Source organism: Neolamprologus multifasciatus, chromosome 10 (genome assembly GCF_963576455.1).
Source record: "Neolamprologus multifasciatus chromosome 10, fNeoMul1.2, whole genome shotgun sequence".
Taxonomy (NCBI): domain Eukaryota; kingdom Metazoa; phylum Chordata; class Actinopteri; order Cichliformes; family Cichlidae; genus Neolamprologus; species Neolamprologus multifasciatus.
Window position 1 is genome coordinate 9,996,947 of NC_140448.1, and position 131,284 is coordinate 10,128,230.

General features: G+C 39.6%; 1 protein-coding gene and 1 long non-coding RNA gene across 3 annotated transcripts; both read left to right on the plus strand.

Annotated features, from left to right (window-relative positions):
- Positions 1-5,706: 5,706 nt before the first annotated feature.
- On the plus strand, positions 5,707-114,767 carry gabra3 (gamma-aminobutyric acid type A receptor subunit alpha3). 2 transcript variants are annotated; one of them, XM_085175351.1, is made up of 11 exons: positions 5,707-6,133; positions 36,661-36,758; positions 66,413-66,534; positions 70,414-70,481; positions 85,489-85,709; positions 93,558-93,640; positions 94,434-94,577; positions 97,673-97,825; positions 100,167-100,372; positions 108,017-108,055; positions 108,201-114,767. In XM_085175351.1, exons 2-11 carry the CDS (start codon positions 36,676-36,678, stop codon positions 108,507-108,509), a joined length of 1,428 nt encoding a protein of 475 aa, XP_085031477.1. In that variant the 5' UTR covers positions 5,707-6,133; positions 36,661-36,675; the 3' UTR covers positions 108,510-114,767. The 2 variants fall into 2 exon arrangements, with proteins under 2 accessions (XP_085031477.1, XP_085031478.1); XM_085175352.1 differs by lacking the exon at positions 108,017-108,055.
- On the plus strand, positions 49,865-62,834 carry LOC146509597 (uncharacterized). Its single transcript, XR_014876527.1, has 2 exons — positions 49,865-59,140; positions 59,463-62,834. It is a non-coding gene; the product is annotated as an uncharacterized LOC146509597 (long non-coding RNA).
- Positions 114,768-131,284: the final 16,517 nt, after the last annotated feature.

The following is a 131,284-nucleotide window of genomic DNA, read 5'->3' on the forward strand; positions in this document are numbered from 1 at the left end:
TATCACTATCACCGTGGCATTCGTACAGAACTGAGCTTTTGCTGAATGTCTTTCCTTTAATATTAACATTAAATGTGCATTATTCATCGTGTCCTTATTGTTCTATTTGGCTACAGCAGCTTAAACCGAGAGCTAGCAGTTAGGATTGCTGTAGCTACGCAGAATGAGTTCTGTGTGATCCAGTTTGAACCCTGGGATCTATTATGATACAAGTTTCCTAAAATTATTTTTTGATATCTTCCAGTAAAATGTCAGGAAAATTATTGCTTTCTATGAATTTCCACATTCACTTCAAACCATTTCATATTTAAGGAAAGATTGTTTTTTTTTAACTTGAGCATTTAAATCCAGGGATTTATAGAATAATTATTAATTATTAAGATATTTTTTCCAAAGCCATGCTTAACAATACTTAGACCTAGTTCATGACTTGTAAAATGGGATTCTGATTGAGTGTTTTTGGTAGTAAAATAAGACTGAAGATGTCCAGTAGTAGCCTTAGCTATTAGTGGTAATAATCAGCGATAATGAATGATTGTGAATGAATGCTTACGGCTGTTTACAGATGTTGTCATTTTTAGCTGATTAAACAAATCTCGATAGTTTTGGAATTGATCTTTTTCTACTCTGTGAAACTGCTTCGTGTTTTTTTGCCTTTTTGCACGTCAGACTTTTGAGGGTTTTGTGAGCACAAAGTGCTGTAAACTGAGCGCCAACACAAAATCTCATTTGAGCATTTGTCTCCTGTCAGAATGTCAGAGGTCTGAGATGTAAGTTCGCTCAGCCACTTGAACATTAGTTTCCTCCTTTTGCCACATGCAGCAGTGAACATCCAGACCCTTCTCACAGTGTCGGAGCGTTCCCCCAGCAGCTCAGACAGCCTTGGAGAGGCTACGTTTTTTGAAGCTTCAGCTAGACACTTCTAGTTATTCCAAATGCAGAAGAAATGCATAAGTGTTCTGGTAGATATGAGGATGACACAGTTCACAGATTCTCTATATTAATTTTGCTTACCACAGCTTTTTTGACGTAGGCTGGTCACGCTGTCACACTCATTCTGCCACCCTTGCATGCCTTGCAGCAACAGCGTAAGAGACTCTGAGTGTTGCTAAGGCTTAACTGTTGATTGTTTATAACTGAAGAGGTGAGGATGAAGATTTTAGGTGGGTGGGGGGTTAGATTACTAAGTAATATATAATAAAACCAATGTTTCTACAAACTGTTGTGTGAGTCTTTAGTCTGCCTTATGTTGCAGCTTTTGAGCCTGGGTCGTAATAATAACTTCTCATCTAATAAACAGTACATTTGTATATATATATAAAAAAAATACTTACTGTATCTGTGTATGTATCAGTTAAGCCTTGCTGTATCATGGCAAGTTAGAACAATTCTTTGTAAAATAAAGAGCACAGATTCACTACTGGGAAGTCAAGTCAGTCTGATCCAATAGCTCAACTGTGCGGTCTCTGGAGGACTGTTTTTGAGACCAAATATAAACTTCTGTTCTGTGCTCAACAATCAAATAGGCTTCAACACACTTCTGGGACAAGCAATACTCATGTAGTCTCACGGGGCCTGTTTTACATATACATCTGGGGACGACTGCGCACGGGCTTCTATTTAAATAAGTTCTTGGCCTTCTTTTCAGCCATCTAATCAAGGACTGATTAAGGACCAGAATACTGAGAAAAATGCGATGAGCTTCAATTAAGGAGTTGATGGAATAGAAAAGCAGCCTGTAGCCCAAGCGCCAGGCACCGGATTGAGAAGCATTGCTGTAGAGCGACGCATTTGGCTGTAAGCACCTCTTGTCCTCAGAGCAGTTACACATCTTGTGTAGAAAATGCCAGAGTCCCATCTGGGATTATTTTGAGCTAAATGGTCTGAATTCAGATTGCTGCCGAGTCTTTTATTTGTGCAAGTGGTAGTCATGGCCTCATTATACATTTAAATCTCACCCCAGCAAAGTCACTAACTAAATGAAACTGCAAAACGAATGTGGGCACAGAAAAAAAAAATTACTCACACAGCAAACAGGCCCTATCAATGAGGCCTAATAGGAAGCCATGCAACAGTTTTATAGCATAGTGTAAGGGAAAGAAAGTAGGTGGAAACTGGAATTGTAGATGGGCAGCTGGCCATTTGGGCTTCCGTTGCTTCCGTTGCATTTGAGTGCCTTTTTTTTCTTCTTTAACAGTGGGTCTGTTTTTCACTCCCAAAATACAATTAGAAAATCAGTTGATACCACCACTGAATGTTTGGTGGTAAACTTAATTATCCTCACCGCATGCACACGCAGTGCTCTGATCTCCATCAGCAGCAGCAGCAACACAGTGTCTTCTCACTCTGCTCTGGAGAGCAGGGCAGACAGCTTTATAATCGTAGTGGGGCCATAAAGAAAAGGAGCAGGAGTAGGAGGTCTGATATTGTGGCTTTATAAATTAAAATAAATTAAAATAAATTAATTTATCATTGATGTGAACTGGTGACTCATGCAGATTTAAGCAGGTTACTTCGCCAAAGCAAACGGAGCCTAATATCCGACAAAACTGTCGACTCCTTGTGCTCTCTGTCACATCTGGAGTCTTGCAAACAGGGTGGAGGAGCTAAGCACGTGTCTATAAGTGAGTTGAGAGGTTTTCCACGAGAAAAGTCGATGATAATTATTTGAAAACGACACAGAATGGCCAAGAGACTTCCAGACATTTCTACCATAAGCAGAAAGAGCAGAAAGGGTACAGAATGGTGCATAAAAATTCACCAGAATGTAGGTAATGAAAAGTCTGATGCTCAAATTGTCCTGGGGGAGGACCTCTTGACCCCCCCCCCTCCCCCACATACACACTGAATGTTTCCACCCCAGCGCTCTGACAAAACACACACACGTAAACACACACACACCAAAAAAGCTGTTTCTTGCTGGAGATAAGCAAAGCTGCTGAAAGTAAATAGACTGATGGATGACGTGAGGACATATTAATGAAGCAGCAATATCTTTCAGTTAATTGCAGGGCTGACAATGATTTGTGTGGCTTGATTTTGAGGCGATGATGCCAGCACTTCCTCAGTAAACAGTCACTCCAGCTGAGGCATCATGCAGCAGTTGGATGTGGTGTTTTGTGTCAAATGTCCATTTATATAGATTCTGCTTTCCATTGGGGGTTTTTATCCTCCCATGAGAATAACACACAGTTCAAGATGAAAACGACCAGGGTGCCATGAGATGCCTGCAAATGTCATCGTCATAGGAGACAGGTCTGCAGAAACACACCACAAGCTACTGTATTTGATTACTGGGGAGACAGAGGAGATAGAACAGGAAGTTGCCGGGTGGTGTTGTAGAACTGCCGCAAGACGGGGTGAGCCTTAAATGAAGCGCTGACAGCTTCAATGAAATGCGTGGCACTAAATGGTGAAGGTAATTAACGCTAATAAGGATCAGCTGATGGCAAGTCGATGCGTTCTGTTTCCTGCCCAAACTCGCGGAAGGTTTCACCTCTAAATACCCCGCTTCCTCACATTTAACGCACCACGCACACGCTCCTGCTTTATGAATGGTGATGGAATGGAGTGTTCATTTACTTAAGCAGCTGCTCAAGGATGCCACAAGGGGGCTCCGCACTTGGTTAGTTACAGTGATGATCTAATCTGACAGGGCAATGCACACATCTGCAAGAACACAACACCCTGCTCCATCTTCATGACAGCAAAGCCATCAGGTTCGACAAATCACTTGTTTACCGGGGCCTCTGAAAACCTGTGCACCTGTGGCTCAGACCCGGCTACATATACACACACGTCCACACGGCGTAATGGAAAGTGAGCCACCTTTGCCTGAATTTTCAGTATGAGATCATTAATGTAGAAAAAACACAGCATGGAGACTCATATTCGAGAATATGAAATGTTTAAAAGGTCACACTCATTAGGTGCTGGGGGGGCGGCAAAGGGTTGGATGTAACAATGAGACAGCTTAACAACATATTCATATTGGCTATGTACATTCACATCCTTCACATGGGATGCTGAGAGCAGACTTTTAGGCCGGCAGCACCTCTTGAGGCACAAGTGCCTCATTCAGGGTGACCCCAGACGTTGTTGTTGTCAAGCAATGAGAGTTACAAAATTGCAACTAAACTATGGACAGTGACTCCTCTTTAAATGACACAAAACATGTCAAATCTATTTTTAAATACACTGTGGTCCTAAAAAAAAGGCTGATTCATCTTTGTCCGACTAATTAAGAAAAGCAGCCCAGACGCACACACACCTCAGTGTCGCTCTTTCCAGAGTTTATAATTATTAGCTGGAGGACATGATTATGCCGGCTCAAGGAATTTTTGGGGGGAGGGAAATAAGCAAACTATAAAGCACTTGGTAACTGCAGAAAGCGTGGAAACGGCACATTGTGCTCAATTCATTTTATTGCCGTAGGAAAGAAGTGAAGCAGATGTGAAATGTTCTCGGCTGGTCCCCTTTTATGCGAGGCGTCGATTCTTACGTGCACATAAAACAAACAAACAAGCTTCCGCGGCTTGTGGCGTCCGTGATGTAGACACCCGAGTGGGGAACCTTATAGCTCTGGGGTGCGTGTCTGAGAAGCAGCCTGGATCCTGTACCAGCGCTGTCTCCCCTCAGCTCACATGCTCCTTTGAAGAACTGGCCAGCACCTCTCTCTCCTTCTCCTTCCCCTCGCCCACAGCAGCTCCCAGCAAATCAAGTTTATTACAGCCTCTAATTACAATTACAGTCTCGAAGGGCTTCACAATGAAACAATAAATGAAAATGATAAATGAAAAAGGCACACCACCCCAACCTTAGACCCCCAGTGAGAGCGGGGAGAAAAGCCTTTCAACAAAACCTAATTAGGGACAAGATGCGAGATGCCTTAGGCTGGACCACACAGCGAGGAATTCCCCTCTTTCCAGGAAAGCAGTGGTGGATATAGTGAAAGTTTGTGTAGTGTATTTAGTTTAAAAAATAATAATAATAACAATTTGCTGACTTGGTGTTGCACTGTTTCCATTTTGCACTGTTGATGTAAGCAACAGATACTAGATGAAGACTGACAGGAGGCACAATTTGTGGTCTTTTTTATTGACAGAAATACAGAAGTGTGCAGATTTGTACTGTGAACTGTGAAAAAAAGGTTCTTATATCGACTGCAGACTTAAAATGCAGGCTTCACTGGCAGGTCACTTGCAGCAGTTTTGTCTGTTCTTGACAGATTTGTGTATGGCACGGCACACCCGGGAGTATCAGAGTACAAGAGCAGTCTTGTACTATTTGCTGCTGACTGAGCAGAGGTTAGAGGTGGCATTACGCGCCATGCAAAAAGGGCACCTTGTTCAAACAGAGGTTGAGACGTCTTGTGTTCCTACTACCCTGCCCAGATTTTTCCCATCTCCACTCCTTGATCAGACCACAACATCCCCCCCTCCAAGGTCACAGAGTGGGGATGATCTGCTCCCATTTCCTACCACTGCAATGACTCAGATGAGATTTCTGTATCACTGTCAGCAGCAGCTCTTAGGCTTGGCATCTCTTGTCTGTCGCGGTTGGACCTTGGGCACCTGCGTCAGTGCTCAATCCGCCGGAGTAAGTGGGCCCACTCACTGCTGTCTCTCGCCTGGGAGGTTGCTGTGCAATAGCTGCACAAGAGGGGCGGTGTGTGTTTTGGGGGGCTGGGGGGGGGGGGGGGGAAGAGCCCCCTTCCAGCTGTCGGGAACATCAGTGACGAGTTGATCAGTTAACAGTGAGCCCTCCCGCAAACATCCACGCGGGATTTGATCAGCGCGACAGATCACCCCTCCTTAACCAGCCCCCGGGTTCAAGGTTTGCCCCTCCCGCCCAGCGCCAATCTGAGATGGGCAGAAGGAGGGGGCGGGAAGGTTAGTTTGAAGAGGGCAGAGCTCTGCGAGAGGACGCCGCTTCCCCCTGTTATTTCGCCGCTGGATTAAAAAAAAAAGAAAGAGAAAAATTATCCAAATCCAGTGGCCGGTAACAGCTGAGGGAGAAATCAGTCGGACCAAACGGCAGAACCTCATTAACTCCAAGGAAAGCCAGGAGTGAGAGAGAGAGAGAGAAGACACACACACACACAACAGCAGGAACATCATCCTCATTGCTGCTGGTGAGACTGTTGTTATTTTTCTTATTATTAGTCATTACCTCTGCTGTGTCTTCTGTGATGCGATTTTTTTCCTTCTTCTTCTTGTTGTTAAGATCTCGCACACGTCGCCGGCAGGATAATTGCCGGAGACGGTTGCAAATGGGCTCAGCGGCAATGTTTCATTCACATGCAACAACTGCTGTTTGTGTAGCTACCGCAGTATAATTGATGGTTTAACAGGTCTCCCCTCGCATGCTGAAGTGGAAAGGATGCACGGTGAAGGGGATGCGGGGCTTGCATGCGACTAGCTCTGGCTCTGCTCAACCGCGACGATTTCGCCCGCGAATTAAAGTAGTAAGCAACAAATGTGAGGGGGGTGTTTTTGTGGAGATACACCTGTCACAGGGGTGGTTGAATTTTATTTATTTGTTTGTTTATTTAAAAGCTTAGGTCGACTTCTAAGGACAGTCAAAATAGCAGCACAATGCGACACTACTGCTTGAGCGGCTGTTACTTTCCCTTAATGGGCAATTAGCGGTGAAGAAGCGCGAGACGTTTCTGGTAATGATTTAAAAAAAAAAAGAAAAAAAAGCCGCACCTGCACAGGAACTCCGGGCTCGTGCTTTGACCCCGCGTGCTGGGAATCGTGTTCGGAACGAGCTACCGCAACCTGTGACAAGACTGTTGAGCACAGGCTAACTTAACCTTGGAATAAAAACCGTCTTCCGTTAAAGCGAAGGGTCTGGCAGCTGTCTGCGTTTAAACCTCAACTCCACCGCCAGTTAAATAAACACCACTGCGGTTTGTCTTTTATTAATATCAGTATTTTTTATCTTTAATTCACCGGGACTGACAAGTTTACCTGTCGCAAAAAAAGCAGATTAAGAGATGACGACAGTGGAAAAACGCTTCCATGTGCATGCGCGTTTTTTATTTGTTATTTATTTAAACGTTTTTCTTGCTCTTAATCATTTAAATTCGGCGTAGTTGTGTGTTTTGCCGTAGCGCAACACGAGAGGGAACACGACTGTCTCTTTCGTCTTCCTCTCTGTCAGTTAGCCACGCGTGGTGTAGCTTATAGAGTGTCAGTGGGCGCACATGCTGAGCGATGTCCAGCTGGAATGATGCAAATGTAATAATGACACCGGACAGCTTCCCAAGTGCACAAGTAAATCCAGCAATCCCAACCCCTCTTTAAAATCATGTGAAATTGGGTCAACACACACAAACAAGACACAATTAGAGAATTTGCATCTCTTGTTTGTTTGCTGCGTGAGACAAGGGTGACAACAAATGGTATCCATGCTGTCAGAGTGCTGAATGGAGTCCCTGACAGGGTAGTCCTTTGGTTCTGATCTTTTCCTTTTTTGTAATAGACAATGTGGCACCTTTTCAGACATCTGCTCCTGCATGTCTTTTTTTTTTGTTTTAGTGTCACGGTGAAAAGGTTAACAAGCAGGCTCCATATGCAGACACACATCAGGAAGAGCTGTGGTACACCTGCATGAATCCTTGCATTCATCTTTTCCACGCTTGAATCCAGCCTGTGTCAGAGGCCAGGAGCTGGTTTTAATTGCCAGACCTGGGAGGCGTCGCTCAAGCACAGCACTGAATGGTGCTCATCCTTTCCCTCCCTCACCCTGATGTTGCCACGTTTTTTCAGGCGTTTGCTCCTCTGCAACATCATGCATGAATGGTTTTTTTTTTCCCTACCACACCTCATGTTTTGATGTGATGCACAGTCATCCGGCTCTCAGTCTTGCACGCTACAGGGCTAGTAATGCGATGACGCCCGTGAGTGTGACCACAAGTAAATGACTTTTCTCAGCCAGTTTCTTCATCTGTTGAGACATACGGAGAGAGAGTCTCCGCGCACACACACACACACAGAACCCTTTTCGCAGTGCATGGGTGTGTGGTGAAAAAGGAAGTAAACTCAGATTTATTGTCCAGCAGGGAATGTGTCAGCCAGAGCAGATTTTGTTTGAAGGAGAAGGTGCTGTCTCATCTGAGAGCTACAGATGGATGTGCCGTGCTTGTGTGAGACTTGTGTGAACCCGTCGCATCTGAAGTGATTAGAGAATCTGTTTTGTAATTTCTATTGTTGGGATTCAGCGTGCGGATGCAGGCAAATAAAAGACAGAGGCAGACTGTTGCAGGGATTTGCATTATTGTTACTCGAGGCACCGTAAGACGTGATGCAGTAAAAATGCAAAGTATCTTGAGTGATTAGAAAATAAATGGGGGTAATGGCTCCCAGGGAAAAGTAGTATAAGTGTTTATATATATATATATTGGAAGCAGAAAGAAAATAATTCCTGCATAAATAATGGCGTTACCCTCCACTTCACTGAATTTCTGTACAAGGTAGTCTTGTTTTTGAGATGGCAGTATGTTCTGAGGTTCCACCACACGGGTCAAGTGGGCACAGGAGTCAGGCATGATGCAACGCTCAGAGGATGATAATGATAACAGCTGACAAGAGGTAATCATCAGAGCCCTCCACATACACCGAAACCTCGACCAGGACAGTGTCAGTCACGACCAATAAGCTCTGAGGGGAAATTTTACAGCTTGGCTCCACAGAGATTCTGGATGCTCTCCTCATCCAGGAAAAGCCTAATGTTGTTGTTTGGGATGAAGTCAAGAAATGCAGTATGTTGAAGCTGCTGACTTCTTTTGTCTTAACTTTTTTTTTCTTTGTCTGCATACTTGGAGTTTCCAAGAATTGCACTTGCCTTAGTCTTTTTCCCTTAATGTGAGATCCAATCATTTCCCCATTTCTGTGCATGAGAGACGATTAATCACAGAAGCTCTGTTCACACAGGAATAACGTTACCACCAGACGCCCGCTGATTTATGCTAATTCCCATGATTGTCACTGATTTTCACCCTGCGAGCAGTTGCTCCTTTTAATGTAGTTTATGTTAAAGCCTCTGCCAGTGCGGTGACTTTTATTACTGTATTTTTGGCTGAGACAGAACAGTCCTGACGAGGATCATCATGTGTGGAACGCAAATCCCAGTCATTTATTTAGGATGTAGAGAACCGCCTGCCAAGGCTGCATAAAGCATTTTCAACAAGTGCATTATGAGCAGAGCAAATTATCATCTGCTGTTTGATAAAAGACTGCAGGAGCCCGAACTGTAGTTGCGCAACGCGCCAACCAATCCAATTTTTCTTGATGTTTTATTTTTTGGATGATTTTTTTTTTTCTTCCAATTGAGCCATAAACTGCTAGACAGTTTTTCATAAAGGCTAAGATAACCTTTAGACGAACATTCAGCATGTTGCAGGATTCGGTACACTTCTATCTTTAATGAATTCATTATTTTTTTCAGTGTTTCCAGCTGAATGGATTTGTACTGGTGGGGTGGGGTAGTGGATATAGATGTACACACAACAAATCAATATAATCAGCTGCCTCTCTCTTATCTTGCGGATGGACTCCATCTCCACCATGTTGGACTGCAGCTGGTGATGATATTCGCCACAGTTCACGCATCTGCTGCAGGTTGGCCTTAAAGTGGCTCTCCAACTATGAGTGGAGGATCGCTCTCACCAGCTGCAGTCAAAGATGCTGAAGTTGGAGTATGTTTCTCTGAGGAAATATTCGAATGATATCAGGACAGCTGCAACATCAACCCGGCCAACAAGACAGAGAAAATACTAAAAACACAAAACATTCAAATGAGTGATCTTTAATTTATCTGAGCAGTCTACCCAAATGAAGTCTGTGTCAGGCACACGGTTACAGTTAAATGAAACGTTCTTCAGCTTTGGAGTCTCTATAAAATCTGCATGCTGTAATCCCTGGAATAAAATTGTCATTTAGGGACTTGAATGCATAAGAAGCTGAAGGTTGTATAACATATAGCGTCACCTTGTTCTGACTTATATTCACCCACTCTTCAAAACCCCACGCGTCTTTCACACTGTCAATGACCTTTAAGATTGACAGTCAAATCTTTCAAATGTCAGAATCTTCTAAGAGCCTAAAGCTTCATATTGGGACCGCCTGTTCCTGAGAGGCAGATGGTCTTTGCAGGTCCTGAGATACTCATAAAATGTCAGCGATTGTTATAGACATTCAGGATCTGAAATGGTGTTTAAAGAAGGATACTTTCTTTTATTATAACTTTAAAAATGCTTGTGTCCGCTAAGAAATTACCTAAGTCATGCATTTATTTCATCATCTATCAGTGGAAGGGATTTAAAGTATTAAATCGGGGCTTTTGATCGAGGCTGGCAGTCGACTAAAAGGTATTTTTGGCTTTTTAAAGCAAAGACATTGAGTAGCCTGATTTTTGGTTATGATCCAGATAAGCTGAGACACATTGCTTAAAGGTTATTGGCAAAGACGGCAAGTGTACTTTTCATGAATCAAGGTGCTTGGTAAAAAATGCAGTGAAGTGTAATGTGTGCAGAGGGTGTGGAGGCACACAGGCAAAGATTTACATGACTACATAAATTTCTTGCACACTAATTCTTGTCTCCTGTCGTGCATGTATGGAATTTAAACCACACACTTAGAGACAGGAATAATTCAGCTCCAGTCATCTCTGCCACAGGTCTGCCTTGATTGCAATTATAAGTGTGATGCTTCAGGTACCGCTTTTGTCACACACGCTTTCATGAAGCTACACCATCAATGCAGCTGTTGCCCTGGTAACATAGTGTTTTCGGCTGAAGATAGTGGGGATTATTGGGAACCAAAGGTCCTGAGGGGTGAAAGAGAGATGCTTTAATTGTCTCTTCTTTCTTTTTTTCTTTCTTTCTTTTAAGTATTTAAGTATTTGACTATTTTTTTTTACTGTATCAAGTGGGACTGTGTGTGGAACATCAAGATACAAGAGATCAATGTGAAGGGCATGCACGTTTGCTCATTATTCTGTAACATCCTGGTGTTTGCTGCTGTAATTCTACTGGCATTTCTTTTATGCATATTTTTGACTGAGCTGTTAAATAAAAAATAAAAAATAAAAGCAGAATAATCAAACACACAAGAGCAAGGGCAAAATCTGACTGTGCCCTTTCATCTAGATGGTGCCTGTTGAGTTTGGGCTTTGAACCAATTTAAATGGCTTCATATTATCTACCAAAAATGTGTACGTGCAAATGACCCACAGACGTTTTATCTAACCCTTCGCTGACTCGAGGCTTGGCACTGCCCTTAAGATAACACTTACTGTAGGCCTCAGCTGGAATATTGAGTAGCATGGAAAACAGTAGTATTTTATCCTCTCACTTAATTCTTTTGCTTGTGTTTAGTGTGGTAGTAAAATACCTTCGAGTTGCAGAACAAGCAGTTTTAAGATGACATCTTGGGCTTTAAGATACAGCGTGCTTCATTCAGGTGTCACTAAAATTTGATTTATCAAGAATATATAGCCCGACTGATATAAGATAAAAGTTATACCCATATTTGGTCCTTTAAAAAATCAGATATATCAACTAATACTTAAATAATGCAGTAATGTGTAAGTACTCCAGTGACTAGTGTAACAAATGACTTTTTCTGCTGAGTAATTAAGTAATTTATTGCATTAAATGTGGAGTAATATGTAAAACATTATTTAGGTAGTGACTAATCAAAACTCATAACAAAGTTGAAGAGTAAATCTTTACTTATCGTCCATTTTCAAAAGTTTTCATGACGTTTTCACACAGCCATCTCACTGTCCAATATACATTATTCTTTTCTGTAGCCTGTCTCTGTCTCTGCCCGTCTCTGTAGCTTGTTTTGGTGTGTGTTGCCCTATTGAGGAGACAGTGGCTGTAAGGATCTTTCTTGACTATAATGGAACTGGGTGCCACGTTTTTGTGGTGTTCGTACGTTTTTAAAAAAAGCAGCAACAACTGCAGTAATATCTGTTTTTAGAAATTGTGATTGAGGTTCTCAAAAAGTCCACAAACCTTTCCATGAGTGGTTTCATGTGAGAACTATTTTATTTAAATGGAGCTACATCGCATACATACATACATAGCAGTCGAGCAGAGCTTACACTTAGCTAACATTAAAGCTCAGTCAAAGGAGACACACTCATCATTTACATCCTGTCAGAGTAGTCGAAGCATGAGCGTCTTGTCATTGGTTGATGATTGCTTTCTTCTCCAGAGCAATATGGTTTGCAAAAGTGTTGTAGTTCAGTAGTTTATACATGAAAGTACTCACTGCAACTTTGTGGTCTTTTGAGAAACTAGGTCAAGATTTCTAGAAAGAGACGTTGTTGCTGAGTTTTTAAAAATGTAACTTTTTGGTGCTTTGAGCTCCCCAAGCAACTGCCATCACGTCCCATTATATCTGTACAACAGATAGACCCAAAACTGGGCAAATTGCAGCGAAACAATCTCGATGGATAAATGGCGCTAAAGGCGAGGGAAAAATATGTAAATCATTTTGGCACCGTGAACTGTCCCTTTAAGACATAGTCTATGCAAAGTACTGTAAAGATTTCTATGTGATTTAAAGCATATTTGCATGCAGACAGTTTGTCTTTTTGCTCTCTGAGACCATAGTGTTTATTGTTTTGTTTATCACAAGCTGTCAGATGATTGTGTCTGTTTTTTTTTAATGTGTGTAGCTTTTGGCCGCCTTCATGTCATCTCAGCCCACACTGTATTACACCAGGTGCCGCACAGTAAAAATGTATTCTTCACAGATTATTTTACATCACTGTTGCATTGCCATGCACAAACATAGAGTAGGTGTCATTATAGCTGCTAAAACATATCTTTAAGATGCACAAGGGGATTTTACAGTTTATATTACAACATAAAGTGTTCCTGTCAACAACTGTGACTATGAGATTTCTCGCCATTCGCCACAGGAAATTTGTTAGTCTAGGTTATAATGCCTGACAAACATAAATGCCTTAAACAAAGGGAGTCATTTAGGGATAAGAAATGCGACATCCTGAGAGCTGTCAAAGCAGCAGGGATGCAAGAAGAATAAATATCAAAGATGATTTTTTTTTTTTTTTTTAAGAAAAAAGCTTTAATTGTGACACGATCTTGCTGGAAAGTGACTCGTAAGTTTTCGGAGCTCTGACAACAACAGCATGGTCACCTTTAGTTTTTAACCTTGACAGAAAAACTGTCAGGTTGCTCCTGTCTGAGGATTTCAGGCTGCACACCGAGCCATAAGGCAGCTTAAGTTCAGAGACAAGCCAGGGCTAGGTCATTCAAAGACTACTAAACATTAGCTCTAAAAAAATCAATGCTAAAACAGGCGTCCAGTGAGATGGTAAAACAGAGGGGATGCTCCTGTCTTTTCACTTTAGTGAAAAGCTTTCAAGCAGCTTAGACAAAGCAGGCGCTGCAATATTAAAGCAGTCATTGTGAGCACTTAAAATGCTATCTAGATATTTAAAAGATCATTTTACTGTGTTTTTTATCGCAGCTAGAAATATTCAAAACTTACTGAGAGGCAACAAAAAAGCAAGCATGGATTTTCTAAAATGTTATGGCTTCACAAGCACTTTTATCAAGAGACAGTCACTTTATTAGATTTTGTATTTGCCCATGAAAGTGCATTGTAGACACAATGTACATCAAAAACAAAATCATTTATATCTAAGGTTTTCGCTGTTTGGTTGCAGCCTGCCACAAGCTTTTATTGATGTGATAGTGCATCTTGCATAAAAATATATACTACACTAAAAACACTTTTATGAAACCTTTATACAAGAGCCAAAGGAGAGAGCTGTGAATGGTTATTCACTGTGAAACTAGGGCTATACAAACAGCAATCCCAGCTGTCAGCAGTGTCAGTTTGTCCTCTAAGAGTGATGGGAGGGTAGTGATATGTATATAAAACAAAGCCTTTAACACACGATGTGCACAAATGTGAGTAGCAAACCCAACTGTGGAAAAGATGATGAAAATATGATGTTTTTCTGTAATCAGCAAGAATACCACTGTAATGTCCCTGAGCTGTGGAGTCAGACCTTGGCTTTGCCTCGACACATATCCGTGAAAACCGCAGACAGGCAAGGTGACAACTTTGCTGGATTGAGATGCCCATCTTGAATAGGCCTGACTTCTTGCCAAGAATGTGAACACAGTTCCTTGGGAGGACAGAATGACTCGCTGTGGTGATTCTGTCCTCCTGTAAAACCTGTCGCAAGTGACCCCCAGATAACGTGGTCATTTCTGCTACGTGTTTAAAATAGGAAGAGCTGGCAGTCCTGCAAAGATGCAGTACATTTTCTGTCAGTGGAATTATAAAGCTCAATGATTCTGTTGTCTTAACTGGGTGGCACAGTGGTGGAGTGGACACTGTTGCCTCATCCCTAGAGGGTTCCTGGTTCAAACCCCACCAGGCGGACTTTTCTCCTGTTCTCCTTGTGCCTGCAAAGGTTTCTTCCAGGTACAGCTTCCTCTCAAGATATTGTCTAAGCAAATTGGGGCTGTTGATGCATATTCACAGTTTAGCGTCACATCAGTTAAACTTGTGGGATAGAGTTGGCAGAGGGGTTTGTTAATCAGTTTCAGCTACTTTGGTGTTAATGAAATTAAAAACATGTCCACTCGAGGGGCAACAATGAAATAATCACAAAACAGAAATAGTTTTATAGGTGGAGGCCATTGACATTTTTTCCCTCCACATCTTTTTTGACTGTTCAGACTGTTCTAGTTTTGCACTTGGCTAGGGTCAGTGTAACTGCTGGTAGCATAAGGTGATACCTGGACCGTACAGAGGCTGTACAGGTAGTCTGGCACAATACATGCCATCGCCAGAAGGTTTGGTGTGGCTCCCAGCAAAGTCTCAAGAACATGGAAGTGATTGCAGGAGACAGACAGTTACTCTAGGAGAGCAGGACAGAAGGTCCTTAACCCATCAGCAGGACTGGAATCTGCTCCTTTGTACAAAAAGGAACAGGACGAGCACTGTCAGAGCCCTACACAACGATGTCCAGCAGACCATTGATGTAAATGTGTCTGACAAAAAAAAAAATCACAAATATGGTGACTTGAGGGCACAACATCCTCCATTGGTTTCTGTGCTCTCTGCCCAGCATCCTGATGCTCAATTAGCATTCGCCAGAAAATACAAGAACTGGCAGGCCCACCATTGGTGCCCTTTTCTTTTCACAGATAAATGCAGGTTCACCCTGAGCACATGTGACAGACAAAAAAGGGTCCAGAGAGGACTTGGCAACATGACCGGTTTGATGGTGGGACAGTGGTAGGGTGGGAAGGTATATCCATGAAGGGACACAGACCTCTTTAGGCTGGTCCACAGCCCCGTGACTGCCATTACATTTTGGGATGTAATCTTGGATCCACTGTCAGTCCCTACACATCCTACCTGGTGCTCTGGGTCCCGGGGTCCTCCTGGTACACGACAGTGCCTGCCCTCTTATGGTGAGTGCAAACAGTTCCTGGAATTGATACCATTGACTAGTCACCAGACTCACCTGTCCTCAATCCAATACAACACCTCTGACACATTATGTTTTATTGCCATAAAGTTCTATGAATCACATACTCCAGTGAGCCAAAAGCATCCATATCTAATGTGCTGTTGACCTTTCACATGCTTCCATGTGAAAGGTCAACACGCTGCCTAAGTTTGGACTGAAAAGAGCTCTAACGGTGCACTGTGTTATCTGGCATCAAGACTGAAGCTACAGAACCTTTTGAGGTCTGTCTTTCCTCGTCATTGTGAATACCAATGCCTATGAACAAGCCCATAACCTCCATAATATACTGCTCCTTTTTGCCAGGTCCTTCCCACATAGTAACCACAGATATACTGGCTATTTTGAGTCATCTAGTCAATCATTAATGTATCGCCTCACCGGTTCTCTCTACCCACACCTTGCTGTATATTGTAGATTTTAATGCAGAATGTTTATGTTTTTTAAACCTGCATTTTCAAATTTCAGACCTTTTGAGCTATCATCTTCATATTTATTAACTGACTATAGTTTCGTAATTATTATTGAAACAAAGGCTTCGTCTCTTATTCTATGCATTTGTGTATTACACAAGTATTTGGGTGGCATGACATGCTTATTCAGATGTTAGTCAGGTTTATTACATTTTCAGTAGAAAGAAAATGAGGATGAAGTGAAATTTGAAGCTTGCGTATCATAAAAAAGAATGCCGTCTTTTTCTCTTAATATTGCCTGTTCCTGCCCTCATGAGCTCACTCCTATTTTTATTTTTTTATGTAGTTGACTTGAATTTTACCTGCAACACACACACACACACAATAAACTGGAACGGCCCAGTGGTCTGTGTTTAGTGTTGTGTGACGAGTTACGGTCAGAGTTTTCCAGAAGTAAGTCTAAAAGTTTTCAATTATGGATGAGGAAAGCAGGAAAAAAGAGCAGGGGAGCTTTAGTGAATACAAACTCAGTGGAAGCTATTGTTGGGAGTTTTGCTGGCCTTGAAGTCTATTCAGAGAGAGGCCACAAAAATAAATTGTATGTACTTGAGATGCACGTCAATTCAAATGCAGCTACTGAACTATAATTTAAAAAATGCCAAGTAATCAATGATTACAATTATTGTTTGCCACTTGACTAATTGATTGAATGTTTCCGTGCTTAGCTGGATTTTTCTATTGATGGGTAAATACCACTTTGCAGCAAATGTTTTTTAAGTACTTTTCATGATAAAAGGCTGCTTTTGTGAATTAGATTGCTCAATGTTTAAAGCAAAAGACTAAAGCGGTGTGACCTTACACGGACTGACTGCAGTAAGCTGCATTAACCAAATAATGCAGGCAGGAAGGAGTGGAAAATCACGCTCAATCACGATATCGTTTTTGTTGTGATGGGTTTTTTGAGTGTTATTAAGAATTACACGTAAAAGCTATATTTTATTTTGATGATGTTAGGTAATGCAGACAGAAATAGTGGTGTTTTATACTGTCATTTTCCATAATGCTGATAGTACGATTACTATGTATATCTCAGGTGCATTCTGTGAAGCAGATGAACTTTGAAACATTTACATCTTTGAACTGATAGACGAGTGAAAAGATTAGTCATTGTGAGCGGTGCCTCGGGAATTGGAAGCACTCACAGCTTTGCTGGGAACATTGGCTGCTGTTTATTTTAAGACCAGACTGTAACCTCACAAGTTTACTTTCTATCAGAAAGAAAGAAAAGAAGGCAACCATACAAGTCAAGAAATTACGACCATGGTGCTGTCCAAGATTTATGAAGCTGGCGAAAAAACTTTGTTCTTTTTTTGTTTTAGTTAGTTGTCTATATTTTGGGGCCCTGAATAAAGCAAGAGTACAAGGAGTCTTCTTTCTATATGAAAAAAAAAATTATAAGCCTTTTTTTAAAACAAGTTAGCTGTTACTTCTGTTAAGATTAAAGTCCCAGTCAAAGATTATGAAGTGTAGTGATGTTATATGTGATAACTGAGCCCTGTGTAGATGTCCTTGGTGTGCATTAGATAAGTTCTTTTCCAGGACCATTAAAGCCAGTGTTCTTCATGAATTACTTGTATCTGTTATTTAAGTTACATGTTTCAAAGTCAGGATAACTATCTTCTAGTCAGTTGCCATAGCTACATTAACCTCTGGTTTTATCCTAAAACTAAATTCAAGTGATTTAGGTCACATGTAAATTAATGGATGCTTTCTACCTTTGTAACCACAATGATAGTCAACTGTGTGTGTCCAGACTGAAGGTGCTGGAGCCCAACAGTCCACCACTGCATTTGTGCTTGAAATAGTGTAGCTTGAACCATGCTCTACTGAGTCGCATTCACCACAGCTGCAGTCACACTTGTTGTTGTTGTTGTTGTTGTTGTGTTCATCGCAGCCTCTGCCCAACCAGCAAACTCCACCAGAGTGATAACTTGCTGCTCCAGCAGTCAAAGCTGCCTTGATCACAAAATCACCCTCACCAGTTTGCCAGCTTGCGCGGCAGCAGCCTGCACTTACGCCTTCCACAGAAACGCAGACGCACTTGCCACAGTTGGACTAATGCGGTGACAATCTCAAGCATCCAGATGCACCAAGATGATGTTTTTGGTGAGGTACAGCCAGGGTTGTGCTCACCCCTTGCTGCGCTCAGCATCATTCTCGCCAGAGACGTGCTTACCTCAGCCACAATCGGTCGTGCTCACTGGAGTGCTACTCAGCCTGAGCAGCTGGCGTTATACTCTACATGAGACCGAGCAGCCATAGTCGGAGTCACACTTGCCAGAGGCACCCTCACAGCTGCCATCATTCACACTAAGTGGGATCCTACTGGCCACACAAAAAGCGCCAGTAAACAGCTCATCCACAGAGACTCACAGCAGGGCCCAAAGCAGATCGCAGCTCTGTTCAGATTCACACGCACCTCATCCAGCTGAAGAGAAAAACAGTTATTATCCAGTCCGGGGAAAGACAACATGGAGTGGTAAGGGACACTGGAAATGCTGCGAATAACTTGCTGTACATGCGTTTGTGCACTGTAGCAATGTTTCTGGATCAAAGTTGTCTTTCCATCCATCTGTGTGGTGTAATAAGAAGGCAATGAAACTCAGTGTGCGACTTTAGATTTGTGGGATCCACATTTGCAACGTAAGGCCTTTTTTTTTTGATGCAGCGCATCTGCTCTTGAGATAAGATTTGCTATTTCTTGCAAGCCTAATGTACTCCATGGAAGAACACCATCAGTAATATCTCTCTGTGTCATATGGAGAAATGGGTGGCCAGCTCTTGCCTATGGCAGAGCCAGAGCCTACATAATGTATTCGGCTGACTGACTATAAGTCTAAATACGAATTGCCTATTTAAAATTCAGTCCGATGACGGTGCTTGTTAAATACATTACCATTTGAAATAATATTCTTCTTGCTCACTTGGGTAATCTGTATCAGATTAAGCTAATTATTCAGGTTTCAGTGGAAATTGTTGAATTTTTAAGATTGCATATTTCTGCAAAAACTCATCAAGGTAAAGTGTTGTGACTGATGTTTTATTCCTTTCTTATTTTATAATTAATTCTTTGCAAGATATTAATAGACTTTCTCTAATGTTAAAAATGCTCTTTTCAAATTGAAATTTAGGTCGATCTTAACTGGAACAACAGATCACATTCAATTTATTTCCGCAAATGAAACAACTGTCTCGCCTTTGAAACTATCCCCATTCACTCTGCTGCACATTTATATTGTGTATTGTTATATAATACATCCTTGAATCCCTACAGTATATCCTTGTTTAGGTAGGATACAAAAACAAGAACTCATATTTAACACAATTTAGCACTAAGTGGCAAAGACAAGCCTGTAGAGCTTCAAGGTGAACTGCTGCATGGATTTTTGATTTATGGTTCAAATTATTCTGTTGGGCCAGTATAGTGCGTGTACTGAACTCTCCTGCTCTTTGTATGGCTATTACCTGGGAGTGAAACCTTGCATTCCAATTACAGTTGGGCTATATAGCTGTCATTCATGTTAGTAATGACTATAGCTTCTACTTACTCTGAATCCTAACCCTGCCTGTGAGTACTTTCCCTTTCAGTATGATCGATGATACTCTTAAGTTACAAGACTTAGCTCTCAAAAATTATTTTAAAAAACAAAGAAGAGTGGGATTTAATTTGTAAACCTTGCTATGCACGTTCCAAATTGATCTTCTTTTCATTGCAGAAGTCAGTATTTACCGTGAGGTCTATCTCGATATTGGATTCACCATGACCATCTGTCTTTGGCATCTAAATTTGATGACTCAATATAATAATTCAGCTCTATTACATCATAGCTTTAGCACAGTTTTTCGGACTTGATCCTGAGGACGGGGCATGTACGCTTTCAAAATTTTTGGCAACCAGTTCAATAGACATTTAGCTCCAAATCACAAATGTCAACCTCATGTTTGTGCTTTAGGATTTGTAAGTCATTAGAGTTCATCGTCCGTACAAAATTTGCTCTTTTGACTTGCTGCTGCTGTAGAGGAAATGTCAGAAGATGTGTAAAGTCAGCCTCGCTCCTCTGGGAACACAAATGCCTGTCCAATATTTCACGTCAATCCATCGGACAGTTATTGAAATATTCTGGTCTGGTCCGGAGCGGCAAATTGTCTGACAAACTGACGCTGCCGCACCGAAAACCCTGCAGCTAGCAGTGAAGAATCCCTGACATGTTAATGCACGGACCATCCTTCCTACAATAGAGATTCAAAGTGACATGCAGAGCATTTGATTGATGGCAATGACATGGAAGACCCACTGGAGAATAAACAGCCCGAGTCGTGTTTTTGCACTCATGCACCTGAAAACATGGAAAGAACCACACAACTCTACGGACAAAATGAAGTTGGACAGATATTTGCGCTGTGCCCTGCTTCTTCAGACCCTGTTTAACTGATGACTTTGGGGGACTATCTGCCAGTCTTGTGAATGGTCTTTTATGTTGAAATATTAATGCTGTTGCATTTTCCAGACTCACTTTATGTCCTAGAAAGCTTTGATGTAAATGTCCTGCCCTGTATTTATATAGCGCTTTACTAGTCCCTAAGGACCCCAAAGCGCTTTACACATCCAGTCATTCACCCATTCACACACCCATTCACACACTGGTGATGGCAACAGCCACCCTGGGGCGCACTGACAGAGGTGAGGCTGTCGGACACTGGCGCCACCGGGCCCTCTGACCACCACCAGTAGGCAACGGGTGAAGTGTCTTGCCCAAGGACACAACGACCGAGACTGTCCAAGCCGGGTTGTAAGTCAGGGTGCACTAGGTTAATGGACCAACAAATAAATGATTCTGCAGTGGTAACAGACAACTTGTCAGTATTGCTGTCTAAAAGACCAGGTCACGTCCTCTTTTAAAACACCCAGTCGTATTAGGCTCAAAAGTAGGCACCTTTCCTTACAGAACTAGTCAACTTAATGCCGTCTGAATTTCATTTAGCCTTTGCAGGCTAGGGCCTCTCTCTAGTGAGTGTAAGCCTGTCCAAGACTCACTCTTGTTTCACTTTCCCTCTTCACCTTCTTTGTCTCCTTAGATAATGAGGTTCTTTTTCACAGGTACACCAGTTGTTCCACTAGCCGCTATTTAAGCTACCAAACAAAGCCTACAGAGTAAAATAAAAGCACTTACCTCTTTGTGTTTGTGCATCTCAGTCTTCATTTCCCCAGGTATGGAAAACAGGCTGGTGTAAAAGACTTAAAGCCAAGTCTAAATGCAGGCGATGTCATTATTTTATAGCCATTAGACTGGACAATCCACGTTTATTGTTATAATTAAAAATAAAGCAGAAAAGTTTCCTAGGTGGCACATTGTGACTCGTTTTAGGTGTCAGTGATAGTGACCGTATGATTTCTGCTGTGTTCGGCTTTTAACCTTTTTGTGGCAACCAGGCCGTGGGTGCCGTTCAGCCCTTCGCCAATTAGTAAAGCACACCTGGCTCGGCAAAATGAAATCCGCTGTGATGTGACAGCAGATTAAAGTAATGGTTCATTAGTGTTTCAGAATGTATTGAAGTAGCACTTGGAAAAAGCATTTTACATAGTGCCTGAAAACTTCAATACGGTATGGATGGTACAGCTCATTAACAAAACTAGACGGTGTGAAAGTGTGAGTGGCTGAGCTGCTGTTGCTCCTGGCCTCATCTTAAAATTGTCTTGTTAGCCGTATACTTTATTGGATGTGAAAGATAAAAATTAACAGGATTGTGAGCTACTCTGTACAGAGTGATTCCTTGTTCATGATTTATTGTGTTCTGGCTTGCAGCCATTGCTCTTTTGGGAAGCGTATTCGACGGAGCGGTGACTTGGCATCTGACGGTGAACAACTGACTGTTCATAGCTGAGTAATGGATATTCTTTCCTCGAAAGCCTTTTACAGATAATTATTCTGAGTTCATAACATGACCATGAGATTAATCTGATTTCTTCTAATCTTTGATGACAGCTGTTGGCATGATAATTTTTAATATGGGTTATGGAGAGGAAAAATTAACTTGGATTCATTGTGAAATTTGTTTCAGTGATGAAAGCCTTGAAAGCATCCCCTCCAGGTACCAAGTGTATTGAGGCTGCTGTGAAATCCCACACTTTAGACTGTAATAAGGTGAGCGAGCGCTCTCTCAATGTATCTGAAGCTAACTGTTTTTGATTTTCACTTGGTTTTTGATTTCATTTTCCCCTGAATTTATTGGCAAAGGACCGCGATAAAAGGATTGGTTTGCTCCAACAATCAGACATCGGCGAGGTACTTAAGAAAATGTATCAAGCGAGCAGTCAGCAGGTTAATCATATAACAATTACTGCCATCCAAACAAGTGGAGCATGCTGTGACATGAATAATGCAGGTTACCCCCACCCCAGGCCAGTTAGCAGGGTCACCTAAATCTGATTTCTCACGTGATAATTTAAATGCAAATGGATTTATAGTAACGAAACTGGGTCCAGACTTTGAGCCTTATTGCTTATTGTTATTAGCTCAGAGTTGCCTCAGAGCAATTTATCTTCTACCGTATACGTTGTCTTCCCCATTTCATTATATCTGAATTCACATGTCCTTTCTCTCTGGCGAGCCAGTACATGGCGTATCTATTGCACGCTTTGCCAGGCAACGCTCATTTGTATTCCCATAGCAATGTCACTGTTAACTGATTGGCTAAACATGTCTCACTGTGTTCAGCCTTAGTTCTGTGCAGCATCATCAATATAGCTTCAGAGTAAGATGACAGCAAATCTATCCGTCCGGCTTTCACATACATCTAAAGAGATGTGTTTTTTTTTTTTTTTCTTACTGCACCGTCAATAATGGCTTCTGCAAGGATGTTTTAATTGAAGTAGAAGACGTACACAGTCTCAGATGTGGACTCCCGCCATGATGAAATTGGTTCCTCCATTTATGCGACTGGACCATTTTTTAAAATTTAGAAATATGTAAGGAATTAGGTCAAGGCTGGGATGGTCAATTTGGTAAAGTAAATCCGTTGGGCATCTTTCTTCGCCTTTAGACAATAATTCAGATGGCAAAAGAACCAAACGGGACAGGCAAAAAAAGAAAAAAAAAGAAATATGTAAGGAAAAGAAAAAGCAGCATTTAAAATAAAGCATTTACACACAAAAAATCAGATGATCAAAGTGTCTCCAGCCTAATAGAAATCTACCATTAGTCGGGGGGGACTCTGTAAACAGTCAATACTTTAAACTATTCATCTTCTCAATCCCTTCCTTCTGGTGCCTACTTCTTCTGATTGTCAGCCAATTTGATTCGCCTCCTACTGGGCAAAGACTTTGTTCCAGCTGTAATCATAATCCATTGAGGAGATGCAGAACTTGTCACAGTCTGAACTGGGATATTAATTTCCCCTCCATGTGGGGACCTGCTTTGCTGGCCATGTAATGCTTTCAGCTTTGAAGGAATTTTGCCTGCTTAAGCCGTGTGAAAATACTCCATTTGACATCTATTTTCTGCTAAGAATATATTTGTGCTAATGGTCAGAGAAAAAAAACATCTCTTATTTACAATGAGCAGCACATTTAAAGCTCGCGTGTTTTCGTTTCCAGTAGCATGCAAAAAATTTGTGGCTTTTATTAGGAACTATAAATGATTGATGTCTGTTAGTAGATCTACAATTTGTGCGTCAGACAAAATCTTCTTTTTTTCGTCTTGATAAATTAATGCTCAAGGAAATATTAGTTGACAATCAGTCTTCTAGTGATCAAAACATGTAGCATTTTATGCATTTTTGAAAGGACACCAGATGGAAATTTCATTCCTTTATGCGATCTAGGGTTATTTTTTCTCTTAAACAACCTCTGATCTTGGACAAACAGGGACTTGGTTTAGTTAGCCCAAAAAGCTTTGTGAAGACTTTTTTCTATTTATATTATGATGGTGTTAAAACTGCATTAGCAGAAAATTACTTGATTGCTTCTCAACAGCTGACAGCTGGGATAGGCCTCTCCGCAATCCTGAATCGGCTAAGTGGTTAAGAAGATGAATGGCTGGATGGATGACTGATTAACTTTTTCTGTGATTTATATTTTTCTATTATTCACACAAAGCATTTACATCCTCAACGATACCATAGAGGACAGAAATATTTTGTCTTTTGTAAAAAGTAAAAAACATAAACAGCAGATTCTGGAGAACATATGGCGATAAATATATCTGTGATAGAGCAGACGTATCAGTGAGATTCTATCAAAGGTGCAGAATGGAAATGTCAAGACTCAAGGTCTTCATTCTGGATTGTTCAGGCTTTGAGCTGCACACAGTGTAACAAGGCCAACGTTAACGCATGTGCACAGGTGGTCAGTGCTAGCAAAGGTAATGCTCTTCACCAGGAGTCCTTGATTAACTCTGACAGATTACACCTACGAGGCAGCCACCCTGTCTCCGGTTTAACATCTGCTTTCCAGTTTTTTCAAGCCGTGGCGGCGCTGACTTGTGGCAGAGCCGCACTAGTTTAGTTATAATTGTAAAAGTCACACTGATTTACATGATTATTCTATTTATCTGATGAAATCTCTTCCTCCCAGCAGAGTAATGAATGTTATTGCAGGCAAAATTGCCCCATTACAGTATCCTTATAATCATGTTTGATTTCAGCATTTATTTTCTCAGCTCCACTCTTTATAATAGGAATTACTTTTACAAATAATTGATAATGACTGGAAAAAATTTAGTGAATAATGGGATGCTCTCTATGAGATATTAGCTTTCTTCACTTTTCTGGGTTAGAGTGAGAATGCATTTTGTTGAGCTCTGTTAGAATCAAATTCCAGCCATTTCTTTATTGTATGCTTTGCAGATTTAATAAATGGATCTCAAATATAGTCGACTCAGCAGTATTTATAGAGAAGCTGTGCTCCATGTGTGCAAATGTGCTCAACTGGGTAAGCATTATGCTGCAGATCGTTCCCATTTGTAGCTTGACAGGTGAGAACTTTTGATGGCGTATAGAAATATTGAATCAAGGTGTTAGCCAAATCGGCTTTATTCAGACCGAAGGGACTGTTGGATCAATCTGGCTGTGAATGTATTCTGCTCTCTCACTCTTACATGTGAAAGGGGAAGTAAAAATGGGTCGTAATTGATCAAACTGGCCGGGGAGCGGCCTTATATGGCTCACTGGTGCATTTGAACAGTGCGGTAGCTGCAAGTATGTAGAGGAATTTGCACTTTCTCTCACTGTTTTATCACTTGTTTCCTCGAGAGAAGCTAAATCCCATGAAAGCTTTGCCTTGTGGAATATCAAATATCATTTGATGTCACGCGCACATACTGTCACCACACAGTGTACATTTTATTTCCGAAAAAGTTTCGAGTATTTGCTGAACATCAAATGACAAAGGTTTAAGGGCTGTGACAGTGTTTTGCTTTCAACCACTTTGGTCCCATTTTTTTGGAAGCCAGATTTCTGTTTTTCCCTCTCTGCTGTCATGTAAATGTGTGCGCTCGGCATGAAAAGTCCAAATCCGTCTCTATAAAAATAACTCCATCTGTTATATATTTTTTATTATGTCCTTTATGCTAATAAGCCACTGATGTCATACATTTTTCTGGCCCTGTTAACATTCCTTAAGTAGATCTCGGTAAAAGCAGGAAGTGAGAGACTTCGATTCCTGCCAAGTTCAGCACTAATAAAACCTCTTCGAAGTCACTTTGCTTTATATTCAGACAAGATTGAATATGTTTAGCTTTCATTAAACTGGACCATCAGGACACTTTAGCTGTTTCACGGCATAATTTTATCATTCCTTTCAGCACTTGTGAACAACTCTGCAAATGAGTCAGCCAAGCCTTAGCACGGTGAGATGGAAATAACTGAATGAAATATATCGTTCTCTCTCCTCCCTAAAAACAGCAACATAGGCTTATTGTCATGTGGCGCTGTGTTCGTAATGGATTCATTTTACTCTCATTACATGTCTGTGAGGAAGAAACCCAAATCTTGACAAATTATCTCTGGCGTAACATAATCGTGATGGGTCCCAGTAGAAACTGTTTTGCCTTGCAGCCCAATGCATTGATCATTTGGTTGAGAACAGTCTGATGATCGTTATATCACACACAGCCCCAAAGCAGAGAGAGAAATCGTGCTTCTTCCCTTATTAGAGCTCCACCTGTCTGCTTTGTAGAAGGAATCATTTACAATGGTGGTTCCCAGACTTTTTTATTTGTCAGACATGGCCACAGACAGATGAACTCACTCCACGTTCCAAATAGGTTATTATGAACTGGACCACATATCATTAATACACATAATACATAATTTCCTAGGAATTAATAAAGTATTCTGATTCTGATTGCACAGCAAAGTTTACTCTCAAGCATTTCATGATTTTTATTTTTGTTTTTCCAGTTTCAAATTTCAGCCATATTTCACAATATCTAATAAAGTTTCCCATTTTGCATTTAGCTGGATTCATACTCTCAAGCCACTTTACCGTTATTAATAGCAAATAATAACCAAAACCCATTTTTCACTGTTCACTGTACTTTTTCAATCATTCATTATGTTTTGCAAATACAGTTAATTGTTATTTAGTATTTTAGCTGCCAAAAGAGCATAAATGTTTGAAAATTTTACCATTAGTATTTCAAATGACCACGCTGTTTCAGCTCTTATTTAAGCTAACACTTTGAACTATTTATCGAGTTATTTTTGCTAACTTTCCAACTTTCTACTAGCATTTGCTATTTGAATTCCTTATCCAGGAGGCTACATTAAGCTACTTAAACACCTGTTGTTTACTTTAAGCTATTTTAGCTGTTCATTTATTTTCTTAATAGCTCAGTCAAAGGCAACAAGATCGTGAGTTCATTGCACTTGGTGATATCAGCAGTTGATAACCAGTTAATGGTTTCCCTGGTCTGACTATAGGGAGTTATTTCAGCAAACCAATCGATCTGTTTTTTCTTGATCTTTTCTAATTGTATTCATGTTGTTACTATTCATTACCAATGACATGATTGTTTTGTTTCATTACTTTAGGACTGTTTTATTTAGTCAATGATTTGTTTCAAGAGAAAGAAACATATTCAGTTTCAGTACTTGTGCTTTCTTACGACTCTAAATCTGTGGGTTTCTCTGTATTATCTACACTGAATGAAGCTATTTTCAATTCCTAACATGTCACTCGGTTTTGCAGCTGGGAGTAGCTCTGCATAAATGTACACTTTTAATTCTCTGTGCTTTAATATGATTTTAGACAAACCTCATGATATCAATGTGTCCTTCTATCCTGAACACTAGTGATTCCCTCAACTTTGAAGCAATGAGTCCTCTTTGATGTATGTTGTAAATAATAGACTGCTGGTAGATGCACAGTGCATAATCATTGCATCAAAGCAAATATGACAGGATTTGGGGCTATTTTTAGTTAACAGCCACATGGATTAGATAGCTATAGAGCTGTGCCCTGAATTCAACAATTACTGAGTGTTTGGTCTTTATTGGCTGATTAGATTTCCTGTTTTTATTAAATGTTCCTCGTCGTCCCGGCTGTGCAGTAGCTGCAGCGGTAGTATTTTGCACACCGTGAAATGGCCTGTATAATACCTTCAGTTTGAATTTCACTTTCTTTTATGTTCCAACTGGCAGTGTAACTACGAACAATAAACAAATTTGTCTCAGAGTGACATTTCGTTTGTAGGAAACTAGGCCCTGACACTTTTTATTTTACCACCTATTATCACTCAGCATAGTTGCCCAGTCAGATAATCCACCTCCTTTGCGTCAAAGGCATTTACAGCCTTTAATTCTGTAAAATGTGATTACATTATTCATAACATATGCTTTTATCCCCAGGAAAAAAATAGACTGACAGCAGAATTGAAAACAAATGTTAGAAGAGCAGGAAATGGAAAGTGGTTTAGGTCTACTGTCACTTTAGGCGAGCTATTTTTAATTTGCCAACAAAAGCACCATGTCTTTATTCCCCCTCCTTCGTTTTCTCTTTTTTAAGCCCAATCTGAGCCCCAGGGATGGCTGGAGCCCTCATTTACATGACAGGTATTGGTAAATCTGGTGCAGAATTGTATACAGTGAATAGGAGCCAGCCTTTTAGTGCCTGTTTGCCTTTTTTATTGGAAAGGACTTAAGGACACTTAATAAGAGTGCTGTCTCATATGCTTTCTAGATGAATTAACAGATAGATTATGGAGTTTATGGGCTGACTAATGAAAATAATTAGGTCATCATCCTTTTTTTTTTTTTAAACGTAGTCATTTGAAATAGTCAATATTCTGTATTTTCATCTTTTTAACTAGAAAATACTCCCCTTTTTCAGCCACAAATTACAAAGACTACTTGTGGTGAAACCGTGTTATGACTGAGCCTAAGGGCACAGAAATGTCTACATATTTTCAAAAGATTTATTCACCCAAGGACATTTGAAGCCTTAAAGATGACACATATGCAGTGATGAGTATGAGTGGAAGTGACTCGAATAGGTGGTAATATATGTCAGGAAATTAGCAATGCAATTTTCAGACAGACGTTAGAAGACAAGGAAATGATACCTCTGGTACCAGAGGGCATCAAGTAGCTTTTATGGGAACATAAAATCTTTAATGGCTAACGAGCCAGGATTATTTTTAACAAAAACACAGCGCAGAAGGGAATGAAAGAGAGAGACAGAGCCTGGAAACCGAATGTGATGTGTGTAAAGAATAAAACAAAATCTTGCATGGCAGACTTCAGCTTTCTGTTTGACCAGCATTTCTTAAGCACAAGATTGGTATAATTTGACACTGGGTGTTGGCATGGCCTCAAGCATGACATGTGTTGAAATTATTAAAAGTAGCATTTCAGCTGATTTGCATGAACCATGCTCAACTCAAATGGCTACATTTACAATTCACCTCCTAATGTGGCTGCTCAAGTAACCCAGTTTTAGGTGAATTCATGTGAAATAATGAGAGTGCTCTTGAATTCTGGTTGAGTTGTCCTGATAAGATTATGTGATAGGTGGGCATGGAAACATGTTCAGATCCCGTATCTTTCTTCTTTAAGAAACCATCAGGATTGCGTTTCCATGTTAGAAAAAAGCCCCACTGTAATATTTGTCATCCAAAGGTATACGTGATGCTTTATTTAACAATGACAGCCACTGGTTTATAACGGAGACTGTAAGCATATATCGGTTAGGCATAAATGACCACCTGCCTAATATTGTTTTTGGTCCCCCTTTTGCTGCCCTGAGAAGTCGAAGCATAAACTACTAGACCACCGGAGGTGTGCTGTGGTATCTGGCACAAAGATGTTAGTAACAGATCCTTTAAGTCCTGTAAGTTTTAAGGTGGGGCATCTTGATTGTCCAGCTCGTCCCGTAGATGCTTAATAGGATTGAGATCTGGGGAATTTGGAGGCCAAGTCAACACCTCAGACTCATTGTTGTGCTCCTCAGACAATCCCTGAGCCATTTTTGCTTTGTGGCAATGTTAGTGCAAGGTGTTCCCCAGGTAAGCGACGCAGCTGGCGATCCACATGATGTTCTTCCATTTCTCCGGGGGTCACTTCTGATGCTCGTGCCTATTGTTGGCGTTTTCGTCACTGGACAGAGGTCATATAGGCACCCTGTTTGGTCTGCAGTCTCTTCTGCAGGCAACAAACTGTATTCCGACATCTTTCTATCAGACCAGCAGTTTTTGTAGGTCTTCAGCAATTTGAGGTAGTGTAGCACATTTATTGGACTGGACCACACGGACCAGCCTTTGCTCCACATGTGCATCGGTGAGTCTTGGTCTCCCATGACCCTGTCGCTATTCCTACTTTGGACCACGTTTGATAGATGCTGACCACTGCTGACCGGGAACATCCCACAAGAGCTGCCGTGGTCAGTTTTGGAGATGTTCTGAACCAGTTGGAGACTATCCCAAGTGTCACTGGAGAAAAGGTGGGATGCATCCTAAACAAGTCAAAAGGTTACAAAGCAGTTTTTGGGTACTTTTTATACTCAATCATAAGGAACAAAGAAAATTATTCTAATAAAAATTAAATTATTATTATGCTATTCTTGATATCAGATGATTGTCAGTACAGCATGGCCACTTTGACCTGAGCTTGATTTCTTGCTACTTATCAAACGGTTTGTTCATTGCAGTTTGCATTGTGATGCAGTCTTAGCTATTTAATCTGACAAGGAAATTGTGAAGGCTTGTCCTAAATGCCACCAGCAGCAACACTGAGGCATCTCTTTATTTGCTACTTCGGGTCTTGGAAAAATTTAGGTGACAAACTGCCAAGAAGCATCAAAGACGGTTTAAAATAATTGCCAATTCTCGCGAGCACAGCTGCCAGTATAAAGACTTAAAGTAGATGTGGATCTTGGCTTATCTTGGTGCTTAGCTACTTCAGTCAATATTAAGACACCCTTATTGAAACGGCTTCACCTCAGCTCCATTGCAGATATAGTGCAGGAAGATAGTCAAAGGTTGGAACACTGTTAATGCGACTGCATGTTTGAACACCAGCCCGAGTTGTATTTTTGCATCCACTCATTTGTTTACTCCTCCTGTAATGATCAGTGCTCTAAGGTAACATAGAGATCAGTGATTCCCCTGAGGAAAGGGTTTGATCTTCTCTCTGTACGGTGGCAATGGAGAGGGAGGGTGAATCTCACAAAAGCACAATGAAAGCCTCGAAAGTGCCACACGCCTGCTTCATGCGTGTGCGTGCATTCATGTGACTGCGTGACTGCTGTACCTCAGTCATCGGGCTTCTTGTTTCTCATCTTCTCAGTGTTTTCAGACTGCATTCAATAGCAGCTTTGCCAATTTTTGAATGCATCCATTTTTAATGCATGGTAACATCTTTCCGTAAATTGCCCCGCTGCTTATTAGCTGCATTATTAATGACAGTTTTAATTTTAAGATAGCAGTTGTTCTGCATCATAAAGAGAGCGCATATACTGTATAAGGGAAACTGAAACTGTTTTATGTAGGTGCATGTACTAATCTGTTTGAGTGCCACAGCAAATGCAGAAGATCCTAACATGAAGCAACAAACTGAACATGTGTGTCATGCAGTGAGCGGTAATAATAGCTTGTATGTTTTCAGCATCATTTGTTTTGAGAATATGTATTTAGAATTTTATGAATTTAGTTTCAGTTTTAGGTAATAGTTACATATACATGAAGGCATAAATAAATGGTAGGTTTTTTTTTACTCTAGCCTAACAGCTGTGGAAAGAGTCACAGTATGTGCGTGATTTCAGTATGACGTTGCGTTTATATAGTGTATATGATGTCTCTCACAGACAGGCCCAGAGAGAAGAGATCTCCATTTTTGAGCTTTTATTTACATGCATATCCAAGTCCTTTATTTGTTTTTCGGATGCAGTTCTTTAGTTGTTGTTCTGGGTTCTTTTCTGACCTCCTGATGGGTCGTGAATGTGCTCTTAGATTAATTTTGGTAGGCCAGCCACTCCTGCAAAGGTTCACCACTATTTTAAGTTCTCCATTTGTGATAATGGCTCTTACTGTGGTTTGCTGAGGTCCCATGACCTTAGAAATGGCTTTATAACCACAGATGATGTCTTTGTTTCTCATCTGTTCCTGAGTTCCTTTAGGCCGTGGTGCGATGTGTTTCTTTTTGAGATCTTTAAGCCAGCTTCACTTTGAGGCTGTTTAAGTGATTTCTTGATTCAACATGTGTAGCAGTAATCAAACCTGGGTGTGGCTGCTGAAACTGAACTCAGCTTTCCAAAAACAAATTTACTAATCACAGTTACAGTTACTTTTGGCAATTACTTTTTCAGGTAGATTTGGATGGACTTCTTCCTCCTTTATAAATGAAATCATCATTTGAAGACTGCATTTTGAAACATTAACGTATAAGAAATATGAACAAATCTAAGAAATTAACAGGGGACAAAATCATTTTCACGTCATTGTACATTTCTAGTTTGTGCTGTGTTAAAAACATTGGATAAATATAGTTAGACATGTCCTTGTAAAATTGATGTTTGGACATTTTTACAGCAGAATTAATGGGCCTGCGCATTCTGGAAACCATGTGTTTATATACTGTTTAATCCAAGGGCTTTTATGAATGTTACGTCCCTCTGCAGCCTCTAATCTGTCTAAGCAGTCGTAACAATGAACTATTACTTTCAATATCTGCCACCAAAGACATTCATGACAAACAATAAAACAATGAATTTAATTTTAACTAAGCACATGAATCACTTCTTTGTCTACAGATGGGCTTGAGCCCCATAATATCACTCCAGCCAGGTCTCAAATCATAAAGTAAATTGGATGTGGAGTAAGGGATAAAAAAGACATTCAGAAAATTAAATGAATGTTACTGTTGTGATAATAGAATTTCAGTCAATAACAATCCTTGATAAAGTGAAGCATTGTTGCAAATAATGAAGATCATTTGAAACCTGAGTTGAGTGTTAAACTCTGTTCTCTGTCGTGTTGCACACCTGCAGAACAAGTAGAATATAAACCTGTGGTGGTAAAACAACAAACTAATAATCTGTCTTTAATTACTACAGCAGTCTTTATCTAAACCTCATCACATTTTCTGGCAGATTATTTTAAATGTTGCATGTTCACAGCTGAGCCTATGGAGCTACATTTTAAACTTTGCTGAATTCAGGAAGATGACGTGACTTCACTGCAGAACCCAAGGGAGGAAGATGAAGGAGAGGATGAAGGCTGCCACAGAGCCGTTTAGGTTATCCTCTCATGCACACAATGTCTTGAAGACTTTTTTCCCCATCCTGTGCCCCGCTTAGACTGGCAGCCACAGTTTTACTGCATGGCCTGAGTTCTTCTCCCAGATAGCCAAAACCCTTGGGCAACCATTAATTAGCGCACAGTATGCGAAGTTGTTTATATAGCCTATGCATGCTTGTTCAAGAGATAAGGTCTAATCATTAATTAAAGTAGTATATATTAAGTACTAAACCATGCAGTTTACAATAAGCATGTGCTTAAAGGGATTCTGAAGGCTGTATAAACAGTATTATTACTGACTATTGTAGTCAATAATTATGTAGAAAAAAGAATTATTACTGGTTACAATTTCAGTTCCATAAGTGTACATCTTTAGCAAAGAGTCGTGCCTTATTTCAGTGTCTGGTGTGCTAACCAGGCTCGTTTTGGATCAGCAAACGGAAACTCAGAGGGGACTGTTTCCAGCACAGAAGAAAATGAAGTCTTTGCTGATGGGGAACAGCTGTCTGTGCTCTTACTCTAGCTGCAGTTTTGTGGGGTTGGTGCATTAAACTGCAAAACCTCTGCAAGGTTACACATGTATACAAAGAGTGTCTTTTGAGATCACCTGCTGATGCAAGGAGATGCAAAATGCAAAAATACTGTGAAATCTAACGTTTTTTGACACATTTGTCTTCATTCCTGTTCCGTTTTTGTGGTGATGCAAAAGAACCTTATGAGCCCATGTCATTTCAAATCACTAGTGTCCTAAAAGAAATTCTCTATTATGATAAGAAAATAAAGGCGCAGAATAAATGAAGCCAGCTCTCGTAAATAAGTCAGGCCATCCCCGTTAAGCGCAGAGGAAATTTATATACACTGCTTTTCTGAGTATTATTTGGACAGTGTGTCATTTTTTTTCTTCCACGCTGATCATTTAAACACTGAGTGGACATAAAGCGTCTTTTGATTTTAACCCACATAATAGAAAGACTCACAGTATTATGTGTTGGGGTGAATTTAAGACTGAAAAACACCATAAATACCATGAATATAACTTATGGAGCACAGGCAGGTTATTGTTGAGGCTTAGGTGAGTAATTTAAAAGAAAAGCAGTCTTAGGTTTGTTTTGATCAGTAATGAATTCTGTACTTACAGTTGCAAGAAACATTTTGAACTTTTCACATTTTCACTGAAAAAATTTCCAAAAGTTGATTCTGTTCATCTGGACGTAGCGTTTTCTGAACAAATTGTAATGATTCAAAAGGCAGGTTGGGAAAAATAGGTGAACCTTTGTGCTAAAGCTATTTAAAGTCAGGCATTCAGATTAAGGAGATGAGATTAGAAGTGTGGGTTTTAGAGGTGCCCTGCCCTGCTAATTCAGCCATGCAAAACCCAGTTGCTGAGTCTGTTTTTCTTGAGAAAGAATGACTCGTGCAGCCATGCTTCAATCACGAACGCTCTTATCGCACCTTAGAAGAAGCTGGAAATCCTCCAAAAGCATTTTTAAAGACTTTGGTGTTTCTTTATCCACAATAAGAAAAGCTGTCAACAAATGGATGAAATTCAGTAGAGCTACTCTCCATAGGTGTGGGCTTCCTACTAAGAGCACACCAAGAGCACACTGTGTAATTTTAAAAGCGTAACAGAAAGAATAGAAAGAATAAACACCTGCAGAAATCTCTACAACTCGCTAAAATATTTGTTTACAGTAGAATCAGTCAATTGCTATTACAAACCTAAAGAATATATTTTTGCTTGTTGGTGTCGATTGTTGGTGCGTCGCATGCAAGAATTTTAAAAAGGAGATTTGGGTTTGTGTCCAAATTGCAAGACAAGCTTTGTTTTAGAAGTATCTTCTCTATTTTCTCAATTTTGCCTTAAGAGCCTTTCGGAAAAGATCAGACAAAAGAGTTCTCCTAAGTGGCCCTCATCAAATACATTCACTGCTATTGTTTTGTTTTTTGGAGTAGGGAAAAAAGGAGACTTTGGCTACGTTCACTCTGCAGGTCTTAATGCTCAATTCCGATTTTTTGATCAAATACGATTTTTTTTTTGTCTGCTCGTTCACACTACAGATAAAATGCGACAGCAAACGCGCTCTAGTGTGAACGCTCAAAGCGGCCCGCATGCGCAAAAGAAGACGTCACACACAACGCCCTCTGTTTAGACCCAGAGCAAACAGTATTGTTTGACTGATGGCCCTTAATATAAAGACTTCGGACTTTACGTTTCCCAATTTTTGCTTTAAGTTATTTTGTTATTTACATAATAATGTAGATAACCTAATAATGATCCTTATTGCTGTTTTAGAGAGGAGCGGTGCTTCAAAGGATAGTTGCTGATTTCTGTCAGAATCTGCAGATTATACAGTACAAATAAAATGTTCACGTTGTCTTTCCAACAGTTTCACTGACATCTACACTGGATGGCCAGGAAGCGTTCGCGATGTCTTCGCGGGCGCTTCTCCGGCGCTGATAATTGGCGTCTGTCTTGTGTCAGTGACGTAAAAGACGAATTTAATGCGACATGACCGTTCAAACAGTAGTCGCTTTCTAAAACATCGGATATGTATCGGATTCAGTACCACATACGATAGTGACCCAGATCAGATTTGAAAATATCGGATTTGTGCCGTTCACACTGTCACACCATGATCGGATATGGGTCGCATAGGGTCAAAAAAGTTGGATTTGATGCGCTTTCGCCTGCAGTGTGAACGTAGCCTTTGCGCACCGACATCAAGAACTAGCCCCAACTGTGAGGCAAGGTGGAGGGAGCAACTTGGTTTGGAGCTGCTTTTTGACCTCAAGGGCTGAACAGTTTGAAGTAGACTGTAAAGTAAATTGAATTAAACAGTGTTACAGTGTTACAGAAGTATGTCAGGGCAGTCTAGGACCTAAAAATAAAGAAAACCCAAGGCACACAAATAAAGAACCGAATAGTTGAGAAAGAATGGAATTCAGACCAAGACTCCTGAACATAATCCAACTTAGGTATTGGGGCATCACCTATGGTAATTCACGTTAATAGAACCTCTGTCACCTAGAATCCATAGTTTTGGGTCCAGTTCAATTTGGATTCCCATTACCCTTGAGATTATTTGAATGGCCCGTCTCCAAAATTCTTCTATCACTGGGCAATTCCACAGCATGTGTAGGTGATTGCCATCTGTCACCTTACATCTCAAGCATCTGGGGGAATAATTACTATCAATTTTATGTAGTATGTAAGGGGTGTAATATATCCTGTGAAATATGTTAAATTGCATTTGCCTGTTCCAATAAGTGGAGCCATTCTACCTCTTCATAGACATAGCCCAGGTCTGTTTTAAAGAGGGCTGTTTAATCATTAAAACGTTTAAAAAAACATCGTTATCCGGAGCTTTTAAACAGCTACAAGAAAACACTGATGAGGACGGTTTCTACTAAAAGAGGTTCTGAGTTACTATATTTAGTCTAGTTGTTTGTGTTATTTCATCATAGCATAGTCATGTTGTTTGTTTACAATCGTGACTTAGATCAGACAACATTTTGTGAGTAATACATTCAGAAGTCTGAGTAATTCAGAATCGCATTTATTGGCCAAGTATGTGCACAAATACAGGGAATTGGGCCTTGTTATTTTTCTTTGCTCTCAATGTATTTTGCAGAGTAGACAGACTAGAACAGCATCCATCTATCCATTCTTTTCCGCTTGTTCAATTCGGGATCGCGGGGGGCTTGGAGTCTATCCCAGCTACCATAGGGAGAAAGGGCTGGATACAGCCTGGACAGGTCGCAATAACAACATGTATAGCATATTTATATTGATATGTGCAGTGGTGCAGAGTGCGAAGATTAAATAAATTATGGAATAAATAAGGAATGGAAAACTGGATATTTTGGTCGAGTCTCCAAACATAACACCATCCACTTATGTCTCCTCTTTCTTTCTGCAGACCTGCGCAGAGACTATGGCTGCTGCACGTTGGAAGCCTCAGTCAGTGGATATTGGCTTTTGGCTCCTCCTGCTCCTCAGCCTCATTCCTGAAGTCAGGTACACAAAAATATATATGTCATGCTGTAATGCCCATTCAAGTTCAGTACTCTGGTGTTTGCTGCTGATGTGGGGTGGGGGTGGGGGGGGGGGGGGGGTTAGGACCTGTTTGATCAGGCTTGCTTCTGCAGCCTAACCAACTTTTTTATTTGCATGGAAAATTTAAGAAATGTATGAAATTAGAATCTTAGTTGTGACTGTCCGATGCAATAACTGGAATGCCATATGGATTACTGAACCACCTATACATTGCACCTGCTCTGCCATGGGAACCCATGCCATGAAGCTCCCGTTGCACAGTTTTTGTGCTGATGTTAACACCAGAGGAGATTTGTTCCTCTGCACTTATTCCGTCCGCAGAGCATTGGCAACTTGTTGAGTCTTCATTTAACTTTCCGTGGTCTGAGTTGCTGTGGTTCCTAAATGCTTCCATTTTGCAATACTACCACTTTGAGATTGTAGTGGAATATCCAGGAAGGCAGAAATTTCACAAAGTGAATGTTGCAACAGTGGCATCATATTACAGCACCCCGCTTGAGTTCAATGAGTTCTTCAGAGCGACTCATTCTTTCCCAAATATTTTTACAGTAAAGGCAGACTGCAAGGCCAGATGCTCAGTTTATTCACCTGTGACAGTGGGACTGAAAACACCTGAATTGAGATGTTAAGAATTATGGCTCAATTCTTGTGTATATAGTTCTGCAAGAGCTTAATAATTCAGTGTATAGAGAAAAACTCATCTTCTTTTCTTCTTGCACATATTGAAGTTTTTGTACCCAAGGACCTCAGAGCACTGTGACTCTTAAAATAGAATACATGACATGTGTCCTCAAGAACAGAACAGACATAAAGTGAGTTATCCTCCCATCTAAATGCACCTAGTGCTGTCTTCACCACTCGTCTAAATTTCACTGACTGCTGAGTTAATTTGCGTTGTGCAGCACACCACAGCTATGATTGTCCATTCACAGCATTTTCACTCCTGCATCCTGTGCATATTTTTTCAGGCTGCGTGTTACGTGTCAGCGAAAAAAGAAAACTCCAGCATGTCTAGGAGTCATTTTAATCATACTCCTTGTAATTTCAAACGCAGAGATTGCACAGGTTGCCTTGTTTGCATTGTTGATAAGGTAGGATGTTATGGCAGGGAGACGCGACGGAGTGTAAATCACTTTAAGATTTTGCACGCTAGGAAAGGCTTGCCGAACCTGGAAGAAAGCCGGTCAGGGAAGGAAATCAGAACACTGTGACAGGGATTAGCCCAGTTTGCTTTGTCACTGTGCCACTTGGCTCTTATTGCTTATTAGGAGCACACAGTGCTTGTAATTACATATATTAAATAGAAATGTGTGACCAGGGGAAGGTGCTGGCCAAGCCTGGCAAGACATATTTTTACAAGAACCTGTGCCCTGGCCTTAAAGTAGCTTTCAGTTCAGCCAGGTTCATACAGTGTATGTAGATCAACAGATCTTTAGTCATGGATGAACACAAAAGTATCCAGACATATAAGACAGAACTTAACTCTAACAGTCAGCTGCACTTGTGCCACATTGTTGTATTTATAAAGAAAAGTTTGACATTTATCTAAATAGATGCAGCAGAACCAGAGGCGTATTACTTTATTTAAGACATTCTTCTTCTTATTATTATATTTACATGGTTCCAGCTCCCGTTTTTGCTCGATGACAGCTCGTACTTTTCCTTTTTCTCCCTCCTCGCGCTCACAGACACATAACGGGTATGGCAGTCCATTCTCCCTGCAGCACAGACTACACTGCCTATGATGCTACATTCTTTAGAGCTATGCCTGTAGCATTCTGCCTATTAGCTTAGCACAACAACAACAAAAAGGGGCTCTCTCACCCAGGAAACACGCAGAGAGAGAGCGTCACCCTGTAACCATGGCAACCGTAACGCTGCCACCTGGAACAACAGAATGTAGCTGTCAAACAAAACCCAAACAGTCCTGACCCGCCACAATATGAAACAGGAAAGTACCGCCGTGTAATCCATTTATTTCAACAAAGTAACTGTATTCTAAATACCACCTTTTTAAACGGTAACTGTAACGGAATACAGTTACTCATATTTTGTATTTTAAATACGTAACGGCGGTACATGTATTCCGTTACTCCCCAATACTGCTGATATGAGAGCACATATCCCTTGCATGGCCATCTGGCTTTGAGCACAGCAGCCCTACCCACATGCTGTTGCAGCACTGCCCGAGCAGTCAGAAAAAGTTTTAATGCATGTGCCTGATGTGACACGTGACAGGGACTCACTAAAAATCATCTTCCAGCACAGCAGTCTCTGCTTAAAACATTTTTCTTTGGTTTAACTTGGACTACACGAGGCTTCACATTTGCTTATTTGAATAAAGACTTTTTTATGTGCTGCCTTTCCTGAAATCTAAACCTAAACTGAAAAATGGAATTTTTTTGCATCTGAAAGTAAATGTATATATTAACTGTCCATCAAACTTTAGGTATAATCCTCAGACCATGAGCTTGCACATGCTCCCAGAATATCTGCATATCAGCAAAGCTGTTTCTCTCTGAGAACTGCCACCTCCCTGATGCCCACTGATGCTATCAACAAGCTCCAAATCGGCTTTACTACAGTTGAAGCAGGAGACTTTCCTAATGGATTAAGGTGTAACGGACAAATCCTCTATATAAGGATCTGTCATTCTGCACATCAACAAATTTCCTCACCCCACGCTGAAAGTCAGGGCATGATTAAGCTGTTATTCCCAGCAACCCATGGACCACATATAAATGAGAAGACTGCATAATGGCGAAGGTCCATCAGTCCTTCAGATTGCCTCGCTTCCACTCTGCCTTCCACTTATACAGTCGACGCTTAACAAGTGTCGACAGTCAGGCCATCTTGTTGTCTGTTTTGTTTGTAATCTATTGCCAAGCTTCTGGATAACATGGCACATAATCAATAGCTATAAGAATGAAAGTGCTATATGTACACTTTGCCTGTATATTGGCTCTGAAGTTGCCCGGGCTCTGCTGGCTTTGTAAGCTCATTCCACATGAATTATTTACAGCAGGGCAGAGAGGGGCATCAGTTTGAGAAGTGACCAGGTCAACAGTTAACATTCTGTTTCAGTGGTGTTGTCAAGGTTAATGTTTCACAGGTCTGGACAAGGGTAAGGTATTCATGGCGGAACTGCTTTCCTGATTGAATGACCAGCCAAATAGTTTCTCAGAGGAGTCAAAAGTAATAGAAAGTCAGAGGTTTGAGAATCTACTTAATGTCAAATTATAGGTTAACTGTCAAGATTTGCCAATTGTATGCACCGCGTTTCCTTTCTAATTTGATTTAATTAGTTGGCTTATCAGTTATTTTGGCTTAGCCAGTGTTATAGGGGCCTCAATCATTTGAACAATTGAGTCACTGGTCAAGTGGTCAAAGAGCACACACACACACACACACACACACACACACACACACACACACACACACAGATCTTTCAAAGTTTTTCCTTGAACATTAACGTCCTTTTTCACATTCATTTTTTTAGTTTGTTTGTTAAGCAACTTAACACTGACCTATGAGCCATTCAAGTTTCGACCATAAAAAGGCACTTATGGGATGAAACAGTGTTGTGCCTACAACATAATAGAGAACTTGGCAAAGAACCAATGACGTCTCAGGCACTTTATTACCTGAAGACTTTTTGCAACACATAAGTTCTTTTCCAATTTCTTTACCTGAAGCTTTAAAAAGGGGAAAAATAGCAGAGTTTGACATGAAGTAGTAATTCTGCACCAAGCTGATTCCCCGAAGTTGATTTATCTCAGCATGATATGCAGTGCATCCTCCAAAAATATGAGGAAACTGAACAAATGGAGAACAAACAAGTGTCAGGCCCAAAAAACACAATGTGCAGTAGATAAACGGTATCTGAAAGTCATGTTGTTAAGAAATATGAAAAATTCAAGTCTGAAATAGATGGTACAATGAATGGACGGGTTCTTTTAAAACACATTTCTACTCTAGCTGAGTAATCAAAGCGCTTTATACAGCTTGCGTCATTCACAGAAGTTCTTTTTTATCTAACATTCACACTCCAATGGATGCACAGACAAACATTTTGGGGTAAGTATCTTGCCTCCAGGAATACTTCGCATGTAGACTTGAGCAGGCGGGGATTAAACCAGCAACCTTCCAATTAGTAGATGACCTGTTCTACCTCCTGAGCTACAGCCACCAATAGTACTTGAGAGGTGTAACTTGGCCTTCTGCAGATCCATCTAACATGCAGAAAAAACCTCATCAAAAGTAGTCTCAGGGGAAGGGTGGCTGTCAAGAAGCCATACTTAAGGGAGAAGCAGGGAGAAAAGGTTTGGTAAATTATACAAGAACTAAACTGACAGACAGTGACAGAGGTCTTATGGAGCGATGACTCCAAATTTGAACTTTTTGGTTTAAAATCATTGTCAAAATATGTAGAGGAGGTCAAAAGAGAGGTACAAAAGTGAGTGTCTACAGCTGTAAGAGATAGAGATGTTGAATACAGATTTAGATACAATACATGCTCAGTCATGACAATGATCACAAACATACTGCCAATGCACTAAAAGCATAGATAAATAGATAGAAAAACACACAGTGGATCATCTAGATGGAGAACAGAACAAAAAGCACACAGCATCCAAAGACGAGTTTTGAATGTCCTTCTAGAAGCCTGGGGAACTATTCCTGAAAATCTCTTCACCTAGTTCCAGTTTTCCTAGCAAAATATAAAAAAAATAAGGGGTGGCTCAAGAGGGAGAGAGAGAAATTTGCAGGGGCAGGGTGTAGGTCACTTGGACCACAAACCAGCTCAACCACAAACCATGCCAAACTGGGTCCTTTAAGAGCACCAGCAAGACGCTAATATAGAATTGAACAGGGATCATGGACAAAATATACAGTTAGATCAGGTACAGCATGAAAGGGAGCACTAGGGTGGAGATGGGTTGCCAAGCAGCTTGCAGATCCATCCAGAATGTTCATATTTCCATTCCACAATTAAAAAACTCGAATTAAAACCTACTTTCGTTTTAGTTTCTTTGTTTGTTTTTTGTTGTTTTTTAATTTGGATTAATTACTGCTTTTTAATCCTTTTGACATTGCATTAATCTGTGTTCTAATTATCTTGGTTTTTGCTGCTATGTCTACTTTAGCTGTCTGACAGCAAAAGAAATTATTTTTGTGGCAGCAGTACTGTCATGTAAAACTAGAGTTTTCCGCCATTATGAATTCTTTAAAAATTTTATTGATCCGTGCTCTAATTACTTTGAAGTTTCAGTCAATTTTATATTGATATACTGAAGATCTGGTCAATAATGTTCCAAGCAACCAATTAGCTGACATCCCCGGCAGGCATGAAATGAAGACAGAATAGATTTCCCAGTATCTGTGCAGCTGGGTGTTAGACACAGACCGCTCATTCCTGAAAATGCACAAATGTTGAAAATAATGTGTGATCCTTGTTAAAATGGCCCCTCAGATATCACCAGTTTATAGACTTGTTGGATTAAATTTTGCTTTTGTTTGCTTTAACATAACTCTGTGGGTTCTGTTCCTTTCTTTTTGGGAATAGCTCTGACTCACTTTCAGTGGAGCACAATCATTTTCAGTGCATCCCATATTTTTTGCCACCAGCAACATCTACCCCCGACCCCTTCTGAAGTTGAGTCTGAGTCAGTAAAGCTATGGATAAACAAGCCGTACAGATTAAAATACTTAAACGTAGCGGTGCCTTTGAAATTGTCACGCCGACTCCAGTGTTGTGAACAAAAGATTGCAATAGGTTTTCATGGACTATATAGACGTAGATATACAAAAAAAAAGTGTATAAAAACGCTTTTTTACATCTTATGAGCTAATTTGTATTTTTCATCAAGTGATATGCATCAAAGTTTATTTTTTAGATCATCATCATAACTGCATCTGTGAACTCAGATTCAGTTGATTCAGTTTGAAAGTGATTTTTGTTTTTTTATTTAGTTATTTTTTATTTTATTTTATTTTACTCTTCATCTGAAAACACAGAAGAAGTATTACAGTTTACATACTGAATTACACATTATTTGCTTAAAATTTAACAAGCAAACAGGTTCAAACAGCTGTTTGGTCAACAGCCAAAGACTTTATACCCAGAAGAGCAGCTTTAGGGTTTGGCTAGTATGTGGAAGTCAAAGGGAAACATTTTACTGAAAAAAATATATATACCTAATGCAAAGAATAGTTTATAGTGAACGAGGCAGGAATAAATAGCAATCGGGAGAAATACATAAATACAAAACAAGAGAAATGCAAACAAGACAGGAGGAGCTGGCGATGGCTTTCTTTACCAGGGCATTTATAATGAGAGGAGATTGAACCTGTCTGTGCCTCTTGAAGTTCTTTTGTTTTAAGAACGTTCAGCTTCAGGTTATTTTCTAAGCACCAGTGGGACAAGTTCTCTACCTCCATGTACGATGTCTTATCCCCATCGGAGATGAGCCCACCCACAGTGGTGTCATCGGCATACTTGATAATGACGTTGGTTGGATGGGTTGGTGTATAGTCAGGGCGGAGCGATTGAGGCCAGTTGGTTAGGAAGTCTTTGATCCAGGATCAGGTGGCAGGGGGATCTGAAGGTGGTCCAGTTTGGTGGTGAGGGTGTCTGTGATATTTCTTTATCACAAAATCAAAGGGAGCACAGTATCTTTTGCTTTCAAATTCAGTTACCACAGAATCATTTTTAATTATCTAAAAATAATTATCAGCAAGCTCATAACTTGCTCACGTATTAAGTTTTACTCTCAGTAATATTTACCTTATAGTAAAACTTAAGCTACGTTCACACTGCAGGCGAAAGTGCATCAAATCCGGCTTTTCTGACCCTATGTGACCCATATCCGATCATGGTATGACAGTTTGAACAGCACAAATCTGATATTTTCAAATCCGACCTAGTCACTTTCGTATGTGGTACTGAATCCGATACATATCTGATGTTTTAGAAAGTGACTACTGTTTGAATGGGCATGTCACATTAAATCCGTCTTTTACGTCACTGACACAAGACAAAAGGCAATTATCAGTGCCGGAGAAGACACAAGAAAGCATGGCGGCGGAAACTGGAGACGGAGCAAGTCAGTGGACAAAAACTGAGGTTTTGGACTTGATTAGCATATGGGGAGATATTTCTATTCAAGCTAAACAACTCCATAACCATATATACCTCTGCATGGAGGAAGCAGCCACTGCTCCAAACAAGGCCATTGTTAAAGCACGGGCTCTCTTTTTTTCTCAGTGTCCTTCTTTCTCTAATTAATTTGTCAAAATTCTGTCGGTTACGACACTGCAGAAATCGATATACTGCTGCAACAACACCTACTATCTCTGTAGCCACCATTTTTACTTCCGTAAACAGAGCGCGTTGTGTGTGACGTCTTCTTTTGCGCATGTGGGGCCGCTTTGAGGGCCGTGAACCGTTCACACTAGAGCGTGTTTGCTGTCACATTTTATTTGCAGTGTGAACAACCAGACAAAAGATTGGAATTGATCAAAAAATTGGAATTGTGCATTAAGGCCTGCAGTGTGAACGTAGCCTTAGTGTTCCTGAAATATTCCTGCAGCTCACTTGAATTTTGGTCTAAACGTGGTAAAAATGTTTAACACAGTCTGCAGAAAGATGAACAAAATACAATGGTGTTACTAGGTCTTATGCATGAGCATCACTATAATGTTTTGGATGAGGTCATGTTGATCTGGAATAAAGTGGAAATATTATTCCAAGGTGCCTTATGCTGTCATTATGCATTACAGTTGTATATTTGGAGAACAGTGTGTGGTTTTTACAAATGCATTTTTGATATGTGGGTTGGACTTGATGCACGAAGACCGTATAAATGTGCATATTTTTTCATGTTTTGAGTCTGTCTTTTCTACGTATTGTAGTGAAATCAGTTTTAACAGCCAACAAGGGGACAAACAGAATGTGCGTAAGGTCTATTTACCACTAGTAAAGTGCTATTTTACCACATCTCAATATATTGACTGTTTATAAGGCTGATACGATACGACACTTGAAATTGAATTTAAGACGAGAACATCTGTGTGTTCAGTTTTCCGTTCAGTCAGAGCTGTGCACATTTATTCTTGTTATATCACTGTAGCAGGAAAAGATTCATAAAATATGGGAGCCGGTGTCGTTCTGGTTATAATGTGTTGTAATTAGCTATGGGAGACTACATGTCTTTAGGAATTTCTTTTTAAGTGACTTGCAGATTTAAATGTGGTCAAGATGAACTGTTTTGTATCCACATGATGGGCTCAATGACTATATGGGAAATTACAGTGACTAGCTAGTTAAAGCTGTGCAGCAGGAAGCAATTTTTCCTTAAAGAGTGAAAAAACACATATTGCTGACTATTAGATTATTAATCGATTACATAGCACTTCCTTCCTTCCTTCAGCTGCAGTTGTACCGGTAGCTTTAGCACATGTGGTGTCGCAGGTGGGGGTGTGATGTACACCACCAGGTTGTCACATCTCATTGAAATCGGCAAGCACAATGTTGCCTGGAAGCTTTAGACAGCATCCAGGTGTGCCAGTTGATCTGGGTTTACAGTCCACTTCCCATTTTTTTTATTCTCTCATTAGCCAGCTGGTGCCCATTCTTCAGATGTAACATATTTCTGTACAAATTACAGTGTACTGCAGATGGAAACAGACTTTTTTGTTTTTGTTTTTTAAGCATTAAGCGAAAAGAATAGAGACTTCTTCATAATTCATTTAGAGGGATTGGAATCGAGATCTGGTTCTTATAGAACCAGATCGCCACTATTTTCCTCCCCTGGAGGAAAATAGTGGCGCAGTTACAGCGTGGCTATAGATGCATATAGATATAAATATTTTTATTTGGCTGAATATTTTCTATAACCAAGATATGTACAACTTCTTTTCCTATCATGAGCTCATAGTGCAGATTTAACCTACATAGTTATTTAATGTTCTTAACAAATTCAGTAAGTTAATCAACAGAAACTTACTATACAAGTAAGTTTTCATAGTATCTGAAAAAATTACTTTTTTACAGGTGACAATATGCAGCATTTTCAGGCTTGATAACATAGCTCAAACATTATCATTTTATTATTAGCCAAAACCCCTAACCAGTACCTAGTACCTTAAAGATGACTTAATAGAAAACTAATATGGCTCCAGGTTATTACTAATAGTTAAACAACTAAGGTCAGTATTCCATCAAGGTCATGAAAAGTGTTTAACACTTCAATGTTACTGAACTTTTGAAATTCTTCCTAAAGTGTTGTTCAGTGTTGTGGACGTCAACTTTAGCTGCTAATGAGGGGCGGAGCTGTGTGTCTATCTGTCTGCAGTGGTTGTGTGTGAAGTTGTCAACTGGAGGGCGTGAAGAAGTTGTTGGTATAAATATTGCTGCAACTTGCTTTTTTGTGCACATGCCAAAGGAGCTTGATCGTGCTGCCACCCAGACCAGTTTCTTGAGGAATGATTTTCTGTTGTACCAGCCACTCAACTTGGGTTAAAACAGGAACTAAAACAATTATGGGCATTCTTCTATAGTTTTCTGCAGAACATCTCCTCTTTCACAGCTGTTACACTAAATCTGGGAATACCTGTGCTCCTGGATTGATACATCATAGAAATTTTACACAAATGAGACCAACTTGCTTCCAGATTTGTGACTTTTGCCCAGCCCACTTGGCCGTTTTATGTGACAGATTGCAAAACTTTGCAGGCACATTGCAAGCCAACACGACTCCAGTGGCATGCTGCAGGCTTTCATGCACAGAAACAGCAAAGATGAGAAAAAAACTATGTAATATATCGCACTCCCTGACAGGTGGCATTCTAATGAAATCATCAGGGTCACTTCAGCTGTCAGTGGTTCTAATGTTGGAGTTTATTGGTACAAACACTGAATAAAACAGGACTTGATCTATTAATTGAATACTGAAAAAAGTACATAATGGACATTGTAATTTATAAAGATATGATAACGATGATAATCTTTGGGTGTAGCATTATTTCGAAAATTCGCATCACATGTTTAAGTTCAGTCAACATCAGGACATCAATGGCCTCCTTCAGAAAAAAATAATGAGACCTGTTTTCATCTTACTCTTAAAGACAAATTAGTTTGTTTTTCAAATTAAGAGTCCATGATTTCATTTCTAATTCTCAAATGGATCTGAGTACTGCAGATGTGCGATTGTGCGCATGGAAGGTCAGTTGAATGTCCTGGATGTTGCAGTGTAGCTGCTGTGACTGACTCACTGACCACAGGCTTTTACCGCAGGAGCTATTCTGCCGACACCCATGAAAAATGTCACGTCAGATGGTAAATGTTTGCTTCACACATTTGCCTTCTACACATGATTGGATATATTGTAATAGATGACACAGTAGTGAGTAGTATATACTAGTTCAATAACATTTACATTTTTAGAGGTCGGAAGATGTTTGTTTCTGCTGGAGGCAGCTAAAAACAGAGGGGGGGATATCAAGTTGAAAAGAGAGTAAGGCAGGAGAACATGTGTTTCTGAGATGGAAAACAATGAAAGGATAACACTTCTGTCAAGGAAGAGAAAAAGTGCCGTTCCAGTGATTTCACCTTGCTGTCAGATGGAGATACATATGTTGGTCATAAAAGCTGCAAGATTCTGCTGTGTATACTCTTTAAAGATGGATTCCTAATCAGTAAATCATGACAATCTAAGAAACGTAAAAAGAAATAGACACCCATTTCTTTGCTAGAAATTCCATGGATTGCGACATGTGTGACCGAGATTTTAGGTGTAGACTTTACTGCAAAGCGTGCTCCCATGAAATTAATTCTCTTGTAGCTGCAATATATTCAGAAAGAAACTGTGAAGTAATTCTGAATTTAAAGGTGGGAATTGTCATCTCTAAGATAATCAGCTATAGAAATGTATTAAATCGATCCTTCCTGTTGCTTGCAAGTTATTTGAATATTATTTACCATGCAGTACTCATATCCTCTGTGAAGAATAGCACATGTTGTGAGGTTATACAGTCATATGAAGAAGGTTTTCACGGAATTTAAAACTAAGTACACCTGATTAGTTAATTGCTTTTAGAACCAGAAATTTCAAGTAATTATCCTATGTTTGATTGCTGGACGGATGACCTCACATTTGACTCTAAAATTCAGTATACCTCCACGAAAATGCAGTTCAGAGTTCGCAACCTCAAATAGCTGTTCGAAGATTTTTCCTTAGAACTAACTAGTAACCACCGCATTTTCACAGAAACCGCATATATCCTCAGCATTTTTTTTCTTAGAGCAAAAAGCAGCTTGGGGTGGTGAAATACGCCTGTACTCAGAGGTGGGAGGTGTGAAAGTAGCCAATCCGAGAGTGTTATTAATCTCACCTCATTGCATCAGATGCAATCCAGTATTCCGGCATCATAACAGTTTACTGCCTGTAGTTATCTCAAGCGTTTCGCTGAGTGTTCTTGTGTTTTTCATTCTGTTCTTCTTAAAGCCCTAAGATGGCACCGAAACGCATATCTAGGATTAAAAATAAAATAAAAATACCATATTTTCTGCACTATAAGGCACACTTAAAGTCCTTTAATTTTATCAAAAATCGACAGTGCGCCTTATAATCCGGTGCGCCTTATGTATGAATTCTGGTTGTGCTTACTGACCTCGAACCGATTTTATGTGGTCAAAAGACTGTCAAAAAATGTTTAGTCTTTTATCTTTAATGAAATGATCAGTGTTGCTGCAGGAGTAACAATTAATTTTAACATCCGTTGACGTTAGCAGGAAGTTAGCTTGCTAGTTTCCACCTAAACATGATATACCATGTTCTGACTGAGAGATTTCTGAAAAAATGAAAAAGTACAGCTCTGCTATCACTTCCAACATAAATAAATACAGAAAACTAAACAGCAGTGACTTTTGTAGGGTTACTGAAGTTGGACTAGCTGGTATATAATGATGTGCTACATTATTGCTAGCGACACAGCTATGTTAGCATAACATAAACACAATGAAGCTGGAGGATGAAAGCTAGCTTTTTTCCACTTGATAAAAGTTAACGTGAGGGTTCACTAAGTTAGGAGCAAATGCAATCACATACCAGGATGCTGTAAACAGACCAAACTTCAGTCAGGAGAACAACTGAGATAATTCATCCACAATATGAGGTTAGTCATGAATATACTACAACAGGGGTAGGCAACCTTTCTGATGACGAGTGCCATCTAAAATTTCCTCAGAAGTCAGTGTGCCATATGATTGCATTAGCAATAAATTGAATAACGCTCTTTATTAACAGTTACACAATATATAGAACCACTTTATAGAATTATATTTGTTCGCAGATGTTGGCAGCTATCAGCGAATAGTTATCAGCTATTTTGAAACAAAAAAAATAAAAAGACATTTTTTATCCATAACAGCAAATGAACTGTACAACAGAAAATGCAAATGCTATTTATGGTCTCCTCACAACAATGATAAGAAAAATAAACTGAGCCAATATGGCATGTTTGTTAATACACTCTGATCTCTGGTCTCCCACTCAGAGACACAGGTCTTCGAGTGTCCAGCATTCAGACAGCTACCTGAGGACACTCTTCATGTGAGAGAAAATCTGCTCACACAGATATGTAGAGCCAAATACTGTCAATAAGGCCTCTGCAATGCTCTGAAGACAGTTAAACTTGTCAGGTATTGATGTCCAGCAGGTGAAAATGCAAGCTCCATGAACACGCACAGCTGTGGATTCCAGCTGCTTCGATGTTGCGTTAACTGGCATTAACTCAGCCAGTTAATGCGAGACAAGTCTAGCTGCTCATTACAGATTTCTGGTTTGATCAGAAAATAAAACATTGGTCCATACACCTGAAAGTCCCAAAAACGCATTGTGAATTCTGTCTCGAATCTACAGATGTATCCGTATATTTCTTCCTTCCCTTATAACTTCCCTTCAACTCATTCATGTCACCTAAAAGGTAAACCTGTTTCTCCATCACCTGTTCAGCTCTGATGATTCAGTAAGGACATCTCCTGGTTTCATCTTCATGTTTCCCTCTCACCTGATAACCAAACCAATGACCAGCAGCTTTTACGGCTGTGGCTCCAGCAAACATAAGCTGATACTGGTTAGAATTTATTAAATATTAATTTCAACAGCTGATCAAGCTTAAACGTGCTGCTGTTGTTTAACACGACCTCCAGCGGTTTCCTCTTTCTGGCGAGAAGTGGGCGATAAACAAACGAGAGAAAAGCCGATCAGCCGATCATTGATCGGTTTCATGATTGAAGTAGAAACAGGAGAGGGAGGGGAGAGAATGACAGAAGAAGAGGAGGCTGTGCAGCATAAAGACACAGAATAACTCCAGCTTTGTGTCAAGACGAAACGCGTAATATTTTCTCTGAATACGGGATGATTCCGTCTTTTTACGGGACGGTTGGCAACTCTACTAACTAACCTTATGAATAAAATAAAGTTCACTATCAGTAACATCATAGCACCCACCCAGCTGTATAGAAACTCCGTCATGCTAGCTCATGCAGTACGAGTTATTGTAACTGACTGTAAAAAGTCAGCACAACGAAAATAAACTCCACCTAAACTTGGTTTATATCTGACCCAGATAGTCTGCAGGTCATAACCTCTTACCAGAAATTCAGTTCACCTGACACTCGGACCGGCGGCCGCCTCGGGTCTCTCCTCCTCCTGCCTCCCCGGGTCTCTCCTTCTCTTGCCTCCCCTTTCCCTCATCCACCTGCTGGCCTCCACCACTTGCTAATGTTACTGAATCTGTGGAAGCTCTGCGATAGCCACCACCAGACAACTGAGTTATTTTTACACACCGGCCAGCATCTGGCCAATCCACAACCTTTCATTGTTTATACCGTTACAAAAATAAAAAATCATCGGCCCATAAAAACGGAAAATCACCATTGAGCATACCGGGCATTTGCCATTAGCCCAGCTATGGTTGTGCCATTAGTTAGCCCTTCGCGTGCCAGCCGTGGCACGCGTGCCTGGGGTTGCCGAGCCCTGTACTACAACAACGTGGGAATGGAGCAGCTGCGAAAGAATTTAACATAATGAATCAATGGTATGGGAGTGGAGGAAGCACATCCAAAATTTGCTGTTTTTTATTCTGCGGGTGCTCTATAACTGTAACCCTCAAAAATTTCGGGAGTCTGCTGCACTTTGGTATACAGACGAGTTCATGGTCGACTCATTTCCTGTGAATGCAAAATAAGCCCAAACCATAGCCCCTCCACCACCGTGCTTGACAGTTGTAGTGCTGTGCATTATGGCTAAACATCTGTACTTTGTCTCGCTTGCCTAAAGGACATTGTTCCAGAAGCTTTGTGATTTGTTCAGGTGAATTTTGCAATGGCTGCTACTTACTGTTTTTAATTCCTATGGAAGGACTGCTTAGACTGCGAGATCTCTCTTTTTCACACAACTGCTGTAATCATGTTTCATAATGAAGACTAATAGTTTGTCAGTTGTTTATGTTTTTTCTTAGAGATTAATTAGCAAAATCCAGATATTACATATTTTGCAAGCAGAGAGTTAGGGATTAGGGTTACTTAGATGTGAGAGGGTTAAATTTGTAAATGATATGTTCATTGCTGCTGATGGTGCTGGTAGAGCTTTTGTAATCCCCGATGATATCAGTAGTGCAGGTGAAACTCTGGGCCTCCAAAGCAGATTGGTGTCGCAACACGTTTCAGATCATATCTCTACGTTAGATAATTTCCTCCTGTTGTAAGGAGTTGTTACACCAAAGCATATATCTATTGTGGTGGCATACTTCCAAATAAAGCATCCAAGGCTTTCCTCTTGCAATGTCTCACCGCTACTGGAGTATTAAAGCAAGTGTTACTTTAAATTCAGTATGGTATAACCTTGCTGTGGATCTCTGCATGGAGTCCAAATCTGATTAGACTCAAATAGCTGTTATGACAGCAATACTGAACTATGCTGACCTTGCTCTCATTATTTTTGAGATTTCATTTCTCTGGCTTTTCTTTTTCGCTGCAACTCGATCATTTCTGATTAGTCAGTTTTTTGTCTGCGAGCTGAACGGACACCAGAAAGACATTTCTCTGCCCTCTCGTCGACCTTGGTTGTCATGACACTGAATTACAGCTAGTTACAGATCAAGGACAACAAGAGAGGCGAAAACTGTTAAATTCCAAGATCAAGTAAGTCAGAGGCTTTTACAGCGATGGACTGGGGAATTCAGACTGTGTGGGATGACCATGCAAGATGAATGTGTGTACTGAATGGAAAGAGGAGCTAGTTTTCCTAAGTATGAGCAACTACGAGCTGAAACATACACCTGCTGTACACTTAAAGAAATTACATTTTAATGGTTTCAACTCCTGTCATAGTGTAATATACGTGTAGCTTTTATTTCTGGTGACAGAAATGTCACATACATATTTCTGTGCAAATCTGGGACTGCAAACATCCAAAAATACAGATGACACAGCAACCACAAGAATAATGTTCGGCAAATCGGATGGTAGTACAGCTGGTAGTACAGTTTTTCAATTGATTTTATTTTCCTCTTCTTGTTCTTCTGTCTGAACAGATTGTGCCACAGTCTCCAACTTTAAGCCTAATGGTAATCAATGGGCTGAGGAGGCTCCAAATTGGCCTGCTCCTGTTTCTTTAGTGTTAAACAGATGTTGGGAAGAATTGCTGGACATGCCTGTCATTAATGCTGAACAATTATTGAAAACCTTTTTCCAAAGGTTTCTTTCACTCCTCTGCTCTGAGTGAAAAACTCAATGTAAATCTCCCGACATTGTATGAAATCTGTAGCAGCTTCTCATAAGTCAGTACAGTGATATAAAGCTCAGGGGAAATGTTCCCAGTGGACACATAACCTAAGTTGGCATCTACTCCAAACACACACTAGAAAAGTATGTCCAGCACTAAAAATGTCCCCGAGGTGCCTGCCTTAAAAAGAGTGCCAGGTGTGGCATACTTGGTAAAAGGCCTAGGGGGGGCTAACTGAGAAAATACTGGAGGGACTCCAGCCCAGCTGCCAGGGGAGTGCCTGGAGTTCCTCCGGGAAGAGCACCATAATAAACTGCATAGGGAAAGATACAAGGTTTAGTAGAAAGATGACTGGATGAGATGGACTGTAAGAGGAAAATTTATCAGGCTGCATGGTATAAAAAGTCTAGGAATTTAGCGCATAATAAGTCTGACATTCTTATTTCTTTGAATCTTAACTAATGCACTGGATGCACAATATGATCGCACTTATAACTGTAATGATGTGTGGACTGGTACTTATATAGTATAAATATGTCTTTTAAAAAAAAGGTGGTATTGTAAAATGGATTCTTTGTACAGGGAGTGAGTGTGTGCACAACAATTTCACAGCATCTGAAATGATAAGTATCAGGGACCAAGCAGTAAGGCATAAAGGACACAGGTGTTTAATTTAAAAAAAAAAAAAAAAAAAAAAAAAAAAAAAGGGAGGGGGGGGGGGGTTATTGACCCCAAAATATGAAAATATATTTAACAAAGCCAAAAAACTTAAACAGGCAGACCAACAAAAGAGGTCAACTCAATAAACTAAACTCAAGATAACAATTAACAAACCCTCAAACAAACATAAGACAAACTGACCTGCTGAAATGACACAGGGGGAACTTAAATACTGGTTTAGCTAAACCAAATGACACATACAGGGGGGAAACAAAATGGCTGCCATATAACCAACTAATACAAAACAATTAAACAAACTTGAAACACCCCCCCAGGCAATGAAGCATGTGGTTTCATCCAATTAGGCTGTCAGTGGTACTTCAGCCTCCCAGTCCTTTGCCACACCTTTAGCCAGACAGGAGGAGAAGCCAACTCCCAGGTAACTCATACAAAGAAAGATGTATTAATATAACATAAAACAGAACTTGCAGTGTAACCTTGCAGTGTTAATATGTGTGCACACCATATAAACATTGGAAGGTGTGATGGAAAAATAAATACATTTAATAAAGAAACAATATTGAACAATAAGTAGAATATATTTAAAGTAGTGACTGCAAAGTAAACGAAAGTGAATCAACTGGCGGTGAGGTGTGGAGCTTACCATGTGTGGCTTGCCATCACAATGAGAAAAATGCTCCCAAAGAAAGTGATGGACGACAAGAACACCATTAGCACGGCCATAAGGCCTTTTGTCATTCTGATGTGTTTAAACGCCTGTTTATCACATTTTCAAACAGTTTCCACTCCAACAGATTCTGAACTTCTTTGACTAGCTCCTCTCAAACACTTCAGCTACAGTGAGTGAAAGATGTGAGAAATATTGGCCTAGAGGAACGACTGCAGATGAGACATTTGCAGTCGGGCAAAGGTACCGTTTGATATTACCCAAAGCACTTCACCCCCACCCTCCTACTTCAGCTTCTCTCCGGTGCATATTATCTGCTTAAACCAGGCGAGTGGATGACAGAATAAAGAAGCAAACAAAGAAAAATCAGTCACATTGAAAAGGCTATGAATGATACAAGGCAAGGGACAATATACTGCATAATGCCACGCCGGATAATATTATCAATATATTGTTGGTAGATGTGGCAAGAATATGAGTGGGAGGATCTGGTGAGGAAGATTAGTTATGATGTAAAGGTTATCTCATGCATAAATGCAAACTTTAAATTCAAAATTTATTAATCAGCAATGTAGAAATCTTTTCCCATCATGCCTTCTTCCCAGGAAGATGGGAATATTTGTCTTCATATGTTTAAATTAATTAATTAATCAGTCCCTCCCATAGCTGCAGTCAAGAAAAATGATCAGCTTCCAGTATATCTTTTCTCCCAAAGCTCCAAGCAGCTTCACTAATCCCCTCCATTCGATTTGAGTCGCCTTTGGCTCTCAGCGGCAAGACAGCGAGAAGTTCAGCGGGTGCGTCGTCAGGCCACTTTGGATATCAGGATTCTTATCAGTCATCCGGCAGCTCTCACATCAACTCAGATGGGGTGACGCACATTTGAGATAGAGACAAGGTAGTTGGACGAGGATGCTGTGGCATTTCCTGAGGTGCCCACTTGGAATTCAGACTGCATGAGCAGTAACAGCAGCAGCAGCCAAATGCTTAAGAGATTAAAAATTTGTTGGAATGGAAGTTAATCAACGAGACCGTTTGTTTGTTCCTTCCTTTTCTCCTGTTCTATTATCAGGGTTCAACAGCTTTTCAAGCCGCTAACTTTAAAAGGGTGCTCTCGGTAATATACGAATGATGCAGCACTACAATAGGTATGTCAAATCCACATGTACCGCTTTAATATGAGCTGTAGAGTGCTGCATTTACTGTCCAATATATATTGCAATTCTCCAGTGTACAAGTATGTATTCACTATGTGCACAGGAACAAAAATCATGCTCTTCTTTCTTAATTTTTCTTCAAAAACAATCCGAGGGCACGAACTGTTGGGGATTAAAATATGAAACACAATTTATGAAGTCCATTGCAAGTACTAGTGTGAAAAGCATTGCATTGTTGTTATTACAATGTAATCTACCAGGAATGAGCATCTATGTGACATCTTTCCAGTTGTTGTCTCCTCCTGTTCCATCAAATGTTAAAGGGGACTCGTTCTGCTCTTTTCCAGCAATATATTTTTTTTATTTTGGGACTCCACTAGAGTAGCTTTGCATAATTTACTTTTAAAGCTGCAGATAGAAAAAAGAAAAACCTTTTATTTAACTGATACAGGCCCTTTATGCAGCTCTCTAAAAGCTGACTTTCTTCTGATTGACTGACTGCAGAAAAAGAGGCTCCTCTTCCTGTTGCTGTGGAGGTTTCAAACTGTTCCTGGCAACTAATTTGTTTGTTAAGGCAAGATAGATCTATGCTTTCATGCTATTTACACCTAGCTTTTGACCCTATCATCTCAATGTCGCAGCAGAAATCAGACCAACATTTTTCACATCTTCTATCGTCCAATTCTGGTGGAATCGCTGTGTGAACTGTAGCCTCAGTTTCCTGTTTTTAGCTGACAGGACTGGCAGTTGGTGTGGTCTTCTGCTGTGGCAGTTCATCTTTTTCAAGGTAATGCTGTGCATTCAGAGATGCTCTTCTGCATACCTCAGTTGTAATAAGTGGGTCACTCCTACCATTGGGTTTGAATATCAAGACAAGTATTTAAATGGTAAATGATAAATGGACTTGTTCTTATATAGCGCTTTTCTACTCTGTCTGAGCACTCAAAGCGCTTTATACAACTAATTCATTCACCCAATCACACCCATTCACACAAGCACTTTTTTCTGACCTAAGTGCTAAGTAATTTACCATTCATACACATTCACACTCCGATGGATGCATCGGAGAGCAACGCGGGGTTAGTATCTTGCCCAAGGATATTTGGCATGCAGACTGGAGCAGCCTGGGATCGAACCACCGACCTTCTGGTTAATGGCTGACCTGCTCTGCCACCTGAGCTACAGCCACCCCAATTTAAGTGATTTAATGTTGCTTCTACCTCAAAATTCCAGGGATAGCTCAGTAGGTATAGTGTTTGCCCCATGATCAGAAGGTCGAGGGTTCAAATCCACTGATTTAATGTTGCTTCTACCTCAAAATTCCAGGGATAGCTTTGTAGGTATAGTGTTTGCCCCATGATCAGAAAGTCGAGGGTTCAAGTCCACTGAACGGCTACCCTGAGGTACCCTTGAGGAAGGTAACGTTTCTACACACTGCTTCCTGGGCTTTGGGGTGAATTCGATGTCTGTGAAATATACAGACAAAAACTTTGGCCATTAACAGGAACTGGGTCCACTGTTGCCTTGTGCCTTCCTCTTTAGGAAATTTGGTTTAGAACCAAGAAGCTGCTGTGCTCATATCTACACCTCTTGCTGTGCCTGTGATAACCATATCAGGAAATCCATCCATTCATCCATCCATCTTCTTCTGCTTTATCCGGGGCCGGGTCGCGGGGGCAGCAGCCTAAACAGAGAAGCCCAGACCTCCCTCTCCAGGACTGATCCCCGGCTACCAAGACTATCAGGAAATCCCTGCCAGTTAATATCAGCCACGGCCAAAAGTAGAAAAAAAATCGTTGGAAAATAGTTGCTTAGAGCAATTCAATTTGATTTTATTCATACAGCTCCAAAAAACAACAACAGCCACCTTTATATTGCAATACTTGATTTTGTAAAGCTAAGACTCAGAGAGAACCCCAACAATCAGACAAACCCCTGTGGGCAAGCATTTGGGAATGGTGGGAAGGAAAAACCTGCTACTTTAAATTTTGCCTGTGTTTAATATGAACATCCACCATTGTAACAGAATAGATGACAGTAAGGAAAAGCAAATAGGTCCATCTATTTTGTATTCTTCAGCGCACTCTGCTTCATTGCTAGACAAGTCACATTCTTGTTAATGAAAAGGCTGGTTTTTTGTTTGTTTTTAAATGGGGTTCAACATGGATTTGGTTTGTTTAGCTGTGTTTAGGTCAAAGCTACTGAGACCCTTCAGGAGAACAAAGCATTTTCAGAGGTGACTCATGCTGCACAAGTGGGTGTAACCTGAAGGTTCAATGAATAAAATCCTCACAACTTTTCCAGCGGCCTCACCTTTCTGACCCTTCTCTCTAATAAAACCACCGAAGCTCATTGCCTCACACTTGAGATTCGCCCCTCACTGTCTTCACAGACATCTTGTTTGAAATGAGGATGCATCACAGTGAGGAAGTGATGCTGATTCACGGGGCGTTTAAATCGGTGGTAGCTGTGTAGCAGTAAATCTTCAAACCCAATCACAACTTTTCCCTAAAATCTGATTTGGTTACCTTTTCCTCTGGCCAGTCCCGATGTAACCTCAGAGCTCCTTTAGCTGGTAATGAAATTCAGTCCCTGTTGTGTGTACAGCAAAGATTTAATCAAATAGTTTGAAACTGCTTTATATATTCAGCATCCTGGGGCTGTGGGATAAAATAACTGGCCCCACAAAACGAGGCAGATCCGTCACCAAGCGAAGCACACATTTGCACACAACAGCACACTTGAACTTTAGCTTCCACAATTACTCCTCTTCACTAAGGTTTATTTGCCATCACTCTGTCAGCTCATGAAGCACCTTCATCTCTTCCTGCCACCCGAACAGCTCTCATTACCGCTCACTTCCCTCCAGCCTCGCTGCTCATTCCACACCTTCTGGCTGCCAGCAGGCACCAGCATGTCCTGGGAGACCAACACTACATCTCTTCCCCGGCCAAGAGTGCAATCCTTCACCTGTCAGACTGGTTCAGTGCACTAACCTTGGATTGGCGCCAGTCCACTCACTCAGTGAATGCCCGTTCCACTAACTCAGACTGCTGGGCCCACACGCATTTTGTTCCCACCACCAGCCCAGCGAGTCTGCTGCTTCTTCTCAGGGTGTCAGTCATCCATGTAAGATGCTAACACTACAGCAGAAAGTGACCACATCGAGGTTAGCTTTCACAAACAATATGGTGTGCCACTAAAGGTATCAAACGCCTTTGATGTTTAGTCCCTTTCATTTCAGCTGAGGAATATTGGAAATCAGGGATGCCCTTCAGAAATGGGACTAAGTAATAATTAATTAAAGAGACGCCTTTTACAGAACATTGCTAATTAAGAAACTTTCACAGGATAACATTTAAATCCATAATGTCTACTACAGAAAGTAAACTTCCCAAAAGGTTTGCACATATATGATTAGGTTAGAAACTTTTCCTTGTGCTCCAGGAGGCAGAATACCCTTGATTTAATACCCGTGTTTATCCCATCTAATGATGCCATCAGAAAATATGCCACCAGCAGCTTGGTTTTAATGCGCTCTCCTGCCTTGTACTGCAACCATGGAAGTGACAAAACAGCCAATTTAAATTCCAAATTAAAGCTTTCTCTGCAAAAGTACTCAGTCAAAATCAAAGCCAAAAACCCAAACTAAATTAAAGTGATTAAATATTATAATTTAGGCTTTAAATATTTTAAAACTATGGTAAATGGCCTGCATTTGTATAGCGCTTTACTCAGTCCCTAACGACCCCAAAGCGCTTTACACTACATTCAGTCATTCACCCATTCACACACACATTCACACACTGGTGACGGCAAGCTACATTGTAGCCACAGCTGCCCTGGGGCGCACTGACAGAGGTAAAACCAGCCTCAGGTTAACGGCGTGCACCATTCGCCGCTCCAGTAAGTCGGCGTTTTTGATATCATTCATTTGGTGACAAATGCTGCAGCGTTGGGTTTTTAATTTCAGGGCTGTAAAATGCTTTACTATAATCTGTTTCTGCAACACTGTGTGCTTGCTGCTCCTAAACATAGAGCATAGGTGTCAAACTCTGGCCCGTGGGCCAAATTTGGCCCGCAGCCTAATTACATTTGGCCCGCGAAGCCATACCAAATTACTATTAGAGCTGGCCTACTGGTATTATACAGCTAATATATATATTGTTTCATATTAACCTTTGCTTGTTCCATATTCAGTTTTTCAGCAAAACTTGTTTGAGTCCATAAGAAGAGATTCATTCTTAAATCTGGAGGAAGATTTTTTTTTTTTTCAGTAAATATTAATGTTAGCCCGCGACCTTGTTCCAGTTTTGAATTTTGGCCCACTGTGTATTTGAGTTTGACACCCCTGACATAGAGGATAAAGCTGTGCAAAAGTCCATGCAAGTTTGTTTCCTGTCTATAGAAAATAGTCAGTCGTCATCACTTTAACAGGGAGTGTAGTGCTGTTGTGTACAAATATTAATTACTGTCTGGATTTTGAGATATAGCAGCTCACTGTTTTTACTCACTTACTTTTCATGTAAGTGAGCAATTGTGCAGTGTGGGGAAACTGAGACTTTTTGTGGAAAATATGTAGGAATCAGCTATCAAGAGGACCAAAAGCACAGAGTGACTCCTGTTAATGGTTGTTAACAAGTAATCGTTCAGTGTAACACTTCACAGTTTGATTCTTTTTTAAATTTGTGTCATCAAAATAAATATCATAAAAATGGGCTTACACCACCCTTTTAAATAAATACACAAATGGATATTTTACATGAAAAAAACATGGACTGTACCATTGTCATGTAGGCAGTAATAGACTGCTACTAACAAGTCTTTACTTACATTTCTCTGTCAATTCATTTAACTAGCAGTAGCTAGTCATTGTAACTAGTCAGATATAAGGATCGTTAAATACACAATATATTCAGACCCTCTGCGGTGTGGAAAGAGAGGACATGCACAAGGTGGGCGCTTTGAAGGTTACTCTGTGTCCTCTCATCAACAATACTTCACTGGCCTTTGGATCGAGTCCACGAGTTAACATTTAATGCCTTAGTGTTGCTGATAAATTAACATGTGTTCAAATGCACATATTAAGTCATATTTTACATCAAGTTAGTGGGTTTAGACACCCCCGGACACTGGTACAGTCCACTCCCACAGACAAAACAAAGCAAAGAACCAGGTGGTGATGTTACAAATGAAGTGAAGCAACCAGGAAAATAAAATGGATAACGAGAATTTCAAATGCATTTTTCATATGGATAATTTTGCAAATTGAACAAGGAACTACAAAGCACAGGCGTTTGTTATCCTTTTGAATTGAATACCATTTATCTGCTCCTGTTTCAGGCTCCTGCTGCTGCCATGCCGTTTTCTGCAGCACGATATAACAGAGCCATTGTTAAAGTTAGTTGTAACACCTGTGCTCTTCCTAGATACAAGTCAAGTACCCACTGTGAAAAAAGGCCCATTGTTAGCTTAAAGGTCCTGCACACCCACACGGCTGTTTCCACTTATCCTTATTATTAAACCTGCTCAGGCTGGAGAAGAATACAAGCCGAAGCTACGAGCGCTAGCGCACTGCACCTCTTTTAGAGCAGTCATATCGGTTTCATTTACAGTCACTGCCTCAGTAAATAAAACACGAGCCACTTGTGTTCAATGTCAGGGCTTAAAAACTGTGTTAGTCACTCATTTGATATGAAAATGGTCAATAAGAATTAAAAAAGTACGAGTTATTTCCCTCCAAATAGGTCCAACTAATCTTTCCATGTCTTCCTGCAGCCACTAATGAAAATGAATTAATTCTCACAATTCTGTTGCAAACTGATCTGATGATGAATTGGGGCCTTTTACTGATAGTTTTCCGGGCTGTCTTCACACAGCATCGGTAAATATCACTCATCTCATGTTCAAATATTCATAATTCACTTTTAACCATCAAAGTCCAACTTTAGAGTAGCTACACAGAATAATGCGATCAGACATCCTGGCAGTCATTAATAATTAACAGTATTTATATGCTGAGCCTATGACTAATATCAATGTTTAATAAAAGAAAGTATTTGTCAAATTTGGCGTTGACACGAAACTAAGACATACAGCAGTAATCGTTTTTTTCGGGGGTCTTTTTGCTCCTATTGCAACTCCCCCCCCCTGAAATTCAAACATCCTGTTATGTGCAGATATAATGGCTGTTTGGTTCTTTGTGCTTCTTTTAAAATTGGATTCATGCGCTTGTGTTGAGATGGTGTGAATAATGAAGGGGGTTGAGGGAGTGAAACACAGCATCTGGCACGATTATAAAACCTCTGTGTTTCAATAAAAATGATGTCAAATACAGAGGGAATGTCCCATTTCTTTAGTCCTCATCAGTGAATTTAAACAGCTGGCGCCTACTGGAAGAGTTTACAAGAGTGTGTGTTTTTGTGTGTGTGTGTGTCACAGAAAGCGTGTGTGTTTCAGTTAAACATGCAGATGCTACACGCCACACATTTGCTTTGTTTTTTTTTTCTGAAGTGTATATTTGTGCAGCAGATGTTGCTCGAACGGTTTCTTAGCGACTAAGGGGTTCTCATTAATTTTTGAATTTCCATCGGTGCCGTCTGAGAGGCCACAGAGGCTTTTTGTTTGATATATGATTCATGTTAAGTGAGATATCACCTATTGCAGTTAAACTCTTCCCAGCCATTTCTAAAAGCTTTTTTTGTATTTTTGTGTTTTCGGTGTGTCTGAGCTACTTCAAAAACACATGCCTGTCCATTTTTGATAAGTTGCGTGAATGGAAAATCCAGAATTATCCAGTATTACTTCATTCAAATATTTATGAGTACACTGTTATGCTGTCATATTTTAATTTTTTTTTTTTTTGCCAGAGCATAATTATAGAGGTAGGTGCTTATTTGACAGTTGGAATATATCAAACCGTGCCCTGCTCAATGAGGTTCAAGTCGTGAGCTTGGAGTTAAAAGGCTCGGTCTCAGTGGAGTGCACTCACAAGTTACGAAGCCTTAAACATCTGACATCATCTGTCTTATCACTTGCCCTCGGTTCTGGAAGTTGTATTCTTTTTTTTTTTTTTTTTTGAAAATATTTTTATTGAAAAAAGAAAACAGTTACCGAAATACAATCAACCTTTCTTCATTTTCCTAAGTAAATAAACTTATATATATATATATATATGAAAAAAACAACGCATTCTAAAACAAAGACCCCCCCCCCCCAGTCCCACACAGATCAACACAACCATCAAACATATTAGAGGAATATAACAGTAACAGAAGTACATTTAAACAGGCAATACCTCTAGACTAGCAAAATAAGAGATAAAGGGTTGCCACTTGTGAAAAAATTTGGCTGTGCAACCTCTCAACGTATATTTAATTTTTTCAAGTTTTAAAAAAAACATGACATCTTTAAGCCACCGGGTAATAGTAGGATACTTAACAGACTTCCAATGCAACAATATTAGACGTCTCACTAATAGGGATGTGAAGGCTATAATATCCTTTTGTGTGGAATCAAGTGTAAGTGAGCGAACAGGAATCCCAAATACAGCAATTAGAGGACAAGGACGAAGAGTTACCCCAAGAACAGTTGACATAATAGCAAAATACCCTGTCCAGAAACTTTGTAGCTCAGGACACAGAAAAAACATGTGGCTAAGGTGACAAGGAGAACCATGGCATTTATCACATTTATTTTCCACTTCTGGATACAATTCAGAAAGTCTAGACTTAGAGAAATGCACCCTGTGTATGACCTTAAATTGAATAAGTCCAAGATGAGCACAGGAGGTGGAAGATCGTACCCTCGCTATAGCCTGTTCCCAAGACTCCTCATGTATTCGAATTCCTAGTTCTCCTTCCCATGTACACTTAAGCTTAACATTAGAGTGGTTACTAAAAGACAGAATAGCCTCATAGAGTTTCGAAATGGTTCCTCTGTGATAGGGAATAAATGATAACGTAGTTTCCCACTGCTGTTCTGGAGGTAAAGAGGGGAAATTTGGGAAACACTTGGCAACAAAATTTCAAATTTGAAAATAGCGAAACAAATGGGTAATAGGGAGATTATAACGAGAAGACAAGTTGGGAAAACTATCGAAAACACCATCCACATATAAATGTTTGAACTGTTTTATACCCTTGTCACACCACACTGAGAATGTCGAGTCCAAAAGTGAAGGGGGAAACAAATGGTTGTCACTTAGTGGACCCTGGAAGTTGTATTCTTTATTATTTTCCATGTTCACCTTGGTGCAGAGGTGGCATTAGGTTTTGATTCTGTCATTTTGATGGACGCGGTCGTAAAAGAAAATCCATCGTAATCTGATTTTATTTGTCTTTTTATTTTACATTTTTTTTAATGGTAAAATGATGAGTCATACTAGAAGAGTTAATTTTGTTACAATAACTAATATATAGCATAGAAAAGAGTGTCCATTTATGAGGGCATGAAAAGAAAAGATGAACAGAAATCCCAGTTGTGTCATGTCAACAAAACGAGCAGAAGATTAATGATTTTTTAAAATCTTGTGCAGTTACAGCAGAAATGCACAAAAACACCACTGTCGTTGTTCAAACAAAACGGTGTTGAACTCGGTGTACTTGCGCCTGCTTGGCATCATCAAGTCCATCAAGGGAGATTGCTGCAGAGGCAGTTTCTTCCATTTTACATTTTTCCTCTGGGTAGACAACTTTTTTGGGCCCTATTTGAGTCTCAACTCGTCCCTCTGCTGCCACCCTGAATGCTAAAATTACCAGCAGCATTTCAGCACAAGTTTCATAACTGAGGAAGGTTTTCACCCGGGGAAGTGATATGAACCCTCTGAAAGTTTCCAACTTTCTTGGGACTTTCTGAGCATGTGCTGTTAATACTCGGGGGTACAGCCAAACCTGTGAACCTGTCATGGTCATACAGTTAGTCCCAGGTGCACAACTTTTGTACACAACCTCAGTGAATTTTAAATCAAACAACCAAGATGTGATTGAAGTGCATACTTTCCAGCTTTAATTTAAGGGTTTACAACAAATTAGTAACTGTTTAGTAATTGGAGCCATTTTTACTTGAGCCTCAGGCTCAAAACCAGTCGGACACTTGGCTGTAAGCTGTTTGCTGCCCAAGTGAAACCACTGGTTTCAAACGGCTCTCGAACAAGACATTTCAAAGTTCTGAAAAAAATAAACTCATTGGACAGATAAAACCAAGATGAACTTTTCAACCAGAAGCTGTAAAACTGACAGGGCTTCACATTGTAAATGGATACTGACCCAAAGCAATCTGCAAAAACAACCCTAGAGTTTCTCAAGGCAAAGAAATGAGAAATTCTTCAGTGGCCAAGTCAGTTACGTGATCTCAGTCCAATAAAGAGCTTGCTTTTCTGCTGTTAAATACAAAACTGGAGGCCAAAAGAAGCACAAACAAGCAGCAACTGAAGGCAGCTGCAGTAAAGGCCTCGAGGGAGGAAACACAGCATTTGGTGATGTTCAAAATAACAGAAAACAAAGTATGGACCTAACTGTAGACATGGTATGAGACCTCAGTGGAAGAAGTGGAAGACAGCACATGTTGCATGCTATGTTATTAAAGACACAAATCACTGAGTGCTGCAGGTACTTTTCTCAGTAGTGTTGTGTGAGAGTTATGCAATGTACTGGTAGAAGGCCCCCAGTGTTCTTATTTCAAAATGAGCAGCTTTCAGATGAGTTAAATACTTAAAACACACAAGAGCAACTTGTTTCTGTTTACTGTGCAGTCCAACAAACAATGTTTCAAAGAGTGAATCACAAATAATTGGAAGTGTAATTTGCAGACAGTGGAGGTGTGCCGTCTTTCGCCTCCGGCTCTTCATCTAAGAGCTCACCCCATTAAACTTCTATTACTGTCGTCCATAATTAAAACTGATCCACTGTCCAAAAAGAAAATAAAATGTGATTTCATACATGCATTTTTATGCAATAACCATCTTGCTTTCATTAGCTTTTCACAGTAAAAGTCACCCAACCCAAATGCTTTCTCTGTGAGGCGCCAACAATTTAACGCAGCCCCCAGTACAGTGTTAGGAAATCGATTAGTAAACAGTCAATGTCTCTCTACTAATGTAGAACATAAAAGACAGTTAAAAGCAATAACAAACACATTGTAAAAGAAGCGCTAACTGTGCCGCATTACATTACCTTTATAATCAATATAAATACAAAGTTCCCTGTAATATTGACAGCACAGTATCCTTTATATTAACCAGAGGGTGTTAATGTTTAATTTAACACTGAATAAAGTATAACTGGCAGAGTTTACACATTTCAACCTGCCTAATATAAAAACAGCACTTTATCAATTTTTAAAGCTTTAAAAGCATTTATGCTTGGTGTATTGTACAACACGAGTGCCACTACATTATGGAGGGAATAATCGCTAGAACACGAAGGAACCCTGATGCTTAATTGATATTTTTTATTGCCCACACATGCCCTCCTAATGGCCACTTAGCTAAACTGAAGTACTTTGCCCAGATGCCTCAAAATTATGATGCGTTTTGTGTAGGAATGCCATTTTTAAGATCCTTAACTCCCCGAGCTGATAATAATTACAATTGCATACATTTAAAAAGGTGACCTTCACCCAGTAAGTGTTTTATTGGATAATACTGTAGCTTCAGTGGACTCTTTACATTGACTTGTTATTTTAGCAGGCATTAAGCTACAGAAAGTCAAGAGAAAACACAGTTTCCCAGTTTTCTGGGATTTCCTTTGAGGATCTTTCACGGAATATACACGATTCATTTCCTTCCTTCCTTTCCTTCCTTCCTTCCAGAAGTGTGAAGGGCTGCATGTGAAAGAGTGCATGTGGGCATGGAGGGGTGGTTGACAAGGATTACTTTAATATTATAGGTCAGCTCCCAGGGGGATTTTAACTTAATTAAAGATGGTACTCATTAACGCATCACTGTTCCACATATAGTGGCCTTTTCATTCCACTACAGTATTGTTATGTTGGGGATTGTGGGCCGTGTAAATTAATAATAATTAATTATTATTATTTATTATTAATAATAATAATAACTAATGGTTGATAGCATATGATGAATTCTCTAACAAAATGCTGCTGAGTGTTTTCTTTTTGGGAAACAACTCTTTACTATAAATGTATTCTTTTTCTAAAAACGGAGAGTCCACCCAGTCGAGACAGTGAGTGATACTAACAAACAGCAGGCTTTCACACTGTTGTACGCAGTGTCAGTGTCAGCATATCAGTGGTTTTGCTAAATCTGACAGCTTTTCTTATTCTTGAACTCCACTTTCTTTTCCTTGTTTCTCCCTGCAGGGCAGTAGTTGGACACAGAGAGCCGTTGCCTGATGACAGTAAAGACAACATCACCATTTTCACCCGAATCTTAGACAGGCTGTTGGATGGATATGACAACAGGCTCCGTCCCGGGTTGGGAGGTAAGCAGTGCTTAGTTCCTAAACAGCTGTACTGATGATGGATAAACAAAAACGTTAATCACACTGTAATCCCAAATGCTGAAAATCATTAAATACATTAATTAATCTACTAACTCGTCCTGGAGGTCCTATGTCATTTCCTTCCTGTTGCGTTAATGAAATGGATTATTTTTGATTAAGTTGAACTTCTTTTGCAGATTAAGTGAGATTAAGTCATTTTACTTATTTTCATACTTTTCTTTCACTATTGTGGCTTTTTCCCATTAATATTAGTTAATATAGAGTGGGTGTGCTGGGTAAGTTCTGGATTTAAGTAGCAAATTATCATCGTGTTTTGCAGAGTGATGTTTGCTGTGCAAAGACAGAACTTACCCACACCCACTCTATATTACAGTATTATAGTAGAATAAAGCGTAACGGTCGCATTTAATTTAAATATCAGGAGTTTATGTTGTTTCATTTCCGAATAGAATTACTTACATCTTCCTAAGGGAGTGGGAAAAAAAGTGCTATAGTGCAAAATGTATTAACATAGCTGTGTAATAGAATATGAGTCCTGTTAAAGAAAATGTTGAAGTTGAATTATTGGCGTTTTTGTAATCAAGGGGTGTGTGAAGCATGAATCCATCTATTTAACTTGTGACTTAAATGCATGGGTTACAAGGTGTCAGATATTTATGGCTCTTTAGCCATTATTAGGGTTGGAGAAAAATAATCTTAATTATGTCTTTTGACTATGTTTAGTCAAAAGTGCATGTCTAAGGAGCAGCATTTCTATGCTTCACTGAGGCACTTATTGATCCAACTGAACATTGTGGTTCAGTCCAGCATAGGAGACACATTTATTTATAAATAGAATTGATATATTTTTTTTCTTTAAAAAAAACCTGTTACATAACTGATATGTGTCATGTTCTACATCTCAAACTGGTGCTTGAGGAAGTGAGTTAGGTGAGGTCGGAAGGCTAATTTGGCCCCTTATCAACACAGTCAGCAGTTGCTGCAGCAGTGCCTGACACATATTTATGAAGGTCATAAACCTCTAAGCCTGTAACACACTCCTGTTCATCAGCACACATACTTACAGGTGCCATTGGCCCAACATGCACAGGGTGCAGGTTATTTTATATATCCTTATGCAATTTTCATGTTGCTCTTTTTTAAATATGTATATTCAAACAAACTACTGACATTTTCTTTGTGGTGTAAATATCAGATATTAGACTAGTGTAGCTGAAACCTCAATTTTCTTCTCAACTGAAGGTTTTTGGCTTCACGAAACCAAACTGACACTATGCACTGCTACTGGACAATACGGAGCATTTTTTTTTACATCACTCTTGTGGGGAAGTGCGTTCCCTTGGGTGAACATCTTTGTTCAATCATGCCCAAATGGCAAATAAGCACACACGTCAGTGGAAATCCCACTAATTGATGGCATTTCATCCAAATATCCGTGCCCTAAAGGACAACAGCAAGCCCACATGCTCAAACGTGCTTTACCATTTCTCAGCCAGTCAGCTGGAATGTCCATTTCTGCTCTACTGCTTGATTCTCATGCCATGAGCATACCTACTGGGCAACAGGCCCACCATGCTGGAAGACTCGGGCTCTGTGGCAGTAACCAGGAAAATGAACCAAACATAGGTTGTTCGTGTTATATTCCCATCTCCAAAGGCAAAACAGATGATCAGGTGTCTCTCTGTACAGAAGTGACTGCCTATAGGTTAAAGCACAATTCCATCAACACCTCTTTACTCACAGTTCTTTAGGAAAATTGTCACTAAGCAAAGCAAATTAGTAGGACTGAAGCTGAAATGATTCTGATTGGTTAAAATATGTCAGTTATTTGTATGTAAGTAGGGTGCAATAGCTGTACACATTTCTAAAGTTGCTTTATGCACTGGTGTATCATAGCTTTATTACTTTTTATGAAGGCACAGAATGGGGACCTGTTTGAATTTTTCATATTTGAAATCCTTTTTGGTATTTAATAGACAGGAAGGTGGTGACATTTATTATCCTCTTATTTCTTTATTCATCAAAAATATGACAGGAATGTATAAAATATATAAATTTATAATTTATAATTTTAGGATATATTTTAAAATGCATTTTAAATGTAAAGTATTGTAAAACTATTTGACACAGGTTTAAATCTGCAGATTAGATTCGGAGCATCTGCCCTTCACACAGACCAGGCACCACGCTTTTGTATAGCGGGGATGCTTTAATGTCTAAAGCTGCTGCCTGCACAAGAAGAAAAGTACCAATCTTCCTCCTGCTGGCCACCCCATGCCTTCTGAAAAAACAGTCATGTGGGACCATCTCAGACAAGCAGACTGGGCAGAAACTGGAAAAATGCCATTTCATTTTATTTTCAGCAGCATCTATTAGCTCTGCCCTATGCTCCAGTGCTTTGTTGTAAACAGAAACAGGGCAAATCATTCTGTTCCCCTGCCTATGTCTTCCATGCAAACTGCTGACTTGGTGTTGTGATAATCGTGTATTTGTGAGAGCTTTTTGAGTCACAGAAATGATTAATGTGGAAGTGGATCTCCTCCCTTGGGATGGAAAGGGGGGGGTCTTTGCTAAAGGATTAGAGACCTCACCTGTGGGTGGCCATTTAGATCTGGGACACAGTTAGAGCGAGGATCCATTCACTTTCGGAGAAAAGCCTCATCACTCTCTAGTCGTTGCACCACCGGGAGCAGCTATTTGTCTCGCCAGCGGCCCAAGAGCCTGCTTTACACGGTTACCCCAGAGGAGCTGATTCAGCCCACACTGAAGAGGGCAAATTTTGATCTGTCATGACTTTCATCTCATGCCCTACTTAATGCGATGTTAAAATCTTTAGTGACGTGTTTGGAAACAATCCTTCCACATCGCATAATTCATATCACAATTAAAGGTCTGCACTAGCATGCCGTATAATGATCGGTGTTGCAAATTCAGGAATCATCTATAAATCATTATGACAGAAAAGCAATTATGGGGCTTTTATTGTTACATAACATGCAACGATGCATGTCATTAAAACTGAAGAAATACATCTTCCATAGGAATAGACACAGTAGAAAGTCTCATAGAGTTATGACAGAATCAGACTCAGTGTTTGTATGTGTGTGTAACTGCAGAACATGTGTACATTATCTGAGTTAAAAAATGCTTAATGTTAAGCTGCTGCATATTATTCCTGAGCCAGTAGTCCTTTAAGGCTGACTAAAATCATTTTGGGTCAAAAGGGAATCTCGTCTCTGAAGATACAGACTTGGGCGTGGCCCAAAGCCAATTTTATGCTTCAGTGGTCAAAAACGAGCTTGAGACAAACAAATGGTAGTTTTACTGAATGGATAACTATCAGAAGCATCTGTGAAGCTGCTCGCAGCAACATTTTGCCTCCAAATTGAGGTCAGGGAAGAAGGAAAAACAAACAAACAACAACTCCTGGGCCAAATCCTCAGGACTGTTATAGCCAGTGCTGTGTGTATTTTAGAAAATGTCTTATATTATTGGTGTAGCATTATGTTCTTAAACCAGCAGCCTGTGCTACAAGAACACGGATTTGATGAAATGATCCATAAAGACAGTTTGAATCCAGGTATTAAGCCGTCCACGAGGACACAAATTCCTCCCTGAGCATGCATAAGTCTTCTGCATTTGTTTTATTTTTTTTCCTTCAAATTGAGGTGTTTCTCTAACCGTTTAATACTCTAGGCTTTTTCTAAGGCAGCTTAGTTAAAATCCAACCAGCAAACTTCACTGTCATGCACACAAACAATCAGCTTAACAAAGACAGAGCTGCAGCAATGCTTTTTTTGTGTACAGACTGAGTAATGACCGTAATGTGTTCTGGTGCTCGTTGTCTCTTTTCCTCAGAGAGCGTAACAGAAGTGAGGACAAACATCTATGTCACGAGTTTTGGACCCGTTTCAGACACAGACATGGTGAGTATCAGTTTCCTCAGCTTCCTCCTCACTCGGATCAGAATCATCAAACCTAAGAAGGCTTTCATCCCTTTACCTGTTACTGTTTGGCAGAGGTGCTTAGTGTGGCATTTGGATTGTGTAAGCATCTTTGCTTGAAGGTCCTTGTAGAGGATGTTGGATTTGTTGGTCTTAGCTATTCATGCATTTTTATTATTATTATTATTAGTAGTAGTAGTAGTAGTAGTAATGGTTTTGTGTACATATATTTATGTTATATACTAGCAGGCAACTTTCGGATGGTGCTGTTCCTTGTCAAAGTGGTCTCCCTGTAAAACACAGCCTTTAAAAGCCTCAGATGACCCTCTCTAAGCAGCAATTGCCTGAGAATTTTTATGCGTTGTCTTGAGACCCTGTACAGCATTTGACATATTTGATCATGCAGCTCTAATTGACCGCCTTGAGCTCTGGGTTTGTTTCCGAGGCTGAGCACAGAGCTGGCTTGACAGCCTGCATGACATAGCAAGATTAGTGCGTTTTTGCCAAACTTTGAGTGTTTCGGTCTCACTGGAGCTTTGCTTCACTCTGTTCTGGGGCTCTAAGCGTGGCTCCTCTACAGCAGCTTGTGTTCACACTGTCAGACTCCAACACGAGTCGATGAGGATCTCCCGAGGATGTCATAAACTTGTGTGAAGACGGTTACAGAGGATGTTAAAGGTGAACGGCTTTACTTCCTTAATGGTATATGACAGATGTTCTTTATGTTAACTAACTCAACTGTAGAGTACAGAGACACATTAATATTCATGCTGTCATGGTTAAGTGTGCCGGGTAACAAAGACACAAATAAAATGAGTGGGTGTATATCTGTATATAATTAGATAATTCAATGAAATATAATTAAATGAGATGAAGTAATTAAATGTCAGTATTAGTACACAAAAGAAGAGATTTGTTGGAAGAATCAGAAAATTAATTAATTGGTGAAAAGAAAAAAGAACAAAAGACCAGCCAACCGACGACAAAAGAGGTACCGCCATGCAAGTCAGAAATGATATTAGTCTACGTGGTTGGTGGCTTCTTTATTTTCCTATGCTATGCAATCCCTGCGTCAACACACACCTTTCTAATGGCCCAAATCAATCCAAAGTTATTGCGATCATGTGCAGTCAGCTTGCAATCTCAATACTTTAGATCAAAAGATCAGGCCTGCAACCACTTGCAGTCATTTGCTTTCTTTCAAGCAACTTTGGTGTCTCAGGATGGCGATAATCAGCAATAAATCTTTCTCTCTATCAGTTGAATGGGGTCTGAGATTGATTCAGATGTGTTGGAAATCTGTCCACATTTATAAATTAGACAACAGTTATTTGCAAATGTTACCAGAGTCGGGACTCAACTGTTTGGAGACCAGTTGCTACCTGTTCAGTTACTCTGCAGTCAACTGTGGTTGTTTCAGCTACTTGCTTTTGATTGTCAAATGCAAAGGGAGGGAGCCGGAGTACTCAGAGGGAATCCACACATACACAGGGAGAACATGCAAACTCCACACAGAAACTCGGCAAACTCCGCCTGATGGTGGAATTGAATTCAGGACCTTCTTGCTGTTGCTGTGCCGCAACAGTGCTAACCACCGTGCTGCCCCGCAATATATAAATATTCAGCATATTGATTGGATGTTCAAACAGCAGTCTTTCAACATTTATTTCAACATAATGTGAGCTACAGTGTGAACACACTGCTTATTTGACAGATGAAATGATAGTGTAGCTTCTGATCAAGCACAGTTCATTTCATGAGCTATTTCTATGTCAATCTAAATAAGCATATCCATAAGTATGTACTCTATGAGCTATGTGACTGTCATGTAAGGCTGATACAACAGCTGTGTCTTTTGTATTTTGCAAACAGTGCTGGCATCATTTCAGTACATGAACATGCTGACAAACTGTTGTAAAGAAGGAACACTCTCACATCAAAATTGATAAATCTTCTCTAAACGTCTTGGAAAAGCTTGAGGCTCTTTGTTAACATACTGACTTTTGGTTATCCATGGCTCCAGTCACACGGGCTTAGAGATCAGAGGCGACAGCCTGGCAACCACCAACTGTTACAGGAATATTCCCCTGCTAGTTGCTGGAGATTGCAGGCAGACATTGTGATATCGATCGCTAATACCCTCAGTTTCACTGAGACCATTCAGGTGCCCCCTGTCAACAACCGATCACTAGGGAAAAATGTGATTCCCTGGCCAATTGATGAGTTGTTGCTGAAGGTTGCCGAGTGACAGAGGGTTTTGCACCAAAAACCTCCTTGCCGTTTCCTTGGTTGCTAGCAGCTTGCCACAGTTGTCTTTAGTTTGCATGGAAGACTCATCTGCAAACCGCAAATTAACCACAGAGCAAAAGTGAACATTCATAAAGTGCAGATCTGCTGACAACTCGGTATCTTTCAAACAAAAACTCTAGGCCCATAACTTTTCAATGATCATCAAACTCACATGTAAAATACTGCATTTCCATATAGGACTCGTTCTTTGCATTTTTTTTTCTCAACACATCGCAGGCCTTTTGATACACCTGCACTCACAGCCACCTTTTCACACATGCCACATTCCAGCTGCCACAGAACACATCTGTCCCGCTGTTCGCAGCCTGCTCCAAATCCAGTGGCAGGCAGTAACTAGCTCGTGAACATAGCATTGAGCAATAAAAGAGACACTTGGCTCATGTGTTGGCAGACACCAAATAAAGTGCTAGAAGAGTTTCCTGGGATCAATGTTCACTATATGGACACAAATAAAACAAAATAAAAGGAAATTTTTATATGTGAATAAGTACCCGTATGCTAACAACTGTGCCATGTCAACTAAAAGTTAATGACATATCAATGTTCCTCCTACAACTAGCCTCAAAAAAGTGATTACTCATTTAATGTTTGCATGTGACACTTGCTGAGCATGATTATTAATATGAGAAAGACAGCAGTTTCCCTGCTTTGAGAGAAGGGCTCTGTTGCATTAGTACAGAAGACAGTGCTTTCTCTTTTTCAGGACATGTCACCTTTGGGGTCTCTCAGAGCTCAGTTCTAGATCCAGTCTTTTATTCTCTTCACATGCTCCACTTGGCAGCTGCATGAATCAACAGAAAACACCACGGGACACAGAAGCCCACTTGTGGTAATGCTTTGGTCAGAGCTGCAGTTTGCTAGGTCAGTGCTGGTTCACACACGCTGGCACCTTTGTTTTGCTGTCAGTGTATGTGGAGTAGTAGGATGGGAAACACAGCATCAACATATTATTATTATTATTATTTTAATTTCTTCATTGTCTTGTCAGTTTTAGGTCATTACCCAAGAAGGACTCGTCTTGGCCCCAGGCTACACTGGGTTTTCTTGCTCCATACTGACATGAAGGCTGCATAACGGCTCCAAGTACTTCCTTTCAAGATTTTCCACAGCCTAGTCTGAAAAGATGATCAGGCTTAAGCCGTCAAAAGGCATCCACAATGGAACTGACGTCGAAAGTCAAGTGTCTGAATATCTGCATTGCAAATGTGTTTATAGGACATCTTTTGCATATGTAGTGCCGACGCTTTTTGTTCCTCTCGCTTGCTCGCATCTTGTCTGTACCAGTGAACTGCTTAAAGTGTTGTGTTTGCATTGTTGTGCATACATTGCAAGGGTCCAGTTCAGATAGTAACTTTATGGAGATTAACATCTCTTTTTTTTTTATACTCCAGTAATCTCCTCCTACACTATCTACTAAATTCTGTCTTCAAAGGTATTGTGTAGCATTGCATGAATAAAATGTTGGTCATAGATCAGCACTCTGAGCTTTTTCGGTTCCTTTAAGCAGAGGAAGAAATAACACAAGACAAGAGCAACTGCTGTACAAGGGAAATATGGGGCTAGTAGGCTGGGTTAAAATCCCCACTGTGCATTTTAATAAGGAGTTGTCTGAAATCGGTGCCTGTCTCCACATCGACGGGTGCCTTCTATGACGAGTGGGTGGGAAGTTGGCGTAGTTTTTCTTTCAAATTTAGAAAATTAGTGCTGTCTTATATATAATCCTATAGGGTGGGTTATTTGTGGTTGTATATTTGAGCTTTGAAGACACTCGTCAGAGCCGACGGTGGCATCTCTAGAGTAGGTTGAGGTCGCGGGATCGTGTTTTCTGGATGATGAGTTTTCAGGCTAACAAGCTGAATGAGCGTGGAGCAGGACAGCCTCTGAGTAGGGCATTGCAGTAAACAGTACTGGGAAGCAAAAGCCTGAACCATTTTTCTAGGTCAGTTAAAAAAGAGGAAACGGCTAATCTTGGAGGTATTTCAGAGGTGGAGAGAAGCTTTTTGAGGTATTCCCTTGATGTGTTCACACAAGAGAGTTTTGTTTTGTCTACAGCTAACCGCAGTTTAACTGATTACTTTGAGGCAGCTGCAGAGTCACTGAACCAAAAAGGCAAACCAGCTCTATAGGAGCATAAGATATCTTTTGAATTAGCCATTAAAGTATCTTATCATGCAACGCTGTCTCCTAAAAAAAGCGTTCTCATACTAGACCTCATTCTTATTTGTATAAGGGGAAACAAACAATTTCAAGAAGAACAATATCACCAAACAAAGTCTCATGAAATCAGATCAGGCAATAGGTTGATGTGGGATCATGAAAAAACAAACACTATACTTGTAGAGATATCTCTCTCCAAACTGTTACAAGAAATTCACAGTCAGAGCACACTCAATGACCTCTTAATCTTATCTTCTGCTGTATACATCCAACTACCGATCTCCGTAACATCAAGTGTCCTAGAAATGTCTGCTCGCCCTGGGGCCACACATTTAGACGTCACTTGTACCCCTTTCTGCCACATCTACCTTTAGTGTCCCATACTGGAAGAAGAGGAACGCTCACATCTGCGTATTCATCGTGCTTGATTCAAATATTTGGCCAGTAGCAGGGCACTTTGTACAGTTGTGTCTGACTAAGAGAAGATTTCTGCACTTTGTCACACTAAGACACAGAATGTAGGTTACGATCTTGATGCTGATCTCTAGTAAGTAGGTTGGTGTGTTTCTTTATCCCGAGCTGCCCCTTTCTCACTCGATTTTTTTTCTGTCTTTCGTTTGTGTCTTTCTCCTGCCCTTTCGGTAAGTCAATGGAGTCACGTCGTATCCACATGCATGCTGTGTCACAGCACATGTACCTGTTTCATGGTGGGATTTGACAGGCCTTTGCTGATGAAATGGGAAGCGATTTAGGCTGTCACATGCACTGTGCTGAGGCTCGGTTTGACAAAGACGGCAGTGATTGCCCGATCTCACCAGGCTGCAAAATTTTCTGGGGATAAAAATTACTGGGTTATGTGGAAAAAAATGACAGCCTATATTTGTATGTTTACAATTCAGAAAAAAATTGCTCCAAAAACAAACCCCCTACAAGTTTAAATTCTGGAGAGAACAGATAAATCTTTGTGCTGTAATTTGAAGGTTAACTCCTGGAATCTGTATCAATCATGTTGTCCTTATTCAAGGACTTGCTAACCCAGTTATGCCATTTTTAGAGAATAAACCAAATTTAAATTGGTCATCACCACCACCTTTTATAAAAAAAAAGTGAAAAAAAAACTTTAATCTGAAAATAGGGCTTTTTTCCACTCACTGTACAGGTCATTGTATTCCCCAGTGTCGCGGCATGATTCCTGTGTCGGACAGGAACAACTTGAAAGAAGAACGGGAAGACTTTTTTGCAACCTAAAAGCCTATATTTTTCTTCTAATAGCAGCCAGAAGTAAGAAGGCTGTAACATCCCTCATGGGGATGGGAAGTGATAAGAATTTAGCTATTCCCATTCCATTATCGATATCACTTATTCATTCGATTGCTTATCGGTTCTCACTGGGTTTTCGTTGGCTCTGCTTTAAATGTTACCACCATCGCTAAGAAGCATATCCAAGACATTACATTCGTGGTCAAATCTTTGTGAATGTTGGAGGTATTTCACCTTTTTGTTGTGATCAGCATTAGAGTCATTACTCAAAAAAAGTAATGTATTACAAATATGCCACAGAACAGAAGTCTTTAAAGTAATACTCCCAGAATAAAGTTTTCTCTATAAAATGACCCAAAACACAGTCTCATAATTACCTTTTAACAATCTAAACCTGTGGCTACAATCCCATACACCAAGACAAATCATTATCCGAATGAGGCTACACATATGATCTCTCTCCTCGTATTTAGGTATGAACACAAAGCAAAGACAAAAACCAGCACAAAGAGACTTTAAAGTGATCGCCACAACGATTCACTTTAGAAACATGAATAGGTAGAAACACAGGCTGGAGTCTGACTGCTCATCAGTTTATCTGTTGAGGTTTAGGGTCTGCCTGCTGGGCGGGGGTTGGCTCAGCTAACATCTCTTTGGATTCTTGGCTAGCTTAGCGTTAGCATGATGTCTGTGCAGATGATTGCAAAGAGCCAAAGTTGTGTTCGCCGCATAGTGCAATTGTCCCCGATGCACTTTGCACCATAACACTCTTGTTTTTTTGTCCAGTAAAAATAAAAGTAATGTCCATGTTCACGCTGTAGACTGCAACTCTATAGTCGTCCTTCAGCACACAAACTGAAATCAGCTGATTGTAGCGCAAGTGAAAGTGGAACAGATAAGCAGGATCGATAGGCTAGCAGACTACCAATTCCAAGGAATTGAACTACTAACTTGAAACACCATGATTCCCATCCCTAATCCTATTCCCTTAGCAAGTAAATGGCAGTGGAGGCTTGTGTTTTTTATGATTACAAGCAAAAATGTTGTATGGCTTCTATGCTTTTCAGTCTTGCAGCTGCAGCCATCTTCTCTTTTTTGATGGGACATCTAATGTTAAATACTGGAAAAGTTATAAGGAGCTTATTGTATTGTTTGAAATTGCAGTGAGCCGATAGCACAGGCTTCAGATAGCTCTAAATGTCCTGTTCTCATACATTCAGACATAACAGACCCAGAGTATCAAAATGTACTGACTTGAGGCAGATACTTTCCCAAAGTGCTGAAAGTGCCCAGAGTGACAGTGAACACAGCTCAAGGACGGAGATGAGTTGACACCGGATAGTGAAGGTAGTATCCCTGAGATGTCTCAACCATTCTGACACAGAATCTGCCTATGGGACCAGAGTAATGCTTCACCAACGCAGCCCAGAGCAAAGCCACAAACAAGTCATACTGTATGCAGTTGACTTAAACATAAATACACGCAAGATGTGAACTTGACCAGTGAAACCTTACTCAAGCTTGTAGGCAGTTATTCCATATTTCTAGATATTTCAGTAATCTAAATACTTTGAATGTTTCTGCACAAAATAGGTTAAATCTGCAGAAAAAAATCTTTGTTTGCACTTATAAAGGATGAGAAAACTGTATTCTGGTCATTTAAAATACCAGAATACTGCAATGCATTACTGATTCGAACATACCTCAGGTTTCAAAAATGAAATATTATTAGTATTAAAACAAAGAAAATTAGTTTTACAACAAGTAGCATTAGATTCTCTAATTAAATGTAAATGTGTTCATATAGATTTACATTTAAGTGCTTGGTCGCTTGAGGGTTAAATAGAGGAAAGCTAATCAGCTTCTTTCAAACAGGATGAATTAAGGGACTGCACCAAAGGGCAGTGTAAGATAAATACGGACTAGAACTCAAGGGAAGTTCAAGGATAAAAAAACATCCATGTTAAAGTAGTACAGCAGAGCCACTATAAATCTAATATAGCAGATCTACTATAATGGTATTCAGTTTTTATACATATGCCACACATCAGTTTACATATATGTGTCCTTTGTTCTGGCTGCCCCTCCCTGAGCTGGGTTCTGCCGGAGGTTTCTTCCTCTTAAAAAGGAGTTTATATATATATATATATATATAAAGCACTTCAAGGCAACTGTTGTTGTGATTTGGTGACATATAAATTGAATTGAATTGAATATGTTCCGTCTAAATCACGTGATTTCCATTGGACACAAGATGGAAACCCTGATCTCTCATAAATCTCACTCTTGCATTTTCTACTGCGGACTGTGAAAACACTGTCAGGGGTCACTACGTATGCATTTTTTTTAACATGCATGCATGGATTTATTCTATTTTTGTAGTAGATATATAACACATGATGGATAAACCAAAATTTTCTTTCTAAATGTAATTCATTCATGTTTGCATCACTGCATGCAGCTCCAAACAGTCGTAATTTGCTAATGAGTCCCATTTCCATATTGCTTTTATGTGATTACTGCTACATACTTGACTTTATATTCGTGGAACAAAATGTTCCTATCTGAAGTGTGACGCAGTGAAGTGTTAAAACATGTTTACGGCTCAGAGCTGCAGAAGCTTGTGAACTCTGACAATAATTGGAGTTGGTATGGGATTCACAGCTCAATGCAAGTCTCACGCAGGTTCTGCTCTCAGCAGGAAAAGGTGAACAGCAAACAAGAATCCAAGTGAGACAGAATAATTGGCAAGTGGAGAGAGAAAGGTGAAATTGTAATTATTAATCAAGCCTCTGACTGATTGACACGATGCTCACAGAAGAGAAGAATTGGGCCCAAAAGTTATGTTAATTCTGTATCATTACTACACCAGCGAACCAGTATCTTATCTCTGGGCTGCTGTGCACTGTCAAAAACAAGACATGATGACATATTGTGTACCACGCATACCATTTCTGCACAGTAAATTGGGGAAACGGCGCTTGTGCACAATATGCTATCTTGTCAGAGGCACTAAATCAAACCTGTCAAACCAGTCTGCTAATCTAAAGAAAAAAATGTCTCCAGTTGTAGCCACGAATAACAGTAGCAGGGGTTACCGAGTGGAAATTTTCTGACATAAACGGCTTGTTCAGGTTGCTTTGGCTAAAAACTGATTTCGTTTGATAAAAAGAACTCATTGAAACGAAAAAAAGAAAGAAAAGAAACAATTTAAAACAAAGCCGTAGTGACATTATTACAAGAGGATGTAATAATTAAATGTTTAGAATTTAATGAACTCATTAATTCATGATAAAAGACTGCATTAATATTCTATCAGATATTAGACACAACCTTCCTGCCATTACCAGAGATCCAGACACCCGGTCTCGTTTTTTAACGTCTAGACTCATTTAGCCCAGTCTCATGTACATCCTACCTCAACAACTGTTCATATTTTCCTAATTTCCTTTCATTCCATAATTCACTAATGTGAATTATTTGTTTTACTGCAGTGGCGAGCCCTTCAGTATCTACTGAAATTTCTCAGCCATTAAACCCAACTTGAAAACATTAGAGACCCATTTAGTTGTGGCAGAGATTTGGTTTTACCTAATTCATTTTAGTTCATTTGGTTCTGCAGTACCCAAGGCAGAAAAAACATGAACACAAATATGCTCGATTTTATTAAGAATTGTTCCCATAATGCACTGTATTCTTTAAACGCAACAAATAAAATGAAACCTTATCTGATTTCCCCAGTAAACCTTCTCAATAGATGGTAAAACAGACATAACCCCAGCTGTGCCCTTTGAAGCTTTCACTTCATGAAATTTCTTCTTTTTTTTTTTTATGGTCTTAGAGAGGTGCAGTCAGGCAGTTTAGGAGGAATTTAATTTACATCTAAGCCCATTAAAAGAGGACATTTATTATCAAACGTCTGCAGCTGGTGATAAATCTGTTGATGATATAGTAAGAAAAAATTCAAATGGAAACTGTTTGTACTTACACATCTAACTCAAAAGTCATTATTAGCATTTATTTGGAGTCATCGCTGTGTTTATCAGATCAAAGTCCAGATTTTCTCGCCGTTTAGCCACATTGTGGACCTTTCACAACATGTGAGAAAAATGTCTGTCTAATCTATCTGTCCATCCCAGCTCGTTGCTATCTTTGGTGAGCAGCGAGGGTACAGAGGCTTCATCAAAGCTCCGTAGCTGAAAATTGCTGCTTCTCGAAACAACTAAGGGCTTGAAAGATAATTTGTGACTTTGTAACTGTGACTGAATCCTTTCATAAAATACACTCACTGGCCACTTTTTTGGGTCCACCTGTCCAACTTCTCTTTAATGCAAATATAATTAGCCATTCACATGGCAGTAAGAGTGCATTTAGGCATGTAAACATGGTCAAGACAACGTTTGGAAGTTCAAACCAAGCATCTGAATGGGGAGGAAACGGTATTTAAGTGACTTTGAATGTGGCATGGTCGTTGGTGCCATGTGGGCTAAACTGAAAATTTCAGAAACTGATGATGTGCTACAATTTTCCCACATATACTGTCTATAGGGTTTACAGAAAATGGTCTGAAAAAGAGAAAATATCCATTGTCAGTTCTCTGTGCAAAAACACCTTGCTGATTTGAGAGGCAAAATTAACTCAAATAACTAGTCTTTACAACCAAGGTATGCAGAAGCTAATATGTTACAGCAGCAGAAGACCACACCAGTTGCCACTTGTGTATACTATCCAATCCAATCCAATTTTATTTATAAAGCACTTTAAAATACCCAGCACAGGAACAAAGTGCTGTACAGAAAATAAGTTAAAACAGCAAAATAAATAAATAAATAAAACACATAAAACATAAAATTAAAACAGCCCTATATTAAAACAAAAACAAGATAAAACAGCATCGAATCACCTAAAAACAACTAAAATAAAAAATAAAAAACCAACATCTCACGTGGTGTCAAAGGCCAGGGTAAAGAGGTGGGTTTTCAAGAGTGACTTAAAAACAGATAAAGAACTGGCCTGTCTAATCTCTAAAGGAAGCTTGTTCCACAGTTTTGGAGCTGCTACAGCAAAAGCACGATCTCCTCTAAGTTTACGCCCAGTCCTGGGTATCTTCAGGAGCAGCTGATCAGCTGACCTGAAGATACTAAGAACAGGAAACTATATTTGGGAGCCTCACCAAAATTGGGCAATAGAAGATTTGAAAAGCATGACGAGTCTTGATTTTTTCTGATGAGTCTGAGTCTTGTGACATTCATATGATACAGTTAGAATTTGGTATAAACAGCAAGAAAGCATGGATCCATCTCGCCTTGTATCAATGATTCAGGCTGTTGGTGATGTAACGTGTGGAACATTTTCCTGCCATCTTTTGGGTGTTTAGTACCAAATCAGCATCATTTAAACACCACAGCCCACCTGAGTATTGGTGTTGTCCGTTCCTTTATGACCACATTGATAAAGGCGCATTATCCTAGCAGGATAACCCACCATATGACAAAGCTCAGATCATCTCAGATTGGTTTCTTCAACGCGATATTAAGTTTATTTTACTTAAATGACCATCAGATTTATATCCAGTAGCACCTGTGGGATTTAGTGGAACAAGAGATTCACATCATGGGTTGCAAACATGCAGCTGGCACATCTGCAGCCAAAATCTCTGAGGAATGTTTCTATCACCTTGTGGATTTATGGCATGAAGAAATGAGGCAATTCTGAAGGAAAAGGGGCATTCAGTGAAGTGGCCAGTGAGCTCATCTTAGTTTACTTTAGTCTTAGTTTAATTGTTATTCTAATATTGATTATAGCAGTCATTTACGGTATTTTGTTGTGAAGTACCTTTCTTTAGTTCTTTTTCACATTAAGTAATGACTATAATAAGTGTAGCCTTAGATAATTACTTTCTATAGTAATTAAACTGTAACTTCACCCCGCTGCTAAATTACAAAAAAACAACAGTCCAAGACTGCACACCCACACAAAGGCTGACTATTCCCTCCACATCATACCTGAACTGAGTTCCTGCTTACAGAAGTGTGTCATCAAGAGAATGTCTCCCATTTTTTCCTGTGTTGCTGCGGTAATTAATCCTACTGAAAATTCATTAACCCAAATTTCAGTCAACTCCAAAAGTAACAGTTTCATGCAAATTGTTTTAGAACTTTTTAATAGATCTGCTCGCACACAGTGGGCTAAAAATTGGTTGTTGCGGAAAACTACATCTCTATCGATTAGAGTTGTTGCTATATCCCCAATAATGTCAAAAATGGGGACATTTTTTATCGTTTAGTCAATGCAAGACCAAGAGAGGAGTAAAATGAGTCAAGGAACCCATCCTGCCAGCTACTACTTTTGCCAGGTCATGTAAAAGTATAGGTTAGGGTTAATGTCTACGGTTAATGTACAGTGATGCTTCTACAGACATCAGAAGTCCAAGTTTAAACTATAGCTCCAAACATCACTCCTGTGAATCGGGAGCCTTGAGGATTAATTGAAAATGAGCGCCGTTTCACAGACCTGCCACTGAAGGGTGGGCAGCTGAAGGAAGTGGACCGCCCACCTCTGATTGGTCTCAAGCTGTTGACTTTATGTCAGCACTAGCTTTACAAGGTGACCCTTCATCTGCTCATTTTCAAAACTGAATATCCAACTAGGATTCCAGGGAAATAGATTCAGTCTCAGCTGATAGTGAACACATTAGAGTACACCCTGTACAGGACAGCAGTCCTTCACAGGTTATATATACATGTCCACAATACATAACATTTAAAGGCACCTTTTTGTTTTAATTTGAGCTTATACATCATGTTGAGGAATCTTCAACCCATAAAATGCAAATCTTTACATTTTTTTTATCAGAGCCCAATCAAATGATTTAATTTACAGCTCAGCATGCTTCACAAATTTTCTTATAGTCTAAATCCAGTTACAACTTTTATGATTTTATTGGTTTTTTAACTGCAGCAATAAACATACATCCTTAGCAAATACGTTTTTACAGTTATTGAATTTGTACTTATTTGTGGGCTGTCTGGGTAAGAAAGACAGAGCATCTGCACATTTCACTTTGAATCCATCCAGGGCACATCAATCACCCCAAATATTCATCTTTCTAATAAAAGCAAGATGCCAGCAATCCTGTAAAAATGGTCTGTGTATTATGTGAAGACAGTCAGCATTAATGAATGCAGTTGCAATACTGGTGTCATGCGTTTAAAGGGGTTCTTTAAATTAGAGTTGTTTGCCATAGTTAATCTATTCATGATTCTGACTGCTGTAAAAAAAGATATTTGACAGCCACTGTTGGGTAGAAGCTCCGCTCTGTCTCCTCTGTCAAGGAGAAATCAATCACTCAGTCCCTGGAGGAACACCAGCTGGCATCTGAATGGTTTGTGCCATTTGGCCTTGTGGAGATTGACTATACTTCTCCTCACTTCTGTCTTTCAGTCTTCAAATTAATTCCCCATGTTTACAGAAGGTTCTGTCCAAAGGAAACAAACAAATGATGGCTTCACCCCAGCTGGGCCAAGCTCACTATTGTCAGTTTACATCACTGCATGTTTTACACTAATTGAGGCCTGTTTTGGCATCTCATAAAGACGTGATTAACATGCATAACAAAAGGATAACCTTGGCGATGGGGATTTAAATGTTTTACTAGGGTTCCTTTTTTTGTATGCCAAGATAGAGCAAACTTTCTTAGACTGTGCAGGAAAGTTTTTGTTAAAGATGCACAGGACAGAACAATAAATCAGTGTCATGGTTGCCCTACTGTCCACATGTGTTTGGTCATTAGTCTTTTTTGTGACCTGGAGAGTCCTTTGATGACAGCACTGAGAACTTAATGCATGAAGGAATCAGTCTGACATAATTAATGGGAAAAAACAGTACACAAATTACTTTTTGAACTCTTTAGTAGGTGATTGGGGCGATCGTGGCTCAAGAGTTGGGCGTTCGTCTTGTAATCGGAAGGTTGCCGGTTCGAGCCCCGGCTCCGACACTCTCGGTCGTTGTGTCCTTGGGCAAGACACTTCACCCGTTGCCTACTGGTGGTGGTCAGAGGGCCCGGTGGCGTCAGCGTCCGGCAGCCTCGCCTCTGTCAGTGCGCCCCAGGGCGGCTGTGGCTACACTGTAGGTTGCTATCACCAGTGTGTGAATGTGTGTGTGTGTGTGTGTGTGTGAGTGGGTGGATGATTGTGTATAGTGTAAAGCGCTTTAGGGTCCTTAGGACCAAGTAAAGCACTATACAAATACAGACCATTTACCATTAAAAAAAAAAAAAAAAGAACCAGAGACTGAAATTAATTAATTAATGGGGCAAAGATGAAATAAAGTGATTGAGGGTTGCGCACGTTAGTCACATTCTGGCTTTTATCAGTCTGTGAAGCTCTCTGTGGGCTTTATTTGGAGCACTGCTGTGAGGACAGATGCGATGTAATTATTGTATAGCATTGCAAGTTTGCAGGCCTTCAGGAGGTCAATCGCATCAATTAACAGACGTCCATCCTGTGCTGTTTAGAGGAGACCTGTTGCTGTGTTGAATGGAAGCTGCACACCCTCTCCCACTGAGCATGAAGGGATCCTGTTGATAAAACCAATGGGAAATGACTTAATCAAGGTGTCACTCGGGGGGGCAGCCAGTTACAGTTCACGGTACCTGAGCTTTTTCAGCGAACAAGCAAAAAGCTCTAAAATGGCTAGCAACACGTGGACCGTGCCTTTGTCGCGCACTGTTGTGGCATAGCTTCCCCACATCTCACTCTGCTGAAGCTTCAGCTCTCTGTCTGCAAAGCCGCTGTACACAGCTGGCGAGGAAAAGTAGTTGCTAGGACACCAAGACCCATTGAATGAATAATGTGAAATAAATTCATTTTGAACAGCTACTTCCCGCATTTGTTTTAGTTTGTTTGGTCTTTCGTGTGTTGGTGACGATGCAGAAATACTGTGTCGCACATTAATAAAACATGAAACAGATGTTCTACAAGCTTTTTCGCTGAGGCTCCAACACCTTAAGTGTGAGAGAAACACAACATTGTTAAGGGAGCGGTAATCGTGTCACACAAAAAAGGAAACGCACTTTGACTCATTAAAGCAGGAAAAGCAAAAGTGGAAATAAAAGAACAAAAAAAGTGGCTCAACTTAACATCATGTAGCCTTTTGTATGCTTTCACAAATAAGAGCATCGTAAGGCTTGAATGAGAGCCATGTTCCCAGTTTTGTGAATTGTTACCTTGCTAACTATTTCTTCAAACTCTCTTCCCATCAGGAGTACACCATCGATGTCTTCTTTCGCCAGAGTTGGAGGGATGAGCGGCTGAAGTTCGACGGGCCCATGCAGGTTTTACCCCTCAACAACCTCCTGGCCAGTAAGATCTGGACTCCTGATACTTTTTTCCACAACGGAAAGAAATCTGTAGCCCACAACATGACAACTCCTAACAAACTGCTACGACTAGTCGACAACGGCACGCTTCTATACACAATGAGGTGAGCCTTTTTTGTGGTGATTCGGATGTCAACACCATCACTTGAAAGAAAAAATCTGCAGGTGCTGTTTAGTAGATATATTAACCGTCTTAATTTGGCATGAGAGCATCCTTATTTTGACTTTCCTAAAAGAAAAAAGAAAGCATAATAAAAGATTTCACCCACTGGCACTCAGCACTTTTTACAGCCAGAAGTTCTCCATATGTATGAAAGGGTGACTCGCTTCCTTATAAGCTTATGCTAGGAAGCTTGGGATACAGTTGACTGTGACAGCATTCCTCTCCTATCATTAAGCCTCAAATACACTATCATTATTATTAGTAGTAGTAGTAGTATTATACACTACCAGTAAAAACTTTTAGAACACCTCAATTTTTCAAATTTTTGACTCATCAAAGTAGCCACCTTTGACAGATATAACAGCTGAACACACCCGTGGCATTCTTTCTACAATAGACATCAAATGTTTTTCAGAAAGTTCTTCCCATATCTGTTGCAGAAGTTCCCATAAATGTGTGGCACTTAAAGGTTGCTCTGCTCTCACTCTTCTGTCCAGTTTATCCCAAATGATCTCACTGAGGTTTAAGTCTGGAGACTGTGCTGGCCACTCCATGTTTTCAAGCTTACCATCTTGTTCTTTTTTCCTGAGGTAGTTCTGCCTTATCTTGGACTTGTGTTTTGGATCACTATCTGGCTGTAGGATGAACCCCTGACCAACTAGGTGCAACCAGTGGGTATTGCATGTACTGCAGAATTCTGTGGTAGCTGTTTTAGTTTAGGGTGCCTCTCACTCTGTACAAGTCACCGACCCTGGATCCAGCAAAACAGCCCCAGACCATCACACCTCCTCCATGTCTGACAGTTGATGCCACACACTGTGGAACCGTCCTTTCGTCTGCTTGATGGCATACTGAGATACTGCGTGAAGAAGTGAAGATTTCAAATTTTGAGTCATCAGTCCATAGTACCTTCTTCTAGTCTTCAGTAGTCCAGTGGTGGTGTTTCATGCCCCAGGCAAGCCTCTTTGTCTTATTCTGATGTCTTAGCAATGACTTTCTTTCTGCAACTCGTCCTGTCAAACCTGCAGCTTGAAGTCTTCTCTTCACAGTTAAAACTGAGAGTTGTTACCACAATTAAGCTGTTGAACCTTATTTTTTAAATCTGAGCACTTACTTTTGTACCATTTCAAGCTACGCATTGGACTTAAACAACTTGAATCACAATAAATAACTTAAAAAAAATGGGGTGTTCTAAAACCTTTGACCAGTAGTTTATGTAGATGGGTTAGTTCAAACAAAATTGACCCACCATATGAAACGGAAAACTATCCATAAAGATCAAAGCCATTTTCTGTATCAGTCTGTAAAAATGCTTCTTAATGTTGTTTTGTTGGACTAACAAAACTCCAGCCTGTGGGCAGTTTTTGCCAGGCCTGTAATGGTTTTTCAAATTCATCATCCTGTATTTAGTCAAGTCAAGCAAAATTCTGTCGCCAATATTAACAGATTTTTAAAAACTTAGTTTTGATTTATAATAAATGGGTTTTTTTAAAGATCATATAGAAGTTATTGGAAGTTACTGTATGCGTCACCATGTCCATGCAAAGTTTCATTCAGATTGGCCCAATGTTAAGGGTACATAGAGGCATATTTACATACATATGCTCTAATCATTATATACAGATATTTGAACATGGCAGTCTATTGACTCACTTTCCCAGCTTGCCTCAACTGACGCTTCCAGGTTTGCTTAATTTCCAAGCCTAGGAGGTTGCTGTTGAGTTGTACAGAGAAATGTAACTACTGGAAACCCTGAAAAAGACTTAAAATGAGTAGTTAATTAATCAAGTATTAAATGTATCAACAGCTGCAGCAATAATAGTCAATATTGAATCATTGAAAACATTTTTTAAGCTCAGAATTTACAAAATTTTCATCCTTCATCAAATGAAATCTGAATGTTTGTCATATTTTTTTCAGTTAGAACATGAACATTTGATAGAAAGAAAATTGGAAACTATAGTCCCAGGTTCCAAAGAAAAGTTAGAATATTATGAGAGAACCTAGTTTAGCTTTTACAAGATGATGTGTGTATATCAGCAAATTCAATAGCTAAAGAGACATTTTATTTAAAAGCATGAATGCAAACACAGTGGTGGCACTAGGGTGAAAATCAACATCTTAGGAATAAAATTGTGCTTTTTACCTGTCTGTGAGTCAGATAGCTGACTTGCAGCCAGCCTGGCCCATATATGTATCACACGCAGACAGCCGAGTGAATAATACTCACTTGATCAAAGGAGTGCCATTGTGTGTATGTCATGCATAAAGTACACTGTAAATAGCATCAGCAAGACAGTCATAGTTAGTGAATACCATTATGTACTGAATAACAGCAAAAATAATTCTGTGATTGCTTCGGCTGGAAACACTGAACCTGTCGATCAGCATTCACCAGCTCTGCACTAGGCCGTAAAAAGGCTGCAGAAATGTTTTTATGATGCTCGTGCACAAGGTCAGTATAGATTTTTAGGGGTGAAAATGAAATGGTGAAAAAATCATTTTGTGCTTCCACATGAGTAGATCTGATGCTGTGGCAGTTCTGCCAAGGCCAACAAAGATCCCTGAGCTCTGATGTAGTATTACAAGGACTAACATGTTTAAATAAGCAGGGAAATGTATTGTAAGATGATGAAAAAGTTGCATGATTAAGTATGATAATCCTTGGCATCCTTGATAATCCTTAGAGGCCCAAAAGCATTTTTGGAACCAGCTTAGCTGTATTATGGAGCTAAAATAAACACCAGCAAATAAAACTCATTCTGTGGAATTCTGTATTTCCCATTGCAATGCTTTGGGGGGGTATGGCATACTTGTAAAGCACTTTGTGATTTTTATCTGTGAAATGTGCTATATAAATAAATTTTACTTACTTACTTACTTACTTTAATATTATTAACACTATTATACATTAGAGACCTTAACATTATTACGTTATATAATATTAGCATTAAAACCATAGTTCCGCAGTGTGCTTTTTGTCCTCCCATCATCCCCAAATGATTGCAGCAGATGGCTACCCCTCCTTCCTGTTAAAAGGGAGTTTTTCCTTCCCACTGTCGCCAACTGCATGTTCAGATGTGGTCATTTGATTGTTGGGGTTTTCTCTATATTATTAGAATAGAATAGAATAGAATTCAACTTTATTGTCATTGCACATGCACAGGTACAGGGCAACGAAATGCAATTTGCATCCATCCAGAAGTGCTTTAGCCATGATATAAATATATTACAATATATATTAGCAATAATATAGATATGTAAGTATATTACAGAAATGGGTCTATTATGGTATGTTATAATGTACACGGTATGAAGTATGTTATGAATATTCTATAACTATAAGTATGTATAGGCTGTAGTGAGTACAAGCTATGTACAGGCTATGAACAGGATATAAATATGAAATATGAAATAAAAAAAACTATACAGAATATTAAACCCCACTATATTAAAGGATCTTTTTGTGATTTGGTGCTATATAAATAAAATGGAAATGAACTGAATAGTTCAAGTAAATATAGTGTTATTACATAAATCCAAATGTCGTGAACCATGTTTACTGCCTGGATAAAGACAATAAACACTTAGTTCATGTAAATTTACAACTGCATCCCCCTCTATCATTGCAGAGTTGAGCTAAAAAAGTAAAAACGCTAAGATCTGGAATTCTAATGTGTGAGCAGTCGGCGAGAGAGATTAGCTGTTTTGCACCGCTAAAATGCATGTAGGTGAAAATCTGCGCGCTCAATGTACAGCATCTATAATGTCATTTCTTATATAAAATTCTGTCAAATATATTGATATCTTGTCAAGCCCTTATGAAAAACTGCAAAGTATTCTTTAGACCATCCCTACTTTTACTGACTCGATCATAAAACTCATATCATAAACTTAATATGGAATGTATTTTTGAAAGCACTGGCAAAGAACTTTCTCAATTTTAGGGCTACCTTTCATCTATCTTAAGCTTTGGGTGATTAGTTGAAGGGGATCTGCATGAAAATATTGCTGTGTTATTAGAGGTACTGGAAAACACTCCCAAGGAGAGACTGATACCTTAAATTTCCACATACTGCACAGGTATTAGGCTTTAGAATATAAATCTGTCTCACGGGAAGTTTAGTGCACAGTGCGTCATCATAGCGCCCCGCTTTGATTGACATTCCTCACTAAACAACTGCTTAAATCCATTTAATCAGCACGTCTACAGGATCTGAACTGACAAATGCTATGAAGGCCTCGGCTCTGCAGGATTGCGTCATTATTTCTGAATTTAGGGAGCTGGTATTGTCTGCCAGCGCTGCTGCGGTTATTTTTTGTGAAAGCATTTGTCACTCATTTACAGTTCACCTCATTTTAACTCAACCTCCTTGCTTCTTCTTCGGCATTTCTCTGTCCCTCACTAATATTAATTTGTGAGAAGACTCAGGTGTACTTTTTGAGAGAGAGGTTTATATTTGTCTTTAAAAGCTTATTGTATGCGAATGTATCATTTACTAAGTGGACTTAACAGCTTAGAGACCACCAAAAACAAATACAACTGTACAGCCGTACTTGGGGATTTACAATGCCAGAAAGCCCTTTCAACATGGCCAAAGCTGAGAAGTAATGCTTCACTTAACACGCTGCTATGTGACTATAAAAGCAACACAATACAAAAGCAATGCTGCTAAGACACAAGTTTTTGTCTTGTCTTTAAACATTTGGTATATTTAGTATATAAAAAAACTAAATAAATAGATTGTTTTATATGATCTATAACTTGCTAGTAGCATGACTCCTGTGACTCCCCCCTTTTCCAGAGTGAAATACATTTTTACTTAAATGAAAGAATTGTATGTAACTAAAGAAAGCCGTCAGTGATGGCAGTGGGTGTGATCCACATGAACAAATAAAGACAGACATCAAACAAATAGAAAAACTGGTATCTGTGAAGGCAAGTGTTGTATTATTGTACACAGTGAATACACTGCAAAGCAGCTAAGCAGTATGAGGATTAAAAGTCTGAAGACATGGTTCTCTGCTGGAAGAGGGTGGACTGATCACTCTACCTTGAAGCAGCAGGTTGATCAGTGGATCAGTGCAGCTATACAGGTCTGTTGTGGTGAAAACAGCCACAAGGCATAGCTGTTGATTTTCTGGGCAGCAACTGTTCAGACCCTCCCTTATGGCCACAACCAGTCAGTAGCGAGCAAAACAAAAGGACCGACACAATGAGCTTTTCCTGAAGGATGAAGGTTCACTCTAAGAAGGGAGTTCAGGAGGGAGAAGATACCGATGGGTTCTGGGAAACACTTGGGAAATTTTTACTCCCTGGTGGTTTGGAAGCTTTCTGATATCCGAAACACACAAATGCACACATACACAAGAAGTGGAGGAGGTGGTGGGGTTCTGCTGAGACTGCTGCCCCCACAGTCCTGGATTAGAAAATAGTTGGGTGGTACCCATCATGTCTCACATTGTTCAAAAGAGCACAGTGGTAGCAGTCGCCTCATTAATTCTTTGCTTTGTCTTCCTTTATTATTGTTCTAGTCTGGCTGTTCTTGCATATGCCTGCAAATGTTTCAAGCCCTTCAAGAAATTAAGAATTTCTGTGTGGGCAGATCAAAACGAGGCTTTCCAAATGAAGCTTTCTACTCGAATTATACTAATATTTTAGCAACATGTTTTAACAGCTATTCAGTCGATCGTCATTCACTTTGCACATCAATATTTACTTCGTAATAACGATCACTTAACTTGCACCAGTCATCAGATCCAATTTCAAATTGCCCAGTGCTTTGGTTTATGAACACTGCTGCCATTCCTGTCACCCGTCATCAGCAGTACTTGAAATAAACTAATACTACTGGATGAGTAATACTGTTAAATTAAATTTGAGTAATCAGTCACTGTCAATCAGTTAAGTGTTTTTGTCTGATTTGATAAGTCTCGGGTTATGAAACAGAGCATAAGTGATGGGTGAAATAATACTTTTTTATAATATATATACATTTTATTTTTTATAAGTGTGGCCAATTCTTTCTGTATATATTTAATTATCATATGATTTTAAATATATACATATATTTTAATATATATATGCTAAAACTAAAATTAGGCATGCCAGGTTTAATAAGGGTTTGAAAGTATAATAAGCTAAGTCTATTTAAATACATTAAAGTGGAATATATTATTTTAGAGAAAATGCCAGAACAAATTGAGGCAAGAGGTTAAGAGGAGAAAGGCAGAAATGTCGGTTCAGACAAGAATTCCATTCAATGGCTTGAAGGCAGCAAAGAAACATTAAGCAAAATACATTTAACTTAATTTTTAGATGCAGTCGCACTGTAATGATAGACAACCATACCAAAAAACTACTAGTACTAATTTTATTTTTGCAATTTTATTATTTTCGTTAATTTTTTTTCTCTCTATCATATATTGGAACATGTGGTCCAATTCACCTGATTACAATCCTGAGTCTGAAATGTAAACACCTCTAGAATATAAAAAATACAATTTACTAGGTTACTAAGGGTGGCTAAGGAGAAGTGGCTGACAGAAAAATGAACCTTTTTTTAGAGGTTTCAGTGTGTGTTCATTGGTGTTTTATGGTTCTGTAAACGTTGCCAAAGTTTATCAGACTTCACCTCCCCAAAAACACCAGCATGTCTGCATTGTCATTGTGAATACCATAAAGCTGACACATGCTGTGTAAGGTACCTCTATGCCCAAGCGCTTCTTCGCAAGGCTGATCATATAGTTGTAAGCTCTGTATGAAGACAGCTTGCCTTTTTGTCTTTAATCAAAACCATTCTGTCTTCTTGTAGCCTTTGTTTCTGTCAGAGTATAAGTACAGCGCATGAATGTTGGTTTTAAGTGCTGTGTGATGCAAAGGATTCTCACATTTATGTTGTAAAGCATTAGCTTGTGTAGATAGTGAGCCACTTATCAGTAATGAGGCAGCAACAGAGAGCGCAGAAGCGAGTTAGAGGCAAAAAACAGGCATGGCATTGTTGTAAATACAACACAATGAGCTAATTGGAAACAGAAAGTTTGTCTGTGGAGACAGCCCACGATGTTACAAATTTTAAGGCTGTGGCTACAAATAAACTTGTGGGATTTTCTGCAACATTAAACAGTGAGACCAAAAGAATCTACCCAGTAAAAACCCAGTTTTCAATGGATGTACAGGGTAAATATGGTATAATTGAGTTTAAATAACCCAGTTTGGGGGGTTTATTTGTGAGTTAGTGCACCAAAGGAGGGCATTTAATGAGTTGCTGTGTTGTTTGAACTCGGCAAATGTAGCCCCGATGTTGATTAAACATGTATGAGTGAGATAACGTGCACAATTTCTCTGTTTACTTGCAGAGTGCCTTTTGTGGCCTGGCCATTTGACCAACTGAAACAAATTTGGGTGCTCTCTGGAGAGTTAGTCCATGTCTGCCTTCTAATTACCACCGACAGGGTGGTGATGCAAAGGAGAGAGAGAGAGGATATAATCTGTTCTCCTTCAGTTTTTATTCACACGTACACAAATCCCTGGTTTTGAAATAAACTCAGAGATTAAAGCATTATTTGGTCTACATTTGGATTTGTGGGAAAGCCAATTTTGATGCACGATAAAGCAATTTGCATAAGACCTTCCCAGCATGTCTCACATATCTCTATGAAAATGCTCCAAATTATGTTTCTGCAGAAATATTTGACATCATTATGCATCATCATTTGTTTATAATGACCTGTTCAACCATCCTGCAGACTGAACAGTGATGCATTTTCTTTCCCTCCGCCCCCACAGGTTGACCATTCATGCTGAGTGCCCCATGCACCTGGAGGATTTCCCAATGGATGCACATGCCTGTCCTCTGAAGTTTGGAAGTTGTAAGTCAGTCCAGATGGTCAAAACAAAAGTGTTTTATATAAGATCAGACATCTGAAACAGTGGGGATGGTTCTCTGCAGGTGTTAGAACCCTTCCTGAACTATAAAAAAAGAAGAAAAACAAAACAAAGGCTAAAACTACACTGCAGTATGATGTTTGGTAATATAACAAAAGCAGTTAAGAGAAAATTTTATTAATAAAGATCTTCTCCCTCTTTGGGCTGCACCCTTTAGGCATCGCCACAGCGACAGTTACTGAAAGTAATTTAAGCACATTATGCTCATAGTGCAGGGCATGTAACCATCCATACACAAGCATAGGCTATTTACTGTTTCAGACACAGCATTAGATATAGTTTGATGTGTTAGCAGCAATGCTTATATGACAACATAAAATGATGCTGATAGGTAGAGCATTCATTTTGGATACATTTAGTTAAAAAAAAAAGTGGCACTGGAGGAAAAGTCAGTGATCCCCTGATGCGTGAGGATTAAATCTCAGGGTGGTGAACGCAGTAAAAGGAATTTTTTTGTGAAACCTGATATCGTTATCGGCCGCAGGTCTATCAGCCCGATCAATACTGGATGGACGCTGCGTATTATCATGAAGGACTTACTGGAATTTAGGAAAAATATCTTTTAGATCCTGAAGTCAGCAGTTAACTTTTTGCCAAAGCAAATGCTGATAATCCTACAATGTGCAGAGGTAGGAGAAAAATAGAAAATATTGCACCCATATTTTGAGCTCTCACCTATGCTGTCTGTTTTTTGGGGGCTGTCTTCTGTTTGCTCAGATGCTTACACAAATAATGAGGTGATCTACCTGTGGACCCAGGGTGACGAGAGGTCTGTCGCTGTGGCAGAGGACGGCTCCAGGCTGAACCAATATGACTTACTGGGACATGTTATTGGCAAAGAAACCATCAGTTCCAGCACAGGTATGCCATTCTGGGTAAAGACAGCAGCATACAATACACTATAAGGTAAATCAGAGTTTGTCTGGAACAGGCAAAAAGTTGATTTTGAGTACTAAAAGTGATTGAATTCTCACTTTTGAAAGATAAACTGCATATAATCTATTCCACTGACATATAGTGGCTCTTGTGTAATTTGTCTTCCAAAATAATAAACAGTCTGCAGTTTCTCAACAGTTTCTGTCATTTTAAATTCATCTTGCATTGTTTGGCTCCATCGAGAAAATGATGACTGAAACTATTCAGCATATTTACCAAGATAATATGAAGACGTTTGCCAGAGGTGAAAGTTTTTTTTTTGTTTTTTTTACTTTGCTTTGGGGTACAGCCAAGAGTCAACTATAATAACCGTCGTCTAGCCCTTTCTTTTGATTGCATATTCATTTGATCTTAAAATCTTATCTTCAAAACTGTTGCAGAATCCTTTTTATCTGTCACACAAAAATCAATTTTTCTGTTATTTTCCCATTGGAGGGCTTAAAGCTTATGTTAGCAATTTAATATAAAGGCGTGAAATAGCACGGTGAGGGCAGGGTACTCGCATATGCTGAAAATATTTACAGCAGCAGCATCTCACTGATAATAGATCATTTGAGTTCAAACACCTTCAAGAATCTGCTGCATTTTTATTATATTTATCAGTCACTATCATGTACCGCTAACATCAATCAGCAGCTTTAGTTAATGGTGTAATAGGACTAGATAAAGTACCAAAGAGTTTGTAATGCAAAGCTAAAAATAAAAAGTTGCTTTAGTGGGGCATTTGGAAATCATAAGAGTAAAACAGCTTACCAGCGAGCCACGCTGCTCTCAGTTTTGAGAGATTTAACCTTTGTATTCAAGCTGTTTGCTTGTGAAACTTTCAAGAGGTGAGCCACAGAGTCGCTGATATCTGTCAGACTTCAGTTGTCTTTGGAGACTAAAGCACCAAGAATCCACTTTGTTAGATGGCACTCCTGTTTTCCAAGAAATAAAAGTGTGTGTGTGTATTTGTGTGTCTCCTTTAAATAACTGCACCTGTTTAACTCTACAGAGGATGCGTTCCTTGAGAGTATCTTTATTGTTTGCGCTGTTTGGTGGGTTGAATGTAAGTCAGGAGAATTGCAGCGATGGAAGAAGACCAACAGAAGTCTGACAAGTACCAAAGATTCATGATAGAGTCAGTGCGATTTCTTTCATAAACCGCTTCAGCTTATGGCTGTTGGAAAAGCTCATTTCCTTAGACTTTAAACCTAATGGACTATAGTGATCAGTGTTGGGGAGTAACGGAATACATGTACCGCCGTTACGTATTTAAGATACAAAATATGAGTAACTGTATTCCGTTACAGTTACCGTTTAAAAAGGTGGTGTTTAGAATACAGTTACTTTGTTGAAATAAATGGATTACACGGCGGTACTTCCCTGTTTCATATTGTCGCAGGTCAGGCCTGTTTGGGTTTTGTTTGACAGCTATGTTCTGTTGTTCCAGGTGGCAGCGTTACAGTTGCCATGGTTACAGGGTGACGCTCTCTCTCTGCGTGTTTCCTGGGTGAGAGAGGCCTTTTTGTTGTTGTTGTGCTAAGCTAATAGGCAGAATGCTACCGGTATAGCTCTAAAGAATGTAGCATCATAGGCAGTGTAGTCCGTGCTGCAGGGAGAATGGACTGCCATACACGTTATGTGTCTGTGAGCGCGAGGAGGGAGAAAAAGGAAAAGTACGAGCTGTCATCGAGCAAAAACGGGAGCTGGAAGCATGTAAATATAATAATAACCACTGCAGCCAAGAAGAGTGCCTGACGAGCCCAGTTGTAAGTAAGCTATTAAGACTCGACTGTACACCGTGTTCGTGTTTTCCTCCAAAAACAATAAGTTCCATTGGAGCAGCCTTTCAACGCCTCTCTCTGTCTCTCGCTAGCAAAGTTGACCCAGACAACAAAGTAAAGCTAGTTTTCGGCTACGAGCCTGCACAGAACCCACCGTATTAGTCAGAGGTCCCTTTACTACGGTTCGGAGCCGCGAACCTTCAGTAACAGTAATAAATCACAGCAATAGTACATTCATGTAGTTGTAAACAGCATGATAATATATTAAGTAATCCAAAGTATTCAGAATACGTTACTCTCATTGAGTAACGTAACGGAATACGTTACAGAATACATTTTGGGGCATGTATTCTGTAATCTGTAATGGAATACATTTTAAAAGTAACCTTCCCAACACTGATAGTGATCTAGGGGGATGGGAGGATTTGAGCCCGATCAGCTCTGGTTTGATTCTCCTCAGAAAAAAACAAAACCAAAAAAACACCTCAGGGATGGAAATCTGTTTTTCGTCCTATATTCGTAACACAGATTGCAAACATGGCACTGAGAGCTGGCAGTTGGAGAAGATGTGAGTTTACCCATTTGCTAGTATAATTGACATATTTATATGAACAGCAAAAAACATCCCAAGAAACATGTAAATGTGCACTTAAAAGAATGTGACACTTTGTATATGTCTTATTAATGACATCAATGTGATGTCATCTGCCAGTCTGTTTGTTTACAGTCTTTATTATTTAGTTATTATTATACTTTTTTGTCTCTTACGGTTAAAAACTCTTGCTGTAAGTAAAAGATGGACATAGCTTCTCATCTAAGCCAATGCGAGTTACTTAAACTTACATTCTTACTATCAGCCAGCAGGTGGCGACTCCTGTTGTTCCAAAATCAAATCATATTGTATAGAAACCTTTGAGAACGCAGTCCTTCAGCTTATTAGGACCTAGCATTCTCAGCTTGAGGCATTAAGGCCAAACTAGCCAATGGGTGTTTACACAGTGGCTATGTCCATCTTTTATATACAGTCTGTAGCTTAAGGTGTGGAAGTGTGCATCAACATCTTTGGAATATTTTAAGCATTTTCTGTCTCAATACTGCTCACGTCTTGTCACATGCACGTTAATGTTCAAACATTAATGCATCAATTTTCAAATATTTTTCCTTGTGTTGCTCTGAGCGAGGAACAAGTATATTAATAATCATGACCCTGTCTGTGTCTCTCCATCTTTTTCTGTTTGTCTCTTTTCCCCTCAGGCGAATATGTAGTGATGACAACATATTTCCATTTGAAAAGGAAAATTGGCTATTTTGTGATTCAAACCTACCTTCCGTGCATCATGACTGTCATACTGTCTCAGGTCTCCTTCTGGCTAAACAGAGAATCCGTTCCGGCGCGCACAGTATTCGGTGAGTGCTATCCCGTGTTTTAAATCCAGCTCAAATAAATGCATTAAATGATTCATTGAAGAAGCTAGTTAATCAGAGGGCTATTAAATGATGAGGTAACAGAAAGGCACTGTCTAAGGACTTGGCAAACAAGTAAACGGTTTGAAAAGGTTTCAGCATGAAAAGTTCTCTTTTTTTAGCTTTAGTTAGCTTAGTACATTCAGGTGCACACGAGCACTGAAAATAATTTATTTTATCAGTTCTGACTTTAATCTGCTGCAGACACTAACATCCTTACTACTTATTCTTAGGAAACTGTTCACTGTTAATACAGAGAGCATAAAACAAGATTTAAAGCATTTACATGTCATATTTTTTTACTTTATTATTCATAACAATTCCTCTTTAATATAGAGACATTTCCCAGTTGCCATCGCGACAATTGACTGTGTTTTCTCCCTTTAAGCCATGAATAATAATAGATTAAATTTGTCCATCCAACTCGATTCATGCTAAGAACATTGCGTCAGATGTGATCAACTCAAAGGTACTCAAATAAGGAATGTAATTTTCCTTCTCCTGCAGTTGTTGTTATTGCGCTGTATAATCAATATGAGTAGTCTTATGTAATTCTGAACACGGTTAGCATTTTTGCATTTAGACAGGTACATGCAGAAGCATACGTTGCGCAAAAGATTTTAAAAATGTATTCAAGGCAAAGCGTTGCTGAGAAGATAAAAACTATTAGATTTTTCTTATACAGTCGTCTAAGAATCACTTCAGCCCCATAAGAGGTTGAATTTTTAGGGGACAATTTCCTTCACATTATGAGAGTAATTTGAATCAGTGCTGTTTTCTCAGTGGACAGTTTCAAGCTGTGTTGGTTTTAGTTTTCTCGCCATCATGCTTGCAGTCCCTTGGTTTCTGAGAGCATGTGACTGTCATTACCTGCGTAATCTAATTTATCTTTTTTGTTTTTGCATCCTCGCCTTCCAAGTTATACTTCTAGTTAAGACTCGATACTTTTTGATTTATACCTGAATTTTATATAAGAGCATTATTCACTGTTACCGCAAGCACCGGATGTCCTCGTCTCATCTGACACCAGTTAATTGCTGTTGTAATAAGGACTGCTTTTTGTACAGATGAATATTCTAATTTTATGTAAATGGTGGAACAAAGTCAAGATTAGAAATGCGTTACCTGCAAATCAATCAGCCCATGAATAGCCATCTATCACTCTTTTGTTGCAGCCTTTTTAAGCCTCCTTTGTATCCGTCTTTTATCAGATAAGAAAGGTTGGAACAGATAAAGCGATGCGCTTCGATGGGCGAACATTGTCCGAGCCGCCTTTCAATTCCATTCGCCCTGACTGTAAAGGCCAGGTTGTGAAATGATCTGCGAAATTTAGAAAGTTTTAAGACATCGTTTTTGCCTTAATTAATTTGAGCAGATGTAGATCTGCTGCTCATTTTTCAAAAGTGGTGTCATTTAGCGATTTACCTTTACACGCAATCCTGCAGCTTAGACAGGTTGTGCTTTATGTATGCAGGTCCATAGCATGTCTCTTTGTTTGTGTATAAGCTAAAGGAAACTTTCAACATTTTCATTCGTTCTACTGTAGATAAGTCTAGTAAGAAAATACATTCATCAGACTGGTTTGAACAGAAGAACATAGCCTGAAAAATCCTCCGTAGTGGGTCATTACACTGAGATTCTACATTCTCATTGTTTGAACTTGCAAGACTGACCCAGTGTACTTTCAATGTTTATGCACCACTGAGTTATGTCATCTGTATGAGGCTAGACTTTTTGATTTCATACAGTAGATTATGTAAAGCTCTGCAATGCAGGGAACTACACCATCATTTTTAGTTTATAACTTACACCTAATACCAAACCCAGGAAAGTGAATCTATATTAGGTTTAAAGAGACAGTACACATTAACATTTCTTTTTCTAGCCATAGTCCAGACTATGTTATGTTGCAGTGCAGCTTCCTTTTCTCTTAAATCTCTAAAGAGATGTTGGTCAGTATAAAGTGAGAGTTTAGTGCCAGGATAGCAAAACCCAAACAAACCATGACTGAGCTGTAAGTAACTTTCTTTTAAAGGGACACTTCACTGCCACATTGTTATTTATCCAATTTCTGAAGAGAATTTCCCAGTCACTGAAGACATTTCCTTCTCTTGAATGCACAGGAACTACATGGCACTTGCTTACTTGCTTACGCTTAATATAAAGCACCTTGAGGCGACTGTTGTTGTGATTGGCGCTATATAAATAAAATTGAATTGAATTACCGCAAATGTTTAATTTCAGAAATAATGAAATATCTGCTGATCTTTTATTCTCTCCTCAGGTGTCACCACTGTCCTAACCATGACTACCTTGAGCATCAGTGCTAGAAACTCCCTTCCTAAAGTGGCCTATGCCACCGCCATGGACTGGTTCATGGCGGTGTGCTATGCCTTTGTCTTCTCTGCCTTGATTGAGTTTGCCACAGTCAACTACTTCACCAAGCGCAGCTGGGCATGGGATGGGAAAAAAGAGGGCATGGAAATAAGGGTGAGTGATTCTCATTTGAAAATGTTTCATGTAACCAAAAAAAAAAAAGATGGATGTGTGACGCCTGCTCTTTCGATTCATCGCAGCGCACCAACAATAACTATCACCAATATGTAAGGACAAGAACAGAATGAAAGGCAGCTAGTTCAGGGGAAAGTCTCACGCAACTTTTCTTTGCTTATTAAATTCAAAATTAACCCAAAAAAAAAGAAGTTGTTAAAAATGTCACTTGATTCTGGAGGAGTGATGAGGGGAAATTGCAGTTTGGAAACACATAGAAAGTATCCTTAATGCAGCATGGAGTACTTTGTAAAGCCTGTAAAGAGACCTTTTATTTATTCATTGCCAAATGGAACAGAGACAGTGGGGCGGAACAGTGAGAGCAAAAACAGAGGTAAACTCCCAGAGACGCTGGCCCTGATTTATGTTGGCAGCATATGTTCAACTCTCATCCTAAAGTCAGTGCAGCCTTATTCTCCTCAGAAAAGATGGTACATTTACATCTATATAGTATATTGTTTAAAATGAATCACGTGATGTTGAAGATAAATCACATCTTGTACATTTATCAATAGCCAAACAAAAAAAACAAAATAAAAAGATCTCCGTGCGTGAGCCTATTTAATGGTTTATATTGAGGGAACAACCAGATGTGTATCTAAAGAAGTTGTTGTTCAAACAGAAAAAAACCACCTAAATCAAGCCACATGTTTCTCATGACAGCTTCAGCCTTTAAATGCAATATGATCTGTATGATTACCTTACTGGAAAGATCATTCTGTCTGTAATCACGACAGCTTGAAATGTTTTCAATGAATTCTGATCAAACTTTTTTGTAGTGTAGAGCACGAGCCATTAAAAAGTGTCTCCACCACGGTCTTCATGGTCACCCTCATGATTTATTGGTCGAAGAGTGACAAAAAGCCTTATAACTTAAAACATATGGCAAGCGTTGTGTTTGCTGTCAACATATAGAAAGATTTAAAATATCATGTCACATTTGACCTCTGACCTCTTCTTTAACTCAATGATTTGAAGATCAAAGTGATAATAACTGATTGATAATAATTGAAATAATAGTAATAATGGTGATCATGGTGGTGATCACCATTATTATTATGGTGAAATGCTGCCAGTATATGGAGGTTCTAAATATTAACACTATAGTTTGCCTCTAAATGTTATGTCACATTTGACCTCTGACCTAACTTTTACATCTGCCTTTTTTTGAAGTTATTTCGCGTATTGTCAAAATCTGCTAGTTAGTTAAAAATATTTACAGTAGTATAATATTATATAATAATATAATAATTATATCCAATTATTTACAAATCCATACCTATTATCTATTACCTACTCCCACACAAAATACTCTGCTGTTCCCTTAAAAGTTAATCCTGCCCAGGGTGAGCCTCTCTGGTGGACTTTTCATGTGTTTGTAAATGATAGCATTAAATCAAAAACAATTGTAGGCACACAGACGTAGTGAAATGAAAGAAACTAAGATTAAAAACTTACATTAAATATCAAAATAGTCTTCTTTTCTTTTAACATCAATCTCACCAGACACAAAATACCAGTTTAAAATCAGGCTGTGTATATTTACTGTTATGATAGAAGATTCTCATGGTATTTAGCTCTTTTACAAAGGCCTTAGATAGACATATGTAAAAAGGATCCTAGAAAGTCAAAAGAAAACAACTTTAGCATGTACTGAACATCACCTTTATTTCTCTTAACATACATACTGACATTGGAGTCACTGACATTGGAACCATGGAGAGATTCTTGGAGGAGCATTTTGCATGTCAGCCAGTTAGAACTATAGACTGCATATAAAACACTGACGTAGCTTCCAGGTCTGAAAAGTGAAACCAAAATGCTAAAGTGGCTCAGGTTTGGATTCTTTCTTGTGGCCAGCAGGAGGTGACTTCTCTGGATGCAAGAAGAAGTCGTCTTTGGGGAAATGACCCTACGGCTCACTTAAACTTACTAAACACTTTTCTGCAGTCCACAGCCACGAGAGCTAGTTTCAAGTCTTACTGAATGAGCATGATATTCTTTTTACAGCTTTCTGTCCTCATTAGATTCAAAAAGGAGCAAAAAGCTGGGTATGCTTTGGGGTGATCAGTCAGACTTTTCCCGTTTTTGTCAAAAAAAAAACAAAAAAAAACAGGGTCTAGGTGGCTACACCCATCTTTTATATACAGTCTATGATCAGAGTGAGTTCATCTAAAAAAAGGGGGGCTGCATGAAGAAGTAGCTTAAGTTCAATAAGGAATAGACCTGGTACATAGAACTGAACATTAGAACAATAAAAACAAAGCACACCAGCATAAAGAGACTAATTTAAGTTAGTAATTGTGCGGCTAAAATGAGTTTACCTGATATATGTATAACACAGTCCATTTCAAACTGAGAAAGAGTATTAACTGTGGCTTATAAGCAAAGCTATATTGAAAGGACACCCTTCTGGGGTGTTTGGAAAAACATATAAGAATCATATAAGAAACATTACGAAGCTGTGCCAGTGGTAAATAGTGGCAGTGCTATTACTGTATTGCTGTGAGCGCATAAAAACACAGCCACAGACACAACATAAAGGGAAAGTTATTTCTTCTGTGACAGACAGTGCCACGAATCTATTTTCTGCTACCATTGTACAAACTGTTTGACACAATCAGTACAGCCTTTTCCTGCTTTTTTTATAGTTTGACATTTGGTCCTCGGAGCGATTGGCAGAAATGCATATTGCTGCCACAGAACTTTTCAGTTGGTGGGGATAATTTGCAGCGTTACACTGCTGCAGAGAGGAGGTTTTTTGCTCTTTTCTTTTTCTTTTTTCTCCCGCCCCTCCTCTTTGATGGCTCGTCTTAATGGCATCAGCCTGGACTGGGTTCTCAGGGACTGTGCTGAGCATGCAGTTGTCATGATAGATAAAATAGAATGGGGTCACAGTGGGAGACGTGGCACTCTCAACACACTGCCTGCTAGAACGAGCTACTGGAATCCAAAGCAATCAGGCACTGCATATATTTCCCTTTTTTTTTTTTTTTTGTAGCAAATTTTGAAAAATGACTGTTAATGAGCACGAGCTACATAAGCAAAACCTCTTCTTCAGGAGAGAAGTTTTAGCTAGTAAGTCTTTTTTAAAAATCTGGCCCCACAGCCATCAGAGCTAGGGTTTCAGCCACCACTCCTACCGGAACCAAATGATGACTTCATCACCCTTAGGCTGCTTTCTTTTTTTAGGTCTCAGATATGATCCACAGACGAGTGTGTGCGCACTAATTTACTTTACTGGTTATGGAGCATCGATGTAGTTTTCCTTTTCTTTTATTCGAACGTTTTCTGTGACAGGCAGTCTGCCTAATTAGCTCTCCCCTCTCCGGCTGAAGGTGAGGTTATTACAGAAATTAGCCAGTGGGGAGTTTGGTTGGAAAAGCCTGCATATTCTCGGCACCCTGTGACACATGATTGGACACTGCTATGTTGGATATCATGTGCTGTTTTATCAGCAGAGGCAGAAGCACTGGCTGTGGGTTGCTCTGCTGCGGCCAAGGGGTGATCGCGGTTTCATGTGTGCGTGTGTGTATGTCTACGCACCTGCAGTACATAATAACTTCATCAACATTTTACCAGAATAATTCATGATCTCTTATTAGCACAAGCACTTGCGTGTCAGTAGAATGTATTCTGGAAGTTTTGATGCACTCAGGTGGAAAGAACAAAGGTGAGTTGACATTTCTGGAGGCCAGGGGTGCACTTTTGTACTTTTTCAGTCCCAATAATGATAGAGATACTTGGGTGTTAAGCTGTGTTCCTCACTGCAAGGAGGATACTTGGAAGCATTCTTTACAAGTCCAAGTTTTTTGATGTAGCAGGCATGAAATACCACTAAATTGCTGACCCCTTGTTGTTGGCTTTTTCCATGCGATGCTATATTAACAAATGTAATGGGCCACCTACACACTAGACCCTACAGGAACTGCTCTCCTAAAGAAACCCATGTCATGAAGCTCCTGGTGCACCATTTTTGTGCTGATGTTAACGCCAGAGTTAGCAGACTGTTGGTGGCTTTCACACCCTATGCACCTCAGCACATGGCAGCCCCATTCTGTAAATTTACATTGCCCGAGTTCATCCAGTTCTCAAGATTCTCACAGCTGTTTGTGGAATAGCTTGCACCTTTTACAAACTGACTTGTTGCCATGATGGCACGCTATTACAGTGCCACACTTGAAATCAGTGAACTCTTTAGAATGACCCATTCTTTAACAAATGTTTGTAAAGGCAGACTGCATGGCTAGGTGTTTGATTTCATAGATCTGTGGCAAAAGGACAGAAAACACCTGAATTCAAATGCTAGAATCCTTTTTTTCCATATAGTGTACATTAACACATCCTTAAGTGAAATCAGAAAGGTCTATTTCATGTTTATATATAGTATCATAACTAAATTACATAATTATTAAGAGAAGCCACCCATGCAACTAGCAACTTCCTCCAAATTTTGATAGTGCAAGTGCCTCTACCTAAATACACACTTAAATGCTCACGTCAAAATGTGTCCACGGGAACACAAACAGGGACATCGTGGCTCCCTATAGACAGTCTGCACACTCACATACCCACATGCTCACATACTTGGGGCTATTTATTACACCAACACCTCAGCTCCAGTCTTAGAGAGGGACAGACTGTCACAAGGTTCAGTTACACGCACACATGCACACACTGAGCTCCAAACAGCAGGACACAGCAAGGCACAATTACCCCCAGGACACTTAAACACACTCATCAAGAAATTCTGATGCAACAATTTTCAGAAGTTACAAAGACAAGGTCAATAGATGCATTGTATTCATGGAGTATTTTTGCCTGCAGCTATTGAAATGACTTTGAATAGTACACAGGAATCTTTGGCTGCTAGTGAATTATGTGCTCTGTTACATAAGGTTCATAAAAACATGCATACAGCCCAGTGCTACATACTGTTCCCCCAATAATTAGACCATATAAATTATTACCTACAAGGACAATGGAACAGCAAAAAAGAACAGAAAATTACTTTGTATTACAAATTAGCTACATTACTGTGCAGATAGCATCCATAGTCTAAAAGACTGAACGGTTTGGGATGGTATTATTAGAGCTTAGAGGTGTAAGAGTGCAGAACATTCGCTGATCAGTCTGAAAATTGGTTTTAGAAGTTTGGTACACAGCGTTCATAATGTACAGCAACTTAAATTGAGATGGCCAAACACTTTTAGTACTCACTGAAAGTTTCACTATAAACAGACATAAACTGACCTCTAATTTAGCGACCATAAAATTGCAATTTATGTTTTCTAAATACAGGCTAATAACCACTTTCATTCAGGCTTTCTTCTCCAGACTGGTGGAGAACTCTAAACATAGTATTTCTGTTTATTAAAAATGCTCTTAAAGGCAGCACCGCAGGAACATTTGAGAGGTTTCTCAAGTTAGCCATTCAAGTTAACTCAGGTGAAGGCAAACAGGCGGTTAGCAACTACAGAATCCTTTGTTAGCACCCACCTGTCATTCAAAGCGGCTACATACTTATTAATTTGAAGCTCCCTCTCCAAACATACATACCGTAGGCCTCTTATACAATTTCCATGAAGATACTATAGTGGCCAGAATGGTAGCATCTGTTAGCATCTGTTAGCTGTTGAGGACAAAAATATAGCATCTGTTAGGTATCAACTCTAAAAATATACTGTCTGCTAGCAATCAAAGCTAAAACAATAGCGCCTGACAGGTACAGTGGCAAAAGGTATAGCGGTCATTAGCTATCGAGGCCAAAACTAATTTTTGTAGCAGGCTGTGAAAACACAGGAGTCTGTGTGGACTTGCGTTTGGAGCCAGTCTCAAGTGGCCATTAGAGGAAATCAAGTTGTTGTTTGGCTTCATTTCTCAGGACTGGTGTTTGCCACTTAGGATACACATATTCATCAGCCAAGTCATTCTACTGTCACTCACCACTGGCAGTGACTGATGGCTATCTGTTGTGTTCCATCCATTTTGCAGTCAATCCAGTTTCACAAATTTTATGATTGAATTTCTGCTCTTTAAAAGATGCATGACGGGTACCCATATTGAGCTATATTGTTAGTACAATTGATGTATCCCTGATGCGTGATATTGTAGTAATTTGCCTTTCCTGCTGACAGAAACCTCCAATAGAGCAGCTCGTTCTGTGTTAGAATCAATACCATTGAAAGGTACCTGGTTATCTGGGAGCAAGAGTGTGACTCTTCTGTCTTCCTTTCTTTTTCTGTTCAAATTGACTTAAGATAACAGGTGCTTCAAGCACCGGTTCACCATTCCTATGTTTAAAGCAATCAATTGCCTGCAAGTTTGTTAGCTCTCCTCAAGGTTGAAGGATCATACTCATCCTGTTGCCCTGCTCACTCAAGGAAACACACTTATGACAGTAAATATATTTCCTCCTCAATCCTGCTGCCTCCAGTACAAAGTCAAAAAAAAAAACAAGCAAAACCTACTGGCAGACATTAAAAAGGACTCCCTGTGAGATTTACACGCACTCGAGACACTGAACATAGCCACGGCACATGTCTTGTCACGTGTAAAACCATTGCTGTGCCTCCATTCGTGAGTATATGTGAACACTGAGCATAAAGACCAAACAAAATATTTGGTGATGAGCTGTGTGCTGTAAGAGATTCACCGTGAAGCACTTTGGGGTAGAGGGGACATTAGTTATGCTAATTAAAAAGATGGAGAGAAGCAAAAAGGAAGGAAAATTAAATGAAGCTAAAAAAAAAAAGTGGAGCAAAAATTAAAGCTGGGCTCAAAGCAAAAGTGAAAAGGGGGAGCTGTGAAAGTGAAAATCTGTTACAAGACACGCACTGAATTAGTTTCTTAAAGTGGCCACAGTGGGGATGAATGGTGTGAAGGAAATTACCACAGTACAGACTCGCACACTGGATGCCACACAGGAAACTAAAACTCTGCCTGGTAATCAATCTTAGTGTCCTACTTGCTCTCCCACATCTACTGTGTGCGCTGTACTGTTCTTCGCTAGGCTGACAGGATCCTCTAGTGATGCAAGTTTAGCTATTTGAGCCAGTACCAATTTAGCAAATAAAATTCTGGCTCCCTGTGCGACTTCAATATGAAAGACAGTCTAATGATTTCCCTCTAGTAGAACTAAGACGGCACTCTCTCCAGCCAGCTTTATCACACAGAGCCTTTGTCGTGTTTGTTGTATCGCAATCTGTTTGCCTGCAGAGGTCTGGCTGCTCTCATTGATACAGTTTGTCAGACATGTTTTCAGGCGCTGTTATTTTGCTTTTCCTTCTAATCCTGCTCTGTGCTGCTACTGCTACTGCTAGCAGTATCAGACGCCAGTCCAGCCTGGTTCTGCAATGATGCAAATCAGAACTGTTCCTATTCCCATACTCTTAATTTCATCATGATTTTCTCTTTTTTCGATCTTGATCCTTTACGTTCTGCAATCCAGATTTGTATGATGCAGATTTGATTTGACAGTATGTTCAAAAGTAGTTCCAGCTAGATACTGATGAATACAGTATGTAAGTTGGGTAATTTTAATATAATTGGTAAACTTTTTTTCTTTTCTACTTTTCTTTTCAGGAACCGTTTCAGGCTAACATGGCCAGGATTAAAGATCTGGTTAGGCTTTTGTTTTGTTCTTGTGTGTGTCGTGTCTCGTGGTGTTGCTTCTATTTCCTCTTTATGAGTTCAAATGGAAGTATGGTTGAGTCTGGTGCCCCCCTCTTCCTAACGATCTTTGCTTTACTTCCTTCTTCCTTTTCAGAGAAGAGAATCTGCGACTTTGTCCAAAAAGTCGAACAACACCTTCAACATTGTCGGAACCACCTACGCCATCAACGTAGCTAAAGATCAAGGTTTAACGACCATTTCCAAGAGCGCGGGGGCATCGGCGAAGCATCCCTATATGCCTGACCCCTACATAGAGGCCAAGAAATCCTACAACCGCGTCAGCAAAGTGGACAAGATATCACGCATCATTTTCCCAGTTTTGTTCTTCATCTTCAACTTGGGTTACTGGGCCACATATGTCAACAGAAAGCCCGCTATCATGAAAGCAAACAACCTAAACTGAGTCTGACCAAATGCTCGGCTTGATTGGGTTTGGTTTCGGTGTGCCAAGTCCATTACATCTTTTTTCGTGCGTGTGTACGTGTGTGCGCGCATGTTTTGTGTGTCTGTTTTTTCTTAGGCATCTGATATTTTGCACGTCCGTATAGATGGAAGGCAAATTTGACCATGCAGTAGATTCACATAGAGTAGTGGACCGTGGAGGAAGCACATTGTCACGTCAGTCTGTGTTGGTGCAGCATTTCTTTTTAGTTTCGTCCCCTCCACACTTAGCTCTGGCCCTGTTCTCTGTTGTGAGTAACCCGGTGATCTTTGCTGTACCTTTGACGGCTTGCTGTTTTGTAGAGTAGTCAAATTGCATTTTCCACCAAATTTGGATATGTTTGCGCTTTTCTTATGATAAGTCAGGGCAAGCATGCGTTCAACATTCTCGTTGTAGCTCATTACCAATAATAAGACTGTCACGTGCATTGAGTTGAGATATGCATGCAGACATGCACACGAACACATGCATCAGAATACACCAAGAGAGCCATTTGCTGGTCGCTTTACTGTTATTCTGTTAGCTGGGGGCAGCCTGTGTAGGTCCACAGGAACATCGTTAATAATCGTCAGTGTCTGACCTTCAGCTTGCGGTGAAGTTCAACAGTCCCAACACAGTATTATCTGCAACTGCTTTCGCTTCTCATTGGGCTGCCTGTACATTTTCTAGTTCAGTGGCTCTTTGAGGTTTAATTGGCTATGTCCTACGACAGAGAAGCTACGTGCCTTGGTAAACACACATCACGAAGCAAAAAAGGCTTTGACATGCTTACACTTGCATTTCCACACATATAGACGACGGTCTGCGTGTTTACATTACATACAAACATTTACAAACTGGCATCCATGCTCTGCAGTGTAGTGCAGTATGGGCTGTGCATCACGCACCCCGCCGGTGGACATGGGTATAAAGTGTAAATGTTTCCCATGAGTGGAAGGCTAACAGACCTTTCAGCACTAGTGAAAAGCTGAAGCAAAGATATTAAAGGATATATCATAGTCCGTGTGCCATTTTATGTTTTGACATGTTTTGACATCTCTGTGAGCTGAGCAGTCATTACAAACTACCGCCATTACCTCAGACTGAAGTCGAATTCACACATTATTTTTTCTCCCCGTTCAAATGCAAATAACGTGACACGTTTCACACATTAAATCATAGCAGACACTCGCCCTTTAAGTAAACTGTGAGCAGGCACCTTGAAACCTTTTTTTTTTATTGTTTTTGTTTTTCACCCTTATTTTGTTTCCATCGGTCACCGTAGCCACACTCATGCACAAGCGTTTTGATTCGTGCTGTATTTTTTGCCCTTTTATACTTTATCGTGTAAAGTCGATCGGTGTTGATTCGATTGTCTCCACATGCTGTGTTTTGTAGTAAAAGTCGAGTCACAGTCATGCAGCATTTCTGAACACGTTTCGGAGACACTGCCATCGCTGGCGACAGTTGCATTGCAAAATTCGTAATAATAAAACAACAACAAATTGTTCTGATCGCGCCAAAGAGCCACTAACGATGGAGCGATGATCGCTCGTGCATTGAATTTGTCTCTGATTTGTTCAGTGGTGTCTGTATTCCTGTGACACTCTGTGTTATGTGTGCTAAGCGTTTATGCAGGTGTAACTCTAAAGCCATTTCTGTTGCTTTTTATGCTAAGCAAACTGTTTTACATCATGTTAAATACCTGCTCTGACAACCACTGTACTCGATACTCTTTCATACATTAAGCTTACCATTTTCAGTGGTAAGCTTAGGACAGTGAGTGAACCGTGTTGTGGCACCTGTAAAGGTTTGTTAATACAAACCACGTAGAAGTGTTCAGTCATAGCTTAATGCATGATGAAGTCTGTACACGTTTTTTCGTCTTTGGCCTCAAATATTGGTGTTTGTCACTAAGGAAATAGGGCTTGGTATCAATGTGTTGTACTTCATCCCAGTTACTCATAACCTCTCATAATCCAGCATCTGTATAAACACACATAATTCCAACTATTTGTGCATACTAATGCAATGTTTATGCTCTACAGCTGGTATAGAGTTTTGGGAGTGTTTTTACCCTTATTTGGTCGCACGCGCGCAGTTCGCACACACTGAACTGGCTTTGCAGACATCTTAAATAATGAAGATACAGGACAACACCAATACAATACAAAATTTTGTTCCATGATTGAAAGAATTAAGTTAAGTACATCAAAGAAGTTGAATTTAGCCGACATATAACATGATGAAAACAAGCTATTCTTATCAAATATATATATATACTATATATTATGTGTACAATTTAACACAAGATGTATTATTATATTTTTTAAAAACTGATATATAATCAAATGAAGAACAAATAAGATATTTACGTTTTTATTATTATAAAATGTAATCAGCAGCTATTTGTAGAGCACTGACTCTTTTAGCCATTACAATAAATCAGTGCGTCTAATTTCAAGCCATACGTATGTGGACATGCACACAAAGCTAGACCCTATCTCTCTCTTCCACATGCAGCTAAATTGCAACAGCATGTGCATTTCTTTGTAAACCTTATACAGACATTAGAAACACAGTGGCTATAATGGCAAAATAAGGCGTGATACTAACCTCTGCACTGAAATCGAGGAATAGAAATTCATTTCATTTCAAATTAAATGTATAATAACAAACAGGGTGAAGCACGTCGCTGTGTCTTAATGATACGTATTACCTCTAAATATTTCTGAACACCACACATCATCCCGGCGCAGTATAGCTTTTTTTAATCCGATACATTTCATTGATTTATACACTTTTCAATGAAAACACCCTGTTTCCTCTTCTTTATTTCTTCTTTTTTTTTTTTTAGAATTTAGTCTCAAACAAAATGATCCATTTTACACATCCACTGAGGGTTTATAAACCCTGCTGGCTGCTGCTAAATGTGGAGCTGATGACACACAGCATTAATGTTTGTGTATGACTCTTCTGGGTAGTGGGATAAATGCACTCTAGGTACGTACTTCTAAGCAGAAACAGTCACTTTACTTAAAAATATCCCTGATATGCCCAAAGGCCCTTGTCATGTCAGGATCTGGTATAATGTGATAACCAAAGATCAATTTGCTTTGTAATTTCATGTGTACTACAGCATTCATAAACTCATGTCTAACCCCATTCACAACATGAAATTACTGCCAAGCTGTACTGACTGTACTGATCAAGGTAAATATTTACAGAATAACATACTTCTCTACACCTCGTCAATTATAAAAAAAATTAAATCCGCATACGTTGTGTGTTTGTGACTAGCAAACAAGGGTAAAACACTTCCGGAGCTATAAGACCACGACCACTTCACTCTGCCGCTAAACTACAGCGTAATCATCGTCATCCAGTCTGCTTGGAAAGACCATAGCAGCCAACACATGTCATAGTGCAGAAATAAGAATCTGAGCAGTTTTTAAAACTAGAAATTGTAAGAAAAAAAACTGTGTTTTGAAGAGTCTGCATGTACACCTGTGGTAATTGTTTTATTTCGTTTTGATTGATTGATTGATTTGAACATTCCTGGGATGATTTCGATGAGCAGGACTCCAGTGTACTGTTGCCATTTAGGCTCTGCTATGATTGTGTTAGTCACGTGGTAAATCCTTTTCTCACAGGGCCAGAGTTAACTTCAGCAGAAACATGTCATCCATATGAGATAGAGTATATTAAGACTATATTACTATATTAATATATTTATGCTATTCAGTACAGCATTAAATATTCTATGTTTTATACGACGTAACCTCAACAGCATTTATGCAAAACTCCTGATGCGTAGAAAGCTGTAGATAAAATAGGCAAACTAAACAAATGATTCAACTAAATGGCAACAATTCTAATTGCTCAGAATAGTACTACTAAGTTGTGAATTTGTAGATATTGTGAAATTAATTCCGATAGTTTTTGTGAATATTGATATGTCATGTCATTTATTTTTACATTTGATAAGTACTGCTGTCTTACATTGAGCTCTGTAACACTACGTGTTATGGTATTATAAAGATGTACAGTAGAGATAATACTCATCGAGCTATTTACACGATCTGTACCTTGTGTGCACTTTTCAAACCTAACTGTGAATAAGCAGCTGTCTGCAAGCAGAGTCGTACACACTGTGTTCTCTCTCCAGCAATTTCACTGCATGTCTCTACGCATTGAGAGATCAAAGACTTCCACTACAAAGACAGCTCCGGGAACTTTGTGGACTTTGTGTTTTCGTTAGGAAGTGGTCTCTATATGCTCAGTGACTGGACTCTGTGTGTTGCCCTCTGTCATTCATGTGCTTACTGTATGGGATATAGCAAATGGAAATGAGGATTAAAAGGACCGTGTATTTTGTCTTGGAGTTAAAAGGCCCTTCTTGGTGACATCCGAGCCTCAAGGGTGCGCGCTTTCAACACGCTGGACTCACCCGATGCTCCTTTAGAGGCTCATTTGACGACTATTGTTGTTTAACCCTTTGTGTGATTGTCTGTGCTGTGCATGCGGGTCCTTTTTGTTTGTGGTTCATTGGGGGAAATTCAGTTACAGCCTGAAGACATCCTACAGGGAACAAACATATTGCACACATTCAAGTCAAAGCACAGTCACCTAAAATTTATTATATTTCACAACATTTATAGCCACTGTAGATTACACACAAATCAGACAAAACAGCAAGGGCACAACTTCTGGCTTGAAGTGTATGCTGACGATTTTAATATATGTCATGATAAATAGTCTATATTTAATGTTGTACCTCATTTATATGGTTATTTAACATGTGCTGCCTGCTATTAATGAGTTGTCCAAATTAGCGTCTAAATTAACAGATGCAGTGTTATTCCCATACATTTTAATGGGCAGGATTTATGAAATTACAGTTTTCTATTACACACAAAAAAATGTTGGTCGATGTACACACACTGGAGGCTACCTGTAAAACTTGATTTAATGCTGCACATTGGCCAGAAGGCACACGAGCCAGACATTACATTACACACATTACGTTGCAAAGTAAAAAACAATGCAACCCTTGAGAGCCTTTCACTATGAGTAAACTGCCAAAAACTGCCAGACAGCTTTTAGAGGGGAGGGAGGCATCAGTGTTGCAAAGAGTAACTGCAACTGAAGTGACAGCAGAGAATTAAAAATGAAGCAAAATCTGCACAGCACAAGAGTTTTGATGATGAACATTTGATGAACACTAGCTTGTGTTTTTGACAAAGGCAGCTGTGCTGTTGTCCACAGACTTTGAGAGTTGTTGCTGTCTGGCTGGAGTCCAGTTCTGACTGCCCTGTAGGTGCCTTCAACTGCACGGGAACGGCGTTATGTGTAAAACTACAACCTTTAAATTTAGCTACAACCACGCACGCCTGAGAAAATTAGACCACCACCCCAACCCACGACATAGACACAAAAGGTTGTTTTCATGCTTGTGCAATGATAAATGAAGTTACTCATTAACACTAAAAGGATATTGTGCGCGCTATCTCTTAGCCCGTAAAGTGCTTTGTTTTTCCTTTGTTTATTGTCTGCGCGCCTGTTTTGTTCATCTCCCAGAGCTCAAACGTGGAAAAAGGCTTTGACTACAGCAACACTAAAGACCTGTTCACACTCAGTCGAGTGAACGCCATCTTCCACTGGGATAACCACTGCGTTTGCTAAAATGAGAGTCCCAACACACATCTCGGAACAACGTGATGACACACAAATGTTTTGTGAACCCAGTGGAATTAGCAGGACACTGAGTAAAGCATCAAAGATAAGTTTTATTTTCACTTCACCAGTGACCTGACATCACACAAAGGATGCTTTTCTTTCAGTAAGATGCCAAGTTGCATAGATCGCACATGCCATCAGTAAATTCATTGTATAATTTATGCAAACTGGAGACCAGTTACTATGGTAAGCCAGTAGATGATAACACCTAACTTGCTAATAGGGCTAATGCGCTTCTTTTTGTGACGTGAAGTTGGTTTGATGAAGGATGGAACTCACTGATGTAAAAAGAGAAGAAAGAAAAAAAATGGGTTGCTGTGGTAAAGGACGCTCATCTCTAATTACTTGTGAAGCAAAGCTGTTAGGCATAAGCTCTTTTATTTTAACCTTTCACCTTTCTATTACACAGGGTTTGTGTGGGACTGCTGACAAGCTGTCTCCATCCTTTTGTCCGGGAATCGCTGTTCTTTACAGTAAATAAAGTTAAAGTGCTTTCATGCTTCTGCTAGTGTGACTGAGTGTTTGGTCAGATAAATGTCTGATTTCAGTTAATGAAAACCATTATAGAGAATAGGCTACTGAACCTCAAGTAATAGTCTAGTCCACCAAAAGCCACTCAGGGGAGTCTTCAATCTCACAGACGTGCAACTCTGCACAAGGGACAATACCGTCAGAATGCAGCTAGCTCAGGGGGGTGACTTTAACATTACAGCCAGCCAGCTCACATGGAACAGATTCATATGAATGCAGAACGGACGAGGTTAATAGGGTTTGTGTAAACCTCAGCCTAGCCATTGCCTGAAACCAGACACACCACGTTTAGAACAGCAAGACAGCAAAAACAAAGTGGACCAAAGTCACATGGATTATGTAGAAGAGAGGAACGACTCCAGCTGACATGTGACCACTGCAAAACAAAGCACAACCAAACATCCCAGAGAATTTGTTTCAATTCAATTCATTTTCAGTTTAAGATAGATTGATAGATTGTCCCCATGAGCAAGCGCTTGGTGACAGTGGAAAAGAAAAACTCTTTTAACAAGAAGAAACGTCAGGCAAACCAGGCAGGGAGGCCCTGTCATCTGCCACAATCAATTGGAGGCAAAAGGAGAAAAGAGACACTGTTGAAGAGAGCCAGAGATTAATAATAACTAATGATTAAATGCATATTAGTGTATAAACACATGGAGAGTAAAAAAAAAAGTTAAATGAAGAAGAAACGGTCAGTGCATTATGGGAAGTCCACCAACAGCTTAGATCTATTGCAGCATAATTAACTGATCATTCTGGGTCCAGCTGTAGCTATGTGTTTTATCCCAAAAGAAAGTTTTAAGACTAATCTTAAAAGTGGAGAGGGTGTTTGCCTCCTGAATCCAATCTGGGAGCTGATTCCATCGAAGAGGAGCAGGAAAACTGAAGGCTCTGCCTCCTATTCTACTATTAAATAGGCTACTAATAGGCTAATATAATAGCAACCAATAATAAGGCTGCAGTCTGAGATAAAAGTGCTCTGTTGGGATGATAAGATACTCTGAGGTCTTTAAGATAAAATGAGGCCTGATTATTCAAGAGGAGAAGTCTTATAAAATAAATAATAATTAAACAAACACTGGGTCTTCAAAGGCAGATGGAAAATCTAACCCGAGAGCTATTCTATGCTAAGTAAACTGTATTAATATTTCAGAAGCTCTACCATTATACAGCAAATGACCTTCAGTACAGATACGAGTGAAGCTATAAATGAGTGCAGCTGAGTGTGGCAATAGCATAAACTAACCTTGACAGAGAAAAAAAAGGTATAAAAAGATTGTGACATTAACCCAAACATAATTATGTGACAACCAAAAAGACTAGAAGAGTCTCCCAAGCAACAAGAAGCAGGGAGGAAGTAGCCATAAAAGCAGCTCTGCTGATGTAATCCTGTAATCCAACACTTGAGGTTATTTTTGTTTAGTTATGGTTCAACAATCTGGCCAAAGGATTGATAGAATTACGATTGGCAATCTGACTCACAATTTAGGACTAATTTGTTTATTTGAGTAATTCGGCATACTTCGGCAACTTTACCACTTGGACAGGAGCTGACACTAGGAGAGAGACGGAATACAGCCTGGATCGCACGCCATTCATCAGATACTTAATGTATGACACAGAAACTTGTAATATTTGTCCATTCATTCAGTTAGCGACTCAAATTAGTATAAGTGAGACCTGGTCATAGACTGCAGCTGCCAACTGTCGATCAAAGCAGCCGTGTTCCCATTGTACGCGAAACTGAGAGGAAACCATGATTTTTTTGAGACAGCCTCAATTTGCAACTCCCACAACTGCATTTTTTTTGGCACTTAGGAAGGGGTTATTGCTTGCTTAATGTTTGACAGTCTACGCACCTCATCCTTGGAGGCGGGTGCCTTTGCTGGCATGGATTTAGTATCAACAACCAATCACAATCAACTACAACCTCACCTTGAAGTTTTTGTTTAAAACAAGAGACAAGTCGAGCTGCAGTAATGCAGACATCTTCAAAACACTCTGAAAATATGGTGCTTCTACAACAATAGAGTCACACAGTCGAATTATCTCTAGTTTAATTCCACTAATCAACCACTGACCCTTTTTAAATTAAGATACAGATATATTTGAGTTGTTATTACTATTCCAAGTTGGTTATTTGTAATGATTTAGCCACCAGAACACCTATTCAAGAGTTCCCTAATTAAGAGTTCATTAATAAGTTAAAAAAAAAAAAAAGAGTGGACATAATCCTGATGCAGGGGCTAGAGGTCAGTATTTCTGATGACACACAGGAAGGAGATCTGAAGCGCAGCGAAAAACAAGACATGTCCCTTGATTTAAAAAAACAGCGCAAAGAATCCCAAAAAAAAACAAACCCAAAACACCAGGGAGCCTGACTGATACAATCACAGAGCTGGCAGAAAGATCTGGCAAAGAGTGGGTGGAAGAGCTGGTGTTTAAATTCAGAGGGTGAGTGAGCAGTTAATGGAGAGCAGGTGCACCAGCCAGACAACCAGCGTGACCAGCAGAAGCCATGCCTCTTGGGACGTAGCACCACAGACAAGGAGAGACAGAAAGGGAGCAAAAGAGGTTTAAAATGTTTTTTAAGAAAAAGAAAGAAAGAAATTAAATGAAGCATGAGAAGAAAAAAGGGACCAGCACATCTGCCTTTGTTTGTCCAACTGCTATTTAACGCATCAAATAATATAAGTTTGCTACTTTGAATGTTGTCTACCATTTCCTTGGGTGTGTGATAGCTGAAATATAGCAGTATCTATAGAATTGAATTTTAGATATCAAAAATCATTTCCATTGGTCACGAGTTTAAAATCTCAAACAAATCTGCGCTCTTGCTAAATGTGGTGGAAGCAGGTTAAAAACACCAAATTACTGGGTGTCAACATTTAATTTTCATGGTTAGCTGACATCAATAGGGGCGTTTTGAGCATGATACACTGTGTGATCTCACACTTTCTTGATTAGTGTTCAGCAATCTGGTCTAGTGTATCAAACCAGGAGCTTAATAAGATCCAGATGACTCAAACCAGAGCTGGTTATCTTCCTTCTCATTGCTCAGTGAGGGGCAGTAAGGCTGGAACAGAGACCTGCCTGCTGCCTGGTTCAGTAAATTAGGGAAAATTGGTGCTTTATTAAAACCTCCTTGCTGATTTTCACATATAACATAGACATTATAAGGGCACCAGATGGGTCACTTACCCTAATGCCACACTTGCAGTATAGGCAAATGTGTTATACTAAGTTTATTATATGTTTCAACTATTTACTCTTGTCATGAGGCTATGAATGTAAAATGACCGTTTATTATTTTCCCTTTAGTTTCTATTTCATTTTTTATTGATGCTATGGATTGTCATTTATGAGATGTTATCTAGTTTTTATGCGTAATAACAAGCTGAATTGAATTGAAGTATTTAAAAAAATACTTAAACCAACATATGAATCACAAATATGCTACATTTAGTTGACATATCTTAAAATCCCAAATGAATGCGATTATTAAAATGACATATCTGCAATGATGAAATGGTTTCAGGCTACATATCCAAGCTGAATATATTCATTAGTATGAACTATCTGCAATGATTAAACAAATTTAGGCCACGTATCCATAATGCAAATGCTTAGGGTAAAAACTAAAAAAAATGAACGTGCTAGTTATTGTTAGCACTACTTGCATTAGCCTACAGATGAATATTATTGAATTAAAGATATCTATAAATTAGTTTGGACAAGTTAAAATGTCACTTCTCCATATGTAAATATATCTTGTAACATGTCACAGTGTTTTTCACCTGTTTATAATATTATCACATTTAATTAGTGAAAACATTAAATATTTAAATCATGTTTTCAGGTGGTGTGTTTGATTAGCTCAGCAGCAAAAGGTCTTTCATCTGTGTGTCTGTTGCACAGTAGGTGTGTAGATGAGACCAAAAGAGAACTCCAGAAATATAAATGTTTATGTACAGGCGTAAGTTTATGTGTCCATACATATGTTTTTAATTATTTTCTATTTTTATTATGCATATATTTTTAATAACAGACTAAATAGAGGTTAATTATTTATCTCTTTATCTTGAAAGAAATGAATGCAGTTATATTCTTGTATTGTTGTTATTACGTTTTACTCAATTTTATGGATTTTATGAGTTTTATTTGTTAATCTATTTAAAAATGTTGCAATATGCCTTTAGGTGTGTTCAAGTTGTGTCATCATTACTTATTTTTCTTAATATCAGCAATTTTGGAGTTACTAAAAAAAATATTTCTCTTGATGCATGCTCAATCATCCAGGTAAGGAAATCAACTTTTTGGAGTAAAAAAATATCTATTAATAATAATAATAATAATCTTCATATACATTACCATGAAAGTTTGATTGGTCTAATACAATTTCATGCATTAGACACCTTCAGCCATGCATGGAGGAATAAATATCATAGATATGTAAACTGGAAACCTCACAAAATATTTCTTACTTTTTGAAGTAACTGCCCGTGAACCAAGTTTGTGACTGCAGCAAATTTGTTCTATAAAAAACAATTTTTTAATATGACTTACTGCATGACTTTTATCTCAAAATACATATCTCCTGGGAATGACACTGTCACAGCAGTCAGACGGTTGGAAAAGCATCTATGTGGACTGATACATACCTCGATCAGCTTTCAGCATCTTCCTTACTGTTATTTATCGTGGTGTCTCTGACACTCATAGAGATATTGAACTTTATTACTGATAATAGCCTTGAAACAATAAAGGCTACTAGCTTGCTATCTTGGAGCTATAGCTGTGGCTTCTCATGAGTATTAACTTTAGTTTTTGCAAAGACTGGTGTTAGCTGCAACTCACTTTGGAACAGAAAAAGGAACTAAATTGTTGAAAATGACTGGATTGGAATAATCAGTATAAAAATGATTCACTGTCCAGTGCAAGCAGAAGACCAGGCAAAGTGTGATCTTTTCTCTTTTACTAACAAAAAAACTTTACAAACAACATATGAATGAAATGTAAGTAGCTCTGTCAACAGGGTATAGTACTTTCTTTGGTGTTGACCTTTACTAACATCCATTTTATTAGGCACACTTGGTCAGCTGCTCTTTACTGCAAATATCTAACCAGCCAGGCACATGGCAACACGATCAAGACAACCTGCTGAAGATCAAATTGATAATAACTTAAAATAAAGAAGAAAGGTGTTTTAAGTAACTTTGAACAGGGCAGGGTTGTTGGTGGTAGGTGGGCTGGATCCAGAAACCGTTGATCTGCTGGGATTTATCTGTGCAATCATCTCAAGTATTTACAGAGAAAAGTCTGAAAAAGAAAAAGAAAGAGTATCCAGTCAGCTGCTGTTCTATGGGTAAAAATGCCACATCGATGCCAGAGGTCAGAAGACAAACGGTCACACTGCTGTGACCTGATAAAAAGGCAACAGTAGCTCAAAAAACCCCACTTGATTCCAAAGTACACAGAAGAGCATCTCTGAACTTTGAAGCAGATGAACAGACAAACAGAAGACCACACCGAATGCCACTCCTGTCAGGTAAGGACGGGAAACTGATGCTAGAAGTTGGAAGTCTGGAAAAAACATTATCTGGTCCTGACTCTTGATTACAGCTGCAATATTTGAATAGTAATAGGTCAGAATTTAGCGCTTTCCTGCCTTCCATCAATGATTTGCTTTGTTGTTGGTGCCGTAATGGTGTGGGGGGGTTTTCTTAGAACTTTCTGGGCCCCTTATCACCAACTGAACATGATTCAAAAACAACGACCTTCTTGTGTATTGTTGCTGACCGTGTCCATCCTTTTATAATCACAGTGTACCCGTCTCCTCATGGCTGCTTCCAGCACAATAACACACCATATCACACAGCTCAAATCACGTCAAAGTGGTTTCCTGAAGATGACAAGACAGGAACATGACATTCATTGTACTTAAATGGCCTCCAGGGTTACCAGATCTCAAACCCATCCATTCCAAAGCGGTGGAATGGGAGATTCACATCATGGATGTGCATCTGATGAATCTGCAGTGACTGTGTGATGCTATCATGTCAATATGGACAAAAATCTCTGAGCAATGTTTCTAGCATCTTGTTGACTCCATGCCACAAAGAATTAAAGCCAAACGAAGGCCCAAGATGGTATTAGCAAGGTGTAACTAATACAGGGTACAATTACTAATACTTAGCCTTCAGATTTTTCTTCATACATACCTAATACTATGCAAAATTCACAGTACAGTAATATGACCATGTGGCAGTGGGTCATTGTAAAGACTTGTTAAGACTTGTTGTTAATTGTTATGTAGGTTTTCTACGAAAAGGTTGTGAACAAAACGTGTGAGGCGAAACTCAAATATCGAGCCTTTACAGCAGCTTCGATTTCTTTCATCCACCTTCAGTCACACCTTGCAATTTTAGCATTTTTTCTCAGTTACAGAACTTCAGCTCAGCTCGTCGGTTTGTACTGAAGAAGACACCGCTGGCACTTGGTGCTTTTCAGTGATTAGTTTAGGTACTGTAACCCTGCAGGCAGATACTTTGCCTGAAGGCTGTTTCAGGGCTGCCTCTTGTAGCTTTGTTGTTAATTAGCCTGCTTGTTTGCAATACAAGTGATAGTAATGCTGGAATTGCCTCTATCCATGCCTAGTTTCTTCTACTATAGAGCGTTAGATGGTTTGTGATTACCAGAAAAGAAGTATGCTAATCTGGAAAAAACATGCGAGTGGAAACAGCTCTGTGGAAAACGTTTCATCAATCAGTAAATATTTTGGAAAATAAACAGAACAGGAACTGAAAAGCATCACGTGTAGTAGGCATTTTAGTGGCATGATAGGCATGTGGAACGCAGAATTATCCTGATTCATAAGGACTAATTTAACTTCACAGTCAAATCACAGGAAAATATAATTTTATAGACCCAGGATTTATCACCCAGAGAATAATTTTAGAATTCCTGTTTTAGATCTTGGTCGTTTGATAAAGAATCAGTCAAATCTTTTTTTGAAAATTCCCTTTGAATAAGCTGATTTTTTTTTGCTCAGCAATTTTGTATTTTCAATCAAGCCATGCTAAATTACGCCTTTGAAAATGGTCCAAGTTACAGGCCCTCATAGCTTACATGGGTGGCTCAATTTTTATTAGTAGCACATGAAACTCTCATGGCTGAAAAACACATTAAAGAAAAGAAAATTAAGAAAAGAAAAGAAAACCAGCCACCTCTTAACAACAATATCATGTCATATGTTATGACTGCAATTGCACCAGGTGCTACCAGTTGTTGTTGTTCACTGGTGAAAATGTTTTTTAATTATTAATATTATTTTGGGTAAACTTTCAGGGGTCATATCACCATTTGGGATAGATGGCTGGTCAAAATAAGGTGCCGCATTTCAAAGGTCTCCTTTTCCACCTACGTTTTGATCTCCTACCAGTGCTTGTTTCTTTAACTCTAGTGCAGTTTGAAATTTTCTTTAATACTTTCTTGCTTCAGACCTGATAATTTTATACGGACATCTCCGGTACTTTATTAGTCGTTAGGGCGCCAATATGCTAGAAAAAACTAGCATCAAGTAGTGCCAAATTCTGACTCACTCCTATGTTCTTGGAGGGCTTGGACCCCCTGCAAAGTAATGATAGTATGAAAACTCTTCATCAATATGCTAAAGTCACAGCATGAAAACATCAGCTTATTCCGAGAGGTCAGATGGGCTGCACACATTAATTTATTTTTTTTTACGCAATGTCCTATCTAATAATGCTGAACTATGATGTCCATGAAACAAGCTGTAATTTTCTATTACATGCCTGTGTGTGACACATTTCACTGTAATCTTTCCATAAAGAAAATTGTCCCCCTCCAAAAAAACGTAGCCCCCCTCTCTCTCTCAGACGTCTCATTTGATGGTTTGTCATTTTATCTGCCTGGGAAGAGACAGCCTCGCTATCTCTAATGATTTATCAAGCATATAAAAGCAGACGGACTGTTCTAAAGATTGCAATGAGGCTGTTCATCTGGCTTTAACTTGTGATGCTGCACTCTGCTGATGCTGAAACGAGTTAAAGTCCCCGTGGCTGCGCGCTGTGAGCGACTATAAGGAACGGGGCTGGAAATAAATGTGTCACGACCACGGGAAAGATAAGGGAAGAAAACTTGATTTGGAGAAAAGTTGCCTTGTTTACTTGTCTTAAATGAAGTTGGGACACTGGACACATAAGAGACGTGAGCTGAAGTCAAAGGAAAATCATCAGCATTGTGATAAAGTTTGTCCTTTTTGTGTGTGTGTGTGAATTGTGCTTTTATAATGCAAACAGGGTGGACACTTTTATTTATCAAATGGCCAGAAATGCAGAGATTGCTGTCATGAAAGGCAACACAAACCTATTGCCCTTACTCGAATGCTCTTGCATGTAAATTCCCCACCCCTTCTCTGCGCCAAACCCCTGCAGACAGCTGTAACAATACCCAGTGAGTTCTTACTCTCTGACGTACAGAGCAAACATAACAAGACTTTTCTGAAATCTCTGCTATTACTTTACCTTTTCTTAAGAAATGTATCGATCTTGTAGAACAGATACCACAGCAGCAATATGGACTGGGTGAGAAAGCTCCCCCCCTGCAATGCTGTACCGTGTCCCTGGGAGTTTCATTTCAAATCCCCCTCCTATGCCCTGTGATTTTTTTGCCCATGTTTTAGTATCGATTAGCGGGTAAAAATGAACTATGTTGGCCTGTTTCTGTAGCTGTTAGCACACTTGACAGTTGCGGTACATTAGATTAACTGCAGAGTGGAAAGCTCAGATGCCCTGCAGTCAGTGTGGAGGATCCTCGTAGAGGAAACAGCTCAACAGCTGCATTCGTCCTTGGAAAGATAACGCAGTTCGAACGGCTTAAACAGAGAGGCAGAGAGGAGAAAATGAACTGTGGCATATTGGCGGTAATGAGAAAATGAACCCTGAATTACAATATGTGAAGCTACCTGTGTGGCTTTTCAGGGATGGCTGGAGGATTAGGCTGCAAGCAGAGGAATTGCATTTACATATAAGAGAAATAAAGCGCAGCATTTCCCACACACATATTGTTCTTTGCTGTTCGCAGTTTGAACTGTGCATTTCTCGGCTTTATCTGACATTATAATGTGGCTCGCTGGGTTTTGATGGTGCCAGCATCTGCCTCGGTTTGAGTTTCATTGACTGTGCGCCTCAAGTCGGCCCACGTGGCATCTCCCAAGATGATACCCTGACGCATTTACCCATTCGAGTCCCTCCTCTAAGCGCCCCTACCTCCCCCCAGGAGATGCATGGATGAGCAGGCTCATTCACCTCGTGGGGTGTTCCCCATGCATGACTGATGTTGAGATTAATATCCTTGACTGACTCCCGCTCTGCAGTGCAAAGAGGAGGAGCAGGCCTATGAAAGCAAGGCCTCCCCCCTCAGGAGTCCCTTGATTTTTCTCACTATTCTGCCAAACACAAACACAGAGTCACAAAACTGTTTATCTGTTGTTCATGTAGAAGCCATCACCTCGAGGGCACAGCTGGCCATGTCTGATCCCCTGATTCTGTGTGCATGCAAAATTGAGACTGCTGCAAGAAATGAATGCCAACCAGCTCATCAAGGAAATTAGCCTAATTTAAACATATATACATGAATTGTAAACACATAGACACAGAATGTAGGAAGCAGAATCCAAATGGAATGATAATTCATGTTAAACTGAAATGTCCTACAATTATTTCTATAAATTGAATTTTATAATGGGAGTTGAAAATGAGGTTTGGCAGCTGCACAGTGTGGAGTTGGCTCCAAGCTCTCTCTGTCAAAGTGAAAATGATTCAAAGACAACAAAATGCTGTTTGCAGTCTTTTCACTTAAAGCACATTAACAAGCTAAGAAGCCAGAACTATAAAAGCAATTGGTCTGTTTTCTTTTTAAGAGGGTTGGGATTCTCAGTAAAGTGAGGCTTTTTCAAACATTAACAAAAAAGAAGAAGAAAAAGGGCCTCATGTGGAGTGAATCCACACAGAGCAGGGAAAATGGTAACATCGCCCCCTGGTGACACTGACAACACCGAGAAACTGCTTGTTCTTTTTGAAAGAAGTTTAAACTGTAGTCTGAGTGAAACTGAAATGAGGACTTGCTTTGTTGAGAAAACGCTGCGATATTTGCAGATCCAGGACATCACAAATGGCTTTGATAGCATAGTATGGGACAGGATGTTATGTGTCTGTGTGTCTGCTTTTATAGGACAGTCCCGTTATTTTTTAAAATGAGGTTGAGTGGTGACAGCACTGTCATGTAAATCCTAAAGCGTCCGAATTCTAAAGACTTTTCGGTACACAAGTTCTTCTTTTTGCAGATAATGCATCGTGGAGGGAACCTTGAGAGGAAAAACGTGTGTTTAGAGGTGCAAAGTAAATCTCGGGCTAATGTTAAAATGGCAGCTTTGTTGAAAAAGCTTCTGACCAAAAATATTCTTTTCAGTTTTCTCCCTAAGCTTTGATCTTCTGTGTGTACCCACACAGCCTTGAACCTGAGTCATCAAATAAGAAGAGGTGCATTAACAGTCCCGAAATCCATTTTCTCTGTAACAAAAGCCAGGCCTCTGTTTTCCTCCCTGTTTCCTGCTCATCTTAGTTTCATCTAAATGATCTCTTTCCAGCAGGCCTAAAGGGTTAGATTCACTAAGTTGCTTCTATCTGACTGTTTTTTAATTTTCTTTTTCTTTTCTTTTTCTTTTTTGAGGTGTTCAGCTCTATCTACTCTATCTACTTAGCACTTTTAATTCTTATTTTTATGTCTATTTAAGCGTTATATGACAGTATGTTTGCACTAAGTACCGCAGCAATTTCCTAATGTTGTAAACCTGCTCAACATTTGGCAATAAAACCCTTTCTGATTCTGATTCTGATTCTGATCTCAAGCCAGGAAAACGTTTCACTCTTTTCCCCTTGAGATCACGTGCAAGGAGGCCAGTTGATCTTTAGCCCTCTTTCCGCTCTGCTCCACATCCTGAAGCGAGGCCTGTTGGACTTTGTAGCTTGTAAACTGAGTCAGAGCATTTTCCCTTGTGGGACTGAGAGAACATACTATATTACCCTTTTCACAATGTTGAAAATGGGGTCCAGTTTATTTTCCTGAACAGCACTGTGAGAAGGGCTCTGCCGAGTTGCCTTATCAAATGTGAGCAGCTTCTCTGGTACCTGAATAGAAGCCTGTCTCCACAGCAACCTGTTTCCATACTGCTTAGTTACAGTTTTACGTGGCTTTTCCGATAATAATAAAACATAGATAAATGTGGCTAAAACAGAGCTGGAGTAGAAATGAATGATCAGATAATGGCACTCTAGTATACAGGATGATTTTATGCAGGTGCTGTAATACCGCTCTAACTGGTTTTAACTCATATCTTTTCTTCCTTATGCAATCTCACTGTCGATATCAGGAAATTATATAACCAAGAAATTATATCTTATCTATGCCATAACTTTTCAAACTAACCTCCAGTGCTCGTCCTTTCCATTTTCCACAAGGAAGCAGTTTTGGCCACAACTACAAGTAGTCAAACATGCCACCAAGCTATGGCAAAAAAAAAAAAGTAAGTACATGCAAATCAAAGCGAGCACCTTAGGAGACACATTAGTTTCATCCCCGGTCTTATTTTTACTGCTCTTTCTTTCCTTGCCTTATGAGTCCATTTTCATCCAATCCCCACGACATCATCCAATCCACAGCGTCTCTCCTTGCATGTTTGTGAAAAATATTTGCTACACTGAAGTGCACTCCAAACCAATTAGTGAGGAGATGGCAGACGTCACTACCCTCTTCTAGAATGGAAATTCAATGCTAAGCAAGGAAGGAAGAAAGCAGCTTACAAATGAGTTCTCTGAGGACTTTCATGAGCCTGTTCCTCATCCTTAATAACCTGGTTTTCGAAAGGCAGTATTTTGGTCCCATTATAATTTTAATCATATAGCCTTTATGTTCCTCTGGCCTTTCTTGTCCATAGATATGAGATGATGGAGAAAAGTTTGGTGGCATGTATTGGTGGGGTTTACATGGAGAGCTGAAAAGATGGCAAATAACTGCATGAATTCAGTTCAGTTCAACTCAATTTAATTGAATTAAGTTTTATTTATATAGTGATAAATCACAACAACAATCACCTCAAGCTGCTTTATATTGTAAGGCCTAGTTAACTCATAGATAATTGGCAAACCTTCTGGAGGAAACCTGGTCTTGTTAGGAGAGATGGCATCCATCCCACTTTGGATGGAGCAGCTCTCATTTCTAGAAATATCGACAAATTTATTAAACCCCTCAAAACATGACTATCCAGAGTTGGGACCAGGAAGCAGAGTTGCAGTCTTACACGCCTCTCTGCAGCTTCTCTCCTCCTGCTACCCCCCCAAAAACCCATCTCCATAGAGACTGTGTCTGCTTCCAAAAAGACAAAAAACAAACTAAAAACCAGCAACAAACAACTTAAACAATCACAAAGAAAGAACAATACAGTATCCACATCTGAACCAAAGAGTAAAACAGTGAAATGTGGATTATTAAATATTAGGTCTCTCTCCTCCAAGTCTCTGTTAGTACATGACTTAATAATTGATCAACAAATTGATTTACTCTGCCTTACAGAAACCTGGTTGCAGCAGGATGATTATGTTAGTTTAAATGAATCAACATCCCCGAGTCATTCTAACTACCAGAAATCTCGAAGCACAGGTCGAGGGGGCGGTGTGGCAGCAATTTTTCACACCAGTCTATTAATTAATGAAAGACCAAGACAGACTTTTAATTCATTTGAAAGCCTGATGCTTAACATTGTCCACCCCAGCTGTGAAACTCAGAAACCAGTCTTACTTGTTATCATCTATCGTCCACCTGGGCCTTACACAGAGTTTCTGTCTGATTTCTCAGACTTTATATCTAATTTAGTTCTGAGCTCAGATAAAATAATTATTGTGGGTGATTTTAACATCCATGTAGATGCTAAAAATGACAGCCTCAACATGGCATTTAATCTGTTGTTAGACTCAATTGGTTTCTCTCAAAATGTAAAAGAACCCACCCACCACTTTAATCACACTCTAGATCTTGTTTTAACATATGGCATAGAAACTGAACATTTAACAGTGTTTCCTGAAAACCCTCTCCTGTCTGATCATTTCTTGATAACATTTACATTTACAATAATTGATTACGCAGCAGTGGAGAGTGGACTTTATCAAAGTAGATGTCTTTCTGAAAGCGCTGTAACTAAGTTTAAGAATATAATCCAGCCACTGTTATCATCGTCAATGCCCTGTACCAACACAGAGCAGAGCAGCTATCTGAACGCTACCCCAACAGAGGTCGATTATCTTGTTAATAATTTCACCTCCTCACTACGTACGACTCTGGATACTGTAGCTCCAGTGAAAACTAAGGTCTCTAATCAGATGTACCTGACCCCGTGGTATAATTCTCAAACACGTACCCTAAAGCAGATGACTCGTAATCTGGAGAGGAAATGGCGTGTCACAAATTTAGAGGATCATCATTTAGCTTGGAGAAATAGTTTGTTGCTTTATAAGAAAGCCCTCCGCAAAGCCAGAACAGCTTACTACTCATCACTGATTGAAGAAAATAAGAACAACCCCAGGTTTCTCTTCAGCACTGTAGCCAGGCTGACAAAAAGTCAGAGCTCTGTTGAGCCAACCATCCCTTTAACGTTAACTAGTGATGACTTCATGAACTTCTTCACAAATAAAATTTTTATCATTAGAGAAAAAATTACCAATAATCATCCCACAGATGTAATATTATCTACAGCTACTCTTAGTTCCATTGATGTTAAGTTAGACTCTTTTTTTCCAATCGATCTTTCTGAGTTAACTTCAATAATTACTTCCTCCAAACCATCAACGTGTCTTTTAGACCCCATTCCTACAAAACTGCTCAAAGAAGTCCTGCCATTGATTAATTCTTCGATCTTATATATGATCAACCTATCTCTAATAATCGGCTATGTACCACAGGCCTTCAAGGTGGCTGCAGTTAAACCTTTACTCAAAAAGCCATCTCTAGACCCAGCAGTCTTAGTTAATTATAGGCCAATCTCCAACCTTCCTTTCATATCAAAAATCCTTGAAAGAGTAGTTGTCAAACAGCTAACAGATCATCTGCAGAGGAATGGTTTATTTGAAGAGTTTCAGTCAGGTTTCAGAGTTCATCACAGCACAGAAACAGCTTTATTGAAGGTTACAAATGATCTTCTTATGGCCTCTGACAGTGGACTCATCTCTGTGCTTGTCCTTCTTGACCTTAGTGCAGCATTCGATACTGTTGACCATAATATTCTATTAGAGCGATTAGAACATGCTGTAGGTATTACAGGTATTGCACTGCAGTGGTTTGTATCATATCTATCTAATAGACTCCAATTTGTGCATGTAAATGGAGAGTCCTCTTCACACACTGAGGTTAATTATGGAGTTCCACAGGGTTCGGTGCTAGGACCAATTCTGTTTACATTATACATGCTTCCCCTAGGCAGCATCATTAGAAGACATAGCATACATTTTCACTGCTATGCAGATGACACCCAGCTCTATCTGTCCATGAAGCCAGATAACACACACCAATTAGTTAAACTGCAGGAATGTCTTAAAGACATAAAGACTTGGATGGCCACTAACTTTCTGCTTCTTAACTCAGATAAAACTGAGGTCATTGTACTCGGCGCTGAAAAGCTTAGAAATATGGTATCTAACCAGATTCTTACTCTGGATGGCATTACCTTGGCCTCCAGTAACACTGTGAGGAACCTTGGAGTCATTTTGACCAGGATATGTCCTTCAACGCACATATTAAACAAATATGTAAGACTGCGTTCTTCCATTTGCGCAACATCTCTAAAATTAGAAATATCCTGTCTCAGAGTGACGCTGAAAAACTAGTTCATGCATTTATTACTTCCAGGCTAGACTACTGCAATTCATTATTATCAGGATGTCCAAAAAACTCACTGAAAAGCCTTCAGTTAATCCAAAATGCTGCAGCAAGAGTACTGACAGGGACTAGAAAGAGAGAGCATATTTCTCCTGTTTTGGCTTCCCTTCATTGGCTTCCTGTTAAATCCAGAATTGAATTCAAAATCCTGCTCCTCACATACAAGGTCTTAAATAATCAGGCCCCATCTTATCTTAATGACCTTGTAGTACCATATCACCCTATTAGAGCACTTCGCTCTCGCTCTGCAGGCCTACTTGTTGTTCCTAGAGTATTTAAAAGTAGAATGGGAGGGAGAGCCTTCAGTTTTCAGGCCCCTCTTCTGTGGAACCAGCTTCCAGTTTGGATTCAGGAGACAGACACTATCTCTACTTTTAAGATTAGGCTTAAAACCTTCCTTTTTGCTAAAGCATATAGTTAGGGCTGGACCAGGTGACCCTGAATCCTCCCTTAGTTATGCTGCAATAGATGTAGGCTGCCGGGGGATTCCCATGATGCACTGAGTTTTTCCTTTCCAGTCACCTTTCTCACTCACTATGTATTAACAGACCTCTCTGTATTGAATCGTATCTGTTATTAATCTCTGTCTCTCTTCCACAGCATGTCTTTATCCTGTCTTCCTTCTCTCACCCCAACCGGTCGCAGCAGATGGCCGCCCCTCCCTGAGCCTGGTTCTGCCGGAGGTTTCTTCCTGTTAAAAGGGAGTTTTTCCTTCCCACTGTCGCCAAAGTGCTTGCTCATAGGGGGTCATATGATTGTTGGGCTTTTCTCTGTATCTATGAAGCGCCTTGAGGCGACATTTGTTGTGATTTGGCGCTATATAAATAAAATTGAATTGAATTGAATTGAATTACAATAATATAAAGAAAGCTCCAACAATCATATTATCTCATATATGTATGAACTGCATTTAAGTGAACAGCTGTTTTTAGCTTAGATGTCGCCCTTGTGGAGAAGTGTATATTTCTTTTTTATTATTTTTTTTTAGTGAAATGGTAAAATAAAGCTTCCCTTTTTGAGAAGATTAAAGAGCTGGATTGGTGACCTTGAACCATCATTCAACCATCCATTAGTTATGCTGTCATAGGTTCAGGCTGCTGGGAGACATCTCTCCTCTTCTGTTTTTACTCCCTGCGTATTGATATATGACTAAAGCATGTCATTTCATTTTCTCTCTCACACACATAGATTGTATTTTCTCTTGTTTGTGTCCTTCTACTCGTCTTTTGGTGTATTCTCATTCCCGTCATTCTCAGCCAGCTACAATAAATGATTTGGTAGCAGAACTAGCTTCTGATGGATTTCTTACACTTCAAAAAAAAATCTCTTCTTCCCTACTATCACTTTCTGAATGCTTTTTCATAAGGATCATGACTGGTATTCATCTTTAAAAAAAAGAAGCACATTGGGGATTATTTTTGTGAACTGGTGCCAAATAAATAAAGTTAAATAGAACTGAATTGAAAGCATTAGTGATTTGT

Excerpts from the sequence above, each read along its gene's own strand:
- gabra3 (XM_085175351.1), top strand. The coding sequence starts at position 36,676 with ATGGCTGCTGCACGTTGGAAGCCTCAGTCAGTGGATATTGGCTTTTGG. Across the intron at positions 36,759-66,412 it reads AGCCTCATTCCTGAAGTCAG|GGCAGTAGTTGGACACAGAG; the intron begins GTACACAAAAAT and ends TTCTCCCTGCAG. Across the intron at positions 70,482-85,488 it reads CCGTTTCAGACACAGACATG|GAGTACACCATCGATGTCTT; the intron begins GTGAGTATCAGT and ends TCTTCCCATCAG.